The 103,661-nt window shown below is 38.0% G+C and overlaps 1 protein-coding gene across 5 annotated transcripts; it reads right to left on the bottom strand.

Annotated features, from left to right (window-relative positions):
* Positions 1-7,622: 7,622 nt before the first annotated feature.
* QSER1 (glutamine and serine rich 1) lies at positions 7,623-92,004 on the bottom strand. 5 transcript variants are annotated; one of them, XM_058688568.1, is made up of 14 exons: positions 91,660-91,745; positions 89,819-89,917; positions 54,816-54,928; positions 53,601-53,762; positions 46,951-50,631; positions 34,667-34,989; positions 33,593-33,709; positions 32,348-32,481; positions 30,388-30,605; positions 22,228-22,365; positions 19,747-19,844; positions 13,830-13,982; positions 12,501-12,596; positions 7,623-11,278 (listed from the first exon to the last, which is right to left on the bottom strand). In XM_058688568.1, exons 4-14 carry the CDS (start codon positions 53,695-53,697, stop codon positions 11,138-11,140), a joined length of 5,196 nt encoding a protein of 1,731 aa, XP_058544551.1. In that variant the 5' UTR covers positions 53,698-53,762; positions 54,816-54,928; positions 89,819-89,917; positions 91,660-91,745; the 3' UTR covers positions 7,623-11,137. The 5 variants fall into 5 exon arrangements, with proteins under 5 accessions (XP_058544551.1, XP_058544553.1, XP_058544548.1 ...); XM_058688570.1 differs by having other exon boundaries at positions 89,819-89,920; positions 91,660-91,674; XM_058688565.1 differs by lacking the exon at positions 89,819-89,917 and having other exon boundaries at positions 91,660-92,004.
* Between the last annotated feature and the right edge of the window lie 11,657 nt (positions 92,005-103,661).

The following is a 103,661-nucleotide window of genomic DNA, read 5'->3' as shown; positions in this document are numbered from 1 at the left end:
ATATATATATATATATATTTAAAAAAGAACCCTGAGCTGAGATCAAGATTTGGATGCTTAACTGACTGAGCTACTCGGGTGCCCCCACTCCTAATTTTTCAAAGTGCCCAAGGGGCTCCTGGGTGGCTCAGTCGGTTAAGGGTCCAACTTTGGCTCAGGTCATGATCTTATGGTTTGTGAGTTTGAGCCTTAAGATGGGCTCTCTGCTGTCAGCATGGAGCCTGCTTCAGATCCTCAGTCCCCCTCTCTTGCTGCCCCTTCCCTGCTCGTGTGCTCTCTCTCCCTCAAAAATAAACATTAAAAAAATATAAAAATAAATAAAAGGGCCCAGGACTGGGGTGCCTGGCTGGTTCAGTTGGTAGAGCTCACAACTCTTGAAATCAGTGTCAGTGTTGTGAGCTCCAGCCCCATGTTGGGTGTAGAGATTAAAGAAGAAAAATCCTCAAAAATAAAAAATAAAAAATAAAAGGACCCAGGATGACTGGCCCAAGTATCAAGAAGAAATAATTTCTGTTTTCACTACTAGTTAATAAATCTTAGCTTATCTTCATCCTAATTTTTATTGTGGTGTAAATCTCAAAAGCACCTTGTACGGAATGGGTACTTTATAAACTAGGTAATGAATTATAAATATTGTTTTCCAGTTAGCCAAAAAATAATATTGTTTACAAAGAATGGGGCTTGGGAGCTAATGTCTTTATAGACAGTGAATTAATAGTAAATTACACCCACTAAGCTAATCATCTACTTTCTTTAACAAAATACATACACACAGAGCACTTAGGGCATGGACCATAATGGCATACTTACCAAGATAAACATTGAGTGGGATGTCAGATTGTGACTTCAAAGTTCAGAACAAGCAGTCCTAAATCCAATGACAAAACTTTCTTTTATTTAAAGAACTGGATACAATGTAGTTAGTAAATCACTTTCCTATAATCTCAATATATAATAAAAACCTAATCATGCCAACATGCATATTTGGAGTAATGTTTAATTCCCAATTGAAGGAAGTTTTGCTGCTCTCTGATTTAGAAAAAAACCAGACCTTGCTCCTATTAAGGTTAATATTTATAAATGTTACATATAATAAGAAAAAGAAAAAAATGGAACATGAAAAAAAGGACTAAGGGACAACAAAAGGTAAAAGAGAAATGTATTCCCTAATATTTCATACCTATAATACCTTTAAAAAAACTAATCTGGGGCGCCTGTGTGGCTCAGTCAGTTAAGCGTCCAACTTCAGGCTCAGGTCATGATCTCATGGTTCATGAGTTCAAGCCCCGTGTCGGGCTCTGTGCTGACAGCTCAGAGCCTGGAGCCTGCTTGGGATTGTCTCCCTCTCTCTCTCTGCCCTTCCCCTGCTCACGCTCTATCTCTGTCTCACAAATAAAGAAAATAAACATTAAAAAAATTTTTTTCAAAAATTAAAAGTTTACCAAAAAACCCCTGAATTTTAAAAATTATTTTTATTGCTTAAGCTATATATATATATAAATTATATATAAAATTATATGTGTATATATATATTTATAAAATTTTTAAAATATTTTATTTTTAGCAATCTCTGCACCCAACGTAGTGCTGAAACCCACAAAACTGAAATCAAGAGTTGCATGCTCAATGGATTGACACAGCTAGGTGCTCCCTATTATTTTAATTACATTTAATTATTATTTTTATCACATGCAAACATGGTATAAAACTCATGGTATAGACCATTGAATTTTTTGCATAAAATCATACACTTAAAGTTTTTAACAGCTGGAGATTGACATCTGGCATGATAGTGTGAGGAGTTCCATTGATCCATTAACCAGTAAACTGGTAAAAGTTATTTTCAAAAAACAACCAATTTGAGGTGCCTGGCTGGCTCAGTCAGTGGAGCATGCAACTCTTGATCTCAGGGTTGTAGATTTAAGCCCCATGTTGAGATTAGTTAAAAATAAATTCTTAAAAGAAAACATTTGGGGCACCTGGGTGGCTCAGTTTAGCATCAGACTCTTGATTTTGGCTCAGGTCATGATCCCAGGGTTGTGGGACTGAGCCCTGAGTCTGGCTCTGCACTGAGTGTGGAGCCTTCTTGAGATTCTCTCTCTCCCTCTGCGACTCCTCCACTCATGCTCTGTCTTTCTCAAAAAAAATAGGGTGAAAAAAAACATTAAAAGGTCCTAGGTATAAATAAAAAGTGAAGAAACATTTATTCAAGAAAAGGTGTGAAAATTGGGGAAGAGAGAAATTGGAAAAGGGGGGTTTATTTAGGAAGGAACTGATAGTCTGTTTTTGCCTATGTGAAGTTCAAAGTGGCAAGGCTTTGACCTCTATGCTAAGAGAGTTTCACTGTGGTCACTTCTCTATGGAAGAAGAGTTATATATGAACTATGTTCTTGCTTCTGGATAGACCAGAGATATTTTTTTTAATATAATTTTTTTAAGTTTGTTTACTTTGAGAGAGACAGAGAGTGAGCAGGGGAGGGGCAGAGAGATAGGGAGAGAGAGAATCCCAAGCAGGCTCTGCACTGTCACAGCAGAACCCAATGTGGGGCTTGAACTCACAAACTGTGAGATCATGGTTAAGTCTGATGCTTAACCAACTGAGCCACCCAGGCACCCCAGACCAGAGATAATTTTAAGCCAGTCAGTGCTGACTATTTGCAGGGCAGGCTTCAGCTTTTCTGTCATAACTGACACCTCAGTTATTGTCATGGACTGAACGTTTTTGTTCCTTGCCCCCAATTCATATGTTGAAGCCCTGACCCTCAATGTGGTGGTACTTGGAAGTGAAGCCTTTGAAAGGCAACTAGAGTTATATGAGGTCGTAAATTTGGGGTGCTCATGTTGGGGTTAGTGCCCTTAGAAGACACCAGAGAGTCTCTCTGTCATATGAGGACACAGCAAGAAAGTAGTTATCTACAAGCTAGGAAGAGAGCCCTCACCATCAACTCAACTGCTGGACCTTTATCTGGACTGACAGCATCTGGGATTGTAAGAATATAAGTCTCTGTTGTTTAAACTACCTAAGTCTGTGGTATTTTGTGATAGCAGCCCAAGAAAGCTAATATAGTGGTGCTCAGCTACCAGTCAGTGATGACTTCTCGTGTTTCTCATTTGGATCGCACAGTATTTGCTCATGAGTGTGGGCATTCTTTAAAACGACAAATTTTTGCTTTGCAATGCTTTGTGAATGGTGCTTTAATACATAATCTTTTTGATAGTGAGTTGTTTGCAAACTCCTGTGATAACATTAATGCATTTGTAAAAAACCTTAACTTCCTGACTTCTATTTAAATCAAATAACGTTATCTTCTAATAAACTCAATGGAGGACTGGCATTGAAAAGACTTTTACTGATTGGCCCATTAACAGTTTTTAAGTCATTGATGAAAAGAGTATGTAAACAAGGTTAATTTAAAAAATACATTAGAAAGCCAAGTTCTTTCGGCTAAGTTGTTGCTAGTGTTTTTAATTCTCTTGCTTCACTGCTTAAAGACAGCTGCTCTCTGATGATAGCTCATTCACTTCCATAGATTAAATGGAAATTAAATAGAAAAATTAAGAGAATGGACTTTGGTCTGTTGAGAAGCACAGTGATGAGAGGTTTTCTTTTAAAGATAGAGAAAGCAGGTAATGGACCACTGACATTAATGGCATTTTTAAAAAGATTTTATTATTTAAAAAATTTTTACTGTTTTATTTTTGAGACAGAGTGAGTGGGGGAGGGGCAGAGAGAGTGAGAGGAAGACAGAGGATCTGAAGCAGGCTCTGTGTTGAGAGCGGAGAGCCCAATGAGAGGCTCGAACTCATGAATCGTGAGATCATGACCTGAGCTGAAGTCGGACACTTAACCGACTGAGCCACCCAGGCTCCCCTAAGATTTTATTTTTAGGAAATCTCTACACCCAACGTGAGGCTTGAATGTACAACCCTGAGACTAAGAGTCACATGCTCCCCTGACTGAGCCAGTCAGGCACCATACTAATGGCATTTTGAGCTCCTTACAGGCCAGCTTGAAAACACTGTCCAAAAGAACACTCATGTATAAATCACCCATCTATTCAACACATACCTATTAAGAGCCTATTGTGTAAAATACTTCGTGCTGTTGGAGCTAGAAAGGTGAAGATGATGTAGATATGACCTTAAGTACTTCACAAGTGACTGGTGAGAGCAGATGTTTCTAATCTTATATTGTCACAAGGTAAACTAAGCGCTGCCAGGGGTGTGTGTGTATAAAATACCTGCTTAATGATTTTAATCTAAGTCTTGCAAGTTAGTGAAAGCTTGGAAATAATGTGGTAAAGTCATTCTTCCTGTTCTGCTCTATCTCTTTGGTGCTACTGTTGAACAACTCTGCATTTCTCCCAACGTTCCAGTCTTTATAGAATCAAAGAACATTAATAGTTTTAGAAGACTTTGTTTCTTACCTCACTTTCAGGATGAGAAAATAGACACAGACTAGGCTTCACATAACATGTCTGAGGACAGAGCTAGTTTAGTGGCAAGTAGAAACCATTTTCCTGAGAACAAAGTATTATGCCTTTTTCTTCATCCAGCTTTGTGTAAAATTTCTCCCAACCTTTGAGACTTGGCTTAATCATTACTGCTTCCATGAAGCTTTGCAGGATGCTCCCCAAGTAGATAAACACTCCCTCTCGAGTATTTTGCTCACAATGAGTACTTCTAACAGAAACATTCATTCACTTTTACTGGAACTTTGTTCTCTAATTATTCCAGCTGGAGTCTCAAGCCCAAAAGAGAGGAATGTGAAATCAGGGTCCCTGGGCTGTCTCTGCAGATGAGGACAAAATGTAAAAAATAATGGCCACTACATTGCACTTTTTCATAAAATACCAATATTCTATTGTACAAACTCTTGGTATTGCCGCTTTCTTCTGATGCTGCAGTTGCACATTGCTCACTAAAGTCATTAATGCCTTTATTGCAAAATGCAGTGAATACTTTCCTGTTTTTACCTTTTAATGTTCCATGTAACTTTTCTTTCATATATCCAGTTATTCATTAAATATTTAATGAGATCAGATATTGCACCAGATGCTGGGAGTGCAATGGTGAGCAAAACACACGTAGGTCCTATCATATCACAGTAAAGAGCACCAGTCAAGTAACCATAACAAAGTGTGGTAAATGCTACATTACAGGAATCACAGGGCACATAATCTGGGCCAGAGGGTTAAAACCTAATCTGATCCAAAAGAAGTGATATTAAAGTGAAACCTGAAGAATTAAAAGATGAAGGAAGACTAGTTCAGCAGAGGGAACAAGAACTACTAGAGGCAAGAAAAAACACACATTTGAGGAATTTAAAGATGTTCCTTAAGCCTGGGCCACAAATGGGGAAAAAAAGGAGGAAACATTTCATTTCATAAAGTGCTTTTAACTTTATGAGAGTCTGGGTTAAAAGCAATGAAAAGACACAGAAACATTGTGAAGAGAGGAAGGACAAGGAAGAAAAAGATCCTTCTTGCTACAACTTAAGAAGAATTTCTACCATGTCCATTATTTTTTATTCTAGGTCTTAAATGATTTTCATTGTTGCCTTATTCTAAATATTGTAAGGAGCTAAATTAAAAGAAAATCTGTATTTGCTACAGGTGAAAACATCTCTCAGTGTATTACAGGTAAATTATATGTAAAACAGAAGTGATTCTTGCAAAGCAATTTCTGGACTCCTGATTAACATCACAAAATAGGTAAGGTTTAACAACAGACTACTAGGTAATTCTATCTTCCTTTTATTTGAAACCGGTCAGCTCTAAATTATTCATGCTAACTGAACAGATATATATATATATATATATATATATATATATATAACCTAAAATGAACAATAATCCAGATAGTTTCTATTTCCCTTTGGAATGTGCCTTTTCATTTTCATTTAAACACAAGTATCTCTGAAATCTAAGAATTTACTTAAAGTCACACCACAGAAAAGGGCTAATCGCTAATACCTAATTTTGTGACCCATCCCAAATTGGGAATTGAAAGCATGTTCTGGGCTGATGTTAAGACTTAATATTGAGAGTGGTTTATACCTTTTTCTTTACATCTTCATGTTTTGTGACTTTTTTTCATGCAATAAGTATGTAACTTTATTATTTTTCTGGTAATAAAAACATTTCCATATGGAAAACAAGTCTCCTATTACACGTATTTCTTGAGAAAGTCAGGTTAAATAATTGATTTTAGAGAGCTCCTCTGAGATACAAAATTCATTTTAAAAAACACTAATGGGGGGGGCGCCTGGGTGGCGCAGTCGGTTAAGCGTCCGACTTCAGCCAGGTCATGATCTCGCGGTCCGTGAGTTCGAGCCCCGCGTCAGGCTCTGGGCTGATGGCTCGGAGCCTGGAGCCTGCTTCCGATTCTGTGTCTCCCTCTCTCTCTGCCCCTCCCCCGTTCATGCTCTGTCTCTCTCTGTCCCAAAAATAAATAAAAAATGTTGAAAAAAAAATAAAAATAAATAAAAATAAAAAAATAAAAAACACTAATGGGGCACCAGGATGGCTAGTTGGTTAAGTGTCTGACTTTGGCTCAGATCGTATCTCAAAGTTCCTGAGTTCGAGTCCCACGTCAGGCTCTGTGCTGACAGCTCAGAGGCTGGAGCTTGCTTTGGATTCTGTGTCTCCCTCTCTCCCTGCCCCTCCCCTGCTCATGCTCTCTCTCTCTAAAATGAACATTAGAAAAGAAAACCTTAGGGGCACCTAAGTGGCTCAGTCTGACTCTTGGTTTCAGCTCAGGTCATAATCTCACAGTTTTGTGGGTGGTTTTGTGGGTTAAGCCCCACATTGGGCTCTGCACTGGCAGCTGGGAGCCTGCTTGAGATTCTCTCCCTCTCTTTCTGCCCTTCCCCCATTCGCACTCTTTGTCTCTCTTAAAATAAACTTAAAAAAATTAAAAGAACATTAAAAAAATAAATAAAAAATAAAACACTAATAAAAAGAACCAGAAAGTAACAAGACATTAATAAAGCAGTGTAGAAGTGTTATCATTTAGGTTTGCAATACAATTTTAATGACTATTTTCTACGATATTTGAATAATGACTATTTCTGAAAATTAACACAATTTTAGCAACCAATGGAGAATAAAACAGGGACGTTACAAAATTTTAAAACAATTTTTGATAGAGATCATTGATTGAAGATTTGGTTTTGAACAATGTAAAATAAGTCAAGGATTGAAAAGTGCTTTTACAATCAAAATTAATTGGGGTGTCTGGCTGGCTCAGTTGGTAGAGCATGCAACTCTCGATATCAGGTCGTGAGTTTGAGCCCCACGTTGGGTGTAAAGATTCCTGGAAAAAACTATTTTAAAACACAGCAAATATGCTGAGCATGTATTTACTTGGAATACTTAATGTTTTAAAATAGCATATGAAGGTAAAGGCAGGATATTATTACTCTGAAAATTAATGAATCAGGATAAACTCGTTTTTACATATTCAATAGTTAATATAGATTTGTACCTAATAACTTTACAATAGGACTTTACAAAATAGGTGTTGTGTGAAGAATCTATAACATGATGATGCTTTTGGATAATAGAATACCTCAGTTTTCAATTCTTAAAAAAAACAAACAAACCCTCAAAACATTCTGATTTTGTTGTTTAAAAAATTGTTTTCATTTTAATGATCTGAGTTAGTAACAAACAAATATACAAAATTGTCTTTCACATTTCCATACATTGTGTTATGGACCACTTAAAACTCTGGGCTACAAATGCAGGTTTCTTTGTATCCTTAACTTCAATCATTGTCACTTATAAATAAAGGTGATTTTCGAAAACATGCATTTGTGAACATAGATGCCAAAAGTTGTACATGTAAGTTAATGCACAACCAATAGTGTACATTGTTCATTTGTGCAGTTACGTGTCAAATGCAATTGACATGGGTAGAAGCAATTATCCCGGGACAGTTCACTCTGTTTGAAAATCATTTTTGAGAAGCAGATGAAACTGTAGTTCAAAACAAAAACTGTATTCTACAAATACAATAAAATTCACAACTTGCACATCTGAAGCAACTTTTGGGACCCAAAGCTGATTTAATAACCCTGCTGCTACATTGGGTTTTTATCGGTGTATCTTCAAAATCATAGATTGGAAAACAGCTGTTGCAACAAAAATAAATATATATATTAAAAGGAAAGTGAGACTTTAAAAAATGTGAGGAAAGCTTTGAAACCTGTAATAATGTATGAGTCACCTATCATTTTCAAGTTTTAGAAACTTAAAGAAATTTAGAAACTTAAAGATAATCTGAACGTCTCCTGTTTTAAATTAAGATTTTTGCACCTCACCAATGTTTTCTATTTGATAGTGTAAAAGAAGAGTGGACAGTTTGTATTGTTGACTTACTATGATAAATTCACATCATCATAAGTTTGTGACTTCATTAGAGATCAAATAAGTGGAAACTGGATTATTATGAAAATGGGAACAAGGAAGCTCCTTCTACAACCACCAGTCTGAACTACAAATAAACACCAACACAAACTGATTTTTTATATTATTTCCAGATATATCTGCAGGAAGGAAAATCCAATCTTTCTTAAAAATGTTTTTCATGGGTTGTGGCAATGTGTGCTTTACCTCTTTAATTCTATCTACAACCTAAAATTATTTCTATACTACAAATTTCAAACTCCGTGGCAAGGAATGTGAATGCTAATCAGCTAGGTATTTATTCAACTTCATACAAAGAAAGGACTCATGAATGGTTATCATAATAATAGTCCCACTTTTTGCGAAGGCCCGAGTTTGAGGCCCTTGCCTATATTAATGATCAAATGAGAGAAGACAGTGCCAAACAACTGGGTCTCCTTCAGGCAGTTATCACAGACTTGGCCTCTGACATTATGAAAACACTTGTTTTACTAAAATGAATACAACTGCAAACATTTTGAGGACAACTGCAATTGAAGAGGAAATGGGTTATTTTCTATAGGAAACATAAGATTAACTTTAAGGAAATGTACCTGTTTTCCATGGGCCTTAACAAGGAAATGTGGCTAGTGATTTCAAACATGTATTTCAAGTGTTACCTAAATGCATGATGGCATTTCAACCATCAATGATTCAGGAATGTTAAACTGAGGGAGGAAAGACATGTACTTATGTACTTAGAACACTACATTAGGAGATGTAGCTATCTACTCTGCATTTTGGAAACGAAAGAAACCAATTCTGTCCAGAGTCAATATCAGAAAGAAATATGGCTGCTTCCTACTCTTCTCCACCTGGTGAAATTAATTTTATGATGCTCTCACTGGTAAGTCTCTCATTTGAGTTAGGCAAAATGAATCTAATAGGTTACTTTTGTTTTCAAAATCAACTGTTTAAACAGGTCTTTTTAGAAATTTTCAGAAGTGGAACATTTAACCCTTGAGAGAAACTTCTATTATTATTTCATCTAATGGCAGGTACAAGGATTGTTGGATTAAGAATTATTGCTTTTAATAAGATAACCATCAAAAATAAATATGTAAGCTTAACTCACTCATTTTCTACCCAATGCTACAATGTTTTACTCTCAAATCAAGTCACATGTTATCTTTAATTCTTTGCCAATTTAGCAAGGTTTTAAGTATAAGAAGTTGGCCTGTTAACTCAAAATCAAGACAACAGCAATGTCCACATAAGCATGTCTTATTTGGGCATTGAGCAGTAACACTGCTTTCTTGATAGGGCTTAAGGCACTAAACGGTGGTAAAATAAACAAAAAGTATGATGATTAACAACTTCTTTAGAATCCTAAAAAAGGAGATCATTTAGAAGGACACTAGTAAATCTTTTTCTCAAACAAATAAGGCATCCTGTTGGCAAACACAAATAAAACAAAAGGTCATGTTGAACCTAATACATTCACTGTCTCAGCTATACTACTTGAAACACTAGCTATCAAACTAAAGAAAGCTACAACAGCATGTATAAAGGTTGGAAAGGCACCAAAGGAGAGTTTTACCACTTGCAGTTCTAAGAGTTAGGTAAGCTGTGTTTAACACTGCATGTAGCCTAATCATAAATTTCATTCTTCCAAATGTATAACGTGGTGAATTTTGATTTGACAAATCAGTTTATCAAGTACTAGTTTAGTAAGAAATTTACTTTCATGAATTAGAAAATTACTGCAGTGTCTAACACAACTCCATTTATAAAGCTAAACTAATTCTAGTACTGAATGCATATTGTGGATAACACTGAAGCAAATCTGTATAAACAAAAATGGTTACCTCAAGATAGAATTCACAATAGAAATTCCATATATAACTAAATAAGATTTACTGAAAATAATGGAAAGTGTAGTACAGATACATCAAACTTAATTATAACCACAACATTTTCCTTGTGAAAAATACAACTATTAGTGAAATAAAATGTACAATTGAAAATTTTTCCAAAGGAAAAACAGTATAAACGAAAATATTCTTCGAGATAGGGAAAATAGTATGTCATTGTTTTTCTCATTACAATATAATTTGACACAAAAAGCAGTCCTAGAATTGCACCAATTCCACATCCAGTTTCCTGAACATGTTAAGAGTAAAAGGAGTTCGTAAAGCAGAATGCAGTTTCTGAATTTCATATTTTAAATTGAGGATATTCTCATACAAAATGTCACATCACACCAGATCTGTTTACATAATGTACAATACTTTCCATTTTGTGGCCAGACATGAATATAAACATATGCTTTCTGTGCCACCTCTCTTTCATTCTGGTATTTAGTCAGAGTCAGGAAAAAATAATCAAGTTACGTAAGTGTTATTTCTCTAGCCATAAAGAAAAATTATATTTAGTGCATGCTTCATCATTTGTCAAAAAACATTTCTGAAAATAAAACTCAGTTACCCAATGGTTTACAAAATAGAAAAGTCATTCATTAGGATAAAAACGTGGTAGGGTTTTAGGTCCATTTCCAAAGGACTGACTTCCTGGGCAGCACTGCTGTCCTTCAGCAGAGGTCATGATGCAAGTTCTATGGTCAAAGCAGGTGTGCCCGCAGGAGACCACTGCCTGACATTCAATTATCTGAGGCTCTGCACCCCTTCGACCACCCGCCTCTGCCAGTTCATTAGTGCTATAAAATAGACGGAATTTTTGTGGAAATGTTAGGAACATTTCTGCTGTACATGATTTAGAAGTTCTCCAAATTTTTCAAATAGGTCTTCTACCCACTTTACATTTTTCATACAAAGTTGAACAATTTCTTCCTGTCCTAAGTCTTCATTTCTTTTCTGCACAGAAGAAATCTAAAATAAAGAGAATTGCCACATTAGCTTATACTTATCCCTTTATTAGCTCTTAATAAGAGCTCACTGTTTCTAGATCTCGAATGAAAAGGATTTATGAATCCACCTACAAATACTGCTTTAAAAAACAAATTCCATCCATGGAGAATGATTATGTCACATAAATTCAGGTGAAGTCTAATCCTATCATTTTTAGTTCCAGGAGGGCAAGGAGGAAGCTAGAAAAAAATGGCTCAAACTTTCTCAGTTGCTTCCAGTTGTGTTAAATTTAAGTGACCAATTTTGGGGTCAATTCTACATTTCAGAGCATTGTAAAAATAGTCAACATATATTGCATGACCATCTTTCCAGCACGTTATCATCAAACACATCAAGTAGAGCCTTGGGCCAACTTAACTCTTTATTAAAAAACTGGGGGGCGCCTGGGTGGCGCAGTCGGTTAAGCGTCCGACTTCAGCCAGGTCACGATCTCGCGGTCCGTGAGTTCGAGCCCCGCGTCAGGCTCTGGGCTGATGGCTCGGAGCCTGGAGCCTGTTTCCGATTCTGTGTCTCCCTCTCTCTCTGCCCCTCCCCCGTTCATGCTCTGTCTCTCTCTGTCCCAAAAATAAATAAAAAACGTTGAAAAAAAAATTTAAAAAAAAAAAAAAAATAAAAAACTGGTAGTGCTGGTCAAAAAAGATACTACTGTCTAGAACCATTAAACCTTTGAGGAAATTGAACTTTATTATCCCACCTACAAAGTGGTAATATGGTCATATATAATTTCTGAGCAACCTCAATTATGATACTTAAAAGTTACAATTAAATTTTAACTATCATTTCTTCCTGCCAAGGCACAAAAACCCCTTTCTCTGCAATTAAGTGGGATAAGGCCATTCTAGTGATAAGGAAGACAGCAGGATGTCAAAGCAGTGCCTGAAGTGAATTAAAGCAGGATCATTCTGTATTATGGGAGAAGAAAATGAAATAAAGTACCATTTATTATGGCAAGGTAAGTAAGCATAATAGCTTAAAAACATTACCACTTACAGCTTCCCTAAGAGCCTCAGATTAATATGAGCACAACACATAACAGAGATACTCAGAATAACATTATTTACAGGACAATAGAGAGACATATTTTTCAACAGTTTTCTTTAAAACATTAAAAAACCACGATAGGTATGGAATCCTTAAAAGTTCAGAAAAAAATTTTCATTTTTAAATAAGTGAAAAAAATTACCTCATCTTTACATATCAGATAAACATGATATTTGTAATGATGGAGTGAATGATACAAAGAATACAGCTGTATTTTCTCTGGATCAACAGCAAACTCCTATAAAAAGAAAAGAGTTTATAGGTGTATTTATTTCATGGAATATTTGAGCTGCGAATCCTTTTTCCAAGAACACTAGACCAAAAGTCTCAACGGAAATCTTAAAAATAAACCATATCTAATATGGTTAGATATACACTTAAATATGGACAAGAGGCTTATTCGATTAAGAATTTAAATTGTATTTTAAAACCTTCACTCTTTTTCCTGAATATAAACACACGCTATTTCAAAAAGTTTAAACATAGAAAAAATTTAAACAGTAAACATGTAAGATGGCTTATAAAGTAAAAGAATCTATAATCTCTTGCTTTAGAGATAAACAAGGTTAACAGCATGGTATATATTCTTTCATATTTTCCCTCGATGTATACTACGTATTAAGAACTCTCATTCTGTAATGGGAAGGAAATCCTACTATATATATTGTTCTGCAACTCTATTTTTTAGAACTTATTTTTTCCTAACTAAAACTTGAATATCTATTTATTACATACATCCCCCCTGCCACTATAAATGATATGAGGGCAGGGATTTTTGACCATTTTTCACTGTTATATTCCTAGTACTTAGAACTGTATTTGCAAACTGTAGGCACTCAAAATATTTTACTGAAAGAATCAATGAGTCTCTTTTTAAAAAGTACATAGTATCACATTATCTGGATGGCTCTTTGTCCAATCTACTGGCAAAGCATAACTGGATTGCTCTTACAAACAACTGCACAACGAGCAAGGGCATACGTTTTTATGCATTTGTGAATGTGTTTCTACAGAATTAATTTTTGATGTGGAATTGATTGGTAAAACTGTTTTCTGAAAAGGCAATAATTTAGACTATATTTGAAAATGAGTGAATTCCAATTTCAATAATTTTACAGATATGGAATATTGCATCTCATGGAAATGTGTATGCTCACTTATCTATATGCATTTGTATCCAATGGTAAAAAGTATATATAAAATATAAATATAGGCATCAGGTGATTCCTTGCCTATTAATCTAGTTTAAAAATCTGCGAGCACTAACTATATGCAGATACCCTGCTGAACGACAGAGAAACACAAAGAATAAGACCTAATCCCTGTTCCTTGATCTGGAGCTGCTCATGCGTATCTGAAAAGATTTCATATTTACAACAAAATTTAGTAAAATATTTGCTTGTTTCAATGTTTTAAATAGGAATTATATTAAGTGGAAAAGGTATAATTTTATCAATCAGTCTCTACTTACTTGTGCAGATTTGGTGGTTGTTTTAGAAGTCCTTAGAGTTTTCTTATTATAAGCTTTGCCATTCATTTTGATTTTAGAAATAGCAGAACCTCCACTTTTTGCTTTAGAGTCACGGGTAATTATTGTTAGTTCAGGAAAACTTTCCAAAGCATTCTTTAAAATAAAGCAAAAATAACTGACATCAGAAGAAAACTAAACTACTTTCAGCTATTCAAATTTTATTTTAAAAAATACAGAAAAAAATACATACATACATTTATGCTTAGTACACACACGAATATGCAGAGGGTACAGATGGCATGTGGTAAATCTATACAATACAGATATATACACGGGTATTAAACATAGCTACAAATTCTTTGTAGCTCTTCCATCAAGATGTGGAATCTATTTCCTCATCCCTTAAATTTGAGTGAGCCTTATGACCTGCTTTATGCCAACACCACATGGCACTGTAGGGACTCCTTAATGAGGCAGGGAGTTCTAGTAATGCCTCTCTGTGGCTTCGAAGTAGGGGAAAGAGGGACATATGTTTCTCCAAAGCTCTACCCATTCTACTTGGCCAACCCCTGCTATAAAGAATTCATTGGATCACAGGTGAGGATGAGAACAGTGAAAATGAGCAGCATCATAATACTTCTCTGGCTTCACTACTCCTCTGCCTTTTTTGACTACGGTTGTGTTAAGAGAGTCTAAAACAGGTCTTGATGAATTTTTTGGCCACAATGACACAGTAGTTACTCACTGACAAGTTAGTGGTCATATAGCCAAACCAATTCTAGTCCATACTTTTTTTTTTTTTTTTAATTGTTACTTATTTTTAAAGAAGAGAGAGAATCCCAAGCAGGCTCTACGCATTCAGTGCTGAGCCTGACATGGGGCTCAATCTCAGGAACTGTGAGACGATGACCTGAGCTGAAATCAAAAGTCTGACACTTAACTGACTGAGCCACCCAAGTGTTCCTCTAATCCATTCTTTAAAAGTCACTGGCACATTTATGCCCTTACCTACTTGGTAAATCATGAAAAGCCACAAACAATAACGAATGATCTTTATAGCTAAATTTAACTAGTTTAAGTATTGTTTTAAGGTGGTGGAGTGTGTGACTCTTGATCTCAGGGTTGTGAGTTTGAGCCTATGTTGGGCATAGAGTTTACTTAAAAAAAAAAAAAAAAGAAAGAAAAAGTTGTTTTAAAAGATTAAATTGAGTAACCACTATCATTTACTATTTTGAATTCTGACAATATACAGGTTCAAGTGCCTCTATTCAGAATGTAATTACCATTTGACAGGCTATACTGTTTTATAAACAGTTACAACCTTTAGGGCCACCTCTTCCAAACTCTGTATGGGTTCCCAAGTACTTTCTGTGACAAGATGCTAAAGATGATTGGAAGCACATGGATTTCTGAGGAAAACAGAACATGATTTACTTCAAAAAGCTTTAGGGTTCCTAAAATTACTAAGATCATCATGAGTAATGGTGTTAATTATTTCTAAAGGACTGACAATCTTTTACAATCTACTGTTTGTATTTTGGTTTTAAAATGCAAAATGCTGTAAATGAAAATAATAAAAATTAATAACTAATTTCAAAATTAGAAATTGTTTTTTTTCTGTGAAAATAATATGAAAACTAATTTTTCAGTTGTTCATTATAAACTATCGCATACGCTTTAAATATCTACAGAGTCTATTAAATTTCAAGTGGTGGCTTTATTCCCCCCCCCCCTTTTTTTCCCACACAAAAGCCTTCACACAAATGTTTTGAGAGAGAGACAGTGAGTGAGGAGGGGAAGACAGAGAGGAAGACACAGAATCTGAAGCAAGCTCCAGGCTCTGAGCTGCCAGCACAGAGCCCAACATAGGGCTTGAACCCACAAACTGCAAGATCATGACCTAAGGTGAAGTCAGACGCTTAGCTGATTGAGCCACCCAGGCGCCCCTCCTTTTTTTTTAACGTTTATTTATTTTTGAGAGAGAGAGAGAGAGAGAGAAATGCAGGGGAGGGGCAGAGAAAGAGGGACACATAGAATCCAAAGCAGGGTCCAGGCTCTGAGCTGTCAGTGCAGAGCCTGACACAGGGCTCGAATCCATGATTTTGAGATCATGACCTGAGCTGAAGTTGGCCGCTTAATTGACTGAGCCACCCAGGTGCCCCAGAATGGGTTTAACATTTCTAAATGGATAGCCAAGGGGAGCCTAGCTGGTTCAGTTTGTAAAGCAGGAGACTTGATCTCTAGGGAGGAAGTTTGAGCCCCATATTGGGTATAGAGATTACTTGAAAAAAAAAAGGGGGGGTACCTCAAACTGCTCATTTTTAAGATTTAGTAAACTTTTAGAAAACACACATCTAAAAGCATTCCCTTCTCTGCAGAAAGCAAGGTATTTTCTAAATTTCAAATGATAACAGCAGTTAAGCAGAAAATACTGGACTGTAGTCTGCAGACCAAATTCTTAGTACTGGGCTTCTTACTACCTTTTAACTTTTTTCTCTGTAAGTGCACGTCTGTGAATGATACAGGACTATTAGTAGTTTGGTGTCATTTAACTTTTGATTTTTTTAAGTAAACTCTGCAACCAACGTGGGGCTAGCTCTCATGACCCCGAGGATCACATGCTCTGTTGACTGAGCCAGCCAGGCAACTCTGGTGTCATTTAACTTTGAACTCAATCTCAGAGCCTTAATTTTTACCTAGTAAAATGAAGTCAATTTTCACTTTTATGTGGAGTCTGGATAAAATAGGGATGTGAAAAAGCTATACAAATTACCCAAATGAGCTGAAAACTTACATCCACACAAAAACCTTCACACATATGTTTATATACTAGCTTTATTGATAACTGCCAAGATTAGGAAGCAATCAAATATGTCCTTCAGTAGATGAACAGATAAACTGTGGTACATTCAGACAATGGAATATTATTTAGTGGTAAAAGAAATGAGCTGCCAAGCCATAAAAAGACATGGCAGAAAAAATTCTTTTTTTAAAAACAAGTTATTTTACAGATCTTTATTTTTTTATATTTTTTCATGTTTATTTATTTTGAGAGAGAGTGTGTGTGCATATGTGTGCAAGCAGAGAAGGGGCAGAGAGAGAGAAAGAGAGAGAGAGGAAAGAGAGAATCCCAAGCAGGCTCCACGCTGTCAGTGCAGAGCCTGTTATGGGACGGGGGCTCAATCCCACTAACTGTGAGACCATGGCCTGAGCTGAAATCAAGAATTGGATGCTTAACTGACTAAGCCACTCTGGCACCCTTTTATTTTTTAAGTAGGCTCTATACCCAATGTGGGGCTTGATCTCATGACCCCTAGATAAGAGTTGCATGCTCTACTAACTGAGTCAGCCAGGTGCCCCCAAATCTTAAATTCTTATTAGTAAGTGAAAGAAGCCAAACTGAAAAGACCACATACGGTATAGTTTTCAACTATAGGACATTCTGGAAAAGGTACAACTATAGAGAGAGTAAAAAGATCAGTGGTTGCAAGAGGTTAAGTGGGTAGGGAGGGATGAATACAGCAAAGAGGATTTTCAGGGCAGTGAAAGTACTCTGTATAACACTTTAATAGTAGATAACATGTCATTATACCTTCTCCAAACTGATAGAATGTACAACACCAAGAGAGTCCATGCAAACTGTGGACTTCAGGTTATAAAGATACGTCAATGTAGGTTCATCAATTGTGACAAATATACCACTTTGGTGGGAGATGTTGATAATGGGGCAGGTTGTTCATGTGGGGTAGATGGGAACTCTTTGTACTTCGTTCAGTTTTGCTGTGAACCTAAAACTGCTATAAAAATAAAGTCCAAGGGTGCCTGGGTAGCTCAGTCAGTTGAGCATCCAGCTTTGGCTCAGGCCATGATCTCACAGTTTGTGGGTTCAAGCCCCGTATCAGATTCTGTACTGATAGCACTGATATCAGATAGTTGATAGTCCAGAGTCTGCTTCAGATTCTCTGTCTCCCTCTTTCTCTGCCCCTCCTTCCCTCTCTCTCAAAAATAAACATTAAAGAAAAATAAAAAATAAATTCTATTTATAAAAATTAAAAGATATACAAATGTATAAAAAAACTTTTCCCAAGGTAGATATGATCAAAAGATTCTAAACGTTAGGGGCGCCTGGGTGGCGCAGTCGGTTAAGCGTCCGACTTCAGCCAGGTCACGATCTCGCGGTCCGTGAGTTCGAGCCCCGCGTCAGGCCCTGGGCTGATGGCTCGGAGCCTGGAGCCTGTTTCCGATTCTGTGTCTCCCTCTCTCTCTGCCCCTCCCCCGTTCATGCTCTGTCTCTCTCGGTCCCAAAAATAAATAAAAAACGTTGAAAAAAAAATTAAAAAAAAAAAAAAGATTCTAAACGTTATATGTTATACTTAAAAAAAATTTTTTTTAATGTTTATTTTTGACAGAGAGAGACAGAGCGTGAGCGGGGGAGGGGCAGAGAGAGAGGGAGACACAGAATCCGAAGCAGGCTCCAGGCTCTGAGCTGTCAGCACAGAGCCCGACGCGGGGCTCAAATTCACGAGCCGTGAGATCATGACCTGAGCCGAAGTCGGATGCTTAGCCGACTGAGCCACCCAGAAGCCCCTCAGGTTTTCTTATTAAAAGTATAACATATAACATTTCGGGGCACCTGGGTGGCTCAGTTGGTTGAGCATCCGACTTCGGCTCAGGTCATGATCTCACGGCTTGTGAATTTGAGCCCCGCGTCGGGCTCTGTGCTGACAGCTCAGAGCCTGGAGCCTGCTTCGGATTCTGTGTCTCCCTCTCTCTCTCTCTCTGTCCCTCCCCTGCTTGTGTGAGCATGCATGTGCTCTCTCTCAAAAATAAACAATAAAAAAATTAAAGAAAAAAAGGAAAAGCTGGAAAAATTTGACTAAGTAGCTTCTGTGATAAATTTTCTGTGTTTAGATTAGCTTCTTTTTTTTTTTTTTTTTTTCCCAACGTTTTTAATTTATTTTTGGGACAGAGAGAGACAGAGCATGAATGGGGGAGGGGCAGAGAGAGAGGGAGACACAGAATCGGAAACAGGCTCCAGGCTCCGAGCCATCAGCCCAGAGCCTGACGCGGGGCTCGAACTCACGGACCGCGAGATCGTGACCTGGCTGAAGTCGGACGCTTAACCGACTGCGCCACCCAGGCGCCCCATAGATTAGCTTCTTATTGTTCTATATTTCTGATGACACCAAGACCAATTTAAACTATATATATCTACCATTGTGTTAAGATAACTTTTCCTCAGATATTGAGTAAATCAGACAAATAAAGGAAATTTTTATAACTATGCTAAGAAAAGGCCAATTCTAACTATAGATGAAATGTGAAAATTTTGAAAAGGTTTAAAAGAAAAATAAGACTGGAATTTGGTAGTTTAAAGGAAGTACTTTTTTTTTTTTAATTTTTTTTAATGTTTATTTATTTCTGAGGCAGAGAGAGACAGCGCATGAGTGGGGGAGTGTCAGAGAGAGAGAGACACACAGAATCAGAAGCAGGCTCCAGGCTCCGAGCTGGCAGCACAGAGCCCGACGTGGGGCTCGAACCCACAAACCGTGAGATCATGACCTGAGCCGAAGTTGGTTGCTCAACCAACTGAGCCACCCAGGCACCCCAAGGAAGTACTTTTGAAAATATTTGGAAATTATTATGTAGCAGGAATTCTAGATAAATATAAAAGCCTAAAAAATGAACTTAAGCAAAAAAAAAAAAAAAAAAAAAAAAAAAAGCAGATGATTAACACTAAGAATCTGCTTAATAAAATGAAAAGACAAGCTAAACAGACTCATAATGAATAAAAACTAAATTTTCGTTTGGTGAAAAATTTTATAAAACTGAGAGTGACTTTCATAAATTTCTTGCCTATTATTCTTAAGACTATGATTGCCAGTGAGTTTGCTAATAAATCATCTGAAGGAAATACCTTGAATGGCTGATCCAAATGAAGATTCAAAAGAAGTCTCTTTCGGTTATCATTCAGCATGCTATCTATTTTTTTCATATGAGGCAAAAGGAGCTCATCTAAAACAAGATAAAAATTTATTGTAACAGGATAAACTATCAACATAAAAACTTGTTAAAAATCCAAGTTTTCCTCAAAGTTAAGATATTAAATTCATTGGTGTATGTAAATATTACTTTAAAAATACTGGACATGTAGCTTTCTGAACAAAAGGTAACTTGAAAAAATAGGTTTGCAATAGCCAACCTGAGAAAGAAACAGCATAGTATGAGGACAGGATCAGAAGTCCTGGGTTTTAGCCCTGTCTCTGCCACCAGAATTCATTGATGACAGCTAACATGACCAGTGAGCAGACTGCCTAGTTTCTCCAGACCTCATTTATCATCTGAACAATAATCATATTACAAAATATAGATTTATCTGACATTATAAAAATCTATAAAATACCAAATATGATAGTCTTAATTTAACTGTAGTTTGGGACAAAGAAAAAGTAGGGGAAGAAAAATGATCAAAATCCAGTTTCAAAAACACAAGAGAAGAGTCAAAATAGTTATTTCAGAAAAGGAGAGAGTAAAAGTATGATAAAGATTTCTAACCAAAACTTTTTACTTTTCTTTTTCACCCCTCTAAAACTTTAAGATCTTTTTTTTAAAAAAAGCACTTTCATTGGAGAATTAATTACTTTTGGTGCTGTATTAAATATTTTAGGTTAGTAGATTATTTCTCAAATTATCAGCATAATAATATATTTTATAACACTACCTTTAATGACCATTCTGAAAATGTATATGTAATCCTCAGAATCTGGCCGCTAATTTCATAGATGAATAAAAGTATTCTTTATATTTGGAATACAAACACAAGCAGTGACCAGCAGAAGAACACTTCCTCTAATTGAAGAAAAAGTCCTTAGTGAGGAATGCATTCTGAGGTCACTCACCTTAGATACACACTGTGATAGTTTTCTTTTATCTTTCTAGTAGTGATTAAATCTGTTCAAAAACTGTAAGAATTTACATTTCACAAAACAAGGTTTAAACAGCTGTGGATATTTTAAAAATGTTACCATTAAAAAAAATAAAATATAACCATTAAAGTCTTTCCCCCTTATATCAAATAGAGAAAAATCAGAAAACAATGATAAGCAACAGAAAAAAAAAACAATTAAAATACAACTACCCAGGAATTGCCATTACTAAGAAATGTATGTTGTATGATGCAAGGAGTTTTGATTGAGAGAAAACATTTAATGGTGAAAACACTGATGTGGGGAATTAACTATGGGTTTTAATTGTGGTTATTCAATGATTAAGTTGTTCTATAACTATGAAATACATTTAATCTTTTTGAACCTTAGTCTACAAAATAAATGTTTTAGACTAGATAATCTCTAATGTCTCTTCCAGGTCTACATGACGCTAAAATTTTAGACTGATGAATGGATTACTGTCTCTGATACAGTCAAAAAACAATGGACCAAAAATTAGAAGACTTGAGATTGTAATCCTTTTTCTGCTACATGCAAATTGTGGGCTCTTAAGCAAGACACTTAACCTCTAGGTGCCTCACTGTCTTCATCCACAAAATGGCTGTCTGAATTGTTTTGGGAGTAAAACAGAGTAATGTATATCAAAGTATGTGGAAATAACATATGTATTATTAGGCATCACTGTTGAAGTATATTGTTAGTGATTTTTGTTACTATCTTTTGATCATACATGCATACAATCATTTTGATAGGAGGGTGATGGGAACTGACTCATTAACAACCCTTTCATTCCCTCTTTTAGCTTCCTTGGTGAATGCTACAGTAGATGAGTAGTAAATATTAGCAAGCAACATTAAATATATGAGTCACCAGTTATTTCAGATATCAATCTCATCTCTATTTTACTGTAAGGAAAAGTTACTAAAGGAAGAATATAAAGGAATAATATTAATGAATATAACCTAATGCATACATTGTTTTATTATTAATTGATTAGAATATAATTATTTGGTGATGTATCTTTTATGAGACACAAATAATGTGATTTTAATCTTTATACCATTATTATCCACTTCACCTTTCCAATCATTAGAAAGCAGAATGTGTTGACCTCTGGACCTTGCGTGTAACATAGACACTTAGTGAAATGTTATAAGGATGACAAAGATTTAGAATTGAAAGAAACTAGTGGGTAGTTACATAATTTTCCCATGAGTAGGAATCAATAAAAATACATTCAATCTAAAAAAAATCCCTCAATATAAATTTGTTCAAATATTGACAATTCATGAAAAGATAGGAATACTTTATAGAATCAGTATCATGAACATGTGAACTGACAATATACAGATATCTATTAGAAAACCTACATACTAAACACATAACTAACAGATAAGAATAAAGAAGATCCATGAAGCACTACCAAGAAAGTACTACTTAGCAGACTGTACCATTGCTCTTCTCTAAGGCTTGCATTGTGTCAGGGTCCAAAGCGATGCTAACAAGCAATTCCATGTAGCTCTTAAAGGTTTCCTTCATCGCTCTTGTGTTCAAAAAACGAGTGACAAAGGGAGCTGGAGGATCAAATTCTGAGAGAGTGAAAAGACGAAATATTAAATATTCTTCCTGATAAATTAAAAAAAACACTTTTATTTATAAAAAGAGCCTACAAGCAGATAAAAGGTTGTAGATAAAATTTCCTCAAATTCAAGCTTCTCACATTTGGCTTTTAAAAACACCCCGGGTTACAGATTCTCAAAGCTGGTTTGCACATCACAATCACTAGAGAGCTCGTAAAACAAAACAAAACAAAACAAAACAAATCAGCTTGCTGGACTATTAAAACAGAATCTTTTGGTGGGGGTGGGTGGGTAGGTGGTGGTAGCAGTAATGATGAGGTTTAAATATTATACTTCTAAAGGTTCCCAGGTGACTCTGAAGCCCAATACTAGCCCAGCATTGGTAAACATCAGCCCCACAGGAACCTGTTTGTTCTCCCCTTGCTGTGCTACTCCAGAACTGATGGTTTCTCTAGATTGAAGAAATTACATAAGACATCTAATGCATGACTTAATATACAGCCATCTCTTCTTTTTTTAATTCTACACTTAAATTACTGTAAAATTCTGGTCTAGAGCCAAGGCATATACACATTTTTAAAAAATATATAAAATAGCCCATACACAAGGAAAACTTCACTCAAGTTCAATGGCAAGAACTTCAAGATTAGAAATGTCTCAATTTTTACTTTTTTGATTAAAATACATAACTTGTAAAAAAAAAGTTTGTTTGTTTGTTTGTTTGTTTTATACACACACAGGCCCAAAATGGTGTCACTTAGGGTAAGGCCTCAAGTCATTACCAGGACTTAATAACAGGACCAGGACATAAGCCAGGACATAATAATACCTAACCTAACTGCAGTTTCAAACCCCAGAAATGTAACCTTTACCCAGTTAACATGGGAATTTCCTGGCCAGCACTAGGAAATTTACTGATAGATCCTTTTTGTTCCACTTAGGAGGGTGACCTTGCCTAAAACAGTAGATTTTTGCTAATAATTTCCTTTTTACCACTCCCTCTCTACTTTTAAAACCTTTGCTTTTCTATAGCCCTTTGGAGCTCCCCTCTACTTGCCAGATGGGATGCTGCCTGATCCATTAATTGAATAAAAAAGCCAATATGTTTAAAACTTACTTGGTTGAATATTTGTTATTTAACAAACTATTATCACAGCCTTTAAAGCAGTTCTTAAAGTATGGTCCAAGGATCTTTTGAGGTTTCCTCCAAGATCCTTTTCATGATGTCAAAATTGTTTTCATAAAAATATTAAATGCTATATACCTTTTTTACTCTGTTGACATTTGTAAAAATAATGATGGGTAAAAATGCTGGTGCCTTACTTAGTATGAATCAAAGCAGTGACACCAAATTGCACTAGTAGCCATATACTTTGCCATCTCCCTGACATGCATTTAAAGGGGAAAAAAAGCCAGTTTCAAATAAGAATAGTCCTTGAGGAGGAGCACCTGGGTGGCTCAGTCCGTTGAATGTCTGACTTTGGCTCAGGTCATGATCTTGTGGTTTGTGGCTTTGAGCCCCGCATCGGGCTCTGAGCTGACAGCTCAGAGCCTGGAACCTGCTTCGGATTCTGTGTCTCCCTCTCTCTCTGCCCCTCCCCTGTTCACACTCTGTCTCTCTTAAAAATAAATAAACATTAAAAAAAATTTTTTTTTTTTAAAGAATAGTCCTTGGGGAGCCTGGCTGGCTCTGTTGGTGCAGTGTGTGACTCTTGATGTTGGGTCCTGAGTTCAAGCCCCATTGGGTAGACATTACTTAAAAAAATGAAAAAAATAGTTTTTCATGAAGCAGTAAAAATGATTAATTGCATTAAATTTTTTACTCTTGAGTAAATGTCTCAATATTCTGTGTGATAAATTAGAGGTACAAATAAAGCACTTCTGTTTTAAAGTATGATGGTTATCTCCAGGAAGAGCATCCATGCAATTGTTTGAGTTACAAGATGAACTAGACCCTTTTCTCCCCTTGGGACAACCATTTTCACTTGAAAGAGTGATTGCCAGACACACCATGCCTATTCAGACTCAGGTATCTGGCAGACATTCTCTCAAAAATTAATGAAATGAACCTGTCATTCAAAGAAAACAAATGACAGCATTTACTAACAATGACAAAATTTGAGGTTTCATTTTTTTATTTTTTTAAAAGATTTTATTTTTAAGTAATCGCTACACCCCATGTGGAGCTCAAATTCACGATTCAGATTGAGTCGCATACTCCATGACTGAGCCAGCCAGGCACTCCCAAAATTTCAGGTTTCAAATGAAAATGAGAATTCTGGAAAACATGTATCTACAACTGTGAGCTTGACAACATCCCCGTACTTAAGGAATTCACTGATGAGATCAGTGGTAATATGAGTGTTACACTGTAAAAATGTATGACCTAAATGTAAGAGCTAAAATCATGAAACTCTTAAAGGCGCCTCGGTGGCTCAGTTGGTTGAATGTCTGATTTCAGCTCAGGTCATGATTTCATGGAGCCCTGCATTGGGTTCTCTGATGTCAGCACAGAGCCCGCTTTGGATCCTCTGTCTCCCTTTCTCTGCCCCTCCCCCACTTACATGCACTCTTTTTTCTCTCAAAAATAAACCTTAGGGGCACCTGGGTGGCTCAGTTAGTTAAGCTTCTGACTTTGGCTCAGGTCATGATTTCGTGGCTTGTAAGTTGGCTTGTGAGTTCCAGCACCGTGTTGGGCTTCATGCTGACAGCTCAGAGCCTGGAGCATGCTTCAGATTCTGTGTCTCCCTCTCTCTGACCCTCCCTTGCTCACGCTTTATCTCTCTCAGAAGTAAACAAACTTTAAAAAAATTAAAAAAAAACCAAACCAACATTAAAAAAAATAAAGTCATGAAACTCTTAGGAAATATAGGGGTAAATCTTCATGACCTTGTATTTGGCAATGGATTCTTAATATGAAACCAGAAGTCTAAGCAATGAAAGAAAAAATAAAGAAATTTGGCTTCGTTAGAACTTCAAACTTTTTTTTGAGAGAGAGAGAGCATGCAGTGAAGGGGCAGAGGGAGAAAGAATTTTGAGCAGGCTCCAAGCTCAGCGTGGAGCCTGATGCAGGGCCCAATCCCACAAACCTGGGATCATGACCTGAGCTGAAATCAAGAGTTGGATGCTCAACTGACTGGGCCACCCAGGTGCCCCAGAATTTCAAACTTTTGTGCATCAATGGACATTATCAAAAGAATAAGATAAAATATTTTAAATCCTACATCTGGTAAGGGTTTATTATCTAGAATATATAAAGAACTCCTACAACTTCAGAACAAAAGAAGAAATGACCTAATTAAAACTAGGCAACATATCAGAATAGACATTTCTTCAAAGAAGATAAGGAAATGGACAGTAAGCACTTGAAAAGATACTCAACATTAGTTGTTAAGGAACTACAAATCAAAACTTCAGTCATATACCACTTCATACCTACTAGGATGGCTACAATAAAAAATAAAACAAAACAACCCACCAGAAACAAAAAATAACAAGTGTTGGTGAGGATGTGAAAAAACTGGAACCTTACGCATTGCTGGCAGTAAAGTAAAATGGTGCAATCATTGGGGTATTTCAAAGGTTTGGTGGTTCCTCAAAAAGCTAAACATACACTTATCATATGGCCCAGCCAACTCCGCTCCTAGGTATACACCCAAAACAATCAAAAAAAGACACAAACATATTTGTATGCCAATGTTCAATGCATGCACCTTTTACAATAGCCAAAAGGTGGAAATAATCTATGTGTCCATCAAAAGATGAAAAGATAAATGAACATACAATGCATAAACTTACAATGGAATAGCTGGCCGTAAAAAGCAATTAAGTTCATATACATGCTGTAACATGGATGAACCTTGAAAACGTTATAAGTGAAATAAAACAGATACACTTATATGAGATATTTAGAGTAGGCAAATTCATGGAAACAGAAACTAGATTAGAGATTACCAACAACTGGGGGAAAGAGAGAATCGGTAGTTATTGCTTAATGGTTACAAAGTTTCTGTTTGGTGTGATGAAAATGTCTTGAAAATAGTTGTGATAGTTGCACAACAGTGTGAATATAATCAATGCTACTGAAATGTACACTTAAAAATGGCTATAATGGCAAATATTATGTTATATATATTTTAGCCCAAGTTTATAAAATGTGGAAAAAAAATGAAATAGAATATGTACCTCAATGAGCTAACAGATATTTTCACACGCAGAATGGATAAAATCATTCATAGATTAAAGATACATTCAAGGGGTAAGAGAAACCAATAAATTTTAATGTAATAAGCATGAGAAGTTGAAGAAGCTACTACTGATCAAGTTTATAAAATAAAAAACTTTTGAGTATCAAATAATAAAAATATCCATAATTGTCTGAAAAGGTAATTAAAAATCTATATAGGGGTGCCTGGGTGGCTTGGTCGGTTAATCATCCGACTTCGGCTCAGGTCATGATCTCACGGTCCGTGAGTTCGAGCCCCGCGTCGGGCTCTGTGCTGACAGCTCAGAGCCTGGAGCCTGTTTCAGATTCTGTGTTTCCCTCTCTCTCTCTGCCCCTCCCCTGTTCATGCTCTGTCTCTCTCTGTCTCAAAAATAAATAAACGTTAAAAAAAAATTAAAAAAAAATCTATATAAGTCTGGGTTTTCTTTCTATACATTAGCTGAAATAATATATGTAGAAGCAAACATGAAAATGCTACTCTTCTGTTAGTTTAGGAAAATATAGTAGTTAAAAATGTTAATAAGTAATGGGTTTATTTTATTATTTTTTTACATTTAAAAAAAGTTTTTATTTCTATTTTTTTGAGAGAGAGGGAGAGGGAGACACAGTGCGAGTGGGGGAGGGGCAGAGAGACAGGGAGACACAGAATCCGAAGCAGGCTCCAGGCTCTGAGCTGTCAGCACAGAGTCCGACGCGGGGTTTGAACTCACAACCATGAGATCAAGACCTGAGCCGAGATCAAGAGTCGGGGGCTTAACAGAATGAACCACCGAGGCACCCCTGTAATCTGTTTATTTTATATTTGAGAGAGTGGGAAAGACAGAGCTTGACCGAGGCAGGGACAGAGAGACAGAAACAGGATCTGAAGCAGGCTCTAGGCTCCAAGCTATGAGCTGTCAGTACAGAGCCCGAGGCGGAGCTCGAACTCAAGACACCGCGAGATCATGACCTCAGCCAAAGTCAGATGCTTAACCAACTGAGCCAACCTGAGTGGCCCTTGGTTTACTTTAAATAAATATTTTAAAAATTTGTTTTAGGGGCGCCTGGGTGGCTCAGTCGGTTAAGCGTCCGACTTTGGCTCAGGTCACGATCTCCCAGTTCATGAGTTCGAGCCCTGCGTCGGGCTCTGTGCTGACAGCTCAGAGCTTGGAGCCTGCTTCACATTCTGTGTCTCCCTCTCTCTCTGCCCCTTCCCTGCTCATGCTCTGTCTCTCTGTGTCTCAAAAATAAATAAACATTAAAAAAAATGAAAGAAAATAAAATTCTAAAAAAAATAAATAAATAAAAATAAAATAAAATAAAATAAAAATTTGTTTTAGGGGCACCCTGGTGGCTCAGTTGGTTAAGCGTCTGACTTTAAGCTCAGGTCATGATCTCGTGGTGTCATGAGTCTGAGCCCTGCCTCAGGCTCTGTGCTGACAGCTCAGAGCCTCCAGCCTGCTTCAGGTTCTCTATGTGTGTGTGGGTCTCTCTGCCCCTCCCCTGCTCATACTCTGTCTCTCAAAAATAAATAAACATTAAAAAAATTTTTTTAAATTATCTTAATAGACATTTGGTAAATATCAATACATATAGCCCACAAAAGCACAAGTATTTTGGAATCCTCAATAAATCTGAAGATTATAAAAAACTCTTAAATAATTTTAAAAACCACCAATGTATAAATCTATGTTTATTATCAATATTTGCCTTTTAAGAAATAATCAAAAACAATAAAAATGCTTACCTATTAGTGACACCTAGTGGCAACTCAAGTCACCATTAAAGAAAAACATCTTGAATGTCATTTAAGGAAGCAGTATAATTGCGTGCAAATTCAGAACCTAAACCATTCCATTCTAAACCATAGAAAGGAAAGCAAACTACAAAAATTACAAGTATTGCCTTCCATACACACTCAAAGCACTGAATATCTTTTTTTTAATCTTTAAAAGAATTAAAAAATTTTTTTCCATTTTAATTTTTGGGTGTGGGGAGGTGGGGGGTAGAGAGAGAGGGAGACAGAAAATCCCAAGCAGGCTCTGTGCTGTTAGTGCACAGCCTGACACGGGTCTCAAACCCACAAACCATGAGATCATGACCTGAGCCAAAATCAAGACTAAACACCCAGGTGGCCCAAAGCACTGCATTTCTTTATAAATTCTGATGTGCAAACTTCATGAGTAGCTTTTATTTTTTTATTTTTATTTAATTTGAGAGAGAGAGAGAGAGAGAGAGAGAACGAGAACATGACCTGGGGAAAGGGGCAGGGGGAGAGAGAATCTCTAATAGGCTCCCAAAATGGGGCTCGACCCTGAGATCATGATGTGAGGCAAAATCAAGAGTCAGACGCTCAACTACTAACCAACTGAGCCACCCAGATGCCCCACCATTCTCTTTCTGTTCAAATAAGCTTTAAGATAAGCTCCCAAGCAATGAGCTTGTAATGTCAGAATCCAACCTGGTCATCAACCTCAACAGCACCCCAACACATAATTCACCATTTACATTCAATCTGAATTTCTCATGTGTCCCCCTCTTCCATCCCTACTGCCCCAACTTCAGACTTTCAATTTATACCTAAACTATGAGGTCTTGTAATACAAATTCCAATTTTAACCTGTTGCTCCCTACTCAAATCCTTCCAGGGACTCTCCTTTGCTTACAGGATCCCAGGCTTTTTAGCTTTAGCTTGGCATATCCGGCCTTCTATCATCCTTTCAACTTTTTCTGCCTACCTCCAACTTTATGCTCTAGAAGGGTCACCAACTTTTTTCTGTAAAGGGCCAAGTGGTAAATATTTGAGGCTGTAATGGTCACATATTCTTTGTAGCAATGACTCAAATCTGCCACTGTGGTAGAAAACCAACTATATGAAAATATGTAAATGAATCCGCATTCCAATTAAAACTTTATTTACAAGAATAGGCTGCAGGTCAGATTTGACCCACGGGCCAGTTTGCCAACTTTTGCTCTAGAATGAACTGCTTGGTATTTCTTACTTATATTCACAACAATTTGATGGCTAATGGAATGTGCACTAGTATATTCTTGTGTTTTACAACTATTTCAGGTTTAGTTTCTAATAAATCAATGTACTTGTATCTGTATCTAGCCAATGAAAATGCTCTTTGGTGTCTTTTAACAAGTTTAAGAGTATAAAAGGGTTTGAAGGTCAAAAAGTCTGATCTATTTCAACCTTTTCATTTTATAAAAGAGAAAAAATTAAGGCACAGAGAGGTCACCTAGATACTGGTTGGCTAGTGGCAGATATACGGCAGTATACATTATATTATATAATTAACAAATATATTCCATATACTCCAAATATATTCCATATACTTATATTCTATATAAGTATACATTATTATATACATTATTATACCCTATTAACTATAGTTTCAGAGTTGCTGCCTCCTAGGCTCATTTTACTCTTTTCTTCCAGCATAAACATAGACTCTGAAGATTAGAACTACAGAGATTACAGGACTCAGCATAAATGATCTGATCTAATCCCCATCCTACCCAAAGAGGCGAGATAACTGGCATGACTATGGCAGCAGTCTTCTTTCAGTTCACTGTTCTTTTCTACTTTATAAGGCTGCATGTATGGGCAAAGTGTACTTCAATTAGTGTTCAAGGAATGAGAATTTATGTATGTATATATGTGTTTATTTTTTAATGTATTTTTATAAAAGCCTAGGCAGAACTTAGGTAGGTAAATCCCCTGAGAAATAAAACAATTTTGAATTGTGAATATCATTGGTTCTCTCTGTTCATGTAGATAATCTAAAGTTACCAAGGTATTTACTTCATAGAGAACTTACCCTCATCATCACTACTAGTAGAATGGATCTCAGGACTGGAGTCAGATTGGGATGATGAAAACTCTTCTTTCCATTTCTTCCGCTTCTTTGGTGGTGGCTCAGCCTTTACTTTCAGCTGTTTAACTTTGGGTTTCACTGAAGGGGCTTTTGTAGTTGTAGTTTTTGGTGTTGGAGGATCAGAAGTTTTACTGCTACTACTTGGTTTAGCCTGAACAGTTCTGCAATGTTACAAACAAACTTCATTAACACACTGCAATCTTGTCAGATTAAAATAAATTAGACCAAAAATGAATAACACTAGTGAAAAAAAGTATAATTACCTCACCAACATCTCCAAAATAAAGCCCAAGTCCCATACATCTCCAATGATGATTTCTACCCTCCTCCCGACAAATTCTCTTGAAATACCCTCTAACCACTGACATTCAGTATTCAGTTATTAAAGGACTATTAATTTAATCCCTATTTCTCTCTCTTCACTCCTTCTCTCCCTTTATGAACTAATTTTCCTGAGGATGAAGCTGAACAACAGGTGATCAAAGGGCTTTGGGAAGTAATGCATGATAAACCACCAATAGCCATATGTAGTAACTCTGACCATCTGAAACTCTCAGATTCTTGTGGTAGCAAGTTTTGGTGTGGAGACCAACTACATCTGTCCTAGAGCCCTTCAAGATTTGCTGTGTTAGTTCTGGAGATTTGAGTGGATAAAATTCCATCATAAAAATAAGGTGTACTGCTTTTAATAAGTTGGAATCTTAATCAAACTAGACCTTACCAGCACTAGATTGAGAATATCTAGGGTCATACCCCCTTTTCCCATACAGATCACAGGAATGTGGCTAGGTCAGTTGTCTTCCAGATCCATGTTCCAGACAACCCAGATCACATTAATATATGATAATTCTATTGTACACTTGCCTGGTAATGTATAGGTTTTAGAGTTTTTTCTCAAAATTTATTTCATTTTAAATTTGACACTCCATTTTAATTTTCATTTTATGGATAAAAAAGAGGGCTTCAAAAAGGTTGTGTTACTCTAGGTCATAAAAAGCTGGATTCAAACCTCCTGACTCTAAATCTATTTTCCCTCCATTACATTAGGGTGACACCAAAAGGCTTCTGGGAAAGAAGAGTACCTATCCCACCACAGATGGTCATGAGCTTTACGGCTCCGGTCTCATTACTTCAAAAAGAATCACTTATTGGGGCGCCTGGGTTGCTCAGTTGGTTAAGCGTCCGACTTCAGATCAGGTCATGATCTCACAGTCTTCAGTTCGAGCCCCACGTCGGGCTCTGTGCTGACAGCTCAGAGCCTGGAACCTGCCTTGGATTCTGTGTCTCCCTCTCTCTCTCTGCCCCTCCCCTGCTTATGCTCTTTTTCTGTCTCAACAATAAATTAAAATATTTTTTTAAAAAAAGAATCACTTATTATAGCAGACACTGAATTTTTAGACTTGTATATAATGAAAAAATGTTAGGCTCTTTAACTGATGTGATTCTTTGTATAAGACATTGTGGGTGTGGGCAGATGACTGGATGGCTCAGTTGGTTTAATGTCTGACTTTTGATTTTAGCTTGGGTTGTGATCCCAGGGTCATGGGATCCACACTGAGTTCGGAGCCTACCAAAGATTCTCTCTCTCTCTCTCTCTCTCTCTCTCTCTGTCTCTCTCTGTCTCTCTCTGTTTCTCTCTCTCCCTCTGCTTCTCTCCCCCACTTGTGCTCTCTCTCTCTCTCAAAAGTTAAAAACAAATTAAAAATTAAAAACAAAAATTAAACCATTGCTGGAGCACCTGACTGGTTTGGTCAAAAGAGCATGTGACTTGGGGTCACATACTTGGGGTTCTGGGTTCAAGCCCACGCTGGGTGTAGAGACTACTAAAATAAAATTAACTTAAAATAAGAGACATTGCCAAAAATAAGCCTTTCATATATATATTACATATGAAAATAAATACCTGATAGTTTGTGAAGGCTTACTTCTTGGCTTTTTGGAACACACTCTGACATATTCCTTTTTGTTTGTGTTTTCAATGAACTTCACGTATATCTTTTTGTATTTACTCTTTGCATCTCCAAAATATCCAAGGTACTAAGGAAAGAAACACTATGAATTACATACTTATACATTCTGTACATAAAATATTTGTTGGCTTGACTATTACATTAGCATCCTTTAAGTTTTTCAAAAGGCATCTCTGGCCAAGCTACTTTTCACCCTCAATAAAAATGATCTCAGTCTCATTCTTGACTGTAAGCCCTTACATAGAAGCTTACATTTGGCTAATCATTTGGCTAATCATCAGATGCTTACTTACTCAATGCTGTTAAATAACTACATAAGTATAAAAGAATCACTTTTGTAAGTCTTCTGATAAATTGGGATGTTTGATTGGCAGAATAATCAATATAGTAGCAGCCCCTGATTCCGTATGAACTTTTTATAGACTAATAACTAATTCATTTTTTTAAAAAAGGTTTTATATATATATATATATATATATATATATATATATATTAGTATAAAGTGATTTAATTTTTAAAAACTGGTATTTACATACTGATTCTGTTTTATAATCAGACTATCAGAGTATTATATTATCAAATTTTATATCAGAAATGCTTAATATAAAATACATTTAATTTAGGGGTGCCTAGGGACGCCTGGGTGGCTCAACTGGTTAAGTGTTTGACTTTAGCTCAGGTCATCATCTCATGGTTCGTGGGTTTGAGCCCCGTGTCGCACTCTGTGCTGATGGTGCAGAGCCTGGAGCCTACTTCAGATTCTGTGCCTCTCGCTCTCTCTGTCCCTACCCCACTTGTACTCTGTCTCCCTCTCTCTCTTTCTCTCTCAAAAATAAATAAACATTAAAAAAAAATTAGGGGCATCTTGATGGCTCAGTTGGTTAAGCATCTGACTTTGGCTCAGGTCATGATCTCACAACTCCTGAGTTGGAGCCCCGTGTCGGGCTTTGCGCTGACAGCTCAGAGGCTGGAGCCTGCTTGGATCCTGTGTGTCTGACTCTCCCTGACCCTCCCCTGCTCTTGATCTCTCTTTATCTCTCTCTCTCTCTCTCTCTCAAAAATAAATATTTAAAAAAATAATAAAAATACATTTAAATTTAAATCATCCTTTATTTTTCCCAGGATAACTGTTTTGTCAAAAAAATAGGAAGGCTAATGTAACCAAGCACTTTACTTACACTATTTGTAGCAGCAAATTCTCTTTGTCCATCTCGAATTTCAGGAACAAACTTCTGTAATAAAGCTTTTTGTACTTTCCAAATAGCTGGGGGTTCTTTTCCTGTTTTTAAAGCCTCCTGTAATATGTGGAATCAGTTACATTTTTAAAAACTGGCAACATATTCTAGATTTATAGAATCTTAGAACTAAAAGAAAAATGAATGACCTATATAGCTATTATTTTTAACCTAGCTGAATTTTTGCAATAATTTTTATAAGGTGGCTATTCAATCTCTGCTAAAATTCTTCCAGAAATAGGGAGGACACCAACATGTACAGTAGCTCATTACCCTTTTGTGTAACTACTGGAAAGTTTTCCCCTAATGATATTTTGATACATTATTTGTGCAGTTTTACAAGAGTATGTACATATTCAAAAAGACCAGAAACAAATATGCTAAAATATTAACAGTAGTTAATTGTGAATGGAAGGCATATAGACAATTCGAATGTTATATTATATTTCTCATTATACTTTTTAATGCCATTCCTCTCCACCCCAATTCAAAAATAAAATCAAAAGCAAGGAAACAAAAACCCAAAAAATATATTATTTTAAGCACAGCTAAAATTGCCTGGTATGAAATTTACCATTCTACCTATGGTTCTATAATTTGAAATTATGAAAATAAGTGAATTCTGTGTTTATTTTATATTCCTATTACTTTCTTTAAACTCTTAAATAAAAAAAAAAATAACCATTTTCTCCAACCCCTTAACAATACAATTGAGTTGGGAGCCTTCAAAAACATTAACATTTCAAAACTGCTCTCATTACTAGCATCTAAATGCAGCATACTGACTAGTCAGAAAAATGCAAAACTCAAAAAAAGTCAAAATAATTTTAAACTGCTTTTTCAAAATATCTGACATCTGCTAGTTTGATTTTATTATCTGGCAATTACAACAGAATAACTATAAAAATATAACTTTTTGCAGTTCAAGCCAGAGGCATACTATTAGTCATTATGAAGGCTTAGTATAGGACATGCCCACTAAACTATGACCTTTACACCTGTGAACATTTAAATCACCTTAAAAGTCTCTATGTCTTCTATCTTTACCACAAATTCATCACGCTCTCTGTATTGGCCTTCTCCTCCACTTTCTGTGTTCTCCTCATCTGTAAAACCTTCTATGGCAACAGTGTCCTGTCCTTTTGCAAACTGGTCTGAAGGAAGCCCATCAAGTTCGCAGGGCTTTGGGGGTTCTGTAGAGTTTATATTTTCCAGGATATTTATTGCAGATGAAGTAGAGCAGGGAGGTTCTTGTTTAACTGCACCCACAGTGGTAGAGGTAGCAGTACCAGTAGTATTGGCAGTTGGGCTAGTAGTTGCCACCCGTAGGGCTTCTGAAACTAGATCAAGCAAATGCAAATCAGTAATACAAACAAATATTTACTTGTTTGGAGTAAAATCTGAACAGTGTAAAAAGAAAGACTCGATTATTTTTACCATCAATTGTTTGAAACAATGAACACTATAGTAAGAAATTAAAATATGGCTGTAAATTTCCAAGAAACAAAGTGATAGAATTACATCTGGATGACAATCAGACTGAGGGCCTCCATCAACCTACTCTTACCCCTGAGTCCATTAAGTAGCACAAAGCTATTTTAAGAACAGAAGGGTGCCTGGGTGGCTCAGTCGGTTAAGGGTCCGACTTTGGCTCAGGTCATGATCTTGTAGTTTGTGGGTTCAAGCCCTGCACTGGGCTCTGCGCTGACAGCTCAGAGCCTGGAGCATGCTTTGGATTCTGTGTTGCCCGCTATCTGCCCCTCCCCTGTTCATTCTCTGTCTTTCTCTCTCTAAAATAAATAAACATTAAAAAAATTTTTAGAAGAACAGAGACACAAAAGGGATGCAAGATAAGAAGGATCAGCTGACCAAAGCTGTTAAGAATTCCTAGAAGAAGAAAAGCAAATTGGATGTGGGAAGGGAAAACAACACCCCAAAATACTTTGAAGAAGCTCTAAGAACTACAGAAATAAAAAGGATTATAAAATAATAACATGAAAAATTGTATGCTAACAAATAAGACGAAATTCCTAGAAAAATGAAAACTAAAAAGGACTCGAGAAGAAATACAATATATGAACAGACCAACAAGTAGGGAGAATAAAAAATGTTAAAAAGCATCCCACAAAGATAAGCACAGGCCCAAATGGGTTCACAAATAGATTCTACCAATTTTAAGTTAAGTAAGAATTAATATCAATTCATCATAAGCCAAAAAAATAGAAGGAAACACTTCCCGCTTCATTCTATAGAGCCAGTATTATTCCAATACCTAAACCAGACAAAACATCACACACAAAAAACCATAGGATCAGCATCCCTCATGAATATATACACAAAAATCTTCAACATAGGAGGAAATCAACCAACATATAAAACGAATTATACATCATGACCAAATGGGTTTTAACATCTAAAGATCAATCAGTCATCATATTAACATAACAAAGGACAAAACCAAAGGATCATCTCATTAGATGCAGAAAAAGCATTTGACAAAATTCAGCACCATGAATTTAAACACTTTTGTGATAAAAATACTCAACAAGCTGAACACAGGAGGGAACTTCAACCTGATAAAGGGCATCTACAAAAACCCAAAAGCTGACATCAGACTTAATGGTAAAAAACTAGATAGATGCTTTCCCCCAAGAAAGATGTCTGAAGAAATAAAATAATCTCTATTTGCAGATGACATGATCTTGTATATAGAAAATCCAAAGGAATCTCCTAAAAAAACTATTTGAGTTAATAAGTTCAGCAAGTTTTCAGAGTATAAAATCAATATATAAAAATCAATAGTATTTTTTTAAAGTAAGCTCTACACCCAACGTGGGCCATGAACTCACAACCTCAAGATCAAGAGTCACATACTGTACCAACTGAGCCAGCCAGGTGGCCCCAAATGTATTTCTATATACTCGCAACGAACTATCCAAAAATGAATTCAGGGGGTGCCAGGGTGGCACAGTTGGTTAAGTGTCCCACTCTTGATTTTGGCTCAAGTCATGACCTCACGGTTTGTGAGATGGAGCTCTGTATGGGGCTCTGAGCTGACAGCATGGAGCCTGCTTGGGATTCTCTCTCGCTCTCTTTCTCTCTGCCTTCCCACTGTTCACATGAGCACACTCTTTCTCTCAAAATAAATAAATAAACGTTAAAAAAAAAAGAATTCAGGAATACAATTCCATTTATAATAGCATCAAAAAGAAAAAAATATTTGGGAATAAATTTCAGAAAAATATAAAGCTTCCCTTCTGAAAACTATACACATTGTTCAAAGAGTTCTAGTGTTCAAAAGTCTACTATTATCCAGGAGGAGAGAAAGATATTAACAGATTTTGAGAAGCAGAAAATACATACTGTAATTCCTACTATAACCAGGAAAAGAACAGAAATATTTCATCAAAATAATGAGGGGTTGGGAATACAGGAATGAGACGAGACTGACCACGTATCAATGATTATTAAAGCTAAGTGACAGGGGTACCTATCACTGGGTGGCTCAGTTGGTTAAGTGTCCGACTTTGGCTCAGGTCATGATCTCACTGTTTGTGAGTTCAAGCCCCCCACTGGACCCGCTGCTGTCAGCACAGAGCCCACTTCTGATCATCTATACCCCCCTCTCTCTGCCCCTCCCTTGCACATGTGCATACACACTCCCTCAAAAAAATAAACACTGAAAAAAATTAAAAAAAAAAAACCTGAGTGATACATACATTGGTTTAATTATATCAATCTTTGTTTATATTTGAAAATGTCTATGGGCACCTGATTGGCTCAGTGGGTTGAGCATCTGACTCTTGATTTTGGCTCAGGTCATGATCTCATGGTTGATGGGATTGAGACCCACTTCGGGATCTGCACTGACAGCATGGAGCCTCCTTGGGATCCTCTCTCTCCCTTTCTCTCTGTCTGCCCCTCTCCTACTCGTGCATACACATGTGCTCTCTCTCAAAATAAATAAATTTTAGGGGTGTCTGGGTGGCTCAGTTAGTTAAGTGTCCAACTCTTGATTTCGGTTCAGGTCATGATCTCACAGTTCACGAGATTAAGCCCTACATCGGGCTCTGCAACGACAGTGCAGAGCTTGCTTGGGATCCTCTCTCTCTCCCCTCTCTGTCTGCCACTCCCACCCACCCTGCCCGTGTGCTCTCTCTCCCTCTTTCTCAAAATAAACATATAAAAAAATAAACAAAAAAAGAAAATGTCCAGAGTAAAAAACTAAGCAAATATTTCTTTTAAAAGAATGTATAACTGGGGCACCTGGGTGGCTCAGTCAGTTAAGTGGCCGAATTCAGCTCAGGTCATGACCTCGAGTTTCATGAGTTCAAGCCCCAAGTTGGGCTCTGTGCTGACAGGTCTGAGCCTGGAGCCTGCTTCAGAGTCTGTGTCTCCCTTTGCTCCACCCCTGCTCACACTTTGTGTGTGTCTCTCTCTCAAAAAATAAATATTAAAAAAATTTTTTTTATTTCTCTTTTATTTTTATTTCCCAGTGTATAATTATTTTTATTTTATCAATGGAGCTTTTGCATCCAGACTTTTTAAATTCTCATGTCATCAAATACATTTTCCTTTTCACTGTGAGCTTTTTTTCCTTTTAATTTTTATTTAATTTTTAAAAAAATTTACATCTAAGTTAGCATATAGTGCAACAGTGACTTCAGGAGTAGATTCCTTAGTGCCCCTTACCCATTTAGCCCATCCCCCCTCCCACAACCCCTCCAGTAACCCTCTGTTTGTTCTCCATATTTAAGAGTCTCTTATGTTTTTGTCCCCCTCCCTGTTTTTGTATTATTTTTGCTTCCCTTCCATTATGTTCATCTGTTTTGTATCTTACAGTACTCATACAAATGAAGTCATATGATATTTGTCTTTCTCTGACTAATTTCGCTTAGCATAGTACCCTCTAGTTCCATCCACATAGTTGTGAATGACAAGATTTCATTCTTTTTGATTGCTGAGTAATTAAAAAATTTTTTTTAATAAAAATAAAAGAATGTATAACTTTCAAATTAGTAAAGGGAAACATCTATATATAAATACTCTACGATGCTCTTTTTATGAAGCTTTAAAACAAACCAAAGCTAAGAAGAGTGTTCAGGTGTAGTATAGTATAATACACATAAAAGGGATTAAGAGGTACATACTTCCAGTTATAAAATAAGTAATGCAGATGAAAATAACAGAAGGAATACAGTCAATAATACTGTATTAATGTTGTATGGTGACAGATTGAGAAATGTATGAAATTGTTGAATCAATAAGCTATGCATTGGAAACTAATATAACATTGTATGTCAAATATACTTAAAAAAACAAAGGTATAGTATTTAGGGATGCATACACAGGTGATAAAATTACAAAAGAAAAGCAAGGAAGTGATTACCACCCCCAACTAAGATAGTGGTTAGTTCTAGAGGTTATGAGTTGAGTTTAATGTATAATATTCAATTTGGGGGCACCTGGTTGAGCGTCTGATTTTGGCTCAGGTCATGATCTCACAGTTTGTGGGTTCGAGCCCTGCATCAGGTCCTGTGCTGACAGATTGGAGCCTGAAGCCTGCTTCAGATTCTGTGTCTCCCTCTCTCTCTGCCCCTCCCCAACTTGCACTCTGTCTCTGTCTCTCTCTCAAAATACTAATCATTAAAAAAATTAATATAATATTCAAATTTTGTACTTTCTTGTTCTCTAATGAGTAGCATTTAACACCATTAAATATTATTCTTTGCTCCACACTTTTGGCACATCTCATTGGTTTTGAAATGTAATGCTCCACTGTCCTTTCTAAGTAGTTAATCATTTCAGTTTTGGTTTCTTTTGAAAGCCATGAGTTATTTAGGAGAAGTTATTTAGAAGTTTTAAAAATAAACTTTTTATTTCTTTGTCCTTTTCTTTTTTTCCTTTCAACTATTATTTATAAAATTATTGCATTATAGTCAGGGAATATGGCTTAAGTAATGTCTGCATTTTCAAATTTATAGAAATTGTATGTGTGTTATCTTACATGTCTTATATTTATTTCCATATGTGAGTTATATTTCACAAGAGAAAATATTTTGAAAGAAAACAGATATGGGAAAATATACCAAAACAGTAACAATAAAATTAGTATGGCAATATTAAAAACAGAAATGAGAAATTAAAAGGGAAAAAGATTTTATGAAAAGGAAATTTAACTTAGTACAATTTTATGTACCCGATCACATGGGTTTGAAACACATCAAGTAAACAGTATTAGAGAAACAATCAAACATAGTTGGAAACTTTAACACACCTTTTTCAGGAATCAACAGATCAAGCAATCTAAAAACAAATAAGGATAGGAAGGATTTAAAAAACTGTTTATTATTCAGAATTTCAAACATACATAAAAGTAGAAAATACAAACCCTCAAATACCATAACCCAGTTATAGTAACTACTACGAACATTTTGGTATACTTCTTTCATATTTCCATCACCCCTTTTATATTTGCTGGGATAGTTCAAGGCAAATTCTAGACCTGTCATTTAGGTCCAACAAACATAAATTTTCTTATATAACCTAATGTCATGTATCACATTAAACAAAAAAAAGAGATATAAAGGATTTGAACAGCATTACCAAATATAATCTATAGCACATAGTATTCATGAATTATTTATAAAAAATGATCATTTACCAAGCCACTAGCAAACTTTTCACAAATATCCAAAGGCTGGCATTATTGAAGCACTCCTTTGACCAAAATACAGTAGGGCTATAAATTAGTAATAAATGAGTACCAACAACAAAAATAGAAACCTATTAGGAAATAGGCAAAAACACACAATTCTTAATAACTCTTAGGTTAAAAAGGAAATTAAAACTGAAATGACAAAGCATTTAGAAAGGAGTGAGAGCATTACAAATTGAAACCAAAGGCATAGGTAGAGCCGGAGTGTGCTGCAATGAAGAAACCTTACACTTTAATGCCATTCATTAAAAAGCAAGGATATACATATAAAAATAAACTATTAAACTCAAGAAGCCAGAGAGAGAATATTAAATTGAACCCAGGGAAGATAGAGAAATTGAACTGAGTAAAGAAAAAGTGAGTAAGAAAATGAAAGCAGGAATAAATAAAAAGTACACTGGTTCATTGAAAAGAACTATTAAATAGGTAAACTTCACAGAATGATAAGGAAAAAGATTCAAACACATTTGGAGCAAGAAAGAGAACATATGTATAGAAACAGAGGGGATTAAATGCTATGTGCAACTTCATAACAGATCAAAAAAATCTAAATGAAAGGGATGATTTTACTAGAAAATACCATACCTTTAAAAAAATTGATCTTGATAGATTAAACTACCTCAGGAAAAAAACTGGAAAGTCCCAGATATATTCTAAGAAAGTTCTACCAAACCCCTATTATATGTGGTAGGTAAATTTTTTCAAAGCTTAGACAAATATAAAAACTCTCCCAATTCGGAGTGCCTGGGTGGCTCAGTCGGTTGAGTGTCTGACTTCGGCTCAAGTCATGATCTCACAATCTGTGGGTTCGAGCCCCGCGTCGGGCTCTGTGCTGATAGCTCAGGGCCTGGAGCCTGTTTCAGATTCTGTGTCTCCCTCTTTCTCTGACCCTCCCCTGTTCATGCTCTCTCTCTGTCTCAAATATAAATAAACGTTAAAAAAATTTAAAAAAACCCAAACTCTCCCAATTCAATGTATAAGACCAGCATAGTCCTGACTATAAAAGTGAATATTAAGACAAAAAACGAAAACACAAAACCAAAAATATAGCAATAGAAAGATTAAGGCAAAAAACACTATAAGCATAGGGGCACCTGGGTGGCTTAGTCAATTAAGCATCCAACTTCAGCTCAGGTTATGATCTCACAGTTTGTGAGTTTCATGTCACAGTTTGAGGCCCTCGTTAGGCTCTAGGCTGACATCGCAGAGCCTGGAACCTGCTTGGAGTTCTGTGTCTCCCTCTTCCTGCCTCTCCCCTGCTCATGCTCTGTCTCTCTCTCTCAAAAATAAAATAAATATTAAAAAAAAAAACAACTTAAAAAAAACACTATAAGCGTTAATCTCACTTATGAATCTAAGTGTAAAAATCCTAAATAAAACACTAGCAACTTAAATCTTGCAATGGATTAAAATAATTCAGCATGACCAAGCAGAGTTTATGGTAGAATTTTCTTAAAAAGGTTCAACATTAAGAAATCAAATAAAAGGGGCACCTCAGTTGGTTGGGTGTCTGACTTCAGCTCAGGTCATGATCTCACCACTCGTGAGTTCGAGCCCTGCTTGAAGTCTGTGCTGGACAGCTCAGAGCCTGGAGCCTGCTTCTAATTCTGTGTCTCCCCCTCTCTCTCTCTCTCTCTGCCCCTCTCCCACTCACACTCTCTTTCTCTCAAAAATAAATAAATGTTAAAAAAAAAAAAAAGAAATGAAATAATATTTTTTTAAGGGGTGCCTGAGTGGCTTGCTCAGTTGGTTGAGTGTCCAACTTTTAACTTCAGCTCAGGTCATGATTGATCCCAAGGTCATGAGATTGAGCCCCATTTGGGCTCCACACTGAGCATGCATGGTGCCTGCTTGGGATTCTCTCTCTCCCTCTCTTTCTGCTCCTCCCTCACTCACTCTTTCTCTCTCTCCCAAAATAAAAAAACACGAAAAAAAAAAATAATTACATTAAAATGAATGGAAATATGTAAATTCTCAGCAGAGAAACAGAAACTAGAAAAAAGAACCCAAAACAAATTTTATAATTTAAAAAATATCTGAAATAAAAAATTCACTGGATGGAATCGGTAACAGAATTGAGAAGGCTGAAAAATCAATGAACTGTAAGATAGGCCAATAGAAATTATACAATGTTTAGAACAGAGAGGAAAAGAAGATTGAAAAAAAATGAACAGAATGTCAGGAACAGTATCAAAAGGTTTTACATTTGTGTCACTGAAGTGTCACTGGAGTCCTGTAAGGAGAGAAAAAGATTGGTACAGAAAAAGTAATGTCCCCAAACTCTCAAATTTGGTAAAAGACATACGTTTTACAGATTTAAGAAGCTCAGTGAACTCCAAACAGGATAAACCCTACCCAGATAAACAATCACATTGCTGAAAACCAAAGAAAAAGAAAAAGTAATCTTTGGGCTAATGGGAAGCAAATGATACCAGAGGGTAATTTGGAACATCAGGAATAAAGGAACCGCAACAGAAATTATAAATATCTGAGTAAATATAATAGGCTCTCTTCCTCCTCTTAAGTTATTTAAAACGTATTTGACTATTGAAAGCAAACCCCTATTAGAGTTTTCAATATATGTAGATAGATGTAATATATATGCCAAATATGTATAACATAAGGGCAAGGGTAAAGGGACCTGTATGGTCGTTAGACTTTGACATTTTACTTGAAATCATAAAAATATTGTTTTAAAATGTTTATTTATTTATTTTGAGAGAGAGAGAGTGCAAGTTGGGGAGGGGCAGAGAGGAGAGAGAATCCCAAGCAGGCTCTGCGCTGTTAGGGCAAGGCCCAACGTGGGGCTTGAACCCACCAACTATGAGACCATGACCTGAGCTGAAATCAAGAGTCTGATACTTGACCAACTGAGCCATCCAGGTGTGCCAGAATCATAAAAATATTAATTCTATGTGGATGGTAATCACTAGGTCAAACACTAGAAGCATAGTACAAAAAGATACAGACAGAAAAAGCAGAGATAAATTTAAAAATGAAATACTAAAAGTTGAAATATTGTTTTTATAAATTTTTTAATGTTTATTTTTTGAGAGAGAAAGAACTGAAAAAATAATATATAAATAAAAAATAAATAATTAAAATTTGTGGGACATAGCTAAAGCAGGGCTTAGAGAGAGGTCTGTAACATTAAATGCATATAGCAGAAAAGAAGAGGGGTCTTAAATTAACAATTTAGGCTTCTACCAAAAGAAACTAGAAAAATAGGGTATAATAAACCTAAATCAAGCAGGAAAAAGGAAATGACGAGAAGAGCAAAAATCAGTGAAACTGCCAGAAAGGAGAAAAAGAATCAATAAAATTAATAAACTTCTATTCAGACCATGACAAAAAGAGAGAAGACACAAATTACTAACATGAGGAAATACTACCAACGACTCTATGCTGATAAATTTGACATCTCAATTAAAACGGAATGATTCCTTCAAAGATACAAACTACCAAAGCACAGTCAAGAAGAAACAGGCAAGGTGAACAGCTCTGTATCAAAGAAACTGAACTCATAGCAAAAAAGTTTCTGACAAAGAAAACTCCAGGTTCAAACGGTTTCACTAACAAATTCAATCAAACATTTGTGGAAGAGATAGTACTACCCAACCTCTTGCAGAAAACAGAGAAGGGAAGAATCACCAAGTCATTTATGAGGTCAGCAACAACCAGATACCAAAACCAAACAAAGGAATTACAAAAGGAAAACTACAGACCAATATCCACTGCAAACATGGATGTAAAAAAATTAGAAAATTGAATCCACTGATGTATAAAAAAGATAATATATCACAATTGCTGAGGTTTATCTTGGGAATGCAAGGCCATGAATATATTTGAAAATCAGTCAATGTTATTCACCATATTGAAAGACTTAATAAGAAAACTACATGATCATTTCAACAGATGAAGAAAAATCATTTGACAAAATTCAACTTCCATTCATTATAAAAACTGTTACCAAACTAGGCAATGTAAAGAATTTCTTTAATGTGATAAGACATCTACAAAAAACCTATAGTGAACATCGTACTTAATGGCAAAAGGTTGATTTTTTTTCCTCCAAAGATCAAGAACATATTCAGAATGTCCACACTCAACTCTTTCATTAAACATTGTATAGGAATGTTTATTCCTGTACATTAGGACAGGAATGAAGAAGGCATTAAGACTGGAAAAGAAAAATGAAACTATTCTTATTTGCAGATGACATAATTTTCTACATAAAAAATCCTACAGAATAAAAAAAAAAAAAAACACAACCCCTAGAAATAATAAGTTGTGCAGATTTGTAGGATTTAAGATCAACATATATATGTATATTATATACACACATATAATATATATTATATATTATATATACTATGTATATAATATACATATATATGACAATTTTTATAATCTACCAATAAATAACTAAAATTAGAAATTTTTAAAAAGCATCATTTACAATAAATAGCACCAAAAATATTTAGGCTCTACATCCCTAAATATAGATCATGTGCAGGATCTATATGCCCAAAACTGTAAAAGACTAGTGAAAAATCAAATGTGTTCATGAATTGTTAACACTCAGTACACTGTTAATAGTTCAGTTTTCCTCAAAGTGCTATAGATTCAAAGAAATCAAAATCAAAATTCCAGTGAGAATTTTTTTTGGTAGATACAGCTGATTTGCAATTTTATATGGAAAAGGAAAGGAACTAGAAAAGGCAAAACAATTTTGAAAAAGAACAAATTTGAATTTGCAACTGTTCTTTTTCAAGGTTTACTATAAAGCTACAGCAATTAAGACTGTGTTATTTTCAAAAGCATAAACACACAGATCAATGTAACAGAATTGACAGTCCAGAGATAGATTCATTCAAATATGATCAACTGATTTTTTATAAAAAATGCAAAGGCAACAGAAGAAGAAAGGACTCTTTTCAACAAATGGTGCTGGAAAAGCTGGACTTCCATATTTAAAAAAATTAACTTCAACCCATACCTCACCTCCTGTAAAAATAAATCAGAAGGGTCAGACTTTGGGTACCTGAATGGCTCAGTCCATAGAGCATGCTACTCTGGATCTCAGGGTTGTGAGTTCAAGCCTCATGCTGGGTGCAGGGCTCACATTTTCAGATTTGATTTATATTCATTTTTTCATATTTTATTCATATTTTATTTTTACTTATCTTTTTTAAATGAAAGGGCCCTCTCAGTGCTGGACCTTTCATTTTTTTAAATTTATTTTGAGAGAGAGAGAGAGAGAGAGAGGGGTGGGGGAGAGAGAGAGAGAGAGAATGTGAGCGAGCAGGGATGGGGCTGAGAGAGAAGGAGAAAAAAAATCCCAAGCAGGCTCTGCACCTACTCAGGGTTCTATCCCACAACCTTGGGATCATGAGCTGAGCTGAAATGAAGAGCCGGAAGCCTAAGCAACTGAGCTACCCAGGTGTCCCTAGATTCCTATTTTAGAACAAAAATTATAAAAGCATTGTTCTACAAATGGAAGAGGGAATATAATAACAATTGCAAAGCACCCTGAATTGGGGGAAAAGGAGTGTAAAATCTTACTAGGATTATCCACGTACATAATGTCTTTGGCTCTAACATTGACATTCCATTATACTGATTTCCCTGTATAACAAAATGTGAATTCTTTAGAAATGAATTAGCAGATGTTTATGCTAACAGATTATTTGGAATACAGGTTGTTTCAGATCACTTCAGCAGTTAAAGGTAGTCTCAAGTCCAGAGAGAAACTAATAAGGTACATCGCAAAACAGGGTTTAACTTTCAAAGCACCACTTTATACAAAAGAGCTAGGCAGGAATAGAGGCTCTACAATCAGACAAACCTGAGTACAGACTCCAGCTCTGTCGCTTACTAGTTGTATGGACCTGCACAATTCATTCACTCTTGGTTATACCATCTGATATTGGAGAGAACAATGCAGATCTCACAACACTGCTACTAGTTCCTAGCACAGAGGTGGTGGCTACTATATTGTTATAAAGATTTTTCCTTAGCATCTTCCTTAAAATAGTTCACATGAGGCAGAGCTTCTTAAATCAGTTCCTCCAAATGTTCATTTAACTACAGAGTAAAGTGAAAGCACACTCAAAGATTTGGGTATAGTCTGAAGCCAACACAAAAAATTTTTAATTTTACCTTAATGTGCATGCTACACATAGTATAATAATATTTAACAGCAAAATGTTAGTCTTCATGTAAAATTGACATACCAAGAAAATATGCCAGTTACTACTACAACAGGGCCCCCAGTACAAATGCCTCACGTCCATAACCCACCTCAAGATGTCTCGGATTAGAGAACCCTGGATACACACTATGTAAATTATGTACCATGTGGTAAAAAGTCAAGAAAACACAGAAGTTCTCAACCTAAACCCCAAAACTTTCCTACAGGGAAGAAACATTAAAAAAAAAAAAGTACCTAAAATACCTACCTATGCATTTTGTCCTGAAAATTTATTTGCAGACCTGCTTCAAGAAAGCTTAAAACCCAATCTGTCACCATAAAAATAAGAGTGGAAAGCCATTATTATGAATCCAAAATTTAAAACTTTACCTGCTTTCTTCTTTTTATCAGAAGTAGCATCCAAAGTAGTTAAGGTAGTAGAGGCGCTTTTATAAATATCATGACCACATACTCCAGGATCTTCTTCATCAGAAGAAAATGAAGATAAATGTTCCAAGTTTTTAAGTTCATTATCAACTTTTTCTGATGGACTGTTACCCCCAATTTCAGACACGGAAGGTGTGGGTGTTGTCGAAGAAGTCTTTGGAAGTGGTGGGGGACAAAATGTACGAACAGTCTGGGTCCCTGGTCGTCTAGTCCTGTTAGGCATTCGTACAGCAAGAGTGGAAAACTGCTGCTTGGGCCCAGATTTCAAAAAATCTAAGAAAGAGGCAATAAATCCTGTTTTGACTTCTGGCTGTTTTTCCTCTACTTCTTTGATCTTCTGTCTCATTTTTTCTTGATGCTGATAACCATCATGGCAGCTCTCTGAGGAAGGAGGAGTATATGGCAGATACACATCTGTTCCCCTTGGATTCTGGCGTTTGCCCTGGGCAGGCCTTTTCAGCTGTTTCTGATTACTGTTGTCTTCCTCTTTTGTTTGCCCCTTTCCAGTTTTTTTCTTCTGAAGGTTAAAATGCATTAAATCTTGATTTTCTTCTTCAATCTTGACACCGATGGCCTCCCCAGGTTGGGCCATGGCCAACAGTGCAAGTGTACTTCTAGTTGGGTTCACTGACACACTGCTGTCATCAGCGGTGAGCTCACTCTCTGATGTAGCACTTTCTCCACTTATACTTCTACTAGAAACAAACTCCTGGCTTCTGTTATTATTTAATGTACTATCCATAGGAACTTCGCTATCTTCCTCAGATTCGTGATTGGTAGCAGACTGTTTCTTGAATGAGCCAGAACTTTGCTCCTGGACATCATGACTTGGTCCAACCACAGGTGAAATTACTTTAGATGCTTTATTTTGACCAGTTTCAATATGCTGTTGATCAAGAGTCATTTTTGACTGGAGGGTTGGTACTGGTGACAGGTTTACAGCAACTTGATTTCCATTTAAGGAAATATCATTTATATTCTGTGGCTTTCCTACTGCGGCTGTCACAGAGTTAAAATCTGAAGTCACGTGCCCAACATCTAATGACTGCTGAAAATGAGATTTAGAATCACCATCTTCAACTGCCGGAATGGTTTCATTTGAAGTTGACTTGGAAAAATCAGAAGGAGTAACCCCACAAGCTGCTGCTGTAGCTGCTAAGATATCATCTACATTTGATAAAATATTTCTCTCATCACTGAGAAGCATTGCCTCTGGGAAACACATTGATCCAAGAGAAACAAAATGATTCTTTGAATCATGTTGACTTGTTTCACTAAAATGGCCCTTAGCTGTTAGATGTTGTTGTAATGGTTTTGAAGACTCAGAGAGGTCCATTTTCATAATTTCAGAAGTTTGAGGATGGAGCTGCTGCTGAGAATGATCACCATTGCTCTGAATAATATGACCATCCATTTGAAGGAAAGGATGTACTATTTGTTGAGGACTTTGAACACGCTGTACTTGTAAAGATGCCTTTACTTGTCCTAAACCTGCCTGCAGTATTGACTGCTGAAGAATTTGTAAATCACAGGCAGAATCTAAAAGGACCTGTGTGTTAGGAAGAGAGGCCTGATGGCCATGCCCTAAAGCATGATTTGGAATTTGAATCTGAGATGAGGCATTAATTATTTGATCATGTTGCTCCTGGACCTTGGCTTCATGTACCTTATGTATAAGAGAATGCTGCGGGTTGAGGTCTTTAGTATTCAACCTTATTTGTGGAGTTTGCATTAAATTAGTTGCCTTCTTAATATCAAGGGTTGCTGCACTGACTTGGCCAATTTGTTGGGTAAGCTGTGTCACTGAACCAACCATGCTTTCTTCTTTTTTTGACCCTTGTAGAGCAATCCCAACAACCTGATCTTCAAGACGAGAATTACTTCTAATTACACTCTGAGAATACCTGTCATCTGCCTTTGACACCTTATAAGCCGATTCTTGAACATTAATTTCTCCATCGGACAGCCTTTGGGTTGATGACTCAAGAGACACTTGTGGCTGCAATACCTGCAACTCTTGCATTGGAAAATCCTCTTCTTGCTTTGAAGATGTATACACAGTTGAATCAAGTTTTCTTTCAGCATAAGACTTTGGATCAGGGGAAGGTATGTTATTCTGTAATGTCTGACAGTGAGTAGAGGATGCAAAAGATGATGACTGGGCAGCAGGCAAAAACTTTTGGGACTGGGGAGATGATGACCCTTGAGTCTGAGCATTCTGGGAAGAATGCATGGAAATATAATTCTGGGTTGGGCTAGAATCTGGCAAATTCTGAGCCCGAGTGGCAGAAGAGTAAGAAAGAGAAGGGGCTGTTAATGTTAGAGACTGCCCTGAAGCATAGCTTTCTGAAGGACTAACAACTGATAACACCTGTGACTGAGATGAATAACTAACCTGTGTCTGGCTAACTGGTGGTAAACCCTGAGAATGACTAGATGAATAACTTTGAGACTGACTAACTGAAGACAGATCTCTTGTTTGGGCAGGGTAATTCTCATTTGTAACTGAAGATAATACTTCTTGTTGATTAGAAGAATAATTAAGTGTCTGATTTTCAGAAGTTATAGTCTGAGATGATCCAGAAAAAGTCAATGTTTTATATAAGGATGGCAACTTCTCAACTTTGTTGGACCTATAAACCTGTGAATGAACAATAGATGGCACATTATGTGGCTGTACTAAACCATAATTTTGGGACTGACTAACTGATAAAAGGCTTGGTAGCTGCGCTGTAGAATAAATTTGTGCTTGGCCCGATATTACAGAACTCTGGTTATGTAAAGGTTTGGAATAGCTTAATGTTTGCACAGGAGGAATTACACTTTGAGGTTTGGGGGTCTTAGTGGATGCTAGTGGTTGTTTTGTAGAACAGCTTTTTACTTTTGTAGCAGATGGAGGAAACCCTGATGATGGAATTGTAGATGAGTAAGACTGAGCAAGTTCCACTGACACCTGGGAGGTCTTCTGTTGTAATCCTCCATTGCTCACCTGAGTAGAATCTCCAACTGGGCTACAGGATAAAGATGACTGCCTACTTGTTTCCTGAAAATTAACCACACTTGCATTTGACAGATAGCTATGCAAGGAATGCTGTGAACCAGTCAGTTGTGCCTGAATAGACTGGGTACCTGAAGGCCGCTGATGGTGTTTAATAACACTACATTCTCGAAGAAGAGCTCTTTCAATGGAAGCAGTAGAACTAGTAAAGAGAGTTGAACTGTAGGCTTGAGGAGTTTGCTGGGCTCCCCCAAGTGCTGAAGGCAACAAACTAAATTGAGGTTGTAAAAGATGGGGTGCAGACTCTTGCGCTGAGCGATACGTTGAAGACTGAGGTGGTATGCTGTTACTTAACGCAGAACTGCCCAGGCGCTCAAATGCCAAAGCAGTTGGAACAGTTCCCTGGGAAGTCTTGATTTGTAGCAGAGGGTCATGAGGATTTAAAATTCCATTTGATGTAGTGTTAAAAGACGAATCCTGAAGCACCAAAGGTGAGGTGGTAGCAAAGTTTCTATTGCTGAAGGTGGTGGGATGCTGATAAGCAGAGAGGGCAGAGGGTGGAAGTGTTCCAGTGGTTGGCAAAGGTCCAGTAACAAACAGCTCAGTTGCTGCTGAGGAATGCATACCTGTGAAGAGAAAACATAAAGAACTTTATGCAATCACAGCACACACACACACACACACGCACACGTTTTTACAGTAGAGACTTACATACCCATAACCCATTATAATCTCTGTAAGGGTGAAGGGGCGGGGGAAAAAAATCTCTGTAAGACTGAAAAGCCTGATAAGCTAGTTCTACATGTAAATTTAAAAAATTACATTTCAAGACAGCTAGCTTTCTTAAAAGCAAAAACAAAGTTACAAAGGTATTAGCAATTTGTGTCTATAATTGTTATAGAAATGAGTTTATAGTTAGATAATGCCATCTGAAAATTAAGAAACCAGTAAAAATGTACACAATCTCTAGTGATTAATTTATCCTGAAATCTCAATGCAATAGCAACAAACTAAAATGTTCATAACATTAAAATGAAAACTAAACTCTCTACATTTAACATGATAAATAAATCTAAAAATAAACAGTGAGGTTAACCCTGCAATTTCCTTTATCAAAATATATAAATTTTAAAAATCTCTTGGATTCCAAATTTTGGTTTTCTATGAACAACTTCCAATGACAATAGATGTGTGCTTATTATACAAGGCTGATCAGAAATTAATAAAGTATTATCAATAAGATTATTAACATTTCAAGAAACCATTCTAGCCACATATAGTAAAGTGAAAATGTATAGTCTTATGATCTAAAAATTCTACTTCTAGAAATTTATCATATAGCAATACATGGACACAATGATATCTATACAAGATACTTTCTTATAGTTATTGTCTGTAAGAAGTAGAAACAACCCGTATGTATACCAACATGGAATGATCAAATAATTATGGCATATCCTATTAATACTATTGCTACAAACCCTGAGTACGTGAATATAGATGTTTTGATATACAAAGATATCAAAGAACTGTTAACTCTTCTCTACAAAAGTGGGAATGTAGTTAGGAAGTATCACTTTCCATTTCATATAACTTTTTTGTTGTTTCCATGTTTTTTGTGAGCTTCCATTAAAATTTTGTTGTTTATTTTAGAAAAATAGGGGGAAAAAAGATTCTCTGGCCCTTTCAAAAACCTTTTTCTCTCACTTCTTCCCATTAAATGTCAAAAAATATTGCTACTACAAAGACAGAAAGTAATCTAGTTATACTTAAAAGAATAAACATTTAGTATTTGTGTTTAAAATAATATAATCAGGGGCGCCTGGGTGGCGCAGTCGGTTAAGCGTCCGACTTCAGCCAGGTCACGATCTCGCGGTCCGTGAGTTCGAGCCCCGCGTCAGGCTCTGGGCTGATGGCTCGGAGCCTGGAGCCTGTTTCCGATTCTGTGTCTCCCTCTCTCTCTGCCCCTCCCCCGTTCATGCTCTGTCTCTCTCTGTCCCAAAAATAAAAAATGTTGAAAAAAAAAATTTAAAAAAAAAAAAAAAAAAAAAAAAATAAAATAAAATAATATAATCATAGAAATTGGAATAGAAAGCCTAACTGATTATGTGTAATGTACAGTTATTCCAGGGAGCAAAAAAGGAAGAAGCTACTTTGTTTCTTAATATTCTCCTTTATTTCACATTAAAACATTATCTCCTTGGAAGCAGAAAAAAAACTGCTAAATTGAGGAGCTCTATTAATGGAATTATATCAGAATAGTAAAGTATTATTTCCTATAGCTATTATTTAAAAATATCTCTTTGGGGCACCTGGGTGGCTCAGTTGGTTGAGTATCTGACTTTGGCTCGGGTCATGACAGGTTCCTCAGTTCCAGCCCTGCATCAGGTTCGCTGCTATCAGCCCAGAGCCTGCTTGGGATCCTCTGTCCCCCTCTCTCCCCCGCTCACACTCTCCCTCAAAAAAATATAAACATTTAAAAAATAAAACATCTCCTCAAATAATAAGATGACATGTCTTATTATTTAAAACAAAGCCTTTAAAAAAAAAAAAAACACCTAACTTTCCTGTCACCCTGAGAAAAGTAAAAACATACACATAATTTTGGGGGAGAAATAAGTGAAAAATGGAATGTATATATAAACAGGGAAAATATAATATCAGCTTGTAATGTCCACTACAGTTTAATTAATGTCAGACTAAATTCCTCATCTGTATGAATAAAGGACTAGACAAGATAATCTAAGGCCCCTCTAATTCTATGGAACATCAGATAATTCAAATAAACTGATTTAAATAACTTACCTAGAAAATTTCAAGCTTGTACATTTTGAGAGTAATTCAGAACTTTAAATAGTGATTTAATCTGTTCAATTCTGGATAACTTTACATTAAACTCTAATGATGAAATCAGTCTCAAGATTGTTTTTTACTGTATCATCTACTCAACCTGAAGTCACTAAGATAAATGAATTTAATCGTTCACCAAAAACCAAAAAAGATAAATATGTGAGGTGATAGATGTGTTAATTAATCAACTGCGGGGTAATTCTTTCACAATGTATGGTGAATCACAACGTATACTTTAAACATATTATAATTTTATGTATCAATTATACTTCAATAAAGTTGAAATGGAAAAATAAAAGAAAATTTAATTTTTGCTTTTATTAAGTAGACAAGTAGCTACATAAACTGCCAGATAGGAACTTTATACCTAGGGTTTATCTTCAATAATTATCTATCTTCTTCAATCTGTTAAGTTTTCACCAAAGTGACAAATCTGAGTTTCGTCCAACTTAAAATTGTGAAAAATTCCAGGTTTTAAATTTCACCGGAAAACCAGTAATTACTCTCAGCTACACTATATAATGACAAGGCCATAAAAATTTTTATCAGTATTTTTTCTGGACTTATAAGTTCTGAAAACAAGAGTGCCCGGATGCCTCAGCTGGTTAAGCATCTGACTCTTGATCCTGGCTTGGGCCATGATCTCATGGTTCCTTGGGAGTCTCTCTCTGCTCCTCCCCCACTCATGCTTTCTCTGAAAATAAATAAATAAACTTAAAAAAAAATTGTGAAAACAAAGAATCACCTGTCTGCCAGGATGGAGCCCTGAATTGTGGTAAAAGAGTAGTTCCTGAAGAAGCAGCCTGAGCAGTTCGGGATTCAACAGCAGAGAGAAAATTCATCACTGAAGATTCTTTAGTGTTAGTGCTGGCACTGTTCACACTAGTATCAAATATTCCAGAAAGACCTATGTTTGAAGATAAAATATGTCACAAAGTAAAATATTTAATAATACAAAAGTATATTCCTGTTCATATTTAATTAATTTACCTATTTTTTTTGAGAGACAGAGAGAGTGTACCTGGGAGCAGGGGTAGGAGGAAAGAGAGAATCCCAAGCAGGCTCCATGCTCAGTATGGAGCCCTTGGAACCTGACGCAGGGCTTGATCCCATGATTCTGGGACCACGACCTGAGCTGAAACCAAGAGTTGAATGCTCAACTGACTGAGCCACCCAGGTGCCCCCAGAGAGTCCTTTTTAAAATAAAAACAGGGGGGTGCTTTGGTGGCTCAGTCGGTTAAGCGTCTGACTCTTTGATTTTGGCTCAGGTCTTGACCTTGCTCGTGAGACTGAGCCTGGCATAGGGTTCCATGCTGACAGCACAAAGCCTGTTTGGGATTCTCTCTCTCCTCTCTCTCTGCCCCTCCCCCCACTCATGCACTCTTGCACTGTCTCAAATGTTTTAAAATAAATAAATAAAAAAGAATCCCTGAAATTCAAGGCCAAAACCTCTACAACCCTAAACTGTTTTATTTTGAAATAGCAAACACACATGAATTTGATGAAGCATGGTTACAATATAAAATCTACAAAAATCAGCGTGCCTGGATGGCTCAGTTGGTTAAGCATCTAACTTCAGAAGCTCAGGTTATGATCTCACAGCTCATGAGTTATAGCCCTGCATTGGGCTCTGTGCTGACATCTCGGAACCTGGGGCCTGTTTCAGATTCTGTGTCTTCCCCTCTTTCTGCCCCTCCCCTGCTTGTGCTTTGTCTCTCAAAAAAAAAAAAAAAAAAAAAAGGTAGAAAAAAGTTAAAAAAAAATCTACAAGGATTGGGAAGATCTCCCAATTAATTATATAGATATTCCCTATCAGTAAAAGACAAAGCTTTTAATTTCATTTTCACTTTTCCCACAGCTCCATTATTTTCTGCCCACATTCATAACCCAAAATATGAAAACTGATTTTTCTTCTTATTCACTAAACGTAGCCAGATTAACTTTACAAGAGCATTTTTACCAGTTGGCTGAGGTGTGGCAGCATATCCAGGAAGGTGATGGGAGGCTGCAAAAGTCTGTCTCTGAAGGAGATCTGTTTCAGAGTGTGAGGGATGTCCTTCTTCATAGCTTAAACTAGAGGATAATAAAAATAAGTGACCAAAAACACAGCTCAAACCATATGATCAAAAAATTTCTAGGAGAGCAATTATCAAAAGTAGCAAAAGTCTCTGACTAAATTCAATAGATTTGATTAATAGATCAAATACGGTCTGACAATACTGTCAAAATGGGGAAATATATTGAAGATATACTAGGAAGAAAAATGATACACAGTATATTCCTTAATTTAACTTTACTTCCTTTTACTGGGAGAGAAATAACATGGTACAGTGGGAAGAGCAATAGCCTGGAAAACAGGGCAGCTGAATTCATTATACAACCTCTACCACCTGCTTACAGTATCATTTGAATAAAAGACTTAATGTCAGACTGAATTCTTCATCTGTATGAATACAGAATTAGAGAAGATGATCTAAGGTCCCTCTAATTCTACCATTTTATGGAGTATCAGATAATTCAAATAAACTGATAATTAAATAACTCACCTAGACAATTTCAAGCTTGTACATATTGAGAGTAATTCAGAACAAGATATTTTTTTATCCCCTTGACATTTATTTTGAATATTTTAAACCCAGAAAAGAATGGAAAGTCCAATAAAAATATTATACACCTGTTGCTTAAGACTCAATAATCATGAACATTTTGTTACCTTTGTTTTATTTTTCTCTACACACACACACACACACACACACACACACACACACACACACTTTTCTTTACATATATACCCTTTTCTTTACTAAACCTTTCTTTTTTACTAAACCACTTGAAAATAACTTGCATAAGGACACTACATCTTTAAATACTTCAGCTGTATCTCCTAGGAATTGGTCATTCTCCTATACAGCTAATTATCATTATAATTATCATTATTAGACTTGAAAAAACTTAACAATTTCAGTCAATAACAGTATGTAATACAGAGGTCATATTCTAATTTCCCAATTGTTGCCTAAATGTTTGGGATTTTAAAGCTTTTCTATGTAGGATCCAATGAAAACTCCAAGAATTACACTTGCTGGGGTGTCTGGGCAGCTTAGTGGGTTAAGCCTCTGACTCTTGGTTTCGGCTCAGGTCATGATCGCATGGTTCATAAGGTTAAGCCCCATGTCAGGCTCTGTGCTAACAGCACGGAACCTGCTTGGGATTCTTCCTCTCCCTCTCTCTCTCCCCCTCACCTGCTCACACTCACATGTATGTGCACACTCTCTCTCAAAATAAACTTTTTTTTAAAAAAAGGAGAATTACACTTGACTATTTCTCTTTAAATTTAGAACAATGTCTCTACCCTGCCTCTAATCCCAGATCCCTTTTGTCTTGATTTCATGACATAGACTTGTTGAGGAAAACAAGTCAGCTGAATGTAGACTATCCCAAATTCTGACTCTAAAGGATACCTCATGAGAAGTGCATAAATGATATTTTGTACTTCATATTGCCTCATATGAGGATACACATAATGTCAGTTTGTCTTGTTGTTGGTGATACTAATCTTAAAGTGGGTAAGGTACATGTCAGATCTCTCCAGGTAGTTATTTTTTCTCCTTTGAAATGCAATTGGGAAATGTTACTTAAAACTTAGTAAATACCTTATTCCCAAAAGCAAAGGTTTCAGACATCATCCATCTTTAATTAAATTATCACCTTGGAGATTGGAAATGGTAGTTTTCTAATTACATCATTCCTTTAATATTTAAAAGTATTCTTCTGTAAAATAAAAATCAGCTTCCCCCCTTTTTCTCTCATGTACATACATGATATTTACTTATATTTTAGTAATATTTTTCAAAAATGTAAACACCTTACACTTTAAATATATCGCTGCAGACTTAAAAATTGAGGTACAGTTGACATATAATATTATATTAGTGTCAGGTGTACAGCATAGTGATTCAACAATCATATACATTATGGAATGCTAACCATGATACATGTCGTTGCCACCTATCTCCTATAACATGATTATATTATTGACTATACCACTGCTATCAACATTTGTATATGTCTTTCATGGACATATGTTTTCATTTCTCTTAAGTTAAATAGCTAGGAGTGGAATTACAGGGTCATAATGTAGGGGTATGTACTACTTTACATTACCACGTAAGGTAATATATCAAATTTCCATTTTTACTTTTTTTTAAATTTTTTAATGTTTATTTTTGAGAGGGAGACAGAGCACGAGCAGGGGAGGAGCAGAGAGAGAGACACACACACAGAATCTGAAGCAGGCTCCAGGCTCTGAGCTGTCAGCACAGAGCCTGACGTGGGGTTTGAACTCACAAACCGTGAGATCATGATCTGAGCCAAAGCCGGACGCTCAACCGACTGAGCCACCCAGGCGCCCATTTTTACTTTGCAACCTTTTCACCACATGATATTTTTAGTCTTCTTAATTTTAGTCATTCTAGTAGGTATAGTGGTATCTCACCACAGCATAATTTGCATTTCTTAATAACAAATGATGACGAGCATCTTTTTATATGCTAACAGGCTATTCTTTCAGCTCCTCTTGTAAAGTTCGTTCTGAATTTTTGCCTTTAAAAAAATTCAGGTTGTTAGCACTTTTCTTATATTCTGGATCTACCTTTTTTGTCAGATATATGTATTGTGAATGTTTTCTTCCAGTCTGATGGTCTCCTTTATACTTTCTAGTGTCTTTCTTTTTTTAATGTTTGTTTTTGAGAGAGAGAGAGAGAGAGAGAGAGCGAGCATGTGCATGAGCGGAGGAGGGGCAGAGAGAGCAGGGGCAGAGGATCTGAAGAGGGCTCCGCACTGACAGCAGTAAGCCTGATGCTGGGCTGGATCTCATGAACCGTTGAGATCACAACCCGGGTTGAAGTTGGATGCTCAACCAACAGAGCCACCCAGGTGCCCTCTAGTGTCTTTCAGTAAAAGGTTTTCATCAGTTTTGTGGTAAAAGCACTTAACAACAGATCTACCCACTTAGCCAAGTGTGAAATACAGTAGTATTAACTATGTTGTACAGCAGAGCTCTAGAGCTTATTCATCTTGAATAACTGAAACTCTATATTCTTTGAACAACTCCCCAATTCTCCCTTCCTCTAGTCTCTGGCAACCACATTCCTATTCTCTGCTTCTGAGTTTGACTAACAAGGTTTTAATATTTGATCAACCTGAATTATATTTTTTTCTATAAAGTCAGTGCTTTTAGTATCCTATCACTAATATATTCACCCATATTTTCTTTAAGTTTTAAAGTGTTAGCTTTTTTTTTTAAAGTATTAGCTTTTATATTTAGGTGTATGAAATCATTTTGAGATAAATTTTGTAAGGTAAGGGTAAAGGTTCATTTTCTAAATTTCTTCAAAAATTAAGGCATAGTTTGCATACAATAAAATTCACCCTTTCTAGTGTACAGGTCAGTGAGTTTGAAAAAATATGTAAATACTGCAAAAACTAAGGGAGAGAACAGTCCCAGCATTATAAAAGATTCCCCCATGCCCAACTATGGTTAGATCCTCCCACCATCTCCCTAGGATCTATTCTCTGTTCTTATAGTTTTCCCTTGCCCAAAATGTCAAATGAATAGAGTAATTTAACATGTTGTGTAGCCTTTTGTGTCTGGCTACTTTCAGTTAGCTTAATGCCTCTGAGATTCATCCATGTTTTTATTTATACCAGTAATTCATTACATTTTATAGCTGAGCAGCATTCCATTATGTGGATGCATCAGAGGTTAGTGCTTGTTTTAAATCCATTTATCACTTTAAGGACCTTCGGGTTCCTTCCTGTTTTTGGCAGTTATGAATAAAGTTGTCACACACCTGTGTATGTTTCTGTGTGAACACAAGTTTTCATTTCACTTGACTAAACATATAGGAGGGGGATGGCTGGTATGGTAATAAGGTAATGTTGAACTTTAGAGAAACCTGCTTGTTTTCCAAAGTAGCTATCCTTTTTCTCATATCCCTAGTACTGTATGTCTCGTCTATGGCTCTGCATCCTCACTGGCACTAAGTATTACCAATTTGTAAGTTGCTTCTTTTCTTTTTAAAAATTTTAGCCATTCTAGGGGCGCCTGGGTGGCTCAGTCAGTTAGGCGTCTGACTCTTGGTTTCAGCTCGGGTCATGAGCTCATGTGATTCATGAATTCAAGTCCCACGTCAGGCTCTGTGCTGACAGCATGGAGCCTGCTTGGGATCCTCTGTCTCCCTCTCTCTCTGCCCCTACCCTGTTCTCTCTCTTGCTCAAAAGTAAATAAACTTAAAAATTTTTTTAAATATAAAAACAAAGTTTAGCCATTCTAATTGGTGTGCAATAGTACCTAACTGTGATTTTAATTTGCATTTCCTTACTAACAATGTTTAGCATCATTTGCTCATCTAACATGCAGAAATCTTTGGTAAAATATCTACTCAAATCTTTTGCCTGATATCATCAAATCCTTGGTGAGATATACGTTTTGAAAATAATTTCTCCCACTCTGTGGCTTTCATTCATCCTCATAATAATGTAGTTAGAAGAAGAGAACCATTTTTAAATGAATTTTTTTAGGATTTTATTTTTAAGTAATCTCTACACCCAGCGTGGGGCTCAAACTCACAACACTGAGATCAAAAGTCACATGCTCCACTGACTGAGTCAGCCATATGCCCCTATGAATTGTATTTTTGCTATTGTTGCTAAGAGATCTTTGCCTAATCCACTATCTCAAAGATTTTCTCCTTTTTCCTCTTAAAGGAAGGTTTGTTTCCTTCTGAAGTTTTATGGTATTACTTTTTCCATTTAAGTCTGATTCATTTGGAGTTAATTTTTTGTACATGGTGTGAGGTTAAGGCTTGAGATTCATTTTTTTTTAAATTTGGATATGCAATTATCCCAGTACTATATATTGAAAAAAATTATTCTTTACCCATTGAATTGCTTTGGCATCTCTTCTTTAAAAAAACTAGCCATATATTTGTGGTTCTATTCTTATCTATTCTGTTACATCAATGTGTCTGTTCTTAGGCCAATAAAACACAGCCTGGTAAATGATTCATTCAGGTTGGACAAATCTTCCAATTTTGTTCTTTTTCACAACTATTTTGGGTATGCCAGGTATTCCCATATAAATTTTTGAGTCAGCTTGTCAACTTCTACAAAAAACATTGTACTGAATCTATATATGACTTTCAGAAAAACTACCACCTTAGAAATACTGAGGACTCTAATCCAGGAGTATATCTATTTATTTAGGTCTTTAATTTCTCTCTGCAGTCTTCTGTAGTGTTTAGTGCATAATTCTTGTAAGTATTTTGTTAAATTTTTTACAAGTTTCTTTTTTAAGTGTATTTATTTTGAGAGAAAGTGTTTCTTTTTTAAGTGTATTTATTTTGAGAGAAAGAGCATGCGCACATGAGTGTGATAGGAGCAGAAAGAGAGGGAGTGAGAATTCCAAGCAGGCTCTGGGCTGTCAGTGCAGAGCCCAACATGGGGGTTGAACTAACGAACCAGGAGATTGTGACCTGAGCCGAAGTCAAGAACTGGATGCTTAACCGACTGAGCCCCTCAGGCACCCCAGTATTTTGTTAAATTTATCCCTAAGTATCACATTTTTGTTATGTTGTTCTAGATGTTTTTTAATTATAGCTTTATTGATATGTAATTCACATACCATAAAGGTCATCCTTTTAAAGTGTACAAATCAGTGCTTTTTAAGAATATTCAGAGTTGTGCAACCAGAACCATAATCTAACTTTAGAATATTTTCACTGCCTCAAAAATAAACCTGTACCCATTATCATTCCACATATCCCCTGGCACCCAGCCCCAGGCGATCACTGATCTACTTTTGTCTCTATGGATTTGCCCTACTCAAAGTATTTCACAAAAATGGAATCATACTATACCTGGCCTTTTGCAACTAGCTTCTTTCACTTAACACAATGTTTCCACGGTTCATCCCATGTTACAACATCTATATATCAGTACTTCACTTCATTTTATGGCTGCATAATATCTCATTTTATAGATACACATTTTATTTAGCCACTTAACAGTTGATGGACATTTAGGGTGTTTCCACTGTTTGGCTATTATGAATCATGCTCCTAGGAACATTCATGTACAAGTTTTTGTGTGGATGTATGTTTTTCTCTTGGGTGTATACCTAGGAGTTGAATTTTTGAGTCATATTGCAACTCAAATATGTTCAACATTTTTAAGAATGGCCAACCAAAATAGTGGTACCATTTTACATTCCCACCAGCAATGGTTAAGGGTTACAATTTCTCAACATCTTTGCTGACACTTCTTACAGCCTGTGTTTTTACTATAATAGCTATCCTAGTAGGTATAAAATAGTATCTCATTGTGGTTTTGATTTGCATTTACCTAATGATGTTGAACATCTTTATGCTTCCTGACCATCTGTATTTCTTCTTTGAACAAATGTCTATTCCAATCCTTTGCCCACTTTAAAATTGGGTTGTTGTTGTTTTTTTTTTTGTTTTTTGTTTTTTTTTTTTAAATTTTTTTTTTCAACGTTTTTTATTTATTTTTGGGACAGAGAGAGACAAAGCATGAACGGGGCAGGGGCAGAGAGAGAGGGAGACACAGAATCGGAAACAGGCTCCAGGCTCCGAGCCATCAGCCCAGAGCCTGACGCGGGGCTCGAACTCACGGACCGTGAGATCGTGACCTGGCTGAAGTCGGACGCTTAACCGACTGCGCCACCCAGGCGCCCCAAGGGTTGTTGTTGTTTTTTAAATCAAGGTGTACACTCTGGATACAAGTACCTGACAAATACATGATATTTAAATATTGTTTCCCATTCTGTAAGTTATCTTTTCACTTTCTTGATGGTGTAATCTGCAGCCTGAAAGTTTTTTTGTTTTTTTTTTTAATTTTTATTTTGTTTTATTTTATTTTTTAGATTTTTTAAAGTAATCTCCACACCTAACATGGGGTCAAACTTACAACTTCAAGATCAAGAGTCGTATGCTCCACCGACTAAGTCAGCCAGGTGCCCTTGAAGCCCAAAAGTTTTAAAGTTTGAGTTTGTTGTGTTTTTTTTTTTGTTTTTTTCCTACACCAACATCCACTTCTCCAACTCTCTGGACACCAACTGGGTGACCATCCAACAATTCAGTTCAACCTTGTTTTTTTTTTTTTTTTTAATGCTTTATTTATTTTTGAGAGAGAGGGCACAAGCAGGGGAGGGGGAAAGAGAGTGACAGAAGATATGAAGCAGGCTCTGCACTGACAGCAGCAAGCTGGACGACGCAGGGCTCAAACCCACAAAATGCAAGATCATGACCTAAGCCTAAGTTGGATGCTTAACCAACTGAGCCACCCAGGTGCCCCTTAAAATTTAAGTTTAAAATTAGATGCAGGTAAGAGCACCTGGGTGGTTCAGTCGGTTAAGCATCCAATTTTGGCTGGGGTCATGATCTCACAGTTCTTGGCCTCGAGCCATATGTTGGGTTCGTTTCTGACAGCTCGGAGTCTGGAGCCTGCTTTGGATTTTGTGTCTCCCTCTCTCTCTCTCTGACCCTCTCCCGCTTCTGCTCTGTCTCTCTCTCAAAATTAAATAAACATTAACAAAATTAAAAATAATTAAATAAATAAAATTAGATGCAGTTCAATAGATTTTTTTGTCACTTGTGTTTTTGATGGCATATCTGAGAAACCATTACTTAACCAAGGTCCTAAAGATTTATTCCTATGTTTCCTCTAAGAGTTTTACAGTTTTAATTTTTCCATTTAGGTCTACAGTGCATTTTGAATTAATATTTGTACATACTATAAGGTAGGAGTCCAACTTTATTCTTTTGCTACTCATTTTGAATACAATTTGAAATTCTTTAATAAAAAACATGAATGAGCATTCATTGGCCAAAGTTGAAAGATTTTAACCCTGACAATAATCTGATAGTCACTGGTTTGTTGACATCACTTATTTTTTTAAATCTGTGTTTAAGTTTTTTTAGTAATCTCTACACCCAATGTGGGGCTCGAACTCATGATTCCAAGATTAAGAGTCACATGCTCTACTGACTGAGCCAGCGAGGAGCCCCAACAAAAGCCAGATTAAAAAAAATTATCTTGGTAAAAAAATATGTCTCAAAACATGGTCAACAAATTCCCATATTTGAACCAATAAAAGATTTCCTTTGAATAAATATACATTTATTTAATATCAGACTTACCCTGGTATAGTCCTCCTAGCCCCCCAGGTCTGGATGGGTGGTACGGATAAAGACAGAGAATTTATACTATCCCCATATATAATCGAAAAATTACAGGAGCTAAGGCCTAGAGAAGAGGAAGGAGCCAAGAGATAAGAGATGCAGTTGTTTTAATCTTCATATTCCCAGCATAGCATAAACTTCAATCTTCTATCCCTTCTCCACACACTCAAAGTAGGGTAGACTCATTGTGGAAGATAAGAAGGATCGGAATTTTGCAAGGGAAGTATCATCTTCCTTCAGCTGTTGTCACTTTAAATGCCAAATTTTTAAAAAATGACATTTTCCTAAAAATTAAAATGAGCCAAAAGATTATTCAGTTACCACTCTCTACCTTAGGTCTGAACATTCTTTCCCTAAACTTAATTTTAATCTGTTTAACAAACAAAATTAAGTTTTTTATTTATTTTTACTTTTACTTTGAGAGAGAGAGAGAGAGAGAGAGAGAGAGAGAGAGAGAGAGAGAGAGAGGGAGAGGGAGCGGGTGAGGGACAGAGGCAGAGGGAGAGAATTCCAAGCAGGCTCCACACTCAGCATGGAGCCCAGGGTGACCCTGGGAACCCAGGCACCCCAGGATCTCATATTTTACCTTCAAGGGAATCAAAAGCCTCTAAAGAATTTTAATCAGAGTTAAACAATTAAATTTGTATTTTAAAAGAGTGGTTTTTAACCAGGGGTGCCCATTAGCATCATCTGGTAGTTGTTGTTGTTCTTGTTGTTTTTCCTCCAAAATATACCTTTCCAGTTCTCACTTCCAGAAGTTATTTATTAACAGTTCTGAGACAGGACTCTGTAAGTCACTTTGAAAAACTCTTAAAGCAATTCTGCCATGTACTAGCAGTAAGAATCACCGTGTTAGAAAGACGATCTGATAAGCAGTGTGAAGAACAGAGGAAGCCTGTGGGGCACGTGGATGGCTCAGTCAGTTAAGTGTCCAATTCTTGGATGCTCAAGTGATGATCTCACAGTTTGTGAGATTGAGCCCAGTGTGGGCACTGTCAGTGAAGAGCCTGCTTGGGATTCTCTCTCTCCCTCTTACTGCCCCTCTCCAGCATATGCTCTCTCTCAAAATAAACAAGCAAACAAACAAACAAAAAGGACAGAGAAAGCCTGAAAGCAGGAAAGTCAAGATTCTACTGCAGAAATCCAAGTAAAAGGCTGTAAAGACAGAACAGTGGCCACAGATAGACATTTGAGAACTCTTAAAAACAAACAGAACTGACAAGGTTTGGCCAAAAAAGATTTGTGGGAAAAGTCAGAGGAATCATGAATGATAGTGAACCACCCATAAGGCTGAACAAATCCAACTGGAAGAGTTCAATTCTGGATGCATTAAGTTTGAGGTGAGGTGTTCTTAAGAGATAGAATGAGGAATAATCAAAAGTGGACTAATGAGGGGTGCCTGGATAGCTCAGTGGTTTAGCACCAACTTCAGCTCAGGTCATGATCCCATGGTTCGTTGAGTTCAAGCCCCATGTTGGGCTCTGTGCTGACAGCTCAGAGGCCAGGGCCTGCTTTGGATCCTGTGTCTTCCTATCTCTCTGCCCCTCCCCCACTTGTGCTCTGTCCCTCTCAAACATAAAATAAACATTAAAAAAAAATTTTTTTTAAGCAGACTAATGAACATTCCCATTTAAGACCCAGGAAAGAAGTCCAAGATGAAAATAAAAAATTGGGAATCATTACCAGTTGGGTATTTTTGAAGTCATGAAAGTGGGTGAAAATGCCCAAGAGTGTCTTACATGAGAAACAGGCTGAGGACAGAAGCTATGGGGATACTGCTTTTGGAGGATATAGTGATCAGGCAAAAGTCTCCACAATATTAAACTATTCCTGTGCCAAACCAGAGGAAGAGAAGAGAAAAGTTACACAAAGGCCTGAAGTAGGTAAGAGTTTGCTATTATAGAGAAGCTGAAAGAAGACTAACATGCTTTGAGTGTACTGAGGGAAGGGGACTGTAGCAGGAGCCTTATTTACCTGGAGGATTAACAGGCGGCCATGTAAAAGCCTTGTGGGCATAGTAAAGTTTGGATTTTATTCCAAGTGCAATGGTATGAGAGTGCCTAAATACATTTTTACAAGGTAACACTGGCTGCTGCTTCAAAACTCCCTCAGTTCTCAAACTAAAATTGAAAGCAAAGGGAATCTTAAAATCAAATACACCTTTCACTGTCAACTCCTACCCTCATATACACATTACTTCCCAAATAGCTCCAAGTTTCACTAAAAGTTGCTTTAAAAATTAATGTTAAGGGATGAAGAGTTTAATGAATTTGGCTATGAACTGCTGAATAATTCCATTGTAATGTCCTTTAGTTGTAAAAAACAATGAAAATAACAGAGTTGTTGATGAGAAAACATAATCCTTTCCTTTGTACTCAACTTTGTAGAAAATCATAGAAGAGACAAATCTATGGGTTAAAAATGATGAACTTTCCAGGGTATCATTGGTTATAATTAAAAGGATAATCACAAATATTGACAAGAATGTGGAGAAACAGACCCCTATACATTGCTGGTGGGAATGTAAAATTGTATAGCCACTTTAGAAAACAATTTAGCAGTTTTTCAGAATGTTCAACACAGAATATCCAGAAGACCCAATAATTCCACTCCTAGGTGGAAAACAAAACATATGTTCAAATACTTTCATGCAAATGTTCACAGCAGCATTATTCACAAGAGCCAAAAAGTGAAAACAACCCATATATACAACAACTACTGAACGGATAAAATGAGCTATGTCTATGCAATGGAATACTACTCTGCTGTAAGTACTTATAGTACTGATTAACATATGCTACAACATGGATGAATCTCTAAAACAGTATGCTTAGTCAAAAAATCCAGAAACAAAGGAACATGCATTTTATTATTCCATTTATACGAAATGCCCAGAAAAGGCAAATCTAAAGAGACAGAAAATGGTATTAATGGTTACCAAGGGCTAGATAGGGGTGAAAATGGGAAGTGATTACAAATGGGCACAAGGTTTCTTTTTGGGGTAATGAAAAGGTTTGAAGATTAGATTGTTATGACACTGTAGTGATGTAAATATACTAAAAATCACTGTACACTTAATATAGGAGAAATTCATGGTGAGTAAATTAAATCTCAATAAAGCTGTTAATTTAAAAAAAGGGGGGGCTAGGGCATCTGGGCGGCTCAGTCCATTTAGTGTCTGACTCATGATTTTAGCTCAGATCATGATCTCGTGGTTTGTGGGTTCGAGCCCCACATGAGGCTCCATGCTGATAGTGCAGAGCCTGCTTGGAATTCTCTCTCTGCCCCTTCCCTACTCATGCTTTCTCTCAAAATAAACTAAGAAAAACTTTTTTTAAAAAAGGGCTGGAAGAGTCAAATGGCTTAGATTCACTATCTCTAAGGGGACCTTGAGCAATGTATTTACAGCTTCTCCGAGCCTTCATTTGCTCATTAAAATTTTTTTTAAGTTTATTTATTTATTTTTGAGAGAGAGAGAGACAGAGGCAGAGGGGGAGACAGAGAGAATCCCAAGCAGGCTCTGCACCATCAGCGTGGGAGAGCCCAATGTGGGGCTTGAACCCACAAGCTGTGAGCTCATGAGTTGAAATCAAGAGTTGTATGCTTAACCGACCGAGCCACCCAGGCACCCCTCATTTGCTCATTTTTAAGACTACCTCAGAGCACAAGTAACTCCTATTCATTGCATCACCTTGGTTCATTCGGGGCCATTAGAAATATGTTCTGCAGAACATCAGAAGGCAGATGAAAGGAGTCTGAGTATTATTTTTGTTTTAATTTTAAGTTTATTTATTTATTTTGAGAGAGACAGACACAGTACAAGTGGGAGAGGGGCAGAAAGAGAGGAAGAGAGAGAATCCCAAGCAAGCTCCATGCTGTCAGTGCAGAGCCCAACACAGGGCTCAAACTCAAGAACCATGAGATCATGACCTGAGCTGAAACAGAGTCAGATGCTTAACCTACTGAGCCACCCAGGCGCCCCAGAAGTCTGAGCATTATTTGTTCATTCCCTCCATCACAACCATGGTTCCAGTCAAGCTGCATCCCTCTACAACTACAGCTAAGTCTGGACTCCAATAACTTATTGCCCTGCCCCTTCATGGGCCTAAAAGTGGCTTCACACTGCTGCAACTCATTCAAAATCTCATTATCCGGGGCGCCTGGGTGGCGCAGTCGGTTAAGCGTCCGACTTCGGCCAGGTCACGATCTCGCGGTCCGTGAGTTTGAGCCCCGCGTCGGGCTCTGGGCTGATGGCTCGGAGCCTGGAGCCTGTTTCCGATTCTGTGTGTCCCTCTCTCTCTGCCCCTCCCCCATTCATGCTCTGTCTCTCTCTGTCCCAAAAATAAATAAAAAACGTTGAAAAAAAAAAAATTTTTTTAAAAAAAAAACAAAATCTCATTATCCTTATTTTGGTTCCTTAACCCTGCCCCCCCAACTATAAACTGGGCCTCATTAATATGAGGCCTCAGATGAATGAAAGGAACAAAATTATGTTTTAGGCAGGGCCCTTAACTGATAATTGGTGTAAAGGAAGTGCAATTGGTACTTTGTACCAAGTTATTGTCAAATCAAGCGTGATTTCTTGAAATAAGTAAATTTGTTTTCACTGTTATATACATCTTTAATGATCTTTACCAAAACAATCCTGCTTCATTTTATACAAACGATAATACTAAATAAAGTTGGCTAAAAGGTGTTTTTGTTTTCACTAAGAAGGTGAAAGGTATGGTATTTCCTGCCTAGGTGGAGTGGTAGAGCATATTAGACTAATCAGTCTATCAGTTCCAAACATTATTCACACAGAGAGACAGATTTTGGCATTTGTAACAGATGCCCAAGAAAAACGATGCCAAAGTCAAGGCTATGAAGAGTTTCCGTCTGTTGTTCTGTCAGGAAATAAATGAAATGTGATGGTGATGTGGCATATGCTTGGCTATATTCATAACAAGAGACACCAAGGCCTGGATTGGACACAATTCCAAAATTCCATTTCATCATCTTCCTTTTTTATCTCTGTCATCACCTGCATTACTGACCTTTCCTTTCAACAAAGACAAAATTTTCAGATCCAACTTTTCCCACCTCCAGTATTTTTCTAGAGCACTTTTCTTTTAGAAGAAATACATCTGTACAGCTACATGCAAAAGAATGAAACTGGAGCACTTTCTTAGGCCGTACATAAAAATAAACTCAAAATAGATTAAATAACTAAATATTAAGATCTGAATCCATAAAACTGAAAGAAAACAAAGACAGTAAACTTTTCGACATCAGCCTCAGCAATATTTTTCTGGATCTGTCTCCTTAAGCAAGAAAACAAAAGCAAAAATAAGCAACTGGGACTATATCAAACCAATAAGCTTTTGCACAGCAAAGGAAACCATCAACAAAATGAAAAGGCAACCTACTGACTGGAAGAAGATATTTGCAAATGATATATCCAATAAGGGGTTAATACCCAAAATGTATAAAGAACTCATACAACCTAACACCAAAAAAACAAACAATCCAATCAGAAAATGAACAGAGGATCTTAACATTTTCCCAAAGAAGACATATAAACGGACAACAGACACATGAAAAGATGCTCAACATCACTAATCATCAGGGAAATGCATACCAAAATCACAATGAGATTATCACCTCATACGAGTCAGAATGGCTAGAATTAAAAAGACAAGAAATAACTAATGGTGAGGATGTGGAGAAAGGGAACCCTCATGTGCGACTGGTAGGAATGAAAACTGGTGCAGCCACATGGAGGAGGTTCTTCAAGAAATTTAAAATATCATACAATCTAGTATGACAATTACTAGTCTAGTCTAGTAATGACAATCTATGACAAGAAATGTCATACAATCTAGTAATTCTACTTCCAGGTATTTACCCAAAGAAAACTAAAACACTAATTAGAAAAGATATATGCACCCCTATGTTTGCTGCAGTATTATTTACAACAGCCAAGATATGGAAGTAACCTAAGTGTCCATCCACAGATGAATGGAAAAAGATGTGGTATTCAGCCATAAAAAAGAATATCTTCCCATTTGCAACAACATGGATACTAAGTGAAAGAAGTCAGACAGATACTATATTTTACTTATATGTGGCATCTAAAAACAAAACAAACACAAAACAGAAACAGGTTCATAAACACAGAGAATTGGTAGTTGCCAAAGGGGAAGGGGTGAAATAGGTGAGGAGGATTAAATAGGTACAAACTTCCAGTTATAAATAAATACGCCACAGTGATGACCAAAATAGCATAGGGAATACACTACATAATACTGCAATAACTTTGTATAGGGACAGATGTCCCTTACACTTAGCATGGTGAACATTTCGTAATGTACGTAATTGTCAAATCACTATGTTGTACACCTGAAACTCATATAATAATATAGGTCAACTATACTTAAATTAAATTTTTTTTTAATTTAAAAGAACCCAAGGGAAAAAACCCAAATACATCTGTCAAAGCCAATTAATTTGTAGTTCAAATTGTTGCAATGTATTAACTACCTGTAATTTCCAGACATTAACATACTCATTTAAGAAGTAGACAAAAATGGTCGTGTGGGTTCTCATGATTATCTTTCATTTCAGGCTCTAAAGAAATTATTAAAAATGAACTACTATATAGTTGATTATTTCTCACAACACATAACAAGAGTTCAAATTTCCATAATTCAATTGTATAGGTGCTATGAAATGTTTTTTTTATTTTAGCTTCTTCATTGTATCTTGTGGCCCAGTTCCCTTACCAAATTAAACTTCTTCCTTTATGAGAAACTAGTACAGCTGAATTTTTACTGTGTCACAATTTTGTTCACTATTATTCATGTGATCTAGGATTTCTGGCATTAGGTAAGTCAAGTCTGTCTAATATACATTCATCACGACAATTCACATTTATACACTAGATTTCTAGACATTTATACACCTTTGGTTTAATATAAGAACCTAATAACGCTTTGGAGCAGAAAAAAAAGATTCCCAGGTGAGTCAAAATCCTAAGTTATTCACCTTGATACTCAGTATGCTGTTTTTTTGTTCTCTAGAAATTTTAATATAAATTAATCAGAAATCATCTATAAGCTCACTACTTCTGCTTTCTTAAGGAAATTTCCAGAAATTTATAACCCCACTGACCAAATAGACTGCCTTAAAATATCCTATATAGTGAAGTTATGTTAAAAAATTTTTTTAAACCTTTATCTTTCAGAGACACACTATGGTTGAAAGAGATACATACATGTCCTGAAATTTACTTTGAAAAAATACAAAACAAATACAAAGTAGGGAGAGAAAGTAGTTGGAGGTATATATGAAACAAAATTAACCATGTAGGGGGGCACCTGGGTGGCCCAGTCATTTAAGCCTTTGACTCTTGGTTTCGGCTCAGGTCACGATCTCTCAATTCGTAGCTTTGAGCCTTGTACCATGTCGAGCTCCACGATATTAACTTGGGATCCTCTCTCTCTCTCTCTCTCTCTCTCTCTAAAAATGAATAAATAGGGGCGCCTGGGTGGCTCAGTCAGTTGAGCATCGGACTTCGGCTCAGGTCTCAAGGCTTGTGAGTTCGAGTCCCGTCGGGCTCTGTGCTGACACCTCAGAGCCTAGAGCCTGCTTTGGATTCTGTGTCCCTCTGGCTCTGCTCCTCCCCTGCTCATGCTCTGTCTCTCTCTCTCTCAAGAATAAATAAGTCATTAAAAAAAAATGTTTTGAGGGGCGCCTGGGTGGCGCAGTCGGTTAAGCGTCCGACTTCAGCCAGGTCACGATCTCGCGGTCCGTGAGTTTGAGCCCCGCGTCAGGCTCTGGGCTGATGGCTCGGAGCCTGGAGCCTGTTTCCGATTCTGTGTCTCCCTCTCTCTGCACCTCCCCTGTTCATGCTCTGTCTCTCTCTGTCCCAAAAATAAATAAAAAAAAAAACGTTGAAAAAAAAAATTTAAAAAAAAATGTTTTTAATGAATAAACGTAAAAAAAAGATTAACAATGTATTAAAGTTTTTAAAGCTGGCTATGAATATGTAGGGTTTGTTGTACCATTCTCTCTAAATGTGTTTGGTTGGAAATTTTCCTTAATAAAAATGTTATTGTCTGTAGTAGAAAAATAAACTTCCAAGTAGCTAATTTATGTTCTGGATTTCTGGTTCACAACAATGATTAATGCAAAATAAGAAATTATAATGAACATTAAAGAAAAGGTATATACCCTATTTTTAAACAACAGGTAAAAACAATTTCTTAATTTACAAACCTACTATCTTAAAGTTTCTGATAAACATATCTGTTAAGTGTGAATAACATTCATACTCACTCCAAAGTATACTTTATGAAGATGATGCTAAGCTGACCATAATAAGGTACACAATAGATCAAGATTAACTAGCTGATATACTAGACTAGCTCTTATTTAATTTTTTTAAGTTTATTTATTTATTTTGAAAGAGCACAAGCAGGGGAGGGGCAGAGAGATTTGCTTTTGTTTAAAAAGAAAGTAATACAAAGATATTAACCAATGAATGACTAAATGCACCATTCTATTTAAATCCTCTATCCTTCCAAATCATTCACACTTTTATTTTGACATTATTCCACTAGACCCTTAGTGGCTCTGGGCAAATCAACTTAGTCTAATGTCTGTTTAACTGAGGAGAGTACCAGCTGCTTTACCAGAGAAATACTCATTTTGCAGTCTGCTCAGTATGAGAAATGTTTGAAAATGTTAAGCCATCTAATTTAAGCAGATCCAAGCAAAAGTATTTTAGCTTATCCACATTTTTGTGTTTGTCATGCTTCACTGGGTCAGACAAATCTGGTCTCAAGTTATTTAAATAGGATCAGTGATCACACAGTAATGAGAATGAAGTCATATGAAAATTTCATTATTTTATGTTTAGCTACACCCCATAAATGCTGACAGGTTTACCAACATAGGACAAGCTATGTGGTCAGGATTGCTAAAGAAATCTTAAACTTATGGATGTCAAATTTCAACTCTGAATATGAGATAACAAGTCGAAGCCGAATATATGCCAACATTAAATTTATTCTTTAGTAAATCAATATTTATTGAAGTTATTATATGACAGATACATGGCAAAAAAAAAAAAAAAACTGCTCAAGGTAGACGGTCAAGAAACCACCAAGTTAATGAAGATGGACCAACAAGAAGACCAGAGAAATATTTAACATCAAGGATTGATGAGTGCTATGTAGAAACTTCAAGCAAGGTACTAGGCTATACAGTGATGGGGGTGGGGGTACACCCTTCCATTGAGGGTACTAGAAAAGCAGGCCTCTAGCAACGTGATGTTTTGAGCTGAATAAATTGAAGGAGAAAGCCATGCAGATTATCAGAGGGAAGACTGGTCTTAGCGGAGAAACAGCCCAAAGACCCCATGGTAAGGGCATACCTACTACTGTTTAAGAAACAATGAAAAATATGTTTCATTCAAAGATAAAACAAGAGGGGAAGGGAGAATCTGAGGTCATGTTCTACAAAAAATGAAAGGTAAACAAGCCCGTGTCCTCCCATTTACCTCTTCATATTATGCAATATGTACACACATATTAGCATACAGCTAGCACACTGGTTAACAAATGCTTACTGTTGACCAAAATGAAAAGAGAATTGATTGCAACTGCAAAGGCCTCTGCTGGTCTGAGTGAAAATAAGGAAACTGATCAGAGCAGCCCTGTAACAAGAAGTCATCTAGCATGTTGCTAAAAATGAAAACAGCAGTCAGTAGCAGCAACCAAGGATAAACACATAACAAAGAAATGATTTTTTTTTGTAAGCAAGCTTAGCAAAGGAGTAGGTAATTAAAAAAAAAAACAAAACCACAGAAACATGTAGTCATATTTGAATTAGTGCACAAAAAAGAAAACAAAAACAAAACACCCTTTTTGACGTACTATTCTCAATGTAAAATATTTCTTCTCTTTTCAAAAGATTACCATGTTCAAGTCCTTGTTCAAATATCACTATTTCATGTTTTTTTTAAATAAAATCAGCTTTATTTTTTATTTTTTAATATATGAAATTTACTGTCAAATTGGTTTCCATACAATACCCAGTGCTCATCCCAAAAGGTGCCCTCCTCAATACCCATCACCCACCCTGCCCTCCCTCCCACCCCCCATCAACCCTCAGTTTGTTCTCAGTTTTTAACAGTCTCTTATGCTTTGGCTCTCTCCCACTCTAACCTCTTTTTTTTTTTTTTTTTCCTTCCCCTCCCCCATGGGTTTCTGTTACGTTTCTCAGGATCCACATAAGAGTGAAAACATATGGTATCTGTCTTTCTCTGTATGGCTTCAAATATCACTATTTCAATTAGCCTGCCCAGTCCAAACTATTTAATCCACACTGCCTCACAACCCACCTTCCATTCCTCCTTACCCCATATTTTCTTGTTCTTGTATCACCTCCAAACATACTAGATAATTTAGTTATGTTTATTATTTATCATCTGTCTCACTCCACATACTCCAGTGTAAATTAAATTCCAGGTCAGGCATCCTGGTTTTGTTCACTGATATATCCCAAACTCCCCAGTATTTAATATATGAGAGGTGCTTGGTAAACATCTCTGAAATTCCCATACCTTATGGCAACCATTCAATCTGATATAAACTCACGTATCCAAGTTATCTTCAAGAACTTTTCGTGAAAGTATGTTGTGGAAAAATTATTCTAATTTTTAAAATAACTGAGAAAGTATAACCTTCCAGCATACAGGTTAACTTCCAAGAGAGTCAATATTCTTGTTAAAAGTCTCCCATCACTAATGGCTCTGACTTCTTTTCATTTGCCAATTTGACTTCGTCCTAAACCCCCACCCCTCTCAAAAGTTTTCCCCGAGGGATGAACACGCTGTGATTAACAGCACACTGAAGTCACACTTCATGGGTTTAAATCCTTTCTCTGCCACTGACCAGCAGTGTGAATTTGAACAAGTTAACAGTTCTTTGCTTTAGTTCCCTTGTCTGTAAAATGGGCTAATAGGACCTATTGCACAGACTTGTGAAAATTAAATGAGGTAACAGAAATATCAGAACAGTGCCTAGCACAGGGTAGGTATTCAACAAATGCTACTTATCACCAACAGCTTACGTTCAGTTCTCAGCCATCTACTCTTCATTCTCAGAAATATTAATCTCTAAGATTCTACTGTTGTCTTCTACACAAATGTCTATTCAGACTCCTATATTAACTTTTCTGGTCTTGTTGGCTGAGGACAAATACTTTATTTTTAAGCAGAGACAATGCCAAGAAGCCAAGGATGATAAGATGACAAACAACATTAGCATCACATAGAAATGAAAATTATTGGGCTTCACCCCAGACCTACTGATTCAGAAATTCTAGGTCTAGGCCCAGCAACCTGTGTTTCAACAAGCCCTCTGGGTGATCTGAAGGACTCATAAATTGGAAAACCACTGATCTAGGGTAAGATCATGTCAGGGAGGGGAATTATCAGACTTGTTTCTGCCATCAGACATTTGCACGAGCCCTTTCGTCAAATCTTGGGGAAATACTAATTCCTCGGGTAGGACATTTTCTTGTTTATTTGCTTGTCTGCTCTCCCACCCCAAGAATATTAACTCCACAAGACTTTATATTTGTCTGTCTTAATTGTCCGTCTTAATTGCCTAGAACTCCCAATAAGCCTAGAAGAGGTGTATGGTGTATTCACTGACCAAAATGAATGAACATCTCTACTTGTTTTTAATTTTTTTTTTTTTTTTTTAAATATTTTTTTTAACATTTATTTATTTTGGAGACAGAGAGAGACAGAGCATGAACGGGGGAGGGTCAGAGAGAGAGGGAGACACAGAATCCGAAACAGGCTCCAGGCTCTGAGCTGTCAGCACAGAGCCGGACGCGGGGCTCGAACTCACGGACCGCGAGATCATGACCTGGGCCGAAGTCGGCCGCTTAACCGACTGAGCCACCCAGGCGCCCCTCTACTTGTTTTTATTGCACCATTCTTCTTCCAGTCACCAGAAAAAGGTCAGTACTTCCTTTTGCTTACCTTTTAACACATACCCTTTCAACAATCTCAGGCAATTTTATCTTGAATGTCTCTTATACCCATCTCTTCCTTTCTACACCCTCTGTGATGGTCAATTTTATGTGTCAGCTAGACTGGCCATAGAGAGCCCAAATTAAACATTATTTCTGGGTGTGTCTGTAAGACTGTTTTCTGGGTGAGGGGCACCTGGGTGGCTCAGTTGGTTGAGCGTCTGACTTCAGCTCAGGTCATGATCTTCTGGTTCGTGAGTTCAAGCCCACTGGCTCACTGTCAGCCTGTCAGTGCGGAGCCTACTTCAGATCCTCTGTTCCCCTCTCTCTGCCCCTCCCCCACTGGGGCTCTCTCAAAAAATAAATATAAAAAAAAAAAGTGTTTCTGGGTAAGATTAGCATTTGAATCCATGGAGTCAGTAGAGGAGATAGCCCCTCTCAATATAGGTGGGAATCATCCAAACCACTGAGAGCCTAAATACAACAAAAGGTAGAGGAAGGAGGAATTTGTATCTTTTTTCCTGCTTGAGCTGGGACATCTTGTCTCATTTCCTCCTGCCCTCGAACTGGGATTTATACCATGGGCTCCCCTGGTTCTCAGGCCTTACAACTCAGACTGAATTATACCATCAGCTCTCCTGGGTCTCCAGACTGCAAACAGCAGATCATGAGACTTCTCAGCCTCCATAATTGCATGAGCCAATTCCTCATGATAAATTTGCATTATATATATAAATCTCCATTTATATATACTTGTGTGTGTGTATTCATTCTATTGGTTCTCTTTCTCTGGAAAACATCTGACCAATACACATTTTGGTACCAAGACTGGTTACAGAGGAAGAGAATTTCAAGGATGAGTTTTCTGAAATGGTCCTAGGGTTTCCGCAATTGGCTCTCTAATCTGATTAGAGTTAAAGTTTCCAGTTGTAAAGAGCAATGATAGTCCATGGCATGAACTCTATTTTATAGAGATATGCAAAATATCTGCACTGGATATTCCTCATCATCCCCTTATAAGCAGCAAGAAGCTAAATGACTCTGTATGTGATACTTTCAAACCTTTTTGGAAAACTAATGAATATGACATTGGCTGGTTGCTCCTAATGTCACTGGACAAAGTGGTGAAAAGAGAGGATGAGCTCAGTGATTCAAATTCCCAGCTCTAGTGCAGTAAATGACCTAAGAGCTTCTAGGTGTTCCTGAAGGAGATCCTTACCTCCTGTAGCCACTGGGCTGAAATGGCTGAAAGTCCATGTAGAACCTCATCCTGTGGTAGAATTACAACACGAGTTGAACTCTCAGCGCCACAGGGCGGCTACTGTTAAAGTAAGGGCACTGACTGGGAAAGAAGAATGAGATCCTGCAAGTTGGGATGGCGAGATGTGGGAAGATCTGATGGAGCTGGAGACACTGGGCCTCTAAATTCTTACCAGTCTTCTTTACTGGTGGAAGAGGTTTCCCCACCCGCAGTAGAAGCATCCTCTCCATCTGATGGGATTAATTCTGCACTGCCTGATGAATCTGTAATGGTTTCCCCTGAGGCACTTGCTATGTAAGACAATGCTGATTCTCCTCAGGACCCATCCCTACCACCTCTCTGTGTTTCTAGACCCATAACTAGACTGAAGTCCCAACTGGCCCCTAAAGGTGAGGCACAATGTGTCAGGTCCAGGATGAAGTATGTTACAGTCTAAAAGAAATACTTTGATTTCTAACTTATATAGACAAAAATCTGAGGACCATGTATGGGAATGGGCATGTGTGTGGATCTAACGGTAGAAGAAACATGGTTTGATCAGGCCAAATTTATTGACATGGGCTCACTAAGCAGAGATTCTGCATTTAATGCCACAGCTTAGGGAGCTGGAAAAGGCTCTAGCATTTTGGCTGGTTAGCTGAAAAATGGACTAAAAGGCAGCCAGCCACCAGGAGCAAACTGGAAGTGCCCACATGCCTTGGTTTAATGTAGAAGTGATTCAAAGGCTTATGGAGATTAGAATGTTCCAGTAGGTTTGTCAAGACCTACTTCCCCACATTGGGAAGGTCCAGAAGACATACTTTTCACCAATACTGTGAGGAATAAATTTGTGAAGGGAATCCTGACATCTGTGGAGTGCTCTGTGACCACCCATCTCTGTGGGCCAAACCTCACTGTAGAAACTGTAGTCAATTAACCTAAATACAATGAGTATAATTAGACTCCAGGGTAACAGGGGCCAAGAGTCAATCCACTACAAAAGGCAAGGTGGACATGGTTACTGTAATGGACAGCAGACTCAAAGCAGCAATCTGAATAGTCTGAATCACTTAGACCTTTGATGTTGATTATGGTGTTCCTTGAAAGTAAAACAGACAGGAAGACAACCAAATTCTTAATCTACATAAGCACAAAATTTCTAGGTCAAGTGAATAAAAGCCTAATTCAAATAATAAAAAAGCCCTTAAGTCAATTCCCAGACTTGAACCAGACTGCAGACTCAGAAATTTTTTTTAAGTTTTTTAAAGTTTTATTTATTTTGAGAGACAAAACGTGTGCGTGAGTTGGGGAGGGGCAGAGAGAATACCAAGCAGGCTCAGCACTGCCAGCACAGGGCCCCACGTGGTGCTTAATCTCATAAACTGTGAGATCATGATCTGAACTGAAACCAAGAGCCAGACACTTTAACCAACTGAGCCACCCAGGGGCCCCAGACTCAGAAGTCTTTGAATAAAGAGGCCAAGTCCCCATGAGGGAGGACCGCAGTACATTACTGAAAATGTATACTGTTAATCTTTCTCTCAGCCTTCTCCAAAGGGACCTATGAATTTATTGCCTTTTACCAGGGTAACTGTATACTGGAAAAAAGGAAATAATGTCAGACCTTTCAGGAACTACTGGATGTGGGCTATAACCTGACGCTAATTCCAGGAGACCCAAAACATCACTGTAGCCCAGTAGTCAAGAGTAGGGGCTTGGGGCACCTGGTGGCTCAGTCGGTTAAGCATCCAACTTCAGCTCAGGCCATGATCTCACAGTTCGTGGGTTCGAGCCCCATGTCGGGCTCTGTGCAGACAGCTCAGAGCCTACAGCTTGCTCCTGATTCTGTGTCTGCCTCTCTCTGCACCTCTGCCACTCACACTGTCTCTCTCTCTCACAAAAAAATAAATGTGAAAAAAAAATTTTTTTTTTTTTTTAAAAGAGTAGGGGCTTATGGAGGTCAGGTTCAAGTTCATCTCACATGGGTCTAGTGGGTCCTTGAACTCATTCTATGGTTATTTTCCCAGGTTGAGAATGCATCATTGGAATGACATACTTAGCAGCTCACAGAATCCCCACACTGATTCCCTGACCTGTGGTGTGAGGGTTATTATGGAGGATAAAGCCTAGTGGACACCATTAGAATTGCTTCTACCTCAAAAAAAATTAAACCAAAAGCAATACTAAATCCTCAGAGGGGCTGCAGGGATTGGTGCTACCAAGGCAAGGATTTGAATGATGCAGGGGTGGTAATTTCCACCGTATCTCCATTCATATGTATTTGGCCTATACAGAAGGTTGACGGGTCTTGGAAAATGACAGCAGATTGCTATGTTTAACCAGGTGGCAAATCCAACTGTAGCTTCTGTACCAGATGTGGTTTCATTGCTCGAGCAAATTATTACACATTCCCTAGTGCCTGGTATGCAGCTATGGATCTGGCAAATTCCTTTTTCTCCATACCTGTCCATAAGCAGTTTGCTTTCAGCTGGCAATGCCAGCAATACACTTTTACTATCTTACCTCAGGGCTATATTGATTCGGTAGCTCTACGTCAAAATTTACTCTGCACAGATCTTGATCACCTTGCATTGATAATATTAGGGTGATTAGACAAACTGAACAAGATGTAGCAAATACTCTAGACTTACTGGTAGGACATTTATATATCACTGGGTGGAAAATACAAAATTCAGGGGTGTTCTACTTCAGTGAAATTCTAGTAGCCCAGTGGTATGGGATATGTTGAAATATCCTTACTGAGGTGATGGATAGGTTTTTTGTCTCTGGGCTTCATACAACTAAGAAGGATGCATGAGATGTACCTAGTGGGACTTGGAGGCAACATATTCCTTACTAGGGTGTGTGTTATTCTGGCCCATTTACTGGGTGACCCAAAAAACTGCTAGTTTTGAGTGACAAGAAAGGATGTGTAACAGGCCCAGGCCGCTGTGCAAGCTATTCTGCCGCTTGGGCCATATAAGCCAACAGATCCATTGGTTCTTGAAGTGTCAGTAACAGATAGGGCTGCTATTTAGAACTTTTGGCAGGCCCTTTTTGGTGAATTACAGCCATAGATCTTTAGGATTTGGAGCAAGGCCCTGCCATCATCTACAGATAACTACTCTCTTTTTTTGAAAAACTGCTCTTGACCTGCTACTGGTCCTCAACAGAAACTGAACATTTAACCATGGGCCCCCAAGTTACCACGGGACCCAAGATACCTATCATAAACTGGGTGTTATCTGATCCACCAAGCCATAAAGATGGATATGCACAGCAATACTCTATCATCAAATGGACATAGTACATAGCCTATCAGGCCCAAGCAGGCCCTGAAGGGAAAAGTTACATTAAAAAGTGGTCCAAGGGAGGGGCGCCTGGGTGGCTTAGTCGGTTGGGCGTTGAACTCCAGCTAGGGTCATGATCTGTGGTTCGTGAGTTCGAGCCCTGCATGGGCCTCTGTGCTGACAGCTTGGAGCCTGGAGCCTGCTTTGGATTCTGTATCTCCCTCTCTCTCTGCCCCTCTTCCATTTGCACTCTCTCTTTCAAAAATAAACAAAAACAGGGGCACCTGGGTGGCTCAGTCAGTTAAGCGGCCGACTTCAGCTCAGGTCATGATCTCGCGATCATTGAGTTCGAGCCCCGCGCCAAGCTCTGTGCTAACAGCTCAGAGCCTGGAGCCTGTTTCAGATTCTGTGTCTCCCTCTCTCTGACCTTCCCCTGTTCATGCTCTGTCTCTCTCTCTCTCTCTCAAAAATAAATAAACGTTAAAAAAAAATTTTTTAAAAATAGTAAATTAAAAAAAATAAACAAAAATAAACAAAAACATTAAAAAAAAAAAAAAAAAAAAAGAAGTGGTCCAAGGGGGCGCTTGGGTGGCTCAGTCAGTTAAGCATCCAACTTCAGCTCAGGTCATGATCTCACAGCTCATGGGTTCCAGTCTGTGACTTCGAGCCCTGTGTCAGGCTCTGTGCTGACAGCTCAGAGCCTGGAGCCTGCTTCGGAGTCTGTCTCTCTCTCTCTCTCTCTCTCTCTCTCTGCCCCTCACACACTTGTGCGCGTGCGCGTGCTCTCTCTCTCTCTCTCTCTCTCTCAAAAATAAATATTACCAAAAAAAAAAAAAAAAAAGTAGCCCAGGGGCACCTGGCTGGCTCAGTCAGCAGAGCATGTGACTCTTGATCTCAGGGTTGTAGGTTCAAGCCCCACCTTGGGTATAGAGATTACATAAAAATAAAACCTTAAAAAAAAAAAAAAAAAGAAGTGGCCGAAATCCCCATGGTCCCCATTCCTGTTACTCTGCCTTCTCTCTCCCAGCCTATACCCTTACAATCCATTGAAAGAGGAAGAAAGACTTAGGCCTGGTTTACCTATCTGTAAGATATGTAAGCACTAGCTAAAGGAGACAGCTGCTGCACTACAGTCCCTTTCTGGGATATCACTGAAGAACAGTGGTAAAGGGAAATCTTCCTGGTAGGCAGAACATCAAGCAGAGTACCCGGATCTCCATTTTCCTTGAAAAGAGAAATGGCCAGAAGAGCAATTATATATTGATTCAGGTGCTGCAGCCAATGGTTCGGCTGGATGGCCTGGGACTTGAAAGGAACATAACTGGAAAACTGCTGACAAAGAAAGTATATGGATACACACCTGAATGGGCAAAAAAATCAAAGATTTGTTTTCTGTGTGAATGTTTACCAAAAGGTGACCTTAACAGAGGAGGATTTTAATCATTAAGTGGATAGAATGACCTGGTCTGTGGATATCAGAGAACATTCTTCACCAGCCACTCTGGGCTAATGAACAAAGTGGCCATGGTGGCAGGGATGGATGTTATGCATGGGGTCAGCAACATGCACTTCCACATGTTAGGACTGACGTGGTTATGGCCACTGCTGAGTGCCCAATCTGCCAGCAACAGATAACAACACTGAGCCCTTGATATGGTACCATTCCGCAGGGTGATCAGCTATTGGTGACAGGTTGATTCCACTGAACAGCTTCCATTATGGAAGGGGCAACACTTTGTTGTTTCTTGAATAGATACTTACTCTGGATGTGGATTTCTGCCACAACTATCATCTGTGGACTTATGGAACGCCAATGCCTGATCCACCATTATGGTATTCCAACACAGAATTCCTTCTGGTGAAGGAATTCACTTCACAGCAAAAGAAGTGCAACAGTGGGCCCATTCTTATGGAATTCACTGGTTTTACCATGTATCCCATCATCCTGAAGCAGCTGGCTTGATGGAATGGTGGAATGGCCTCTTGAAGACTATTTAAGCACCAACTAGGACTGGGGCACCTTGAGGACTGGGGCAAGGTTCTCTAGAACTCTGTATATGTTCTGAATCATCATCCTGTTGCCTAGTATTGTTTTCATGGGCCTAGGAATCAAGGGAGAGAATGGGAGTGTCACCACTCATTAACATCCTTAGTGAACCACTAAGTGAAACTCCCAGTTTCAGTGACTTTATGCTCTGCTGGCCTGGAGGTCTAAGATCCAGCAGGAAAAATGCTTCATTAGGAGACCCAACAATGATTCTACTGGACTGGAAGTTAAGACTGCCACTCGGCCACTTTGGGCTTCTTCTCATGCCTCTGAATCAACAGACAAAAAAAGGAATTCCTACTCTACCAAGGGGAAATTGAAATACTCTGCAATGCAAGCAATGATGAGTATGTGTGGAATACAGGAAGTCCCTTAAGGTGATGCTCAAGTATTACCATGCCCTGTAATTAAAGTCAACGGAAAACTAAAACAACTAAGTCCAAACAGGACCATAATGGTACAGGCCCTTTAGAAATGAAGGTTGGGTCACCCGACCAGGGAAAGAACCACAGGCAGCTGAGATACTTGCTGAAGGCAAACAGAATGGGTAGTGGAAGAGGTAGTTATAATACTAGCTATGAGTATATAACCAGCTAAAGAAACAGGACTATAATTGTCATGAGTATTTCCTCCTTATTTTGCTTATGTTTTTGTGTCCATGTATATTTGTTTTCTTTCCTCTTATTTCCTTATCATGTGACATAAGATGTACTGATTTTCTATCACAGTACTTAAGTATTATTAATTTTACATCACAGTATTTAAGTTATAGGATATCAAGGAGAAGAATAAACATCACTCAAGGACTTAATCTGCTCTCCTGGGGAAGGGACTGGCAGGTTTTCAGTTGTACACAGGATAGTTGTATCCTGCTAGAAAAAATTATGATCTTACTGTTATCTTTATTTGGAGATTAAGTACAGATTAAATAGATGCCTACAGGTGTAAAGATGACAAGGTCACCTTCACTGGCCACTGGGTACCCAGATTAAGCATGTTTCTGCCTCCTTTTCCCCAGAAATAAACTGCCCCCTGTTTCCTGCCTCACTGTGTGAGTTGGGACATCTCATTTTCTCCAGGCCTCACACTGGGATTTATGTCATGGGCTCCCCTCGTTCTCAAGCCTTAGGACTCAGACTGAATTACACAACAGGCCTTCTTTGTCTCCAGACTGCAAAGAATAGAGCATGGAGCTTTTCAGCCTCCATAATCGTGTGAGACTATTCCTCATAATAAATCATACATGGATAGATACCACAATTATCATATATACATACATATACTCCATCCACATCCATTACAAATCATATATTTCTCTGAGAACCTTGAATATTCTCTGAGAACCTCAGAGAATATTTCTCTGAGAATCAAGGTTCTCTGAGAACCTTGACTAATACAACCTCCCTCCTGTCTGGACTGATGAATTGCCTCTCATTTGGTATCTGTGTTATACCTATGCCAATTTTTAAAAAATTATTTTAGAGAGAGAGCAAGTGAGTTGGGGAGAGGGCAGAGGGAAAGAGAGAGAGAATCCCAAGTAGGCTCCATGCTCGGCACAGAACCCAACACAGGGCTCCATCCCACAACCCTGGACCTGAGCTGATATCAAGAGTTGGATGCACAACTGACTGAGTCAGCCAGGTGTCCCTACCTCTGCCAATTCTAATGCATTATGTACTTAACTGAGAAAATAATATTACAACACTTATTTGCTCATATCATCATCATCCTTCTCAAAAACCTTTCAAAGCTTCCTATTGAGATGTACAGACTATACTCCGTAGTCTGTCATCAAAGCTGTCCAAGTCTAGCACTAATACACTGTGGTAGAGTGTTACTCTGCTGACCTCCCCAATGAAACACACCTTTGTATAGTCTTTCTCCCATAACTCTACACTGGGCCCAGAACTGCTTTGACCGTAAGTGATGCTGTCAGTTTAAGGATCAGCCCTTAACTGGTCTGATTCCATTTCCTCCTTTTTAAAATTTTTTTTCTTTAATGTTTATGTTTATATTTGAGAGAGGTGGGGGGGAGAGAATGAGCAGGGAAGGGGCAGAGAGTGAGGGAGACACAGAATCTGAAGCAGGCTTCAGGCTTGATGCTATCAGCACACAGCCTGACGCGGGGCTCAAACCTATGAGCAGTGAGATCATTACCTGAGCTGAAGTCAGCCACCCAGGCACCCCCACTTCATGCTCATCTCTTATTCTATTCATGCAACATTAACAATAATTCAGGTCAGATGTATGTAATATACCTGACAAGGCTTCCATGATGCCCTTGAACTTTATTTAATTTTTCCTTCTAAGTCCCCAAAGCATTTTGGTAACACTTAAAAAGAAACAAATATTCTGCTTAGTACTACAGGGCTTCAATTCATTTGCTGAATGTTTAGCAGACACTTATAATGTGCCTGCCAGACATTGTCCTAAGTGCTGACAATAAAGCTAATATTCTAGGGGTGCCTGGGTGGCTCAGTCGGTTAAGCGTCCGACTTCAACTCAGGTCATGATCTCTGTTTCACATTCTCTGTCTCCCTCTCTCTCTGCCCCTTCCTAACTTGCGCTCTGTCTCTCTCTCAAAAATAAACATTAAAAAAAAATTTTTTTTAAAAGCTAATATTCTATATAGTTCAGAATGTGGGTGCCATTCTAAACACTTTTCTGAGTTATTTCATTTAATTTTCAAGAACTCTGGAAAGTATGCTCATTTTGGGGTACCTGGGTGGTTCAGTTGGTTAAGCATCTGACTTCGGCTCAGATCATGATCTTGTAGTTTGTGGGTTTGAGCCTCGTGCCGGTGTCTGTACTGACAGTTCAGAGCCTGGAGCCTGCCACATTCTGTGTCTCCCTCTTTCTCTGCCCTTCCCCTGCTCATGTTCGCTCACGCTCTCTCTCTCTCTCTCCCGCAAAAAGAAATAAACATAAAAAATTTTTTCAAAAATGCTCATTTTATACAAGGAACTCAGGCACAGAGAGATTAAGAAACTTATTTAAGATCATAGTGCAAGTGGAGTCAAAATAGAATCCCAAAAATTCTGACTTCAGAGTTTATGCTATCAACCACTACTCCAAGCTGCCTTCTACAGAGGTGAACAAGACAGACAAGATCTCTGTCCTCATGGAATATACATTCTATTAGTGGTAGTTAGTGGGATGAGGAAAGGTTAGTAACAATACACATAATTCTACAAAACTACTTCAGACAGTGATAATGCTATGAAGAAACAAAACTCTATGATATGATGCAATGATGAGAGGTTACTTTAGATAGTGCAGAGAAGGCCTTTATGAGGCCTGGGTGAAGACCTGGGTGTCCAGAAGAAGCAACAAAGCGGAAGACCTGTGAAAAGAATACCAGATAAAGAGAACAGCCAGCGCAAAATTCCTAGGGCACAAATAATCTTAACATGTTTCAGGAACAGACATAAAGCCAGCATGGCTGAAGGATGGTAGGGGGAGTAGAATAATGAGGTTGGAGAATTAGCTGAGGCTCAGATCACACAGGGCCTTGTAGGCCATGATAAAGACGTTGGATTTTCCTCTGAGTAACAATGGAAGGTTTTAAGCAGGGTCACAACATTACCTGATTTGTATTTTGCAATGTTAACTGGCTGTTGCATGTTTAATAAACTCTAGAAGGCTAAAGTGGAAACAAGGAAAGCAATAGGAGGGACTGCACAGTCCTGTGGGAAATTATGGATATGGAGATCAAACCAACAGGATTTACTGAGGGGATGAATATGGGCGGAAAGAAATGAATCACAGGTGGCTCCAGTCTTTTGGGCCAGCACTACTAAGCAAGTGATCTTATTTACTGAGGTTGGGAAGCTTAAAGGAGGACCAGGTTAGGGCTTAGGGTGATAACCATGTTTTGGATATAGTATGTTTGAAATACCTACTCAATACCCAAGTGGAGATGATGCGGAGGCCCCGTTGTAACTAGATATGAATATACAAATATAAATTTGAAAGTTAAATGATGTGTATGGCAACTTCACCCAGGATAAGTGAGAAGGAAAAAGTCTGGAACTCCAAGCCCCTGGGCACTTCAACATTTAGAAACCAAGCAGAGAGGCAGCAAGTGATATTATCCTGTTTCCTCTTTGGATCACAAGTTCTTTGAAAGGCAAAGCAGTGTCTTTTTCATTTTTTTTTTTTGGTAGCCTATAGAACTTAGCTCAGTAACAGAAACTCAAAGATGCTCAATACATTTTAATGAATGCACAAATGAATGATTGCTCAAGTTTTCACTGAAGAAATATATAATACCTGGGATAAAGCAATAGTGTCTCACGTACTTTGGGCACTCAAATATTTGTTTAATGAATGGAAAAAAAACTTGGACTAAGTTTTGCTAGATACAGTTTAGTATTCATTGTTCCAGAGAGCATAGCAAGGAAATGTAGAAAACAAGCAGCAGCCCACATCCTCACTTCTAACCAATGATAATCACAAATGTCCTAAGCCCTTTGTCTTGGTTCCTACTACAGGGTCAAGGAGTAGAAGCTGCAGCAGGAAGGAAAGGGCTTCCAATTACCAAACTAACTCAAGAGTTCAGGCTTTTGTGTCATAAATATGTATTAAGCACCATCTATATGCCAGACACTAGAGTAAGTACTAGATATATAGCAGTACACAAAACTGTCCCTCAAAGAACTTCCATTCTAAAGAGGAAGGTATCTATTACATAAATAGCATATAAGTGTATGATATTCCTAAGAATTATATTAAAGTACACTAAAATACAGTGTGAAAACATATATACCATTGCACAAAACAACATGGGACAGAGGTTGGAAGGCAGTGAGTCTCTGACATAAATACCTTAAGAAGTCAGGTAAAGAGGGAGGGAAAGAGTGAGTTGTCTAAGTGGAGGTAACAGCATGTATGAAAGTTTTAAGGTAGGAAGGAATTTAGAATGGCCCAAGGAATTTAAAATGGACCAGTAAATGCAGGGCCATATACATTGTTTTTATAAATTTTAAAAACTTGATCCTAAGATGCAGGAGTAACCATGGAAAGGTTTTATAAAGCAAAGGGGCAACATAATCAAACTAGCAAATTTATGTTTAAAAAAAAAAATCAGTCTGAATTCTCTAAGAGTTAACTGAAGGAAGAAAAGGTTAAAGATTGTTTAGTTTGGAGGAGACTGCAGTTATTGTGAAAAATAATGGTGGCTTGGATCAGGGTGGAGCAGTAGAAGGGAAAGGAGTAGAAAGAAGTAGACAATTTCAAGATATATTTAAGAGATTAAAAAAAAAGCAGGAGGGATTGGTGACTAAGCACACACAACTCCCAGGTTGACCTGGGTAACTATATGGACAAAAGTGTGACTTCCTGAGACAGGCCTCATTAGAGAAGCAGAGGTGAAATAGGTGGGGACAGCAGGAGTTCATCACTAAATGGTCCTTATATACCCAAGTAAAAGCTCAGAGAGGTAGCTGGTTATGTGATTAGGTGATCAGAACAGGTTTGTGCCTTAGACATATACATAGGCATCTCCAGAGATGGTATTTAAAGTCATAGGCATGGAGCACCTGGGTAGCTAAGTCAGTCAAGCACCCGACTCTTGGTTTTAGCTCAGGTCAAGATCTCACGGTTTGTGGGGTTGAGCCCCACATCGGGCTCTGCACTGACAGTGTGGGCCTGCTTTGGATTCTCTCTAACCCTCCCCAGCTCATTCTCTCTCTCTCTCTCAAAAATAAATAAATAAACTTAAAAAAGCAAAAGTCATAGCATGGATGTAATTATCCTCAGGAGAAAGCACAAGAAATTGTATCAGTTCAAAGTCCTGAGCAAGCGACACATAGAGATCAGAAGAGGAAGAATTAATGAAGAACAGGGAAAAGCAGTGGGTTAGAAAGGTAAGAGGAAAACCAGCAAAGTACAGTGCTATTAAAGTAAAAGAAAGCATGTTTCAGGGCGCCTGGGTGGCTCAGTCAGATGGGCGACTGACTGCGGCTCAGGTCATGATCTCACGGTCCATAGGTTCAAGATCTGCATTGCTTTGTACTGACAGCTCAGAGCCTGGAGCCTGCTTCAGATTCTGTGTCTCCTTCTCTCTCTCTGCCCCTTCCTTGCTCACACTCCGTCTCTCTCAAAAATAAACATTTAAAAGAATTAAAAAAAAAAAAAAAAAAGCACATTTCCCTTGGGAAAAAAAGGTCAACAGTGACATGAACACTGAAATAAGGATACTAATGATGGTAGGTTTCTAGGCCAGCTATAAAAGCTCATTTAACTCATAATATAGGCAGATTACATTGTTAGACTATCTTACCATGAAGTAGTCCAATATAGTAATTAAACATGCAGGCTCCAGATCCACAATGCCCAGGTTTAAATCCCAGCTCCCCTATTTACTAGGTGGCTATAAATATATTACACTTAATTATACTTTGACTTAGTTATACTTAATGCCTCTATGCCTTAGTTTCCTCATTCATAAAAGGTAAAAATAATACCTACCTCAGAGGATTAAGATTAAGCATGTTTGTGTGTGTGTTTTGTGTATGCATGCACATATGCATCACTTAAAACAGTAACTAGCACAAATTAGCTCAGTAAATATATCTATTATTATTTACAACATGGTCTCTATGAGAAAATACTTTGTGAATAACAAAAGTTTGTTTGAAATAACCCTTCACTAATTTGGGATTGTCTCTACTCATAAATTGTGATCTTACAAGGTCTTTTCCCAAAAGCCTTGAGAGAAACTCTAGATTTAAAACTTACCCAAAAAGTCCTCAAGATAGCTGACCAGTTTTAGAGAAGTTAATTATTTTTCTGGTTTTTGGAGGGGTACTTATCCCTACTCATTACACATTCTATACGATCAGAAAGAACTTATGTATCAGGAAATTTTAAAAACTGGTGGCAAAAAAATAGACTGTTTCAAGTGACAAAATTACAAAAACAGATATAAACCTACTTTAAACAAAGCATTTTTATTTAGTCACTTTCTGGTACATATTCAAATACAAACATATCTATCATCACTATGATGGAAACAGCCTCTTGATGTTCTGTACATGATATAAATAACAGGTAGAGAAAAGGCAGCAGGTATGCAGCTTCCTGATGATCATCTTATTTCCAAAAGGTATACAAAGGTATCTAAGACAGCCCCACAAAAGTATTTCCAAATGCATGGTGATAGGCAAAGATATAGTCATTCAGTCCCTAAAACTAACGAAGAACACACCAAAAAAAAAAATGGAGATTTATAGGACTAATTTTTATCCCTGAATTTCCCATTTACTTAGCAAGTATTTCAGATATATTCAGAAATATTCAGAAAACCCTCTATACACCCTAAGATAAACGGTTGGAGTTTCCCATTAGCTCTTTATTTTTTAATTGTAAAACAAGAGAAATACCTCGTATCTGATGGAGCTGTTATACCAAAAAAGTATTATTTCAAAGTAATGAAAAATTGTTTACCACGTTCTTTCCCATCAACTGATGAAAATGTTCCATCTCAGGACCAAGCAAAGACACAAGTAGGATGTTAGATCCCATGTCAGTAACAACTGAATGTCATTACCATCTGTTCACTTCTGAATAGGTTACTGGAAACAAGGTGACAGACTAATTCTTTATGGATAAGTATCCATATATCATTACACTAGTACTCATTTGCACCTTCAAGAAGAAACTGCCGCAAAGGGGAACAAAAACATTCAACTGATATATGAATTATGAAAAAGCTTTTAAAAATGTTATAAAAATATGAATAGGCTTCTAAAAATGCAGAATAGCTAAAGACTTACAAGCCATATTTCAGATTCAGTATTTTCTATATAACTGAAATGAAAGAGGACATTGCACAATTTGAAGAATAAAATGAGGTACAATTAAGAAGTGTGCGTAGCCCTGTACAGATGGCCTGATCCTAACACAAGATGTTAACAAAGCAAGTTGGTGGGGGAGGGGGAAAACCTGCATGTTCTATGCTAAAATTTAGTTGACTCCACCCCCAAAATACATATTTTTAAAAGGGGGGGCTTAGCATTTAAGAATCAATATCTTCCAAAAAACAGAAAATAAATCTCTTTTAGATTACGTGTCCCAAATGAATCTACTTACTGTTTTCAAATGTGTTTGGGAAGTCATTCTTTGTTACTGTGATAAATAACATTTGGAAAATATGACAAGTAGATTTTAGTTTCTTGCCTCAGAAGTATTCTGCTAAAAGAAATAACAGAAATAACTAGGTAGAAATTGTTCCATTTACCTAATACTTTTAATTTAAAACATAAAAAATGATACACAAATACCTATCATTACTGTTTACTGAAGAGAAAGTAATTTTAATTTGTAAATTATCGTACTCAATGCAAAAGCCACTTGAAAAACGAATAGTAAAATTAGCATCAAAAAAAATCAATGGGAAAAGTGCCAAACATTTTTCATAAAACTCCTTGAAATGTCTTAATTGTATATAATACAAAGTTATGACTATTTCTGAAAAGTTTCAATTATTTAGCTCCAAATTGGCACATCACATTATTATTTTTTAAATCCCAGCTCTTTTAAACAAAGGACCTAAAATTTTCTAAGAAAGCTTATTTCCCTTTTCTTGAACCAAATTTTTCTCATTCTCTCAGAATCATCCCGAGGTAGTATTTAAGACAAAAGACCAGCTACTCTTCACACATTATTTTCCAAATCACGAACGTGGAACTTTGATAAAAACAAAGAAGATTAATCTAGAACAGTGTAATATATAAAGTAAAAAAAAGTTCACTTCTGTTGTGACAATAGTGAAGAAATCTGATGAGATCATAAAGCCACGAAGCTTCCTGTTGGTAGCTGAGGATGAAGTCATTAGCAACCCAGGATTCCCTGGTCCTTGTAATCAGAAGCTGCACCTACCAGATTCTGCATTGTTCGGCAGAGGTGGCTTTAAAACACCCCGCTCCCGAATCGTCCAAAGCAGACCACGCCTTCCAGTTATCATTCAAATGGACCATTTCAAAGTGTGGCACTACTACACATTTCCCGCGAGCTTAAATATCTAGTAAGAGTCAACATTTTAGATTCTCTTGGTCATGATGGAGCAAAGATGAACTCTTGAACCGAACCCCGCTCTACATAATGAACCGGGGTTTCAGAAGCCGAGATGGAGAAGCATGCTTCTGTTCTTCAACCTTTACGGCCTTCGCTGACCCCCCGCTCCAATTTCTTCCCAACTCCTAGTCTCCCCAAGATACAGAAGGCAAAAAAGATCCCTTACTTCCTGCTGTTGTTAAAAGGGGAGGAAACCCAACAGTAACTTTGAACGCGTGGAAGAGAAATAGCTTAGTCTTGGCCACCACCGCAAACATATGTCACCCAGCCCCTTCGCAGCTTTCGCGCCCCTCCAGGCCCTCTCCCGGGCCCCCACGCCCCAGGGGTTCTCCCGCAATCCAGCCCTCCCGGGTCTCCCAATGTCAGAGACACAGCTCGACGCCTCTTCCTCTCGCGCCTCCCCCACCCTCACATTGCCGGGGTCCCCAACCACATTGTCCATTCCAATACAATGGAATGTCACTGCCCGGAACTCCTCAGAGCCCCCCTCGGCCCCCCGGAGCCAGTCCCGGGTCTCCCTGATCGCCGAGTTCAGGCACGAACCCAAACTTCACCATGTGAGAGAGCCCAAGACCCGCGAGGTGACGGAGACCCACGACTCCCGCCCAGCCCTCCCTTTTACTCATAGTCCCCGAGCAGCCCCGGGCGCGAATCCTGCACTGGGCGCCCCCACCCACCCCAAGACCACCTCACAGGAGTCATTAGCAGCCTCTCCCGACGCGGGCATGGGCTAGGAGAAGAGTGGAAGGCTCTCCGCCCGGCCCAGACCCCTGGGCGGCGCTGCACAGGAGCGAAGGCCCCAAACGCATCCCCGGCCTTTCCTGGCCCACGACGACCCCGCCGCCCACCCTCCCTACCTGGCCTTGAGGCTGGGGCTGCTGCCGCTGCTGCAGCTGCTGCTGGCGGCGGCGGCCGCCGCGGCTCGGGGTTCGTAGGCCCAGGCGGGGGCGGGGGGTGGTGCGGCGGCGCTGGCGGTGGCGGGGGCGGCGGGGGGCGCGGGCGGCGGCGGCGGGTCCGCGAAGCCGGAGGTCGCGTAGTTCCTGTCCATCGTGGGGGTTGCGTAGGGAGGGCGGGCAGCAGTGGGGGCTCCTCTAGGGCCCAGTGTGAGGGGGGCGGGAGGGGAGGGAGGGGGCGGGGGGAGGAAGAGGAGGAGGAGGCGGCGGCGGAGGGAGCTGCCCCCTCACATGGCCCCGGCGGGAGGACGGGCGGAGGGCGCGCTGGCCGGTCTCTGCCGGGGGAACCCAGGCCGCGGCGCGCCGCGAGGCCCCAGCTGGGCGTCAGGGAAGCAGCGGCATCCGCGGCCGGGACTCACGGCGGCGGCGGTGGCCGCTTCGCCCCATGTTGGTGGATTTCCCAGGATGCACCTCCCGCCCCCCCTCCGCCCCACGGCCTCGCCCCGCCTCCCCTCGGCGCCCCGCGCTCGCCGCTCGCGGGCCAGACGGGCGGCCCGCGAGGCCTCTGCCGCCACCGGCCGCCTCTCTCAGGCCAGCCGGGGCGAAGGCTCGAGGCCTGCCGGCCCAGCCGGCTTCGGGGACCCGGAGGGCTGCCCGCCAGCCGTAGCCAACGGGCCGCGGACTTCCCGCCCTCGGCTGCTCCAAGGGGAGCTGTCCACGCTCGTCGCGTCCCGCGTGGGAAGGGGCCGCGCCTGCAGTTGTCCTAGCGCGAGGGAGGGGAAATTGAGCGGAAACCCAGCGTAGGTGCTACAAAGGGGGAGGCTTGTCAACGCTTTGCCTGGAGTTCGTTATTTGACCCTTCGAGTTATTTTGAGTGTCTCAAATACTCAGTTCCCACATCGCGATTTCTTTCTCTGCTCCCAGTCCCAAACCAGAAACAGCTGAGCGGGCTGTTTTACAGTTCCGTTTACTCCCTTCCTGCACAAAGCTTGCTGGGCTAGAGGACCCTTTTCCTGCTGTTAGGGGAGATTTATATTCAAAGAGATTCAAATTCAAATGTATTATTTTCCAATCCTCGTTGAAAAGACCTTTCCCAGGGGCTCCTATTAACTGTCCCCACCCCCACCTTAGGGATTTTCTCATTCTGGATTTCAGAATCTTCTATCCCAAGGTAAATACTGCCTCTTCATTGATTAATCCAACTACCATCTGGATGACTTTAATTACAATATATTTAAACTCACTGTTCACACTTTGTGTTGGAGTTTTTTGTTTGAGTCTTGGGACTTCAGCAAGACTCTACCCAAACATTTCCTATCTGACCACGCTGTTTGGCAGGGGTTAATTTAATTATTATTTGAAGATCTTCTGTGTTTATATCAGAGCTGTGTTTCTTCTATAACTCACGAGTAGTGAACTTTAGGGATCATAGAAATCATCGTTTGGTCCTTAAGGCATAAAGTAAAAGTTAAACAGTAAAGTTTATATTTATTGACCATCACCCTTAAAAAAGTCAATATTAGTTTAATAACTATTACGTGCTTAGCACCGAAATCTGCCCCTCAAGATAAGCTTAAAAGTTTAAACAGACAGGCATAATAGAAGACCTAGTTAATAAAACTGTTCACCATTTTAAGAGCCAGTTTAAATTTCGGTAATACCTGATACTGACTCTGCTATTCCTTCTGAGATTATTTTTGTTCTGGGAGATTCTGTTTTCCTCCTGGCGCCAACATCCTTTTGTTCCTATTCCTTCCTTTTTCTAAGTCTTTCGGCACCTGTAATGCTTGGGAGTCTGGTCCCCGGGTGGGGAAGCAAGGAAGTGAGCAGTCGTTATTTACAAATGAATTCCAACGCCTAGACACAAGTGATCTTGCCAATTTTATGTTAATTCCAGTATGCATTTACTGAGGGTTTCTTTGAAAAGTAGTTTTCCTTGGGGAAGGAATTTGCCAGATAATCTGAGATCCTGCCGAGAAGTAACATAAATCTTCCTTACAACATTTATTTTTCTTGCTACAGACTGGAGATCTGTAATCTAAATAAAAGAAGAAAGTTCTCACTACTATTACATTTATAAGTATTTTTGTGAGCACTCAAGTTTTGTCTTCACGGAAAGTGTAGGAAGTGGGGTGGCATGCTGTAAATGTTTTATGGCACTTAGTTTGAGATACCCACAACTGGTACTCAGATATGCAGGCAATACCAAACAAGTGGTAATAAAACCTTTATAGTCCCTCACACCATTATGTAGTTTATTTATGTCATATAAATCAGAAAAGAAATTAAGGGAACTTTTTGGTGAATATTTTAAAAATAATATTCTCTGTCATCATATATGATGTTCCTTTGCCCGCTATTTCTATCGCAATTCTAAAATTGGGGGCAAGTTTTGAAAATCAATGCAATCAAAGACAGTTTGGTGGCAAGAGGAATTGAAATCTTACACTTCAGAAGGAGTCTTTCCTCTTCCTCACCTCCATCTTCACTTCCTTCTGAGTTTATTGTCTAGGAGTTATTAATGCCTCAGAATATATCGTGAACGGTGTCCTCACATTTCCAGCTTTCCTCCCTCCCATTAGAAAAATCACAAAGTATTTCAACTTGTAGGGAGATTGGAGTTAGACTGGGTAGTTCATCACCCTTATTTTGTTGTTGAGGAAACAGAGGCCCAGCGTTCAGCCACTTGCTTTAAGGTGATGGAGGCAATCAGATGGAGGAGAGAACAGTGGAACTCCATCTCCACTGAGGCAGCCTTGTTTATTAGTTTGTTGGGAAAAGCAGAATTTGGGCTTGCCTAACTGGAAATGCAGTCAATGAGTTTATATATTTTAATGTTACAAACAGACCAGCTGTTAACTGGAAAGATCCAAGGAGGTCAAGTTTGTGGTTTTACCAAGTATATCGGGAGTGGGAAATGGATTGATGATGGAGGGGGCTTAGTTATTCATTTTTCCTTTCTTTTCTGGCATAAGCCCCATCTTTGCCAGGACAACCCTAATTCTAGTCCCTTAGGTCATTATCAGAAATTAAAACATCAGAAATACAGTAAGTCCCACTATTACTTTCTCTATGAGGCTTAACCCTATCAGTCATCTTCGACTGCTCTCCATTGCCTGTCGTATCCATTGGGGAGCTAGCAATGGAGTCAGAAGAGCCTGCTTCTTTGGAAGCCACAGCCTCACTCAGAGGTGTCACTGAAAGACAGTGATAAGGCACATTCCTCTCAGTGAGCAGAACTTCAAGAAGCATACTTGATCATCAATTTTGTATGTATAAAGAAATGGTCTGAGCTATGGATGTGGATGGACTCAGGCTCTGATGAATGGCTTAGCTGATCAGGAGTCTAGAAAAAGGAAGCTTGAATGGTAGAAGACCAGGAGGTCTGGGGATGAAGAACAATTTAAGTATGACCTGGAAAGATACAGGTATGGCCTGATCATGAAGTCTTTCATTGAGTGTATCTCTTATCTCTTTGAATAGATTACAGGAAATTTTAACCTCATTCTGTAGATGATAGCTATTCTCATCAAAATAACCAATAAATAGGGGCACCTGGCTTACCCAGTTGTTGGACCGTGCTACCCTTGATCTTGGGGTTGTGAATTCAAGCCCCACGTTGCATGTAGAGTACTTACAACTAAAATCTTTAAAAAAAAGAAAAACCAGTAAATATTGAATATGTATGTGCTAGGTCCTGTGCTATGGGCTTTACATAGATTATTACACTTAATCCTCAAAATATCCTTAAGATGTGGGTATTGGTTTTTATCACCTCCATTTTACAGGAAATTGAGGGCTAATGAAGTTAAGTTACAAATTGATGATGGTGCAAGTGAAGCTTCAGGCCACCTATGTTTGTTTGACTCCAAAACTCCATAAGCTTGGTCCTGCCAGGTTTCTCCACTGAAGAGTTACCATATTTTCCTTTATAATTAATACGTATCAGAGCACCTGGGTGGCTCAGTTGGTTAAGCATCTGACTTCGGCTCAGGTCATGATCTCATGGTTTGTGAGTTCAAGCCCCACATGGGACTCTGTGCTGACAGCTCAGAGCCTGGAGCCTGCTTCAGATTCTGTGTCTCCCTCTCTCTCTGCCTCTCCCCCACTTGCACTGTCTCTCTCTCAAAAAATAAACAAAAAATTTATAATTAATACATATCTTGTGGGCACTTTAAGACTACATGAATTCCTGAGGCATTCTTCTTTTACCACTGGTTTTAGCTTCCTTATTAGTTTCTGTGGCTGCTGCAACAAATTATCACAAACTAACTGGCTTAAAACAACAGAAATTTACTGTCTCACAATTCTGAAGTCTGAAATGATGATGTCTGCAGGGCTGTGTGCACTGTCTGAAGGCTCTAGGGAAGAATTCATCTCTTCCTCTTCCCGCTTCTGGTGGCATTCCTTGGGTTGTGGCCATGGCACTCCAATCTCTGTCTCAGTCTTTACAAGGCCTTCTCCTCTGTATATCTGTCTTTTCTTACATTTTGGGGGTTTCGTTTTAATTAATTAATTAATTTTTAGTAATCTCTACTAAAACATGGGGCTTGAACTCATGACCTGGAGATCAAGATTTGCTCTTCTTTTTCTTTTTTTCTCAAGAGTCACTCTTCTGACTAAGCCATCCAGGTACCCCTTCTCTTATGTCTTTTATAAGAGCACTTGTCATTGGATTTAGGGCCCACTTGGGTAATCCAGGATGATCTCATCTCAAGATGAGATCTTAATTTAATTACATCTGCAAAGACCCTTCTATCAAATAAGGTCACATTCACATGTTCTGAGGATTGGGACATGGACACATCTTTTAGGGGGTCACCAATCAACTCAGTGCTACATCCACTAGTGATTCTTTCTTGAAGCAACTATTATTATGTTTACCAAACAGTAATTTTTCTAACTCCATCATTTGTTCTATAATAGGTGATCATTCTTCTACAGGAAGGAATTTTCCTTATCTATTTCAGTACAGACTCATGGATTCTTATTCGATGGACTTGTGTAGTAAAGGATTAACTAAGCAGGTCCAGTTTGTCCAAATCCTATACATTGTAAAGAAAGATTTGGCCCTTGCCAGGTTCCAGGGCAATAACTTCTAAGCACTTGGAATACCCTGCTCATTAAGAGTATCTTTGTTTACCTGAGGCCTTGGTTCATACCAGATATGCTAATGATGTGGTTTATGGTGGGGGTCTTTGGACCACACAGTATCAGCTTGACCTCTGGAGGGGCTGGAGAATTAAGGTCAGCCACCAGAGCAGTCAGTCATGTCTATGTGACCCACTCCCAGTAAAAACCCTGGACACCAAGGCTCAGGTGAGCTTCTCTGGTTGGCAGTACTTCACTGATTAATGCCCACAGGACTCTACTGGGCAGAACACTGCAAGCTGCACCTGGTCTCCCTTACCCTCTGCACTATGTGCCATTTTCCCTTGCCAATTTTAATCTGTACCTTTCACTGTAATAAACTATAACCATCAGTATAACAACTTCTCTGACTTTTGAATTCCTACAATAAATTATTGAACATGAGGGTGTTCTTGGCGGGGGTGGGTCATAATCTGTTACCATACTTATTGATTTTTAATGTGAAGGTGGTCTTGGGGGGGTCCTTGAACACAGGATTATAATCCATTGCCATATTTATTTATTTTTATGTTCAAATCACATATTTGGCCCAATACCAAAACAATTACTTTAGTAAATTTCCTCACATTAAGGAGCCATGAGAACATTTTAAGCATGGAATAACATGATCAAAACCATGGAAAACACTCCCTTGCCCTTCCTAATGTCCCACTGTAGTTTATATCTTCAGGCTAGATGGAACATCGGTGTACCAACATGAGAAGCACAGGCCCTTCATAGATTTACACACATACATACACACCACCACCATCAACAACAACAACAAGAAAAGAAAAAACATTTCACTACTTAAGACAGTCCCACTATTTTCCTGTTGTCCTACTTGTTTATAAATACAACGTGAGGCAAATACTTTCCAGGGGTTTTGCTGCTGAAGGACTGAACTTCAACCAGGGATGGTAGAGCATGTGTTCTCAAGTCTCTAGATTCTTCAGCTACAGCCTAAGTTTAAGACCCTAAAGCATGCTCTGCCTGAACAGAAAGCCCCCTGCAATGCTGGTTTATATCCTCTCCCTTGTTACTTCTCTGTTCCCTTTGTCCCAAAGCCCTAGATATGGTAGTGGGAAAGGAAGCTAGTTCCGAGTGGTCTACACTTCACCTAATTATCATGCACGATTTTTTTTCAATGTTTATTTTTTTTTAAAGATGATTATTATTATTTTTTTTAACGTTTATTTTTGAGACAGAAAGAGACAGAGCATGAACGGGGAAGGGTCAGAGAGGGAGACACAGAATCTGAAACAGGCTCCAGGCTCTGAGCAGTCAGCACAGAGCCCGACGCGGGGCTTGAACTCACAGACCGCGAGATTGTGACCTGAGCCGAAGTCGGCCGCTTAACCGACTGAGCCACCCAGGCGCCCCTCAATGTTTATTTTTGAGTGAGAGAGAACCAGAGCATGAGCAAGGGAAGGGGAGAGAGAGGGAGACACAGAATCCAAAGCAAGCTCCAGGCTCTGAGCCGTCAGCCCAGAGCCCAACGTGGGGGCTCGAACTCACGAACTGTGAGATCATGACCTGAGCCGAAGTCGGACACTTAACCAACTGAGCCACCCAGCACCCCTTTCATGCATGTTAATGTTAGTATATAGTTACTAACTACTAGCATCTCATTACTTGGTAACAGATTCAATTTTGTCATATGGAATTTCTCAGTTACTTAAGATTAGATATGGTAGGCTCACATACCTTGTGGAAGTCCAAAACTTCTCCCAAATACCTGCAAATTCTGGGGAAACTTATACTTTCTTGCTCAATGTATCTTCAAGTTTTTTCTGCTTCTATGGAGTGATGGCTCTGTTCAAGGCAGAAAATGAAACTCAGTCTCTTCATAGTTATGCACGTGTGCATGCACACACACAAATCCACTCATGGAGAACATTTATGAAAGTAGCAAGGTAAGCGCTGGACTATTCATTATACCAATTTTATTATATTTATGTGTATGTGCTCATTTTTATGCTGCTCATGTAATGTGACTGCTTTCTCACAAGTTTAAAAACTCAGAGGAAGCATTGCTCATGACATGTTATAGCAGGCCCCTCTGGTGCCCACATCACATCCCCTGGCTCACCTCTGAGACAGTTCTGACTTACCTCATGCTCACAGCATTCTATCCCAAGACACTGCATGTGTCTTTCTGTATTCCACTTTTTGTGACACCACTGGAGCTTGCTGGAGTGTAGAGGAGTTTGCATCTCTCCCATCATAGAGAACAGAAGTCAGTGAATAAGTCAGCCTCCCGGGTTCCAGATGGGTTGCTATGGGAGGCATTTTGCACCCTTCTCAGTGGTCCTAGTGGAAGGGAGCCATTGTTGCTAACAGCAACAACTTTGATAATATACCCTTTAGTTTGTCCTCTTGCCCAGTTCCACTCCCTGCTCAGTCATTCTTGCCGCCTCCCAATTAACTACCTGCATTCAAATCATTGTTTCGGGTTCTGCTTTCGGGGAAACATGTCTTATACTATTATTTGATATAACTACTTAATTTTAGCACTTTAAATTTTTATGTATGTTTTTATAAGTGGCTGTTCCCAAGGCAACGTTGTTATTGAATCTTCCCTTTTCAGGTGTGGACTGACATAGGGAACAAGGTAGAGTAAAGGAGTATTGTTAAAAGTGCTAAAAGCTACATTCTAAAGGCATGTTCAAGAGGTTAGAACTGGGGCAGACAATCCCAAAGATGTTATCCATATAAAGCGTGAAACAAGTGAGCTTGGGTCTTTTTTTAAAACACACTGTAGTTCTTCCCAATGAAAGCTTACATGCCCCCTTAGTATATAATACTGATAAAAGTGGAATCCTGAGTCTTGCTGGCCCTCTCCTTTGCTCCCCACACGCAATTACCAACACACCTTATAAAACTCTGAGGTCTCTATGAAGTTGGTTTCAAAAGTACAGGGCTAGAAAAGTAGCTAGAGCTCAGGCAGAAAGCAAAAACAGGGCCCCAAAATAAGAGTTGCTTGTATTTAGGAAATGGAACAGTGGCTGGTTAATTCTTAGTGCTAAAATTTTATCTATAATAGTTTTCTTATTTTGTTAAAATGCTGATAGCTACATCATAGTCCTACTATATTGACATAATTCAACTAACTTTTCAACTGTTGTTGGACATTCATTTCTAATTTTTTTTTAAGTTTTATTTATTTCAAGAGAAGGAGAGAGGGCATGAGCAGGGAGGCAGAGAGAGAATCCAAAGCAGGCTCCACACTTTCAGCAAAGAGCCCGATGTGGGGCTCAAACTCACGAACTGTGAGATCATGACCTGAGCTGAAACCAAGAGCCAAATGCTCAACTGACTGAGCCACCCAGGCTCCCCTCATTTCTAATTTTTTACTTTATACACTGCAATGAGCAACTTTCTGAAAATATGTAATCCTTTGATTCTTTAAGCTATATTCCTAGAAGTGGACTTTCTTTGTCTTGGAGCACAAATGCTCCTCAATGCTCCTTAATGACTGCTCCTTCATGTCCTCGATCCATATCGTCAAATTATTTTCCAGAAAGAGTGTATCCATTTCTCTTCCACTGACAGTCCATGAGAGCACTATGTTGAGTGTATCATGTCAGCATGAATGCATGGATCCATTTAGACTTACCTTGTTGAAATTAAGGTCATAGCAGCCACACTTGTGCTATTTGCTTTATAGTACTGATGAGCTTAGAATCACAACTGGTCCCTTTTCTCTTTACAGTTAGTTTCAGACATAAGTCCCTCTGCCCCAAGCACTATACAAGGTATCCTTGTGACCTGAGCATCCTCACCTTCTGTGCCATCTTGATTTGAGTGACAACTCTCTACCACTTTTTTTCAGACACTTATCTACTAACGTCAATAAAGTTCAGTAGTTCTTCTCCAGCTGCCACAATTAATAATAAATAAACAAAACAAAAACCTGAGATTAAGAGGAATTCCAGTTGAGAAACATAACCTAATGGAAACTAAATAAATTAGAGGGGCTGACCTACTATGAATGTCCTTGTGAATAAAATACAAACTAAAGATGCACTCTTTGGAGAGACAGAATAGCACAATGGTTAAAGAGCATAGACTCTGGAACCAGGCTGCTTTGATTCAAATACTGCTTCTGCTGCTTACTGTGTGACCTTGGGTAAGCTACTCAACCTTTCTGGGTCTCCGTTTCCACTGCTTCACCAAAGTGTTGAGAGAATTAAATAATTTCATATACACTTAGAACTATGCTTGGCACAGGGACGCTTGGGTGGCTCAGTCGGTTGGGCGTCCGACTTTGGCTCAGGTCGGTTTGTGAGTTCACCCCGCGTCAGGCTCTGTGCTGGCAGTCAGAGCCTGGAGACTGAGTCAAATTCTGTGTCTCCCTCTCTCTCTCCCCCCCTCCCTTACTCACGCCCCTCCCCTGCTCACGCTCTGTCTCTGTCTCTCTCAAAAATAAATAAACATTTTAAACAATTAAAAAAAAAAAAGAACTGTGCTTGGCACACACATAGTTTTTGGTTTTTGATTTTAAACTTTTTATTTGACATAAAGAAAGTTAAAGAATAGTACAAAAAATACCTTTAAATCATTCATTAACATTTCATAAATGTTAACATTTGCCACATTTTCTTCCAATATCTCTTTCTTTCATACACCATTTTGTAGGGTTAGTCAGTGCAATAAGATGAAGGAAATATAAATAAAAAAGTAAAACTCTCTTTGTGAATGTCATGATTATGCCATTGAAAATCCTAAGGAATTTACTGAAAAAAGTAGAACTGATAATTGAATTTCACAAGATTACAGGATACAAAGTCAATAAATAAAAAACATCATATTTGTATATAGTAGCAATAAACAATTGGAGAATGAGATTTTTAAAGATTGAGACATAATTCACAAAACATAAAATTCACCATTTTAGAGTATACAATTCAGTGGATTTGAGTATATTCATAAGATTGTGCAGCCATCACCACTATCTTATTCTAGAACATTTACATCACCACCACCACCACCCCAAATTCCCTCATAGCCATCATCAAACATTCCCTATCCCCTCTTTCTTCTAACCTCTGATAACCGCTAATCTACTTTCTATCTCGGTGGATTTGCCTAATCTGAACATTTCACGTAAATGGAATGATATGCTATGAATGGCCTTTTTGTGTCTGAGTTCTTTCACTTAGCATAATGTTTTCAAGGTTCATCATGTTACAGCATATATCAGCACTTCATTCCTTTTTACCACTGAATAATATTCCATTGAATGGATATGCCACATTTGTGTATTCATTCATAGGTTGGTGGACATTTGAGTATTTCCACATTTTGGTCATTATGATTAATGCTGCTATGACTATTTGTACACAAATTTTTGTGTGAATGCATGTTTTTAATACTCTTGGGTATACACCTAGGAGTTAGAAATCAAATTTTTAAAATACCACTTGAAATAGTGTAAAAATACATGAACTACTTAAAGATGAACTTAACAAAATATATGCAACACTTCTACACTGAAACCTATGAACATTGATGAAAGAAATTTAAAAGGCCTCAATATCTTGAAAAATGTATTATGGAAGGGAGGACTCAATTGTTAAGAAGTTGATTCTTCTTAAAAAAAGAGAGAGAGTGGGGCGCCTAGGTGGCTCAGTCAGTTGGGCATTTGACTCTTTATTTCGGCTCAGGTCATGGTCTTACAGTTTGTGAGTTCAAGCCCCGCATCGGGGCTCTGAGCTATCAGCTCTTAAAAAAGAGGTTGATTCTCCTTAAATTTTTCTTTTTTTTTAAAGTTTATTTATTTATTTTGAGAGAGAGAGAAAGGGCAATTGTGGGAGGGGCAGAGAGAGGGAGAGAGAGAATCCTAAGTAGGCTCCACACTGTCAGCATGGAGCCCAATGTGGAGCTTGAACACACAAACTGCGAGATCATGACCTGAGCTGAAGTCAGACGCTTAACCGACTGAGCCACCCAGGCACCCCAAAGTTTTCTTTTTTTTTAAATGTTTATTTTTGAGAGAGAGAGAGAGAGAGAATGAGTGGAGCAGGGGCAGAGAGAGAGGAGGACAGAGGATCTGAAGCAGGCTCTGCGATGACAGCAGAGAGCCTGAGGTGGGGCTTAAATTCACAGAATTTTGAGGTCATGAGCTAAGCTGAAATTGGACGTTTAACCGACTGAACCACCCAGGCACCCCCTCCTTAAATTTTTCTATAAATTAAACTCAATCTTAGTAAAATTCTCCAAAGTATTTTGGTTTAGAAGTTGACAAGCTGATTCTAAAATATATATGGAAATGCAGAATACTTTCAATAGCCAAAGTAATTCGGGAAAAGAATAAAGTTGGAAGACTTATGCTATTTATTTTCAAGATTCAACTACAAAGCTGCAGTGAGCAAAACAGTATGATATCGGCATAAGGATAGGGACCAATGGAACAGAGAACCCCAAATGTATCTTCAGTTGATTTCTGACAAAGGCTCCAAGATAATTTAGATAATTTGGTGGGGAAAAGATAGCCTTGTAAATACATCTTGCTAACACAACTACATAGTTCGATGGGGGGGATGGGGAATGAACCTTGATCCTAACTCCATATACACATAAAAATTAGACTTACATGTAAAAGCTGAAACTACACAATGTCCAGGAGAAAACATAAGGAAATCTTCACAACTATGGGGCAGACAATAATTTCTTGGCAGGACACACAAAAAGACAATGAACATTACAAGAAAAGCTGATAAATTGGACTCTTCTGCTCTTTGAAAGACACTGTTAAGAAGATGAAAAGGCAAGCCACGACCTAGGAGAAAATATCTGCCAAACACATACATGACAAGAGACTTATCTCCAGA

This window comes from Neofelis nebulosa, chromosome 10 (assembly GCF_028018385.1).
Source record: "Neofelis nebulosa isolate mNeoNeb1 chromosome 10, mNeoNeb1.pri, whole genome shotgun sequence".
NCBI classification, from domain to species: domain Eukaryota; kingdom Metazoa; phylum Chordata; class Mammalia; order Carnivora; family Felidae; genus Neofelis; species Neofelis nebulosa.
The sequence above is the reverse complement of the archived record's forward strand: the minus strand, read 5'-3'. Positions and strand labels throughout refer to the sequence as shown.

Coding starts and splice junctions, on each gene's coding strand:
- QSER1 (XM_058688565.1), bottom strand. CDS start 91,850: ATGGACAGGAACTACGCGACCTCCGGCTTCGCGGACCCGCCGCCGCCG. Junction 54,929..91,659: donor AGCCCCAGCCTCAAGGCCAG/GTAGGGAGGGTG, acceptor ATTATCCTCTAG/TTTAAGCTATGAAGAAGGAC. Junction 30,606..32,347: donor AAGCCTTCACAAACTATCAG/GTATTTATTTTC, acceptor GTAACATTGCAG/AACTGTTCAGGCTAAACCAA.